The following is a 126448-nucleotide window of genomic DNA, read 5'->3' on the forward strand; positions in this document are numbered from 1 at the left end:
ACTAACCACTACCACAGCTCCGTACTCCTCTGCTGCGGGAATCGACCTACGCTGATGCTGGACCAGCACGACACCTTTCAGCACTCGCGCCAAAACAAGCACGACTCACCACCTCACACGCGAATGCAGCAATCGCGCCGATTAGCACCACTACCACTGGCGCTGTTCGGCAGTCGGGGCTCCCCCACCAAAAACGACGCGTATTCGCACACCAAACAACACCACTGCACACGCAAACGCTAAAAAAGAGAGCGGGAAATTAGTTTCGGTCCGCAGAGCACTCTAGAAAAACGACTTTCCTGCTCGGCTGCCGAAAAGACTATGAGATTTTGTGTTAATGTGTTTGTCGCATTCCTTTTCGAAATTTCACCGTATGTAGTATCGCGATTCTAATTCTATCGACTGCGAGAGAGCGACGACGCGCGCGTTCGTCTACCCAAAACCCAATCCCAGAAACGTACAAATGTTATTTCACTACGAGAACGGAGTGAAGGGTATGTGTGTATCGCGGTTCTATCGATGCAAGAGCAAAGTTATTTCAGAAGCATATAAATGTTCTCTATCTCTAGGTGATTCTGGGGAGTGGTGATGGTGGTGATGAGGAGCCTGAGAATTAACCCATGCTTAAGTCCTTCGATAATTAAAAATGGCCTGCTTCTAACAAGATTCGAACTCACGACCATCTACTTATCAAGGCGGACTCTGTAACCTTGTGGCTACCAGCTCCCTAGTAATTTAAAAAACAATATCGTACGCTAGCCTGGAGGGCTGAATGCGGTCTCGATCAACTAGATTATTTTAGTTGAGAGAATTCGTTATCGATATTGTTTTTGGCACATTTTGTATGTTGTAGGATAAGTACAACGATACACCGTGCTCCAGTACTGAGTCGAGAAAATTTCCAACTCGAGAAGATCCTCGACCTTATCGGGAATCGAACCCGACATCACAACCGTGTGTGAGAGCTAGCCGACCGACATCACTAACCACAGAACCACGAGGACCAGGCTCCGTCAAGCTCAGAAAATGAAGCGGATAGAAATACAAAGTTCGAATTAACGAGTGTTAGATCGTGATCACATCTATTTGGTTGGTTATTGTTGTCATAAACACTATACTGCAAGCCTTAGCACTTTTCTCACGCTATCTCTAATCACATTTACTGTACGAAATCCACCACCGACAATTTTTGAAATGGTGAAGTTTTGAGACGAAAAGAAACAAACCAAATTTTTCACACTAATTCTGTTCCTTTTTTTTTCTTTTATTGATCTTTTTAGAGACACATGAATCATCGCTTCTTTCTGAGAGACATGATCCACCAAACATAGATATAAGTTTTGATTTCTAAAGATATAAGGAACCATCACACCTTAACGAATAGTATTAAGAATTGATATTTACTCATACAGAGAAGAACTTTATTTATTATTGTTATTGTTAGCCGTAGGTTTGAATGATATGTATTTTTAAATTGTATTTATAAAAGAGAAAAGATGAGAGGGTTTTTATGCCTGTTTGAGGAGGAGCAGTCGGGATACAGGCTCTACTCAAGCTGGCTTTTCCCTACTCCAAAAGATATTCGGCCCCGTTATGCTTTGCGGTTGGGCCTAAATAAATATTAGAGTTTAAAAAAAAACAAACCAAATTTGTGTTTGACGCTATGGGGTAAAATATACTTTTTTCACGTGCTCCGAAGAAGTTTTAAAAATTAAAAGATATTGTTTGGGAGAATTTTGACGAGAATATCTAGCTTTCACGAGCGGTAATGATGGATAGATTCAACATTAAACCCATTATGACCAGGTGTTCGATTTATCGAACAGTACTGTAGAATTTTTTTACGCATATGAGATCAGATTAACATATTCCGTTTTCTATAAAGGAAAGCTGGGTATGTTAAGTACAAAAAAACTGCCGGGAATAATGGGTTAATGGAGGTTTTCGAACTACTAGTTTAATATATTTAAAAACTTAAAAACGCAAAACTAAGTGTCTATAGCCAATGTTCTTTAATCTTCACCATTCCAGAAATTGGATTGTTTAGCTATATCTGTTTTTTAAATCATCTGAAAGAGCTGCATTTTCTAAGTAAGTAAACGTGTTTAAGTAAAACGTGATTTTCAAAAATTTTCTATCGCTCTTTAATTTTTAAATCACGAAATATAACTATTCGAACTCTGCTCGAAATCGCTACAATGACAGCTCGCTCGGACATTCATGTTCATATTAAAAATTAAAAATCGTGTGTGGAAACTTGAATCAAAATACGTTAACACACTAACGACATCTGTATTGTGGTGCCCCAGTTACCCTGCATAAATATTGCCGTATCGATATTTCATCGATATCAGTGTTTGGTTTATCATTGGAGCGAGCGCCACCTAGCGGGAGCATTACCACTTACGGTTAAATGACGGTTTCAGGTTTTTACACATCTTTCGAAAATAAGATGAATTCTCTGTGGTACGCTTATGTACCAACTGTCATTGTAACGATTTAGAGCGATTTTTACTCTTCATTTAAAAATAGAAGGACAATGATATAAAATCCGTCAAATCCGTCAATAGCTTAAAAACCTAATTGTCAGTGATTAATTTTGTTCAATGAGATAAATGTAGCTGAAAAGATAGGGTTTTTGCAAATATCTTAAAATAACAATATAGTTCACTCTCGAATTTTCCATATATTTCCGTGAAGACAGACAGGGAACACCCCCTCTTGTGGTGAAAAAGGTAACTAAACTTATTGCACAGTGGTACAGTAAGGCATTTTAGGCGGACATAAGTTTTTCGTTGCGATTTTGGTTTGCGGTTTAAAGCCATAGTTTTTGTAAAAAGTTGTTTTTTATACATAGTCCTCTATTTATGTGCAAATGAAAATAAGGGTGGTCCTAAAATCAACGAAATAAAAACAAACTAGCTTGTTTTTATTTGCATAAATAATTGTAAACATTCTTTGGCAAACTTGTAGATCAACTAATTCTAAGTAACTTTTTTGTAGACATTAAATTTGGTTCCCAAAAACAGTCTTTTCGCTCTATTTTTTCAATTCAAATTTAAAAACAAAGTTTTCTTCGGTAACTTTAATCAAAAATACGCCAATTTTGACGAAAAAACATTGTCGATATATTGTACAGATGAAGAGTTTTCACTATTTCTATTTTAAAAATAGGCCCTTTTAAAATATTAATGTCTCCGTTTAGGGCAAACATAAATAATATTTTTTGGTATCATTTGAAAGAACAAATATTGTATAAATATTGTGAAGAAATACCGAAAGTTGCATAAAATTAGTTGATCAACAACTGTGCCGATGAATGTATACATTTATTTCTGCAAATAAAAAAGTTAGTTTTTTTATATAGTCGATTTCAGGAACACCCTAATTTTCATTTGCACAAAAAAATAGTTCTTAGAAAAAAAATTTTACTCTAAAACCACAAAATCGCATCGAAAAACTCATGTCCTCCTACATTGCCTTACTGTACCACTGTGCATTGTTGTTTAATTTCTGTGAGCGTGTGACATTCTCACACACGAAACTGAGTTTACTCAATTTTAGATTTAGTTGACACAATTTCATACTTTCACAGAAAAAAATATGTTGTAGATTTCGTGCGTATATTGTTTGTATGTAAAACTAACGCCATTCCGGGAGTTAAATATTGATAATATAATAGATGTAGCTTATCGAGGCACGAAGAAGAAATATTCAAATAATCAGGCCACGACGTGTAAATGTAAACTAATCCCAAGCAGTGATGAAAACGAAACGAATATGATGCAATCATCGTTTAATCGGCAGTTTCCCATTCACGGGAAGTCATCATTTTACAATTCATAATGTTGTCTGAGGTCGATTTGTAGCTTTAGTGCATCATAACAATCCCGGAAATACCCATAATGAGTGTTATTTGGTCTTTTGCCACTGTTGTTTAGGAACCGGAAGTCGCCATATTGGATTTCAAAACGGCATTTGGAGACAATTTCTGGCCTCTGAGCATCATTCTGGTCAAAGAAACACCCATATTTGGTTGTTTTTGGGTCATTTTCGGCAGTTTTCCAGTCACCAAAAGTCGCCATTTTACAACTCAAAATGTCGGTTTGTGGCTTCAGTGCATCATAACAATCGCGGAAATACCCATATTTGGTCATTTGCCGCTGTTTTTCAGAAACCGGAAGTCGCCATCTTGGGTTTCAAACTGGCATTTGGCGACAATTTCTGGCCTCTGAGCGTCATTCCGGTTAAAAAAAAAACACCCATATTAGGTGGTATTTGGTCATTTTCGGCAGTTTTCCAGTCACCGGAAGTCGCTATTTTACAACTCAAAATATTGTCGGAGGTCGACAAACGTACAAACCGTGGAACACCACCCATGGATTGCCTCATACATTGACGAAGTTTACTATTATAAAATATTCGGCCGAGTCCACTCCACAGTAAAATGAGCATTTTCTTCAGTGTACCCATTAGGGTAATATTATTGTCAAAAGTTACTCTATTTCGCATGTCGTGTAGAACAAAATCAGAAGTGGCGCACCTAGCGGTCGAAAAGGTGACTAACGCTTCTGTCATTTTCAATTTGTCTTCATAATTTCACGTAAGTGAACTATATTGGTATTTAAGATATTTGGTTTTTGGGTCCTAAAGCTAAATTAGTTTTTATGTATCATTTGAATAAAACGTATTTTCTGAGCGTAATTTAAGAAAAATGTTTATCATTGTCCTTCGATTTTTAAATAAAGAATAAAATACTGCTCGAAATATCTTCGCCCATGTAGGGTATATAATAGAACTGTCATTTAAGACATTTCGATTAGTTTTTTATTCTCCATTGAAAAATCAAAGAACAACGATAAACATTTTTCAAAAATCACGTTTTGCTAAATGCGACGACTTTTGTCGAAAATTGGTAATATTTTTTGACATAGCTTTTAATGTTTCAACTGGCTAGAAGGACGCACGACGAAACTTGTCCAGGGAATTATAATTGGTGATATTTGGCAAGAGAAACGAGCATCGGTATAGTAGAACAGTAAGCGTGTAAAAGAAGATTATCACCACATTACACACAAGCACTGATAAACAACAATAATAAGCATGCCACTTCTTAATAGCGGTTTTGCTAACAATAGAAGTGCGGGATACAGCAGACACAGGGGGATATCTCACAATAGATCTACGATTCTGGTCGCAGTAAGGAAGTCCATACAGGAAAAAAAGTAGGAGGGTGGTATTCAAGACACGACCGCATGACGTTGACTACCGTATTCTTATATTCCATTAAAACAAATAGTAGAGGGAATTGCAACTCCAGTATTTGTTGCAATTTTAACAGTGCATTTCTGAATGCTGAATACTAGAAGAATGGATCTCTCTTATTTAATCGCTGTCATTTCATACATACCGCATGACGTAGGACTCTATATTTTTCATCTAACAGTGCTTTCTTATTTGCTGACATTAGAGCGCTTTGAACAATAATTAATAAATAATATAAATGACATATATGGATGAAACCTTATTTATATTGGCATCCCCGCTTCCCAGGTATTCAAATTAGAAAAGCATTTGTTCGTAGTTTAAAATAACAAGAAAAACATTAGAATTAACAAATTCGATGTATTCTTCCTATTTCAGTAGACGGTAATTACGAACATATTTGGTATTTGAGACCAGAAATGCACCAAAAGGGGCCAGGTGCCGAATATATTTTTGTTTTTGGTTAGTCCGTCCAGAGTTCCAGCCATTTTAGTATTTTGCAGTGCCATTTATTACTAACAGCCATCAGCATAACGAGTGAAACCGGCACGAGATGACCGGTACTCTTGTCTTTCCTCCTTTCAGCTGCTATCACCTAGCGTCCGCATGTCGCTGGTGCAGTTTTGGAATCAAAATGATGGGGCGCCGGCCGCTGTCGTAAAATTAACACCAACAAACAGATGCATATTTGCAAGGTTTTATCCGCTAGCAGCAGCATTTTGTAATAAAACAGAAAATTCAATTAGCCGCTTCTGTAACAAAATTTCGAGGCACCAAAAGGGGCCAGGTGCCGAATATATCCATGTTTTTGGTCAGTCCGTCCAGAATTCTTTCAAGATAGCGTCGGTATGTAGCCGGTACGGTTTAGTAATGAAACTGATGGGGTGAAATGTTCGAACGGTACGTTTTATACCAAGGCTTCGTCAGATAAATAAAAAGAAGGTGGAGCTACATAGGTGATGGAATGGTAAGGAAACATATTTCTTGAAAGCTGCGCCGGCCGCTGTCGTAATATCAACACCAACACAAACATTCATTTATGCAAGGTTTTTTCCGCTTGCAGCAGCATTTGGTAAAACAGAAAATTAAATTAGCCGCTTCTGTAACAAAATTTCGAGGCACCAAAAGGGGCCAGGTGCCGAATACATTTTTGTTTTTGGTTAGTCCGTACAGAATTCCAGCCATTTAAGTGTTTTGCAGTAGCCATTTACTACTAAAGCCACCAGCATTACGGGTGAAACCGGCACGAGATGACCGGTACTCTTGTCTTTCCTCCTTTCAGCTGCTATCACCTAGCGTCCGCATGTCACTGGTGCGGTTTTGGAATTAAAATGATGGGGCGCCGGCCGCTGTCGTAAAATTAACACCAACAAAAAGATGCATATTTGCAAGGTTTTTTCCGCTAGCAGCAGCATAAACATCGGAAACAGAAAGTGACCACAACAATAACAACAAAGTCAGATCGATTGTATCCTTTAGTGTCGACTGTGCTTGGGAAGAGAGGTAGTGATTGGCTGCGCGGTATGATTTAGACAATCGATATTGATTACCAATTTTTCAATAGTGTATCTCAAAAAATAGTTTGTTTTTGTTACATAAATTTAACCGTAAAAGAATTTCTGATCGATTGATGCCAAAACCTCGAAAACCTGATTATAGATGACTGCAAAATAAGCGCTCAAAACCTGACCACTTTTCCCTGCTTTTCTCTGGTTGAATTACTAGATTTTCAAATTCAGGGGCCTAACTTCGATATAGACGTCAACGTCAAAAAATGTTTCAACACCAGTAGGTCTATGAAATTCGAGTGTACCAAACCAAGGAGAACGCTTCAAAATCATGTTCAGAATTTTATTCTAAGTTTTCTTTCTTGCTGAACAACTACTTGACCAGATCATAGAGCATTACTGGTGACCATTGTTTCTCGACACTATTTCAACAGCACACTGGGAAGTTGGTCCACTTCAGCAGCTTGATTGTTTTTCAGCCAACCGAGAAAATCGGCGTCCAGCAGTTGCTCAATATTTGGTCGAGAGTTGAGAGTTTTGAGCGCATGCTCATAACTACTAGAGAGTGGTCCTAATCTATATTCGCACTGCGCTAGGTGTGATCGTTGATGATATCGTAGAAGAACCTGCCCTCGAACGTGGTCGATTTGGTTCTCTGTCTGTTGGTTGGTATAACCTCCAAGTGGTTTCGTAGATATCTTTGCAGGGGAAAAAGGTACTTCGGACTACCATACCACTGCTATGAGGCTGCACCGATGGCAGTTATCATTAGACCAGGCGTGCAGGCTATCTGGCCCTATTACCGGTCTATACGTTGCCTCCCGTCCTACCTGAGCATTCATGTGTCCAATGACGACTATCACCACAGACAAACAGACGTACCACTGAATATAAAGTTCTAAAAAAAATTGTGGGTCAGACTAACTTGTGTGACACCTACTGGACATATTCCGCAAAAGATACACTTTCAGCGTTTCTGCTGGTTTTGGCAGCACGTTGCTCGAATACTGTCAACTGAGTTCAAAGGAAAAGACACATCAGCGCCACCACCGCTGCGGCGGGAATATTCCGCATAACTGAAACTTATTTGAATTGATCGTTATTTTGATCCACGAAAATAAATCTCGTGGTACGTCTGTTTGTCTGTGCTAACACGTCCCGTGACGGGCAGCTATCGTACTCCTGGTTCAGCTTCGCGTAGAACGCTTCCTTCTCACCCTCAGGCCTTCCTTCGTGTGAGCAGTGCTGAAGTGATTGTTCAGCTACAATTCAGTGTATATACAGCCAATGAAAAACTGTTTATGAATAAACTGGAAATAGAAATAATAGAAATCAATACGTATGCATGTATGTCAAGATGGACGAATCGGCAACGCGTTCTACCAGCAACCTCATGAGCATAAGTTCGAAATTCGAGACTGGCAGTAAAGTAATTGGATACTAAAAAGGTAATTTTCACTAACAATAATATAAAAATAAACAATGAAAAGTACACACAAAAGTGCAAAAAAAAACCGAAATAGATTTAGATGTGTTCGAATCGCCTAAACAATAAAAAGTTGTCTAATTGGGACGAATATATATTTTGAATTATATTTATCGTAGCTGTAATAAAGATGAAAAAGCGTTTTTTCAGAAAGACAGAATGTACAATTTTAGCCATGGAATTGTCATATAGGTGCTTATTTGCACTATAAGCCAGCTACTGTTGGATGTAATAGAGTATTTCTACAAACTGTACAAAGAATGAATAATCGCTTCAACAGAATCGATCAGCACGTATAAAAGTTGTTCAAATGGCTGAGTTATTTCTTACTAAGCCTTTGTTCGGCTATTTAGGAAGCCGAATGTAACAAGTAACTGATTTAGTTCTCCAAAACTGACTGATTAAAAGCTGATTAAACACTTAAAAATAAATTATTCAACCTATGTTCAGCCGTCAACTGAATAAGATTAGCTATAAAAGCACCTATTTAGCCTGAAAAATGTTTCTTAGGTAGTATCAAGAAAAGTTTATTCAACCTGTTTGTTCAGTGTTTAATTGATGTTGTCTAATAGCTATTTTTTTAATCAAAATAGCGCTTAACCAGCCAACAGTTAAATAATGGAGTGTAGTGGAGTATTTCACAATTTTTTTAAACCTAAATTGATTGCTTGTTCAGCTGATAAATCAACTGAGCGTTGTGGCAATCGATTTCACCTGTATGCAGACTTTATTCAGCTATTTTGAAATTATTAGCTGTTTTATTCAGCCCCATTGTTTGTTGGGAATGCTTGCAATGATCGCGAAATTTTAATAATCTTTCGCTGACCTTAAAGCTATTTTTTTGTGCGGACTGTGTGGTTTGTTTACGGATAGTATCTTACAAAATGAATATTTGATTTCGAGTACCGAGCAACTCAAAACAGACTATATACTTCGATTTGCTTAACCCTGGTAAAGTAAAGCAAGAATCATTTATGAGGCAAACAACCCGAATTTAGTGTGCGTGACTGATCTGTCAAAAAGCTCTATTTCGTTGCTGGTCCATGCCGACAATATTATAAAGAGATTTTTTAATAGTTCATAATCTCCATGAATTATTCTCAATGTGTTTTAGACAGGCGTACTATATTTTTGTCAGCTACATGATTCTTGCACATATTTTTTTACATCTAATGTTTTGCCATCATTTAACGCATTTAATCAAATGTCAAGGGCAAACGAAGTAAGGAACCATTCCTATACAACGTAGACAAGATTAAAAGCATTTAATACCAAAGGCATTTCAAAAATATAGGTTCTTCAGAACCAGGCTCTCGATGTTACCAGTCCTCAACTTATATACTCGGAGAACCTTTTCCATTTGAGTATAAAGCTATCAGATACAACGGTAAAGAAATATAAAACATTAGTTTAGGCTATTTGAACAATATCTTTAAAAAGCACCACCGTACCTTAGGGGCCATCCACATACCCCGTGGACAGCTTTGAATGGGGGGAGGGGGGTGGTTGGCTAATGTCCACGGTTCATATAATTTTTCTAGAATTTAGATGGGCAGTTGTCCACGGAGGGGGATGGGGGTCAAAATCGTTAAAAATCTGTCCACGTGGTATGTGAATTACCCCTTACACATTTACTACATGTAGCTTCTTCTTCATACCTTTTTTCTAGACGATCAGTTTCTTTTATCAGCCGTTAAAGCGATTAAATTCGATAATACTAAATGCCAAAAACTAAAATAAAAAACTTTCACTTCGTTTTATATTTCTTTTTCATTCATGATTGAAATCACCAACCAACGGTCCAATTGAAACAATACATCTTATCAGAGTCAATGTTTATATAGAGTCGCGCGAAGAGAAAATCTATCGTTTCGGCAACACAGTTTTTGTGCCGTTTGTTGCCAAGAACTATACAGTTCTGTTTTTCACCAGGCATAAGCGGATATCGTTTTTTGAAATTCTTCACAAGGTACACAGTTTTGAAAGATTACACCGGTGATGTTTTGTTAAATTTAAGTGAACCAGTGTACAGGTTTAATGTTGGATTGAAATGTGTAAGTAAAACTTCGGAAAAACACATATTCTTTATTACGCTCAATTACAACACTTTTCATCCACTCCTAACATTATCACCTTGTTTATTTACATTGCTCGATTGGTACCCTCGTTTGACACTGATTTGGTTCCTTAGGTTTCATCTTAGCGGGACTCTTATAAACATAGACTCTGCATCTTATAAGAGAACGCAATCTGTCAACAAAATCGCTGCATCCAAATCATAGATGGCCGTAGTGTCCATTTCTTCGTACCCAGGTACAGCCCTGCGCAATTTTGATACTCTCATCGCCGAAATGCTCTCCTTCTTGCTCTCATCTGTGTCGAGAACATCTTGCCAGCCTTTTCCTGATGAGCCTAGCATAATATCAGAGTGAAGAAGAGTGCGGAGTCGAAAAAAATCTTTTGTGTGTTTCGCGTCGGCCATTAAAACACTTCAGCTAGCACTCCTCGGGGGCGAACTGTGCGCTGCAGCCTGAACCATTTCGGCGATGAAGAAAGCCAAATTCATCCGCTGAAAGTGGCTTTTATCGCGTTTTATTGCGGGAAACGTGTATACGCACATGCATACTATTAGTTTAGTGTACCGATTAGGTCGACGGTCAACGCTGTATACGTGAAATTTTAGGATTCTTTTTGAGACAGTTCTGGCGGAGCACCTTTTTCCTCTGGATGTAAGAAAAAGAAATTCTGTGAATCAAAGTGGAAGCAGTAAGAAGAAGTGTTTGTTTCTATCGCTTACCAGCGATTTGTATGTTGTGTGAATAAATGTCAATATATTTTTGGATCTCTGGTCATTTTTGAGTGAAGTGTCAATAGAACAGTGTCTATGAACTGTTGAAATATTTTATACTGAAGCCGCTCGTGTACATTGAAGAAGGTAAATCTTCACTTCTCCATTTCTTCTCTCAAAGGAGATAGGGTCGGATTAGCATTGGTAAATCTGTAGCATTCTTGAAAGCGTATGTAAATTCAAGCAGCGTATGATAATATTGGTCCGCTGGAGGAACGGAGAAAACAGTAGAATACGTCGGATCATTGAATACTATTGGAAAGGGAAACATGACGATAACTTAAAATAAGTAGCGGCCGACATTGGCCTATGAATGAAACACTGTTCGACCAGTTTAGAACCTGCTAGCGGCTGCTGCAAGAGGAAGTTTACGAAGCACCTTTTCTCGATGGTGTTGGTAAATCGCGGATTAAATGTGCGGTTGTGTTACTTGTGTTTGTGATTCCGTGACGCTCGCTGATAGTTGCCAGTACTCCCCTATAAATATATTTGACTTTTTCTTCTCCGTTGCTTGCTCCCCCTCTTCGAAAGTCTGTCTTACGGCAGGAAGATGAAGCAAGTGACGACGGAGCAACGAAAAATAACTAGTCAAAATGGATGAATAATTTAAACAAGCAATCGTACCATCCGAGGCCCTCTGTGGCCAGCAGTACTTTCTTTGTTTATATCCATAAATTACATTTCGACAGATCCGTAAGAGTGCGTCCCGAGCTCTGGATTGTATCGCCTTTCCATAGAGTACCACCAAGGTGCTCATAAAGTGTTAAGTTTTATCGCTAGAGCAAGCTCGATGTCATAAAGCAACATATTTTATTTGTTTATGCTGTCACAAAGGTAGAACAAATTTCGCAACCGTGAAGCGCTGGGAACGAGAGGAAATAATGAAATACAGGTAGTCCGTACGTACAAAGCAACCCCCGGGCGGGAGGGATCAGTTCTCGGCTACTTAGACGATTACCTGACGTTCCTGCATTGTGAGATAAGCCGCCGTCGCAAGTTGACTTTTCGCACAACGATTCCCGCAGGTAGCACCAAAGAAGAAACAGTAAATTTTAAAGTAAATAAATAAACTACACTTTGTGCCTTTCTGCAGTTGCTTGCCAGCGACTCATCCTAATGGGTTAAGTTATAATATGCCTAAGTCTTGTAATCCAATCTAACGGGAGGAAGGTACGCTTCAAGAAAGATCTGGGCAAGACGAAAAGGTAGAAAATTAAAACATTGAGGAGATACCTGCGGGTGCTACATCCGTGCATTATAGCTAGTGCTGATGAGAAAAGGCAATTTGGACGCAATATTAACGGTACACTGACGTGATTTGAAAGTATCATCGTCGGTGGAATGCGAGACTTTAAGGGCAACAACCATACGCAGACTATGAGGACCGCGCAATTTAATTATTATAATGCGATGGAACGGTCTGTCAGTATTGGTAAATCATTTCATGCGTTTTAGATTGTACTCATGGATGCTAATTCTACCGGTTACGTAAATACACACTAATTGCATCGAGTAATTGATAGAAGTAATTTATCTGTCAGCGCCACACAAATCGTTTTTTTTTCCTTCGTATGACCGTTCCAATCGAGAGAACGGACTTATGTTTGCTGAGTCGGTTTGATTGATGTGAAAACTCGTAGGTTTGTTACTGTCAGACCGGAAAGGTTATTTTAACGTATGTCGTTATCACGTTTTGGCTTTAAAATTTTACCGTCGGGGTAAGTGAAGCGGTAGTGAATTTCCGTGTGTACGTACTACAAGTGATTCTTCATGTTCAATCAGTGCCAGTACTGATGATGTCTACTATGCAATGGCTTTTAAATCTTACACAGTGCTTGATAAGACTAATAGAAGCTCATAAATTTCTTCTCTATCAAAAGATAATCAAATACCGACAAGGATAAATTAAAAAGTAAATTCATTTATTATTTTCAAGCACCGGGTGAAATCAATCACAATCGTTGTTGTTGAAAACGATACCTACCTAAATGTTTCTCTGCAATAAATTTGAACCGATTCTAGAAATGGAAAATAAGTTTATTTTTGATTACCGCAGCAATTTTTGGTAGAAGGAACTCTATACTGAGGTTCATACTGTGTAAGTAAAAATAAAACCCTCACGGGTGTCCCAGCTGGTCGGCTAATGTTGGTTTCCATGTGTCTAGACCAATTTGTCATAAAAAGTTTGTGAAATGATGTTTTGAAAAATAAAAATGCTTTTGAAATTTAAAACTTTTTGTTGAGTTCAACAAGGTTATTTTGTTCCGGCTTTTGAGTTGAACTAAAACGTAAACTGCCCATAAACGCATAAGAGTCACACTGCCAAAAACGTACAACTGAGTAAAACGCAGTAGACGCAGGTAAACCATAGCATTCTTTCCTTCCTATGGATTCAATCAAAGAAACAAAAATTTAAAATAAGCATTCATCCGGGTAAATATATTTGTGCATAATACTTTTTTATGCAATAAGGTTATTGTTGTTCCGATCAGTACACTTATTTTGGTCTTTTAATGAAAGTTATCATGATTTTCTGCTAATTGGTTTTAGCACTGAGCCTGTTATGCGTTTATTCGTAACGTGGGACTGACCAAATTCAATATTTTTTTCATCATTTTAGCAACAAACCTAACTTTTGTTGTAAATTTTCAAGAGCACACGTAATGTAAAGAAGTTTCTAAGGTTTATCTCAAAAGTGATGAAAACTCAAATGGGACTGTTTTGCATTTATGGGCAGTAAATCTGAGCATATAACATAAAAGTTATTGATTGATTGGTAGCAGAAGTTCTTTGTCAAGGAATTATTTATAGCCGTATGAATTTGCTTTATACATACCTGACAATATCTAGCCGACTGCTGACCGTGATCAAGCTGTTTGTCCCATGAAAACGATGTTTTTTTATCAATTTAATCATACGAAACAATTTCTCCGAACTGTTACGGTAGTACTACGTAAAAGACCTATCTGGTTTTCACGATACCATCGACTACACGATAAAAAAATGCACAACTGTAGTCGCGTTAAAGCGATAATATAGCAAATGTTACAATACTGTAATTACTAATCGATTTCATTCAATGTAAAAAACTTTTTGTCGGATAAGGCCTAACGGAATTATCAGAACGTAGGTGTAAAGGTATACACATTTTTGAGATGGAGGGTAAATACGAAATGTCGCTTGCTGATAGTAACTCTTAAATGAGACTTACGTCTCCGTTTTTTCGAGTCAGGTTATACTGTTAACATTTTTCAATTGTCAAAGACACGACTTAAACATCTGCATGACATTTGTATGTCCAAGGTATATGGTAATAATTCAATAGGTACACCAAATTGTAGCCAGTCATTCTACCATTGTTCACGATTTTGAAATTTGTAAATCTTTTTCGTTATTTTATTTACTAAAATGGCTTTCAGCCACAGGCTGATTTGCCACCGAATTGTTAAACTTATATGTGTACAACTCAACTCAGTTCTGCACATTCGGGACGTTACTTTTTTACATATCTTGCCAACGAGTTCAGACAATTTTTGAATATTCCTTTTTTCGCTGAGGTACTCTTGATACCATCGATTCTACTGAAACAAAACCAATCTGTTACATTTTGATCTCGCAGCGGTTTTTTTGTTTATTTGACACAGATTTTGCAGCCAATTAAAATATTACAGAGCTAGCGGACGCTACAGACTAACAATAATGGTAATCGAGATTCGAACATACGACTACTGGGTCGAGAGTTTTGTTTCGTACCACAGATGGCTCGAATTTGAATAATCGGTTGTCCTCTGATGGCCATCAGTTGCCTGTTGTCATCATCTACCTCCGTATGACACATTTTGCTATTTTTCATAAGCGCAACGCGGTTAGGTTCGCAAGATCACATGAAAACCGATGAGTGGATGAAAAGTGACCCAGAAGCTATTGACGGTAATTAGCACGGCAGTTTGTGCGTCATTTCTGTCGATGGTTGAGGAAATAGAAAATAGAAAAGCACCGGTCCAATCGCCTTGTTTTGTAAACAGCTTGACAAACCTTCATACCTGTCCCAACTGACTTTGATACCACTATCGCTTACTGGAAGTTATAAAATTAACTTTTAGTATTCAATTTTATCAGTTCATGTCCAAATAATTCAAAATAAGTTTTATATTGATTGATGGTTTTGTTCAGAGGTTTTCGTTCATAACTGACGCATTAAATGCAGTTAACATTTTGAAATAACGCTATTTCTCATTACTGTCTTTTCTCAACATCATAAAATAAACAGCATAAACTATTTATTGTGATTTATCAACATTAAAATGTGTAACAAGGCGTTTCGCATATTAAATTACACAGGTTAACATTTCAGTCTTCAAACAGTCCCAATCTTCAAAAACCTATATAAAACTTTGTGCCAGTATAAGTGAGATCGCTTTTCGCAAACAGTAGTTTCAACATGTGACTGAGAACATTCTAATTTCTAAATGTTGGTAGTCTACGAACATGTTAGTTCAAAGGCAGTGGTTGTTCCCGGAAATAACAAAATAAATCCTATTTATGCGTGCTCGGATAAGGGAACAACTTTTGTGTCAAAGTATTTGAAAATGTCCACCCATCGTTCATTGATCTTTTTAGTGGAGCAATACTTCCCGAAAGTAAACTAGTACGTTTTCCGAATAGTTTGAAAAATCTGGACAAAATTCAGACAGAAATTTGATCTTCTGAAAATCCGAACAGTCTTGAAAAAAACCGTATAGTTGGTATGCACACATCCATTTTTTTGAAGAAGTCAAAATTTGGGTGTATTGATAGATAGCGTCAAAAAAAGGAGCAGTTTTTACGACACAGAATTCAGATGCTACCAGAGAGATTAGGAAAAGATGCGATGGACAGCCTGAACCTATTTCCCCCAAACTTGGAATACATGTTTTCTTTGTACAAAGGAGGTAGTCATAGGCGTATTGGAAATGGAGAGGAAAAACTCCAAAAGGAGGAGGAAGCCAATTGTCAACATTTTTCGTGCATAACGAAAACTTTTTGAATAAATTTGAGGTATTTCTGGCCCTGGGTCATAAGCAGGCGTCAGAAGTTGATTTCTGGAGACCGTAACATTATGTTCAACGCTAATTAAATCCTAGCTAGCGACTTTAGATTTCTGGGAGGCTGTGTGAATGTGAAAATATTCACAATTCCCCCAAGAATGTTTGTTCTACAACAGGTTTTCTGCCGCAGTCTTATGCAAAAACCTTCCGAAGAAAACCACTGCCGAAGACGTTCGATACCCTATATCTTTATTTGAAATTTGAGAATTGTATGAAATTGTGAAATCTCTTTCAATCGGAATTTATCGCATAAAAATACATATATCAATAAATTGCATACCATTATTCCTCAGTACGTATATCGCCTCCAAAATAGTACACATATGCTGTTTTTGTGCATCAAATGCGAGTTTGTATGATCACATTATTATACGTATGAAAAAGTTGATTGGGATATACACACGATTTACTGCTCTCTTCAAGCAAGTGCGTCGCTTTTGCTCAGCAGTGTGAGGCTCTGGTTATAGTGGGCGTGAATCGCGGCGCAAACGATTTGCCTTGCCATGTATTAATGATACACATTTGGATTTGTATCACGTCTATGTATTCCTTCTGCAGCTGATGCGTTATGCTTTCCACACATTTTTGTGCGTGATTAGAGCAGAAAATGTGTGAACTGAGAGGACACAGTGACTGCGTAAGATTTGAACTTTTGCTCATCCGAAGATTTGAACTTTTGCTCATCCGATCCGGATAAGAACTTTAAAAGTAATAAAAAATTTTGAGCTGCGGAGAGCTCAAGAAATTTTTCTTCGTGGTACATGAAGAATTACCGCGACAAGCAGCTTTCGAAGACTTGAATTCTTATAGTAAACACCTGAACAACCAAAGGATTCAATCCCTGCAACGTGCGAGGGAGAGTGTCGACAAATTTTATAGACCGAATTTTCGGAAATATTTACTCCTTTCGATAAGAAAAAGGTAAACAATTTTAATACTCAATCAATAGACCTACTTCCCAAAATTTCTTCACTGAAACAGATTGCGAATGAAATTTTGGTCTATTAACAAAATTTCAATCGCATAAAAGCCCTGTAAAATGAGAGCGGGGGCCTAGTGTGGTTGGTAACGTCTCCGCCAACCACGCTCGACGCCTGGGTTCGAATCCCACCGCCGACATAGGTGTCTATGGTTGTGAGGTGGCGTGATCCACCCACAACCAACCCAACTGGTCTAGATTCAATCCTAGCCGACACCGGGAGATTTTCTGAGGCGAAAAATCTCTGGGATCACGCCTTCCATCGCATGAGGAAGTAAAGCCGTTGGCGCCGGTCCGTTAACAAACGGGTCGTGAGTTAGGGACCTGGGTGTGGAGTCGCCACCCTGGGCGTCGGTAATTGGCCACAACAGTGGCGGAAATAGACCGACGGAAAATAAGCGAGAATAAAAAAAAAATCGTTTTCCATTATTCTGGCAACTGAAACCAGCTGAGATGAAAGTGTAAGAAGTGAAGAAGTTTTTGGGAGTGCCTAAAATGTATTCAGAGATGATAGGAATTTGATGAAGCCCGGAAGAAATTAGTATTCATAGCAGTTTCGTCTAACTTCAGTTCAGAAATTAAAAAGACAACACAAGTTAAAGAATTCGTGGGTGAAATTACACATAGCAGGTGAAATACACGTGTTTGTCTCAGTATCTTTTTCTGCTGACCATGCTCACGAAACCCCTTTGAAACCCTCTTCCAAATTGCTAAATAAATTTTGTCACTACTTCCTCCTGAGGCTAAAATCCATATCCATGGAGACTTTAATCAACGCCATGCAGATTTTATTCAGGACTCCAAAAATAAATGCATTCTTCTTTCAGTCGTTGGGGACAATGAAAAACCGCTTATTTCAGACTGAACCAAATTAACAACAATAAAAATCACAAAGCTGTTACTTAGACTTTTTATTTCCGAACATTTATGATGATTTCTCTGTGACCGAATCCACTATAGAAAAATGAGATGTAACACACGGCAATCGAGAATTCTTTATTAACACTTGCGCACCGGAAACCCAACAACTATGCAGACGAAGAAGGCAAACTTTGAAAATATTCGCAATAGACTGAACAATGCGCACTGGCAATGTATTCTTAGAAATAGGGGAAATGTCGACGCGGCTTTGGATACTTTCTATGAAATTTAATTAAATAGACTTAGACAGGAAATACCCCTGAAGAAAAGGAGACCTATTAGGAATACAAAAAAAAACCTGTCTGGTATAACAGTCAAATTAAAAATTTGAAAACCCGGTAACAAAAAACACATAAAACCTACATAAAAGACAACAGTAGTGAGCTGAGCTTGAAATAAATCTTGTCCGAAGAACTTCTATAATTACGTGAAAATTAAACTAAAATCTGACAATTTTCCTTCTATAATGTATCTTTTTGCAAAATGCTTCCAAGAAATCTGTACAACATTTTCTGAAGAGGATCGCGACCGCGATTATTTTACATTTTATTCGAGCTTCTCGAGGAATATTGGCGTAAACCGACTTCATGTGTAGAATAAACGTTAAATAAATTAGATGCCTCAATCAGGTCCTGGGCCTGACGGACTGCCTCCAGTATTTATGAAAAATCTTGCAACGGAGCTTAATGCTCTATTGCTATGGCTTTTTAACATGTCACTAGAATATAGATGCTTCTCAAAAAATGGAAAAGCTCATTTCTACTGCCTATCTTCAAATCTGGCCGGAAACCCAACATACGTAATTATCTCGGAATAGTCAAATTTTCTTGCATTTCCAAACTATTCGAAGCGATTGTTAAAAAACTATTTCTCTAAATTAAAAACCCAACAACTGAGAAGCAACATGGCTTCTTCAAGGGCCGTTCAACATCGACCAATTTACTTGATTCATTGAATGCAATCGATAATGGAAACCACGTAGAAGCTCTTTGCACAGACTTTAGCAAGGCATTTGATCGCATAGACATACCAATGCTTCTCTTTAAATTCCAAAAAAATGGGCTTGAGCCAGAACTCCCAAGGCTTTCACTTGGGACCTTTTCTTTTCATCTGTATGTTAACGACATTTTCGCTATTACCAAAAAACTAAAAGTGTTAATTTATGCCGACGATATGAAGCTTTTTTGGAAATAAGAAATGAAGAAGAGATCAATGCATTACAGAGTGTCTTCACATGGACTACACATATTTTTCACATGGAGTAAAAAAAGTTTATTAGAGATAAATGTAAAAAAATACAACCTAATATCATTCTGTCGAAAAAGAACAACTGCAAATTGTGAAAGAGTAAGGGACTTAGGAATTGTCTTAGACTCCAAACTAACCTTCATTGACCATTATAATCCACAAAGCTAATAACATGCTAGCCTTATAAAGCGTTTTTGTTACAACTTTCAGGATCCGAATACCATCAAAACGCTATATAAAGCCTATGTAAGATCAATACTGGAATACTGCAGCAGTGCATGGTCACCCTATACGATCACACACGAAGAAAGCATAGAATCAGTACAAAAGCTATTTCTATTGTATGCCGTTCGTGAATTAGGCTGGACATCATTTCCTCTTCCGTCATTAGAAGCACGTTGCATGCTCATAAACATTCAATCATTGAAATGGCGTCGTGAATTTGCAATAGTTTCATTTTTAAACGATATCGTTTTGCAGCGCATCAATTCAGCTATACTTTTATCTAAGCTAAATTTCTGCGCACAGACAACTTCGAAATCGAAACATGTTTGCCATCAATCATTACCGCACAAAACTTCGCATTAGCTACATGGGTCTTCCCCAGGGCTCATGTTTAAGCCCCCTTCTTTACAACTTTTATGTAAATGACATCGACGAATGTCTGGCAAATTCATGCACGATAAGACAACTTGCAGACGACAGTGTAATCTCTGTTACAAGAGCCAAAGCTGCCGATTTGCAAGGACCATTGCAAGATACCTTGGACAATTTGTCTGCTTGGGCTTTACAGCTAGGTATCGAATTCTCTCCGGAGAAGACTGAGATAGTAGTTTTTTCTAGGAAGCATGAACCTGCTCAGCTTCGAACACAATTAATGGGTAAAACGATTTCTCAGGTTTTGGTACACAAATATCTTGGTGTCTGGTTCGACTCTAAAAGCACCTGGGGTTGTCACGTGAGGTATCTGATGAAAAAATGTCAACAAAGAGTGAATTTTCTTCGTACAATAACCGGACAATGGTGGGGAGCCCACCCAGGAGACCTTATAAGGCTTTACCAAACAACGATACTGTCTGTTATTGAGTACGGGTGTTTCTGCTTCCGCTCCGCAGCAAACACACATTTGATCAAACTGGAGCGAATACAATATCGTTGTTTGCGTATCGCCTTGGGTTGCATGCAATCGACCCATACGATGAGTTTGGAGATCTTAGCTGGAGCACTACCATTGAAAAACCGCTTCTGGAGCCTGTCTTCTCGTATTCTAATCAAATGTGAGGTCTTGAACCGTCCCGTGATTGAAAATTTTGAAAGGTTAATCGAACTTAATTCTCAAACCCGTTTTATGACATTGTATTTCAATCACATGTCCCAAAATATTAACCCTTCTTCGAATATTCCAAATCGTGTCGACTTATCAAATACTTCTGATTCTACTGTGTTTTTCGATACATCCATGATAGAAGAAACTCGTGGAATCCCGGATCATTTACGCGTGCAGCAGATCCCTAAAATTTTTTACAATAAATATCGAAACATCAACTGCAACAATATGTTCTACACTGACGGATCACTTCTTGATGGGTCCACTGGCTTCGGTATCTTCAATAACAATTTAACCGTCTCCCATAAGCTCGATAATCCTGCTTCTGTTTACGTCGCAGAATTAGCTGCAATTCAGTACACCCTAGGGATTATCGAAAAAATGCCCACGGACCATTATTTCATCTTTACGGACAGTCTCAGTTCCATTGAGGCTCTCCGATCGATGAAAGATGTTAAGCACTCTCAGTATTTCCTGGGGAAAATACGGGAACATCTGAGTGCTTTATCCGAAAAATCTACTCAGATTACCTTAGCGTGGGTTCCTTCTCACTGCTCGATACCGGGTAATGAGAAAGCGGACTCTTTGGCTAAGGTGGGCGCAACAAATGGTGATATTTATGAAAGACCAATTGCCTTTAATGAATTTTTCGCATTTGTACGTCAGAATACGATCATCAGTTGGCAAAATTCTTGGACCAAGGGGGAACTGGGAAGGTGGTTACATTCCATAATCCCCAAGGTATCGACGAACCCGTGGTTCAAGGGGTTGGATGTAGGTCGGGATTTCATTTGCGTGATGTCCCGGCTTATGTCCAATCACTATAGATTTGACGCGCATCTCCGTCGTGTTGGGCTCGGGGAGAGTGGTATCTGTGCCTGTGGTGAAGGTTATCACGACATAGAGCACGTTGTTTGGTCATGCCCTGTACACCGTGACGCCAGGTCTAGATTAATAGCTTCCCTGCAGGCCGAAGGTAGGCAGCCGGCTGTTCCTGTTCGTGATGTCTTGGCGAGCCGTGACCTATCCTACATGTCCCTTATTTACGTTTTCCTGAAATCCATCCACGCCCCAGTTTAGTCCTATCCCCTTCCGCCTACATCCAATCAAACGACAAGAACACGTTAAGACCCCGGATCCGGAAACAGCAATCAGACCCGCACGATACTCTCAAGGCCCGATCTAAACAACCCAATATGCCAGTCCGTAATATCTTGGCCCAGCAGCGGAACAAATTTAATATGCTGCTTACCTATGGCAATGAAAACCATCAAACAGCAAACCTGTGCTTTTAATGCAAAATATTCTAGCTTTAAGTTAGATTTAGTTTCAGCTCGTAGTCGGCAGCGAGGATAAAAAATTTGCTTTTAGTTATTAAGATACTTTAGAAAGTAAGCTACCAGATATAATTGGCGCCGTTAAACATTGAATTGTATTTGTGCCGTGTCAAATAAACTATAGATGAAGAAAAAAAAATTACCGCACAAATTATGCAAAATTCGTACCTTTGATTCGTATGAGGGCCTTTTAAAATCAATACTGTGAAACCAATTACTTTACAATGTCTCTGCATGAACTTAAACACTTTTCAGCCCAATACGCATTCGCACCGGTTATTAAATTAGAAATTGTTTGTAAATAAACATTGCATTAGAATATTGTATATTGTCTACTCCTGATCGACGAAATAAATAAAAGTAAAATACTACAAGATATACAGCCCTAGGGTTGCATGAAATAGTGACGTGGGACTAAACATTGTAATTAGGGCGATTTTTTGTTACAAAATATACAGAGTTCGCAGACAGAATCAATGTGATTGCTCGGTGACTTACGTATTTTTATTTTCAACCTTGCCTGGAAATCTATTTTTAGAAATATATTGAACAACAATCGAAAGAATATCGTTTATATTTGGCGATATTATGCCTGTAGTATTTTTTTGTGAAAACAACATGTGTTTGACAAAGCACACGCTTATCGTTCTTGTTGAAGAAGCACCAAGAATTTCCCGTAATGCGTCAAAGTCAGAATTAACTCTATATCCTCAAAAACCAAATCCAATAATACTGACGTTATCATAATGAATGGTTTTGTCTTATTTAACTCTGATTAAATCAAATTTATAATATAGATCTTACTTTCAAAATAACATGGAAGCCCTTACAAAGGTGCATTAATTGGCAAACATAAGAAAATATGTTCAACAAAATTATCAACAAGTTCCAGCAAAAAATATTAGCAATCAACATTTTTGTTTTTTGCTTGACAATTTTCTTATTTTCCTACAATTACTGTCGCTTTATTACGAAGACAGCTAATAAACGTTTATTATGAAAAAGTTTAAAACAATAATATATCATCCAACAGTTTTGAAATGTGAACAAAGATTCGGAATGAATGTTAGTAAATGGACTAAAATTTACAAGCATTCGCCGGCTCTTACTTTTCTATAAATTTGTATATTTGGGAATTCACTCTTTCGATGCTATCTGGTCACAATTATTTTGTGAATATTGAAGATAAAATTAAATAAATATAACTTATAACCGTTGTAAAAATGTGCAATTCTTGTTGAGTATTTTATGGTAATCATATTTATGAGATAAACTCTCTGTCACCATCAGCAGCAGCATTGCAGTTTTTCCTCGATAGCACACGAATAAAAATATACGAACAGAAGTGTACCACTGCAATACGAATAGTACCGCTGCAGTACGATAAGAAGTGTACCGCTAAAATGTACGATTAGAAGAGTACCGCTGCAATCATAGACGACGAGAGATCTGTGACTCTCTCCTCCACTGGTACTGTTGCTCTCTCCTCCACTAGTATGTTTTCTTTCAAGACATCAGTTCTTATTACGGCAACAGCAGGTTTAGGAATTGTTCAAGAATGGGGATTATTTCATACTTTTCGGAAAACTTTTACCTTCGAGACATCATATTAGTCTAAGCTCATGGAAGCAAAAATAAATTGACCTATTGGTGTCTGTCAATTTTTTTTCGATATTGATACAGAGAATATCACAGGGAACGGTTGGTGTCCATTCCTGTCGTCTGTGCTAGGAATGATCGCATGTTATTGGTTGATTGTTGGCGTAAATTTGTTATTGAAACTTTTTATCAATTCTACCGCTTAGCAATGAAATTAGAGTAATAACTAGCATATTACAAAGTTGTTCCACATTTTATCTATCCGACAACATATTCATTATTGTTATCCATCATGTGGTTATGGTCTTATTCACGTTTGAAATCTGACGCAACATTTTCCAGTTTCATTTCCAGTTTTACAGAATGCATTCTAGTATAGTAAACAAAGACGTAGCCCCACGTAAAAATTAACGGGTTAACGGTTCAATTCCACCCAGCCTTTATTAATGCGATACTTACCCCTGCGTTAAATATTGAGGTATTTTTTACTCATTTTTAACATTTTCAGCCCCACTTTTGTTACATACTTTTGCCTATCACTGCGGTTGCGGCTCAATAGCAAATAGCATGAGATTATTGTTTCATATCACGAGCCAACTGTTTCTCTGGCTTAAAAGGCTTTTACAAATTATTGTCAGTAGATCTCAGTTAATAGTCTCAGATGCACTTATTTTCCGTCGGCTTGAAGATTATCTCAGGTTGGTCTACAACGATAGAAGACGATACGACAAATTTGAATAAAAATGACCATTTCTTCGAAGAGTCAAGACCGCGAAGGGCAACTAAGACTTGACTGATCTGAATTACTTAAAACACAGTTTGAAAAATGGTTTGATTTTCTTTGGACAACTCTGAGCCTAAAATTACAACATGTATATAGGGATGGTTCTTTGTATTCGTTCAATTATTTCAATTAATTTAATTTATTTCGATTGCGTCCAAAGTAGATCTACGAATCCAAAGAAAACAGGCGCTTCGGTATGTAACACATTCTCTCAATGTGTGATACAAAATTGTAAAATTTACTAAATTATCAGTATAACTAAAACGGCAAATGAAGAAAATTATTCTAGAAAGGAATGATAAATCTAATGAAAACTAGGCGAAGTCTATGTATATTAACAGAAGGTGGAGTTCCGAATCGGAATGTACCACCAAGGCTTTGCTTTGCTTTAAGGACCCTTTATGTATTCGTTACAGACGTAGCACCCAACCGACTGACTCCAAATCAATCTCAAATCTAATAAGTACATAAAAAAGAGATCCAACTAAATAACCACTTTCAGATTTCAAGATTATGATTCTAATCTTTGTATCGTCAGCAGAGAAACATACGACTTACATATGAAAGAAAAGCGATTTAAAAAGTTGTTTGATATTGGTTATGTCTTTAATACCAAAAAAACTTATCAAAGATATCCGACGTTGCATGTTTTACAAGCGAAAACCGCATTGCGACTACAACACAATATAATTTCCATCAAATGGCAATGAAAATAATCGCTGGGGCTTAACTTTATCAAATTCAAATATCTCATGATTATATTAAGCACACTTGCACACGTAAGCGATTTTGTGAATTGCGTTGTACCCATATCTGACAGATTGTAAGCCAATTACTGGGCTACGAAAGTTGGTGATTCAAGAAAGATGTGAATTTAGTCGAGAATGTGGCTTCAATTAAGTAATTACGTAATCAAATAATTTTAACCTAACATGCAATGCAGTGTTTATCGGAAACAAATTTGCGAATAAAAGAACTGTTCTAATCTGCGAGCGGAATTAAATTGTCTGTAAACAATTGTGTAATATATGTTAAGCATGAGCCAAACACCCTTTTCTGTTGTGTCAAATAGACGTTTACTTAAATCCCCTGCACTGATTTCTGTTTGCAGAATCCCACAAATGGAGGACCCTAACCGAATGATGGGTCACAGCGGCCTGGTGCCGCCAAACTATGGTATGCCGACAAACGATGGCCAATCGGTAGACAACGATCCCCGCCGGCAGGATATCGGAGAGATCCTACAGCAAATCATGAACATCACGGACCAGTCGCTGGACGAAGCTCAGGCCCGAAAGCACACGCTAAACTGCCACAGGATGAAACCAGTCCTGTTTGCAGTGCTGTGTGAGATCAAAGAAAAAACAGGTTAGTGGAAAAGTCATGTTGCGTCGTCGTGCCGTAGCATTCAATAAGATGGGGTATCTTATCTTGAGATTTGTTTCTTTTTTTCGGTTCCATCCATACACACAAACAACTGTTCTGTCGCCTTTTCCCCGCTGTCGGGATCTCCATTCTGTGCTGTGCGCCTCTACATGGGTATATGTAGGTACGTTGTTTGGGCAGAGCAAAAGCTTTTTCTTCTCACGTGTGGAATTGGGATAATACGAAGGGTGCGCAAGAGTAGTCGTTTGCTGATTGCTCAAAAGCAGGAAGCTGGCTGATTCTTCATTTTTAAACTTCCTCTTAAAGCTGGAGCTAATGCTCCAAACATATACTTACATGTTGTTTTCTAACAAACATCGTAAATTGACTATGTAAGTCACTAATTAGCAAACATTTCAAACACTGTACATCTACTTACTACTGGCGTTTGAATTTCTGTTATTCTAGTTATTGGTAAAACATGCTATTCAGGTAATAAGCTTACTTTGTGTTGTACACTCAATTTTGCTGGCAAATTAGTAAAACACAATTCCTTGTCCGTTTCTAAAACACTCCAAGGTATAATCGTCTCATCCCATGCTTTTTTGTATCCATGAAAACATGCCCTTCTGTCTTAAACACCAAAAGATTATTCCATGCGCAATGAAATAATTTAAAACTTCATTTGAGATAGGCGTGCGACGGTACACTTTTATCTTATCGATTCGCCGGCGACGCATGATACAGATTTGCATAACAATGCTCATTTTCATTTATGCATATATCATATACACCGGCGGAGCAGCTTCACTCCATTTATTTTCTCCGGATTCCCATTCGCCCTCTTGTTTCAACTTTTTTTTTGTTTTGGTTGGAAACCTGCCTACTCCCCCACATTATTTTCTCAGTTTCGAAATCATACCGCGATAAACGGCACATGGAGACACTGGAAGCACGAGGGACACGGTCACTGGGTGTCGCCTCTCGGATTTCTACAATATTATATCGGCTGGACGCGACGCGGTGGTGGCGTTGTGTGCGGATGCTTTCACGTTCGCGCTATGGTAGCAACCTTGCGCCTCCAAAATGGAAACGAACGGACGAACGAAATCAGTTTTTTTTTGGAGATGTATTCAATTCAGCATGAAACTAATTAGCATACTTAATTATGTAGATCAACGCACGGATCAGTCCCGTAGCAGGCTATCGTGTTTTTCGTGTGATTCGATAGGGTCGAATGGCGATTGGAATAATGTTTCGATCTATATACTCCATTCCAAATCTGTCGAAAATTTGAAGCATACTAAGCTAACCAGAGGTTTGTCTGATTTATTTTTTGTGGTATAGCGATAACCAGTAAGGCTGTGCGAGGTTTAGAATACTTTTGTGTAGAAAAATTTCGCAGATTTTCGCTAAATTTCGCTTAAATTCTCACGAAATTTCGAACCAAATTTCCTAGGCAGCCTTCCAGCTGGTCAAAGTATGATGTTGGTTTAATAAGCCAGTGGTAGTGCTAGCTCTGCAATTGTGTTAAGGCTTCAATTGCAAATTATGTCTCAACAGATACTGTCTAGTGTTATTTTTTCTTGAAGACATCATGCGATCTAGGAAGCTGTTCGACAAAACTATTTAATACAATTTTGTCAAACATGTTGTCAACAGATTTAGTTTATAACTGATGGCACATTGACGATAAATTACCCTGTATATATTTCTGGATTGCTGCTCTGCATCCACTTGTTTTCTAAAGTTCTTTTCTAGTTATATTACTGAAATGGATGATAGACTGCAAGTGTTGATATACATCAACCTGCTGCTGATGATTGGGCACTTCGCCACATGGCATCATACGGCTCTTCTTATATTTATACGACAGAGTCATGCAAATGAAACATAGCTCACGCTTATCGGGCCAATTTACAAGCAAATCTATGGTTTTCATATGGAAGTAATTCTGGGTTGTTCATTGTGTTTGTCTTATTATTCAACGATGCCACTTCCGCATTAGAACACTTTTCAAAGTCGACTGCAGGTATCACTGGTATGAAGTAGTAATACGAGTATACGATTTAGGAAACCTTAAAAATGTGAATCGGCGATTTGAAGCCGGCGTTTCCTCGTTCGCCTTAAAATGTTACGCCATTCGCTAATTAAAATTTAAGTCTTGAAAACTGCAAAAAACAGGCAATATTATTTTTGAAGCTGACATAAATGGATCATAATTTTTTACTACAGCATTCAAGCACAATCTGGGATGAAAGTTTTGTGATCTAAAAATGTTACCTGGTGATCCGTCGGTAGTATAGGTTTCTGGTGATTGTCAAAGTCAAAGTTACCTATTTAAGAATTCTCTTCAGTAAAGATCGTATCATTTGAAAGTGGAACTTACGGCGTACAAAAACCAGGCTAGTTCTTTAGAGTGTGAACAGAAAAGACAATGACGTCATCCGTATCGTCGAAGTAAACAGTGTAGTAGACCTATACTGCCGCGCATAGCATGTCAGTCCCACCTGCATTTTCAGCAAGCCGAGAAAAACGCGTTTTTGTATGATTTTACAACACTGCTTCTTACGAGATGGGACAATATGTTTGGATGTTGCTACCATTTACGCATTGTTAGCTACCATTTACGCGTAATAACTCAGTTTTACTGAAAATGCAAATGGGACTGACTTGCTATTCGCGGCAGTATATGCATGTTAATGTCGCGTACTGGTGCAGCTACAGTGCCAACTTTTACTAACCAGGACGTTATTCACAACCTGGTGATGGCTTTCTGAATTAGTTATTTTCATCTATGTGTAGGTGAAACGACTCTTTTGCAAGAGCGGCTCTGAACCACTCACTCACCGTTCCGAAACGACTCATATGAGCGGCTCATGGTACATAGAGATTCACGAGCCACAGTTGGTGGACAGTTGGTGTTGTCTCGGTAAACTTCGGGTTCGCGCGTTTTGGTGCGCTCAAAAAACCGTGGTTCTTTTGCGTGAGCCGTTCGTTTTTTCGCTCTTTTGTAAGGGGTCGCTCAATAATTACGCAAGAATTTTTTTTTTCATATTTTAAATCCCCCTCCCTCTCTTGTAAGACATCGTAAAATATTTTGATAGTCTACGAACACAGCTGACGATTCCACAATCGATCTTACTAACGCCGTTTATAACGATTTCAGGCAATGAACTGTAGGGAAATCTTTGGATACCCTCTTTAGAAATTGCAGCTGACGACTTGCACGATCGATGATATTGTCTCGATGCGGCCCAAAAGTCAATTTATCATCAGGCAGTACCCCCCAAAATCATTAATTTCCTTGACACGACCTAGAGATGCTCGTCTTATTGTTTAGGTACCTTTTATGAGATTAATACATAAAATAAAATTACGGCACATTTCTGGACACTGATAGTCATTTGTTTATTGACATTAATCCTCAAAAATATCCAACAGTTCTTGCAGCTTACGGCAGTCGGAGAATTTTTTACCGACTATAAATATCTTCAGATCATTATGGTGAAACAGCTTACTTCCTTTGCCACGACGGGCTGCGACATCATTAATAAACAAAACGAAAAGGAGCGGTCCAAGATTACTTTCTTGGGGGACGCCGGAAGTGTTCGTAAATCGCCGTAATGTGTAGGATTCAAGTTTGACACTTAGGCTTCTATCACGATTGCAACCCTTCAACCAGGTCTTCGGAGACAGCCATTCTAGCGAGTTTGTGAAGTCATATTCGATGGTCAATTTTATCAAATGCAGCTTTCAAGTCTGTGTAGTGTATACAGCATCCGTCTGCTTTTCACTTACAATATGAGCGATACACTCTAAAGTAAAACATAGCAAGTTAGTTGTCACAAAACAACCAATATAGAAACCGCATTGTTTGATAGAGATGGATGGGGGCCGTTCCTAAACCACGTGGTCATAAAGAGGGGGACGGGGGGTTTGTCAAAAGACCACGAAAGACCACGCACGGGGGTGGGGGGGTTAACGGAATGACCACGTGGTCTTTTTTCCTGACTTATAATTTATTGTTGCCACCAAGTCAAGAATGAAGCTTTTGCATTTTAGAGATATAGAATGTACTAAAAGTTAAATAAAAAAGATTTAAAAAATTTAAGCGAATTTTTGGCACTTGACAAATGAAAAGACCACGTGGTTAAAGTCGCAAGGGGGGGGGGTTGACCAAAAGACCACGAAAGACCACGGGGGGGGTACGGGGGGTATAAAAAGTCATCAAAAAATGACCACGTGGTTTAGGAACGGCCCCATGGTGTCAAACAGCAGAAGATCACTGAGAACCATTTCAAATAATTTCAAGCAGGTGCTTAGTGTTGTTATACTGTCCTTTCCTATGTGCCGGAAAAATATGCAAGTTTTCTTACGAGGGTTTAATACGCGGATTTGCGGTTTAATGCGGGTTTTTTGATTTACGCGGGTTGAGAACCAAAAACATCTAATTGTCTACTGAGTAAAAGATTTACAGTTATACCTCGATTTTACGCACATTCTTGTTTTGGAAATGTGCGTAAAATCGACTTGTTCATATAATCGAATCAAAATTTTTAATTTTTTTCAAAGCCAAAAATTAACTTCCGTGATCGGAAATGTGCAAGAAAATGTGTAGGGGTCATCCAATTAGTATGTAACGTTCGAAAGGGAGGTTGGAAAGCTTGACACCTCATAGAAACAATATTAAGGATCCAAAAAAGAGAGTGACATAGGAGCGGGGTCGAAGAAGGTAATTATTTGCGTTACGTAAATAATAGACGTTCTCTAATGTGTCGTGGAAAACTCACCCAGAACATATGCAAAATGCTTAAAAGGAATTACTTGAAAAAAAAAATGGGCGTGTGTGTATGTGATTATATATGTGTATTAGGGTGGGGAAAAATGATCGATTTTCCAGAACCAAGTTTTTTTGGTTCCTTTTGGGATCCCAAACAACCCTAAACTTACCTGAAGTCGATTGGTCTTGTCTCCGTTTGGCGCATTGCATTTCAAATTTGTATTAAAATTTATATGGGAAAACTTACTTTTTTGCATTTACCTTTCTAGAGAGCTCAATAATGCTCAAATAATGCACTACATTATGTTAAAGTATAGTATTTTAGATGCCTAACAACTTTGTAGAAGACACTAAAAAGCTAGGATGTCCCTAAGAAGAGCTATAGCTGTTCAGAGTTGAGTATGTCGATTTAAATGCAGAAAATCTTCTTTTCTGCCAACATTACCAATGTACCGGCGTCAGTAGGATTTCCATCAGAAGTAACCTGTCGTAACGAGTTTATACACTCAGCTGGATCGAGTAAACAAATTTAGGTCAATATTCTAGGCGTAGATAGAATCCACAACGTGTTTCAGAGGTCACTTCTGATGAAAATCTGACTGACGCCGGTACACTGGCAGTGTTGGCAGAAAAAATGATTTGCAACATAAATTTCGACATACTCAACTTTGAACAGCTCTAGTATTTTTTTGGCTCACCCTAGCTCTTAAGTGTCTTCAGCCAAGTTGTTAGGCATCAAAAAACCTACCGTCTGAAGTTATGAAACCTATGGTTTGAGCCATTTTGAGCTCTTTAGAATGGAAAATGCAAAAAAGTTGGTTTTTCCATACAAATCTCCATATAAATTTAAAATGCAATGCGCCAAGCGGAGACAAAACCAACCGACTTGCAATAAATTCAGGATTGTTTGGGGCCCCAAACAGAACAAAAAAACTTGGTTCTGGCTTTCTGCTATCAAATTTCGTTTTTTCGTTTTTCCCCACCCTAATGTGTATGTGTGTTTGCGTGTGCACGTGTGTATGTTTGTGCGTATATGTGTGTGTGTGGATGTATGTGCGTATATGTGTGCGCGTATATGTGTATGTATATGTGTGCGTATATGTGTGAGTGTGTGTGCGTGTGCGTGTGTATGTGTGTATGCGTGTGTGTGAGAGAGAGAGTATATGTGTGACTCACACATTTATTTTTACCCACATACTAATGCTAAAAAGGCATTGGAGGCTCCTCTATCTTGTAACAGTACACGTTTTAAATAAAAGTTTTAGTAAATTACTCCAAAAGAGATTGTGTGCGTACGACATCAAATATTTTACGCGTTAGATACGTGTACAACCTTGAAAAAGTTCACTGTTTCGCAAAAGAGGTCTTGTTATTACTGTCTCCCGGTTTTCGGCAGATTTCGCAGTCTATATAGACGGCCCTTTATTAGTGAACCATGTCTAATATATACAACCCTTCATTACGCACAGTTTAATGAAGAAAACATACGAATTTAAAATGTGTTTGAAAAAAGTGTGCGTAAAATCGAGGTAAAATGTGCGTAAAATCGAAGTACGTAAAATCGAGAGTGCGTATAATCGAGGGTGTGTATAATCGAGGTATAACTGTAGTAAAAAACAACTCCGCCCTCCGAAGGATCCGGAATGACCGTAAAAGAAAACAATTTTAAATACTGGTCTTAGAGCGTCGTTTTTTTCTAAATCCTTTCTTGGTGGTTTACTCTACGGCGATTTTGATTTGCGGCGTTTTTTCACAGCTTTTTGAATTATCGCGGATTTTCGAAATAACGCGTTTTTTACGAGGTACGCTTCCCCCTATACTGTACTCTGTACTCCAATAACTTGTTAGTCGAGACTCGGCCATACAATGGCTTGCTCGATGGAACAATTTCGTGCATCGAGCCATACTGGCAAGCGACAAAATATATAACAATTTTCGGGAATAAAAAAATATGTGTTTTGAAATGACGACAGATTTTTTCGATCGCATTTTTTATGTTGTTTGTATTTAAAATGATTGGTATGAAAAATCTATTTCCAATTTTGGTTTTGTGGTATAAATTTTACCATGAGCATTTTAAAACATTCTATCAAGGCATAAAAAAGGCTGAAGTGCAAGGCTGATCCTGCGAATAAATTTTCGGGCAGGGTTCAGGGGCTATTTTGCTATTTTGTATTAGAATGAAAATACCATCAAGGAAATCGAACACCAATTCCGGCCTTGAGTTAATCATATGTTCATATATCATATATCTTCATATATTCGTAATTTATATATTTTGTAACGAAAAAGATTTAAGTCTTATGTTACGTGTTCAATAAAGCAATACAATACAATACATAGTTAATCATCCTCCAAACTTCTGAACTAGTGAATATTTTTTCCAGCTCTCAATAAAAGGTGGATGAACTTAAAAAAGTCTGATTTATTTCTCATGAAGATACATTTATTGTAGTTCATACCAAAAAATATTGAATATTTAAAGAAGGTCCGTTACCGACCTTCCGACGAAGTTTTCTTATGATGACGGAACAAGAGCGTTATACGGCCTTAAAGTCCACTTTTCGAATGCATCTCTTGATTCAACCAATCAACTGCTAAATCGTTGACCTCCAGGTATTTTTGCCCAGAAGGTACTTAAAATCCCAAAGAAATCATCGATTGGACGACACTGACATCATCGTTGGGTTACGTATGTGGGGTACAAATGTTGTAATGTGATGGTATGCTATATGGCCAAAACATATACTTTTCATCGGTATGATTTTGTTCAAACATTCGTTCTGGTATACTCCTTGATTGATAGCCAAACCACTAGGCTTGAACCGTGGTTTAGACAAAAAGGGAAAATTTATTTTCTGCGCACTACTCTGGCCGGTCTTCTATTACCTTCCTGGCGGATTATAGTTGATGCTTGCAGCAAATTGAAATCATACACAATAGAAACCGGAAGATTTCCGCCTTCAAAACGGAACTATTTGCTAAAATTGTTGTCCAGTTTATAGCGAACTGTACAACGCGCTTGCTCCTTGTTTCGACGCCATTTTGAACAAAACTGGGTATGCATAAACAAAACAAACAAAAAACTGGCATAAACAGTAGAGAGAGAGAGCTTTCATATACACACTTTCATTTTTCTCTGAGCGTGTTGGTTGTGTAGTAATCTTACTAAATAAATTTGCAGATTTGAGATCATGTAGCTTAGTTTACATGTTATCATGTTGTATCGCACATTTGTTGTGTGCGTGGGCAGGTGGAAAAGCTAGACAAAGTTTATTCTATTTAGCATAAATTTTGATCATTTCCCCGGAAAATGTTTCTGAAAATCTTTGAAAAGGATTATCGGTAACCAATAAATAATTAAATTACCAGCGTCAGCAAACAATACCGAGCACAATATGGATAATATTTTGGGCGCAATTCAGAACAATTGAATTAACATTACAAACCCGTTTTTTATTCAGAACGATTGTTTATGTGAATCATTCAATCATTCTGATAATTCACTATGCGTCGCACAGTCTCATTCACTGGCTCTGGTGAAGGTTTATCAATAAAAAATAAAAATGATATCAAAAACGAGGCTAGGTTGTGGCAACAAAATCCTTTACTCAAGATCATTCTACTTAAAGTACTTGATAGAATCAGTATCAGTTTTTATGGCCTCTAAAGTTTTTCAGGCAGGTATTATAACGTATGGTAATTGGCCACATTTTGTTTTCTGTTTAGTCTCAACACAAAATTTATCGATAATATCCCAAGAAGAAGTTCCCTCTGCACGATATATACACAACCAACCGCCAAATCATTTGCACAGAAGTAAATCAAACCCTACCCTCGGTCCTGCTAGACACCGCTTTCTTATCAACGACGATTTACTCGGGAAAAACTCACCTCCTGTGTTCAAATGACTCTCATTAGCCTTCGTGTGCTGGAGGCCAACTGGATTCGCCCTGCAGACGTCTTCCCATTTTCCAATCATCGTTCGCCGCTTTTTAATTGCAAATTACAATATGTCAAGTGACAAAATTACCATACCGATAAATTCCGAACCCCAAGAACGTGCCGAGAAAAAAAGCCCGCCCGAATGGCAGAGTTACATTAAGGCGTGGAAATAAAAATAACACTATACGCCGACGTCGACGCTGCGGCCGCCGCCACCGCAGTCGCCATCGCCAAGAAGGACGGTATATTTTCTCGTGCTCGATTGAGGTGCTTCTGGTTACAGTTGTGAACCGATGGACTGGGCACCCCAAATGAAATATAAATGTGGACATTGCAGGACAGAGTTTTGCATTTTTACACATATACGAAAAAAACCTTGCAACTTCGTATGACGCGCGAGACGGGGGAGGATAAAGCGATGCGCGCGGGAATCGAATATACATATTTTACGATTACTGTCTCCAATTGCAAATTTATTCATTTGCTGCGTTTCGCGTAATTCTGCTCCAGGGGACAAACTGCATCTTGCCAGAGCAGGTATTGTATGATGCACTACACCACCCTACACCGCTGGCAAGGACTGTGCGCGATTTGGGATGGGGAATGGCCACCGAGAAAAGACGCTGAACGTACCAAAGTGTAACCGGTCGATTACGGCTTATCGCTTCACTAAAGAGAAACTACGTCGAGAGAGGATACCGGGGCACAGATGGTGAAGTGATTTGGAGGAATTATGTTACTTTTTTATTTATTGATTATATACTGAGCATGAGAAATGCAGAATCGTAAAAATAATTACGTGACGACGTTATCCGCTGCATGGTGAAACAATTAGTGATATCGAGTAATGCTTCGCGATTAGTGAATTGCATGACGCCTTAATTTTACTTAGACTGATAACATGCATAGGCTGATAATCAGGATAAGTGTGAAGTGCTGATTCCTAGCAGTCGTGCTATGAGATGACCACACGGGAGATTTATTAGTATAAGTCCTTATTTCCCTCCCGATCGTTGATAAAGTTAATTCTAAATTTATCTTATGGATGTCTGAGAAGGTAATAAACCTCTACAGTGTAAATTGTTATGAAGCTAAATAGCCTTCAACTATTGCTGCTGGAGAAAGCGTTCGCCTCTATGAAGCATTATCAAATTCATCTCCAATAGGATTCCATCTCGCGCATGGTAGCAAAAGCAGTAACGACCATACATCTAACTATGTTATCCTTTTGAAATATCCCAAACACGTCGATAGCTCACATTCAACCCAACCCCGTTTCGTCCTTCGTAATACCTAGCGTATCGGCTGCTGCTGTACACTGGCTCATCGGATCTCCCATACAGCAAAAACGTCTAGGCTTCAAATTCTAGGCGAGCCGGATCGACAACATCACGCAGATCGCATTCGGATGCGGGTTGCCTATATGGCTCCATTTGAGCCTTTCCGGATCACAGCATTGGTAGGACGATATTCGGGGGAAACTTGTGAAATATGTATCTGCTTATAAATTGCAGCCTCTTGTTTTTCTCGCCTCCCTTAATATGATTAAATTAGTGAACCACGTTCTTTGAATTTTCCTTTTGACGTTTGCTTTCCCAGAATCTCAACCCTGAAATGGATCGGGAAACATGGCGCGTTATCAGAACATAATACCCAGCGGTGGGGGCGGTTATGGATTATTGTGAGTTTCGTTTGCCGCCCCGAGTATAATAGAAGGGATATGGGAAATCGTAGCCTTTTCTCCGTCGACGTCGTCGTGCTGGCATCCCGTTCGCTCACGAACTCACGCATGATTTGGACTGCTTTCAATCTGCTATTTCCGCGCGGTAAGTTCAGACTATCAAAGCAAACGTCAGCTATGGCCAAAGTCGGAAATGAAATACTAGGACTGTGGTACGTGTGTCACAGTCAATTATGCGGTGATCCTTGAAAGCAGAAATTCATTTAGCAGCCGGCTGTGTGCGTTTTGTGATTCGACTTTACGGGCACCATATAACACAGCGGTTGGTTGTTGTTAATGGTGAAATCGAATAAAATACGCCATAGAAAACAGCCAAAAGTTTTGATTTCATATTTTGTATTGCCTCCAGCATATGGATATTGGGAAGTCTTGTTGCAAAATGTTACAAGGGAGTTTACTAGATTTTGAAATAAATTAACTGCCACTGTGTTCTGCAAATAGCTCAAGAATAGGCACAATTGTCGAGCCCACCTTTACAGGATTCCCTCAAGCCTAACTCGGATCCGTGGCTCATTGCGCATCTATATAATATAATGTAGCGCGGAGGGTTGTGAGTGAAGGATTTAATGGTGAGGAAAACAATCGATAAACATTCGCTTTAGCATACAGCGGGCGCTTTTGCCGACAGAGGAACGAGTTGATTCTCCGTTTTCGTGCGATGGGATATGTTCCTCTTAAAATCGTTTTGTTGTTTTGCAGTTCTGGTTATCGTTCTGTGCCTACAAACAATCCCAAGTGCGATGTGTTGGCAGGAAATATGAAACGTTGCTTTCGGATTTGCTGTACTGATACACTTATTGGGTTGGGATTTTGTACCTCCCAGGGAATGACACCCGCCACGTAACTGATGTCATATTTCCTCTGTGGATATGCAAACGCGGGTGGGTCGATACACTGGAATATTTTGTGCCTTAAATTAAAGCTTCAAAGAAGCTACACAGCAGACACCCATTTCTAGCCCATAAGACGCAGCGTGGGAACGTTTGAGACTGCGGTGAAATCATTTCAAAGTCCCCTGCTGGGTTATTGTGTTTATACTGACCGTGTCGCATCCAAAAGCTGTCCGAAAAGTTAAAACGAGAAAAGATATCACAAAAACCAGACAAAACCGATAGCAGCCTATAACTGTTGGACGTACAAGCCAACGAAGGAAATAAGCATGGAAACGAAAAATATGGAAAGTGGATTACAAAACGTATCCGACCAGAACAACGAAGCGAAAGGAGGTGAGAATTTTAGGATCGATTTAAGTTTTATCCCGATGTGAAATTAACTTTCTCGGCTCGAGAAATGGTCAGTTTTCCTCCTCAATTGTGAACAACTGGTTTCAGACTTTCGGTTTTGCTTTTCTCATATAGAAAGATATAACCGTTATGAGTGAATCCGACGCTTGTCGCAAAGATGCTAGTATTGTTCTGTCAAACATTGCTAGAGTTTTTCAAACGAAATGGTATTGATAACTTACACTTCAGTTGATATTTCATCACTTAGATAATTAAACCACGAAAGAAGGCTTATTTAAGTTTGTAAAATTTATTACTCCTGTGATATTCTAAAAACGTCGAAAAAGTTTCTGTAAATTGTCAAGAATTCGAATTTTTTCTACTAAAATGCCCCTAGAAAAATTGTTGCTAAGAAACCAATTTCGATTAAATGTACAACACAACAGTATCGCACAATTTTTTGCAATTAGGTATCACTTTTTTTGTCCTAATAAAATTACCTCCATTTCCTACCGCCGATTAGTACATTTAGATATGCTGTCAGTCTAAAAATCAAGCTGACGGAAATGGTTGGACAGATTTGATTCGACAGCCGCAATACTACTGATAATGCCATATAACTTTACTGGACAACTCAGCTGTGGTTCTGTTTTATTACCCGTCTGAAAAACACTGAATTGTATTGTAAGGATTGGACGCTTATTCCTTGCCTTGCTTCGACTCAATTTACTCTTTTTTCTTTTTTCAAACTTCGTAGCCGACTGTTAATGCTCAGAATTGTATTCGGTTCCTGGAATTAGTACGGTTACACTACACAACACTTCACTTTCAGTTAAATCTTCACTTTTCAATTCTATCACTATCCCTTGTCACTTTTCCCATCCGCAGAACTATAGAACGCTGGAAGCTCAAAAGCGGAAACAATTCAACTGGAGAAGCTACGTATTTATTTTATCTAGAACTAATATGCACTGCACATTTTTTGGTTTTTTACCCTTTTGCAGTGCTACTTGTTGAGAAGTAGCCTTCTCCGTGTTATAGTGCTTTTTGTCTTCTCCTTCAGACTTGTAATCCACTGCCTTCCTTACCGACCTTATCATATCCTACACATTACACTTTCTATCCACTTTCACTATTTAATTCTATCACTTTTCACTTATCACTTGCATATATGTATTTCAACGCCTACTTAGCGCCTTCGTCAGTGCTTATTTAGATATAACAGTCCAAATTAAATAGTGAAAGTGGATAAAAAGTGTAATGTGTAGTGTAAATATTCTATCAAGACGCTCGAACAGAAAATAATAAATTTTATCATATCCTCCTGCAAGTTATCACTGTAACAGCGTATAACATGCTATAGTATTTAATATTGTCGAAGCTTTAGACCGGTGGTTATTAAGTCTGGAGGAAAGTTTTGTGTGGAAGAGCCTGAGAATAAACCCCTACTTAAAGTGCTTTTGCCAACGAATGGCTTGGTTTTACTAAGATTCGAACCTATCACCACTGGCTTGTCAAAGCGGACTCTGTAACCTTGCGGTTACCAAGCTCTACACGTATACGTTACTTTTTACTCAAACATTTCTTTTAATTTATAGCTTGTACCTACTCAATTTTGTACAGGCTATAAAATATTGAATCTATTACTGTATAAACCATTGCTTATTAACCAAGCATCGGCGAGCATTAGACCACTTTTCACGCATTTTCATCAATACTGGGAGCTGCAAAAATCTTTTTCATCCGCAGTATACCCGAGGAATCTGTACACGCAAAAGTTCAAGCTTTAGCAATTATTACGTTCTATCGTTTCGCACAAGTTTTGATCTGATTTTGCACAAACATTCTGCGAAAAGTGTAACGCAATGATAATTCAGTGAATACATTCAATTTGCTTGATTCGACAGTTTATCGAAATCTACGTAAGAAAAGCACGATTGTACATTTATACAAAAATGAAACATAGAATGTACCTCAATTCGTTGTTCAACTTTCAAACATAATCAAAAATTGCAATCATTTCGCACAATATTAATATGGTTTTGCATCATCTAGCTATGAAGACTTAAGGATTATTTCAAGATTATTTCATATGGAAATTCGTTCTCCAATTCTTACATCTCTTAGGATGCGTCCATAAATTAGTACACATTACGTAAGCTTAATGGGGGTATAAGGTGTCGTTAAATTTATGGATGTCGCCTTACTACTTCAGTATCATGCGCCATAATTTTTCCTAGAGTGTCTTCCAGTTTTTCACACCAGTATTAATGAATAAAGTACAACGAGTCTCCTAAAGAAAACATTCATTTTATCAGCAGTGAAACAAAAGTTTTCAATTGCAAAAATGGTCTAGTTTATCTAGTTTATATGCGATTACCAACTTAAAATATTTTGCGAAATATTGGTTCCATATCTGTTATTGCCCATTAAAAGAATCAGAAATTCGTCCGTTGATGCGACAATTCCCCGAATTCGTAACAGTAACTGACCGGAAGACTTCATTGAAACAAGATCATTTGTGAGATTTTTTTCAATAAATCCGCACTCTTCTGCTTGTTTTGAACGCATGCCTTTAATCTATAGTTGAAACCAGAAATTGCATGGTCCCTAAGCTACACCCAACGCAAACGGGGAACATTTTATTACTTTAGGGCAATTTTTCATTACTTTTTGTGTCTTATGACTGCGCATTATACGCAAAAAGTAACAAACAAAAGGTAATAAAAATTATGACGGCCACATGCTTGTATGTGTTTCTGCAGGAGAACATACAGCCAAGCACCGCAATGCATGTGTTAGCAAGACTTCACTCGCTGCATTTGAATTAGTGCAACGATCTGGTTCATTTTTGTCCCCTTCATTCACACATAATCAGAATCTCAACCGTCAGCCTCAAATGTCTAATAAGAAACACTTTCGTTTCGTCCCCCAGTGTTTACTTGAAATGGAAATATGTAATATTGTCTGACCAGAGTTGCCAAAGTTGCGAATATTGTTCTGGATGGGCACAAGTTTTGTATTTTCAAACAGGTCCAAATGAGTTTCCATGAACCAATGATTATGTGCTGTAGATAGCTTGCAAGAAAGCGAATATTCTTGTTTTTATCTAACGCAGTTTACAGATCGTGATGTCATTTTAAGGCGCATTTCAAGTCTTTCGACGTTTGCATACTCTATGACGGGGAAAATGCTGCTTGGCAGCTCTTGTCATATTTTTTCGCTACTCCGTATGCATACAACGAGCGAACCAATACACGCACACCTGATGAATTGGAGATTGAAGATACTTGTAACATGTGCAACATATGCGACGGTGTGTGATTTTTCTTCGACCTGAGACGGAAAGGGAGCATTTCTCGACAGAAAAAATTTTGCATGAGGTTGAAACGACCATTATTAGATAGTCGTACTCCCGTAACACGTGCTGAATATATGACAGTATGTGTTGTTACTTGGCTGGGGAAGAATTTTATTGCTTTTGAGTAATGGATTCGTTACCTACAAGGCAATTTTGCGCTATTGCTTCTAAAGTAATGAGAAAAAGTTTTGCGTGTAATGATCTCAATTTTAAAAGCTGAATGCTACGTTGCAGACCAAGGAGAAGATACTGATATTAAATTAACGAAAACTTTAAAAAATCAATTTAACCATACCTGTATAAACATCACGTAAAGTAAAATGAATTTGTTTAAATATATTCTGCAAGTAAAAATTTTTCCATCCAACATTCTGAGTTTGTTCGATACAGATTTTTTGGCCCGAGATACAGATATACAGATATTTTCAAAGAAAAATACAGATAGAAATGTGACAACCCTGCTCCTAGCTGGTCTCGAGGTACGATGCTGGCCTAACAAGCCAGTCGTCGTAGGTTCGAGTCTCGACTCGGGAGAGACTGTTGGTGTCAGTAGGATCGTAGCGCTAGCCCTGCAATTGTCCTGTACACTTTACAGCTGGCTGCGAAGTCTGTGTTTAACAAACAGAAAATCGAGTTCCGAATCGGAATGTAGCTCCGAGGCTTTGTTCTTAAAATGGACAGACACACAGTGGTCTGGAACTGCAAATAGTCGGAAAAAGTCAATTTCGGGAATCATTTCTACAAGGCTTAAACTATGTTAAAATGCATCAGAATGTTCCAATTATCAAAGTTGTCATACAAATAACTTAATTGAAATAGCAGATTTCTTGTGTATATTTTCACGTTGTTTACCCAGGTGATTTATTACAGAATGCAGAAGTGGGAATAAATGTAACAATTGATGATATGGCCTCACACTAGCATTCTAACAACTTCAGATATCCTTTTTAGAATTTTTTTTATAGAAATAAGCCCTCCACAAAGTAAGTGTGTTAAAATACATGGCACTCCAACTTCAAGCAGAGCCGATACCCGCGCTCATTTAAGGACACTTATATTTCCTCGTGTTCATAGAGGTTTTGTGGGCAATTTTCGCACATATAATTAAAATTTTAACTACTCAAATGTTAATAGCCGTTGCGCATACCTTAACTTTGTCTGAGATATTTGGCTCGTGAAATTCGAGATTTTTGGGGGTTTTTTGCTTCGACATACTATAGGTAGCCGTATACCATGTTTTTAAGGATTAATGATTGGCATGTCTGATTAAACTAAACTGATTTTTTTACTGTGAAAACCAATCTCCAAGGCAGCTGCGTAGCCGCAAGGTTACAGAATCCGCTTTGTCAAGCAAATGGTCGTGGGTTCGAATCTTAGTAGAATCAGGCCATTCGATGTCAAAGCTGGACTTTAAGTATGGGTTCATTCTCAGGCCTCCCACCACTTACCCTTCCTTTACGCTGAAATCTATAACACCTTTGCGTGACTTCCTCTAACCAAAAACATAAGTCCCTCTTATTAATAAGACTGGCCATAGGACGCACAACGAAACTTGTCCAGGGAATTATAATTGGTGATATTTGGTAAGAAGAACGAATATCGGTATAGTAGAACAGTAAGCGTGTGAAAAGAAGAGTATTACATTACACACAAGCACTGATAAACAATAATAATAAGCATGCCACTTCTCAATAGCGATATTGCTAATAATAGAAGTGCGGGATACAGCAGACACCCGGGCATATCTCACAATAGATCTACGATTCTGGTCGCAGTGAGGAAGTCCATACAGGAAAAAAAATCTTTAAGAACGAAATCAAATAATTTTTAATAATTACACTTTTCGTAAATGGACTTGTTTGCAGTAATAATTGAAATTTTACACTGAACAGTTATCCCTAAAGGGTACTAATATGAAATCAATTTCTTTTTTTAATTTTGCTATTTTCCTTCCTTTTGGGTTATGCTATTGTTTCGCTTTTTAGTTCGGTGGCGAAAGTCTGGAAAATCAGGGAATTTCAGGGAATTCGTTTTTTGATCAGGGAAATCAGGGAAAAATTTTCAACTGAGACGCGATTCTATTTTAAAAGGCTCTTTAGCACCAAAACGAATTTATTTAGCGTTGAAGACTGATGCGAGACCTCCACTGTTTAGTTTCATATTCGATCGGATACATTTTTCACTGGGATTTCAGCGCTGCGTTCATTTACGTTGCACTTTTTTGTGCTAAATGCTAGGAATTTCAGAAAAAATACTATTATATATCAGGGAAAGTTAGGGAATTTAATTGTGAAAACTTTCTCCCATTCTGGGTGAAAAATTAGAATTGTAACACAAGTAATGCAAAAATACATAGAACTGAATGCGTATGAATAAAGCCAGAGTTAAATGCAAAATGATTTGAACAAATCTAATGTTTTTTTTTATTGTAAACAATTCAATGATGTTTTTCAAGTCACCGGATTAAGACCCGAATGACACAGAGTTTAAGCGTCCTAAAAAAAATAAATAAATCAATGACCGGATTTATAAAGGTTCATCGATTAGTCAATATTGTCATCCATTTAGTCAGTACCAAACCTATCAGTATTTACCAGTGTCATGTTAAACTCAACACACATCCGTTGTACAGGTCTCAATCCTAATCATCAGTTGTACTGATTCCGCACAATATTGACGTGGTATTGACACTCCTACGACATCTACCAAAATACATTACTAATCAAAGCTTCGATGGGAATAAAATCGATTAACGAAAGTACTTTGCGTTACTTCATGACAGTAGCAAGCAACATTTTGTAAAACAATGATAAATTGTTCAAGTCATCACAATCGTTTCTCTCTACCGATAATTATCGTCTCGTGATTCTTCTCTCTTGTAAAGGGTTTGCAATACGGAAAAACGCTGTAGGAAATTACCTAGTTGACCAATTCTTCTCAAACTTTCTGACAATAAAATATAAACCATTAGGAAGCTTTTGAAATATTAATTTCATTCAACTTCAAGTTACCAGAACCGTACGCTCACACCTTCGCTTAACTCCACTCATTAGATTCTGTACAATATCTGGTGGCAGCTTCTTCTGTACGAAAACCCACTTTTTCTTTATGTCTTCCTCAGATTTGACCTCCTTGGGATGCTTTCGAAGTGCTGCTTCTTACGTATGCAGTCTCTCCCGATCTTTGGTTCTCTGCACGAAAGACTTGGACAGATTCAACTTTTTGCCCACATGCCTGATCAAAGCATTGGGATTCCACTCAAACGCTTCCACTACGCGCTTGTGATCCTGATCACTAACAGAACATCCATTCTAACCGCATTTCTCCTTTGGTTCGAAGCTCAAAATTTCGTAGTAAGGTTCAATAACACGACTCACCGTTGTTTGTATGATTTCGAGTTGCTTTCCGATGTCCCGATGAGAGAGTTGAGCGTTTTCTAGATGCTTGCGCAAAATTAATTCGCGACGCTGCTTTTTGGGTGACGCCAATTTTCGAAAAAAAAATTACAGTGTTTTAACCGTGATGCAATTTGATGTGGGACTAGGAGAGTTATGAGAGTCTAACGCTTGTTTATGTGAATTTGTAGAACCGCTAGATTTTAAAATAATCAAATCGACGTACGGCTATTTTACTGCTGCTATTCGCATAACAGTCCTATGTTAAATTCTGTGTTGTCTTATTTTTTTTGTGGGAATGGGTCCATTTAGCATGCTCTTCAAGAATAGCCATAAAAATCGAGGTAGTGGGAATCAAAGCTTTTATTATCAATGGCTATTCTTGAAGAGCATGTCAAAACGGACCCACACACTTAAAAAATTTCGCCAAATCTCGGCATTGTTTCTGCCGAGATTTGGACAGCCGAGTACTCGGTAACCATCTCGGCTGAATCTCTTTTGCCGAGAATCTCGGAAAACCAATATTTGACGGATGTCATTTTATGCCGAGAATCGCGGTACACAGTTGACTGTGCTCTCGGCAAATCTAGCAGAGAAGCGGCAAACCAGTCTAACGACCTCTCGGTTATATAAGCTGAATGTTCGGCACAGTAAAGAGCCGTTTTTTCAGTGGAATCCAATCGCAGAGAATAGTTTCGCTGTGAATTCGGTAGTTTTCTTTCAAGAGATAAATTATAAGCTCGATGAGTTTTAGTAAGTAAAGAAATTTATTCATACTAAATCTTTATCTTGCTCGTCAGTAGGGCATTTAGCAAAACATCTAGTCTAAAACTACGTCTAATGCCTATCCTTAAAACAAATACAATATTGTGTTCACACGATTTGAAACTAAACTTTTTGAGTTCCAGCTACTTCCCACCAATCTGTACTACATTTTTTTCGGCTACCGGATTGTAAACACTTGTAATTTGCACAAATTTCAGCCCAACTTGTATCTGCTTCCTGTTTGCTCGCCCGTAACACGGCGGCAACTCGTTCATGAGAATGACAGCTGTATTGCCGAAATACGGCAGCGAGTAAAATTTTTGCCGATATACCAGTAATGTTTTTGCTGACCTCGGCATTAACAGTGTTTAACGATAAATTCGGCAAAAAATAGAGACGAGGTTCGTCAAGCTTAGTTTTTTAGACGAAGTCTCGGTAAAATGATCTGACGACTTTCGTCAACCGACATTTCTTTGCTGAAATATCGACTGAACCCAAAGTTGCCGAGTAAACTCGGATGTTTTTTTCCCGAGCTGGAGATCCAGTTTTAAGTGTGTATTCTTGCAAAAAAACAAGAAAACACCAAAATTTTACCTAGAACTATTATGCGAATAGCGGCAGTTTATCTATTAATCTCAACTAAATAATATGCAATACTCCAAAATTGTTGGTCCAAGGTAAATGAAATACATATTTCATGATTCATTTTTTACAAATTGCTCAAAAAAATTGAGTTCATGAAACTATACACATGCAAGGACACAAGGCACAAGTGAAAATAAAGTTTCGAATGCAATTTCTCCAAAGGAAGTACATACTAAATCTTGATAAAAAAAATTTTATGTTTGAAAAAGCGTGATATAAACGAAAAAAAGCGAAATCGAGCGTGATTTCGGCGAGGAGTGATAAAAACGACTGTTGATAAATCGAAAAAAAGCACTGTAGTTTAAATTAATAATTTCCCAAAAACTGCGCTGTTCATAATCGCATAAAGGTGACACTACCAAAAGCGTACAACTGAGTAAAACACAGCGAACGCAGTTGAGCAGCTGCATATTTCCCTGCCGCAATAATTGAAAACAAAACATGCTTTCATCTGAGGTAAATATACATAGCAGAATACTTTTAAGAGTAATAAGTTCATTGATGTTCGGATTAATACATTTAATTAGTGTTTTAATGATAGTTACTATAATTTCAAACTAGTTATTTTCATTCCAGAGCCTGTTTTGCATTCATTTGTAACATGAGACTGATCTTGATAGTCATGAAAAATCAAATGGGACTGTTATGCATTTATGAGCAGTGCACCACAGACATTTCACCCCAATGATGTTCTATAAAATATTAAAAATGGTTTTATTAATATTCCAATGCATGAAAGTTCTATGGAGGCATAAGGTGAAAAACAAATCATTTTGGGTTTACACTAGTAATTGAGACGAAAACCAACTTTCTATGAAATTCATCTGTTTATTTTATCAATTCTACCCTTCTAAGCATACTTTTCTATCTACGCTTTTGTATAATTACTCTGAAAAGCATAATATTGATTACTATTAAAAAAATGAGTCTTTGTTTCTACGTTAATTGTTCTTTGATCTGCATAGATTCGATCAATATATGTTCAGTTTCTATTTAGACTGGAGAATCTTTCAGATTTTTAACATTCAGAGGAATCATAACGCCGAAAAACACTGAACACTTTACTGCTATTTTGCCATACGATTTCCATTTTGTCTGGCGCCGGAGTTGTGTGATTGAAAACAAATTATATCCAAGAATAATCGATAATTTCAATCCGTATATACGCTTATCACACAATTCGATTGTGTGAAGTGTTTCTGGATAATCTGCCATGTGCAACTCGTGGTACACAGCCGGCAGATGTATTCCTATATAATATGTAATTTTGCACACCGTTTATTGTAACCTTGTTCATAGGGGGTGTGCTGCGAAAACGAGCAGCAAAACCGAAAGGTCGCTTCTGCTATCAAGCAGGTATAGAAGTATGCTAATGAACAAACGAGTTTCATCGTAAATGATCCATGATCCATTCAGGACTGTATTGCCTTTTTATTTACATACAAAAGGGAAAAGTTGATTCCTATTCTTTCAGCTAATATTCATCAATTCGTCTACTCCAGCGGCAGCGGCTGCGTGCCGTCGGTAAAATGAACAACTTTCAATAGTCCTATTCAGCACAACAGCCAAAAATACGAAACCATTGCAATTCAGCTAATAGTAAGTTTATTTACATAAATGTGCTCTTCCCAACTAGGGGAACATAATCTCCGTCGACATTCTTCCGGAGCAGGAGAGCGAGAAAATTGTTTTCGAACTGTTTTTCAACACAGGGCATAAATTAAATTAAAATACTACCGAGTGGGGGGAAAGGTTTGATTAGGAAAGTTTTTCAGCCGTTTGCTACAGATATCAGTTTATTCGATTTTTGTCCGAGAATTAAGCTACAATTTGGCGACAAAACCGAAAAAAGGAAAGATAAAAAAGGCAAACAATTCATTGATTTTCCCGGACGAGAAGCCTTTCCGAGTTGTGATTGGTTTGCATTTTAGTTAGTATGCTGTGCAAATCTAGCATCTACGGAGGAAAATAAACCTTTCTTCGGTATGGGTGCACGTGTTTGCTGAGTTATCCCCAACGTACTCCACCTATTTTCCACTTCCCAGAAGTGTTTCTACCCGATACTACCCCGGCAGAATCGTTCCCGGATAGAAAAGTCGGCCAGAAATTACGTAACCCGGATCGGATTTTTTTTTACGAAACCGAACATTTTGGAAACATAGCTAAACATTTCACTACAATTTACCTTGCGGAAATGGAAATGTACTGTGAGTAAGACATAAACAATGTTTTGTCGTAGTTCTAGGACGGCCCTGATAAAAACCGTATCAGATTTCGCTTTCGTATTGCTTTGCTACACAGAATGCCACTGCTGCCAGCTCGCCGCATATTGGTGGATTGGAGTGAGGAGAAAGTAAGAACAAGGAAAAACAAAAGAGAATAAACATAATTTTTCGTGCCGTAATAAGTTTTCCCTCCCCCTCCCAAGTCTTCTCTGCTTAGCTCTCGAGTTGTTGTTGGCGTGGTCGTCATCATCATTGTCGGGGTTGACCTAGCTCTAAGCTAGACTGGTGCCATTTTCCCCAACAGCAGAGCAGCGTCAGCAAAACCCGGCTCAGATCTCGATTCGTACTCGGAAAACACATCCGGCCGGTGAAACTGCTACTGCTGCTGCTTCTGCTTCCACGCCCTTTGCCTTATTTCTTTTGCTGCGACCGGGTATGTGCGTGTTTGCCAATCCAAACGGGCGCGAATTGGAAAAACAAACCCAAACGTAGGGTGGTCCTCAAGTATACAACATGGGTTTTAGTTTTCAGACCAACCGAACCTGCTATTAAAATGTCATGTTCAATTTTCAGTGTGAATCAAGTTTAAAAGTTGATCATTTAAATTTCTCAAATTCATCCACCGAAATACCATTATCACTGAAACATGAACCCTGCCAGTGTTGAATTTGCGGCTACACGGTGCCACTCCGCTATCAGTCGAGCGAAACGTTTTTCGACTTGATCCTTCTTGTGTTTCTCAACCGAATTTTGGTTATATAAAAGGATTATTTTACAATAAGCAATATAATGTTTTTTTTTTGCCTAGAGATGTTATTTTGTTTGAAAAAATATTTGAAAAGTATAAGCTTTGTCAAAATTATTTGTAATGTGTACTCGAAATCTTTGAATCTACTGCCATCTTCTATACATTATATCATAACAGGTACCGTTACCGTATACATTTATTTTGTAGCTCAGGGATCTTTCCTCAGACTGCTACTGCTGATATCGTGATAATAAGATTTTGGGAGGAAAAGTAATAACAAAGAGGGTACAGCGTACAGGTACACTCGCTATGGACGCAAAAAGCATTCGTTACGTGTGTCGCCAGTCGGCTGTCAGTGTCGCAGCTTGAGCCCGTTGCCACTGTGCAATAATGATAGGAGCAAAAATAACTGGCAGGATTCTCCCTTATTTTCATCCATTCATTGATAGCACATCTAGGCATTGTTGTCGGTCCCCATGGGCTTTAATGTTGATGTTTGGGTTATTTTTTGTCAGTTATATCCGTTGATCAATTTGTGTAGACAGTGCGGTGCATGAAATACAACTCTTGTCCGATTGAAATGTATGAGCTTAAAGTGCTATTTGATTGCTATTCATTGACCATTACAACTAAAATAAATCAATTTTTATTCTAACTCACTGCATCCTACAAGTCTAATTATTACGAACAAGTGTAATACAAACCTATTGTTTGAAAAAAATCCAAACGGCAGCTAGAGTGATTCCGAACTGAACCAGAAAGTTCGTTTGACTTAACCTCTCGTATCTAACATAACTCCAGCACACAGCAATTATACAGCACAAAATCGGAGCCTGGCGAGAGGGGTTCACGGAAAAGGCATCGCTTTCATCGCATATGATTTCGGCTTCACTGGCTTGTCAGTGATAAGCTAACTAATCTCATCGCAGCTGGTACGAGTGCAAAACTATTCGTGTGTATTTTAAACTTTTAACTCCGCAAACTTTTACCATTCGTTATCTCTTCCGGCAGAGCATCGTGACAGTTTTGTTCGCATCTGTAGCATATTGTGGTGAATAGCAACGTTTCACAAAAGCGTTAAATGAATGTAACATTCCAGCTTTAACATTCACGAAAAAGCAGACATGCTAAATGAATGTGATGTGAAAGTGGAGTGGCACATTGTTCTGCATGGCAAACATTTTCGCACACATATTTTCACTGCGGCGGGGCGGTCGTTCTACACAAGTTCGGCTCGCTTTGTTTTTTCGTGTTGTTTTTCGAGTATCAGTACGAATGCAATGATACATTTTAGTTTTAATTTTGCATAGCTTTTTGCTGGTTGGTAAGCATGCCATTGCATTGTTGTTTTTTTGTGGACATGTTTTTGGAAAGTTGAGTGTCTGGTACACATTTATTTTGTAATTTGTGAATAGCTTCGAATATGTACCATTGACCAAAAAAAGTATGAATTTACATATTTACTTCAAGCTGGGCTATCAGTACATCCACCTGAGGCTAGTTAAGGGGTTATATACCTTTTTGGTCGAGAAAAATGAGGGAAGTTTGAATTTATTTTTAAGTGCATAGCACCGTTTTCATTGCATCAAAGTGGTATTTTTCTAAAATTACAGTTTATCAACAACAAAAAAATACGTTTGATTTTGAGATATACCAATTATTACTGGAGTAATGGCCGTTTCCCCGAAACGCTATTTTTTTGCAGAGGCTTGCGGTGATCCTGATAGAGACTCAGCGGGTCAACCGAAATCAAAAAACTCATATTATTTCATTAGTTTGGAAGTGTGCCGGGTCCTTGAACGATCGCTTTTATGAGTATTTTGTTTTCAGTGCAAACGGGATCGTTTTTCCCACAAAATGCACGTTTTGAGCGCTAAAAATTGCATTAATTTTTTTTTGCGGCAAAATGTAACTGTATGTTTCAAAAAGCGATCGTTCAAGGACCGGAGAATTTAATAACGAAATATTTAAAAAAAAGATGAAGGAAATCGGTTCAGTAGTTTTCTTGCAATCAGGATCACGGCAAAGTCATTTTTCGGAAAACACTATTCCGAGATAATCGCGTGTAAAGTTTCAAGTTTAGCTTATGCGGCCGTGGCGAGGCGCGCTGCAAATCGCTCTAACTTTCTTCTTATTGCTCAGATCTTTATGAAAATTTGTGAAAATGTTCTCAAGATGTTGTATTTGAAGATAATGCAATAATTTTTTTTTCGGTTTTTTGAAAACTAAAAAGGTATATAACCCCTTAATTCTTGCACTACGGCAGCGGTTCTCAACCTGTTTTTGTCCGCGTACCCCTTTGGCAATATTTTCCAAACCAATTGAATCCCCTAGCTTGGAACGTTCTCGCAGAGTGGAAGAGAGTAGCGGTGGATCATGATGCGGTAGTCTAGTTCAGGTTTCAAATTGAACTATGGTTTGTTTGATTGCTACAGTCATGTTTTAAGAACAAATTTGAACAACAAATGAAGTGTTATGAAGAAAATGCCTTTGTCCGCCATTTCTGATTTTTCAAAAGCTTTCGTTTACCCCTAGGAGTACGCGTACCCCAGGTTGACAACCGCAGAACTATTTAGCTCTTGCTCTCAGACGATAAGAACTTTACGAACTAACTTACCAATCAACTTAGTATGTTATGGAACTCTTGATAAGAGATAAGAGTGTTCATTTTATTGCGAATGCATCATCATATATTAAGTCAGCCGCAAATCAAAATGTCAAATAGTGCAAATTACATATTTTTTAAAATCAAGTGTTTTCTTTTCCTGCTCTAAAAAGTTCACGTATATAGAAACATAAGTATTGAATGGTAATCTTCCCACTCTCTCCGAATATGCAAATTGTCTTCTCAACTATTTTTTATTGAAATAAAAATTCACTTAACATATCTTTTGCGTGAAGAGTAGCTTTACAATATTAAGAAGAACGGTTAAACCTAATAAAATATGTGGTGAAGAATGGAATAATCAGGAGTCCACTATCTTCGCCAGTCGAGGAAAATGGGTATCAAACTCCTGAATTTTGATCAATACGACAGTCACGAATGTCGTATAAAATACCGTTCACAGCACAGTCTATTTATGAACATAAACTTCTGTAACGCAGTTGGATTTATTCACATTATTCCTTTCGTTTCTGAGCTATGTTCAACTGTAGAATGGCCAAATAGCATACGATACTTCAACTTTCGTCATTCCGAAATCCAAGAAGACAATTTCCGGTTGGAAAATATCCTAAATGGCCAAAAACCGAATAATACGGATAATTTTGAAACCAAGATGATGACCTAACGTCGAATTTCGACTTCTGATGCCTTTTTAAAATACAAGACAGCAACTTCTGGATTATAGAAACAGTCTACGATGTCCAAATATCATCTAATATGGTCAGTCCGGGAATTGGGCTGATATCTGATCGCTGATAAACAAATCCGATCCCAGCCACCATTTCGAAATCAAAGATGGCGTATTATGGGTATTTCTAGAATCGAGATGATATCTAGATGATTGAATTCGACCACAGGCTAGATCTCAAATTTTGAAATAACGGCTTCCGGATTCTAGAAAACAGCCTAAAAAAGCTGAATCTGATTAAATATGAATTTTTCCGGAGCCTGAAACAAATTAAAGACACCGTTTTGAAATCCAAGATGGCACTGACCGGTTTCTGGAAAAAGCAAAATGATCAGATACCATCGAATGTGAATATTGTCGGAATCGGGATGACGCCCAGACGCCAGAGCCTAGCTCCAGACATTATTTTGAAATTCGGAATGGCAACTTCCGGTTTCTGAAAAAAAAGTCTAAAGTAACGAAATCCAATGAAAATGTTGACCTAAAGTTAGAAAAAAAAATCTGCCATTTCAAAATCCAATATGGCGACTTCTGGGATACAGCGTAAACTTGACAAATACCGCCGTTGTGTGTATCTCCAGAACCGGGATGAAGCCAAGGTCGAAATGCCATTTTGCGACATCCGGTCTTCGAAATACAGTTTATAATATCACCTGAATACACAATTCAGGAATCGGGTTGATGCTCCGAAATTGGAAATTAAATTTAGATGCCATTTCGAAAGCCGAAATTGTGGCTTCCGGTTTCTGTCCACGTGGAATGTGGATGGCCCCTTACATGAATTGTAAAATAACGATTATGAAATTGAAAGTGGTTTCCATAACTTTTATTATAGTTTTACCAAATATTTAAAAATTCGTTTTGTTTTGGCCATGATTACCCAATTTTTTTCGGTATAACAGTTTGAGGAAGGAATATTTTTTATTCCATACAACTTTTCCATTTACTTCCGATAAATATATTTCAAGATATACAGATATTTTATATTGAAAGAAATAACCTCATTTCTACATACGCTCCCTTTAAAAGTTACTCTTGTTAAAAAAGTATGTTAAACGGAATATAAAGCCTCAAACCAAATTAGCAAAATATCAAGATGAAAATGGCTTTCCATTGTTTTGAACTCTGTGTTAAAGAAAAATAAATTTTGTGAACATCATTTGTTATTATGTAGTCACTTTTTACCCACCAACTTAGGATCCTTACTTGGGTCCCCTGCTGAAAATTCAATTGGGCGGACTTTTCAATCCACCTCTACCGTTGGTCACTGAGTGAAATTCACATATTGTATACTACAGGCAAGAAACAAGCCAAAGGACTCACAAATGTTCTAAAAAAGGATCAACAGCTTGAAATATACGAGACTCTGTTCTTGTTTTTCACCACAACTCGTCCTTTGGGCATTCCGTTCGCTGGGGGTGTTGATGCGGGTTGGGTGGCAGGTTTGCTGTTGAGGAAGCGGTTGTTCCAGTGGTCGTCTGACTGGCTGGACTTTGTAGTATCGGACGTAGCGGCATCGGTGGTTAACTGCGGGTCCTCACCAGGGTAGCACCGGCTAGTGGACCGATGGAATATCCGTTTGAGTGTGACCCGGAAGGTGTCACTGCTGCACAACGGAATCACTATCTAGTCCAGCAAGAAGGATTTCACGGTCCTTTGACGACAGCTGGTTTGTCAACTACGCGCCAAACAAGCGTACAAAATGGCTATCCAATTTAGCCAACTCGGGTCTCACTTGGACTTTTATTTCGTTAAAACTCCGAAACTTGATGTTAAACGCGCGAGTACAATCCTCCGGGTTATTATCTAAAATTCTGCCGGCTATGTGCTATTCGACCCTTCCATTGACAACCTTCGTAGCTTTCCATCGTAGACCCTCCCTGCCGCGTAGCGCATCGCCTCGTTGATTGTACCCAACGACTCGAAACGTCTACAAACTTATCGTACAGTTTGGAGCCAGGGTTTTATTTATTTTTTTTGAAGTAGAATACTTCTCTCAGGAAGTTCGGCTACATAGGGATGTGAAATGAAAATCTAAAACTGACCTCTGATTGGTCGTTATATGATTGCTTCCCAAGCACGGTCGTCAGAATCATATACCTTGCAATTGAAAACATGCTATTTGGCCTATATAAGAGCCTGTTTAAGCCGAAGCCGCTCATAATAGTTCTAGACAGCGACAACAGCTGCGGCACTAGCCCTGTGGTTGGTCACCACGTCTCAGGAGCAGCGCGGTTTTTCTCAGCGTGTGTCGCCAGACTGCCATTATTCCCCCCGTGTTGGGGCAGCATGAAGATTGCCACCAGGAAATCCAATTTTGAAAATCAAAATGCCTTTTTCAAGGCAAATAAGCAAGTCATTGAAAGTTATAGATGAAGAAAAAAAAAAGTCATTGAAAGTTAATAATTTTTGACAACGCAAGCAAGCATTCTGTGTTGGATCCTAGCAATTTCCAAAAACCAAATTCTGTTGTAGTTGTCTAATTTTTACTTTATTTAGTAAACCCCCCACTGTAAGGGCAGCGCAAAAGCTGCGATCAGCATAACAGACTTTGAATAACAAACTGCACTGTTAGAACGCATTCACAAAGACAGTTAGCTCGACTATGCAGAGCTAATATGAAGTCGATTCAATCAATCAGCATGAACAGAATTTCGTCGTCTTCCAGCTGCCAAGTTGCAACATGATGCAACACGCAACAGCGAGTAAACGAAATCGCTTGAGCATGAGCATGAGCATGAGCATGATTGACCGCCCGCGGTTGCTACTCCGTTATTGCCAGATCAGCTGTAATTACACAGAGAACCAATGGATGATGCTTGGGATTAACATTCATCCTCAATGTGTAAAAACTGGTGACCTTAATCTTTATATTAGGCAATACCAGCGCCGGCCGCATCCGAATGCAGGTCAAAGAAGGAGTTTGTATAGGAATATGTTGACGTGATACTCGCTTTATTGGAAGCCGAGAACACCTCTGCACTTCCACGAGAAATCACTGGGATGTTGGAGAAAAGGGTAAGGTTTGCAGCAGATTTCGTTTTGGTAAACGATACGCTGAGTTCTAATACCGGGTTCATAATACCAAATATCGCGCGTACGAGTTCATTATATCTTTTACGGAAATCATAACGCGAACCGAACTCATTCCGGTTGATGATGTAACACCGCAAAAATAAAGCGCACGTAAGGATACCGGACCTATAACCTAATCAAGACAGACTCAAATATTCGAAAATCTGTTTATGAAGTCATTATGCAACTACCGAAACGTATCTCTCATTGATTTATCTCAGCTGACTACACAATGTTACAAAGCAACCAGATATGCATTAACCAAAAACAAGAAAAAAGTAAATATATAGGCCCTCAACACATACTGCAAGCGGTCAGCAAGAGAACTTCAAAAACGGCCTATTTGCTTGGCCATTGCCGTTTGAAACGAACGAAAAAAGAAAGAAAAAGAAAAAAAGGATGTGTGCGTTGACAGACGAGTCGCGTATAAGCCTGATATTAATTGCAAATAATTGCGATATTTGGTGGCGATTAATTACGATGTTTTGTCGCGATTAATTATTTACGATATTTATCGAACGAACGGAACCTACTCCAAATCACTGCGTGCTGGAATAGAACCTACGGGTGGACAGTCTGCGAATAAATGGTTTGGTACACCTCGGAAGTCACAAAACACCGAAAATCCATAGTTGAGCAAAGCTCACCTGGGCCGAAAACACGTTTACCCCGCAAAGTTATGCGCGACCGCTCTATTCCCTCTTACCGACGCATACGCGGAGACACGGTATTTTGCGTTGATTACCACATACTTCTTGAATAATGAAGCGAAGATACCTACTGAGTATGAAAAACTGGCAAAGTTTCATGCATTCATAGCTAGAAATTTTTACAAAATGCAAATATGCATATCTAACAAGACCGAGTACTAATTAGATTTAAGAAAATGCCAAAACAATCGCAATCAAAATTTATTTGCCATGCTAACCGTCAAGATTTCTACTTAATTAAATTAAAAACTGTCTATGTGTTTCAGTATTTACTCAAAAGCTAGAAAAATCATAAAACAAGGGCATAAAACTGCTCGAAATGAAAGCAGAGAAAAAAAAACAAAAAAAAAACATTGGTTCCCTTTTGCCATGCAAATCAAACAAAAGCCACAGGCAAAACGTCACCAACACTAATACTTATTCTCTAATTCCCGCGTCCTCTCTGAACTATCATGCTAGTGCGAGAACGTGCCGCACGCAAGAGCAACGGTCATCCTGCACTCGCACTTCTCTCGCTTTTCCTTGTTCACATTGCACTTACTCACACACACTTATGACAAGGCAAGGGCTAGCGGGAAACGTGCTCCGCCACCGAAAACGAAATGCAGCTCTCACAAATTAGCCACAAAATTGCACGAATCTTTCACGGATTTCAACATTGACGTCACTCTCACCGATAATACGAAACCGCCACATTTCGTATTACCTTTTACTCCACCCTTTGCACTTAAAATATAACGATTACGCGACGGGAAGGCGTAATAAAATACGTCGACATTATTGCACTATCTCCAACCGTACTCGACAACCCTCGGAACACTTCATCGCGATTCAAATCAAACACTCGGAATTCACACCGAAACAACAGTGGCCTTCATTCAATAAACGTAGACACATCACTTTTCCAGGTAGAAAATATATAACTTATAAAAACTTGAAAAAACGATGAAAAATTCCGACGAGAAACATTTTCACGTCCGTTCCACTGACATATAAATGACTAAGATCAGCGAGTAAACGAAATCGCTTGATGTTACAAACCGTAATAAGATACGGGTTAAAACCGTTGCGTGTGTGAGAGCACCATCGGTGTTTATTCGCTGGATACAAAAATCAAATGCGAATTGTGGAATAATTCGTCTAAAGAACATAAGGAAATGGTAAACCTGAACTGAAAGGCGTGGCCTATTACGTAGCACCCTTCGGCTATAAAAGAGTGTTTCTGGGAAAACTAGCACTCAGCAGTAACAGAGGATAGCAGCGGGTTGCGCTTGTGGCTGCCTTCAAATTAAACAAATTACTTGCCCTGTGGTTGGTCACCACGTATCAGGCCTCTGTCAGGCTGAACGCCAACGCGAGCGATCGGGCGACATTTTTGCCGTGAATGTGAAAACACCTTTCTATCGTGATGGCCGTGCGCATTAGGCCTCTGCCAGGCTAAACGCGAAAAGCGGAGCGAACCGATTCGCCCAGCCGTAGGTTAATGTACAGCCGTAAGTAGAGCTGGGTAAAGTATTCTACTTCAACCTTGCGGTCGTGGCTTTGCACACAACCCTCCTGTGATTTTGAAGTAGAATACTTCTCTCAGGAAGTTCGGCTACATAGGGATGTGAAATGAAAATCTAAAACCGAAAAAGTGAAAAATATGTCCTATTTCAAATGTTAATTAATCGGTCAGTATTCGATGGATTTTCTTCATTCTTGCAGCAATAGATTGGAAAATCTTCTTAGATTCTTCCCAAAAGAAGATAATCGTAATTTTATTATTCACACTATTGTACTATTGAAAATAGTCAAGCCTTGTCAAAACGAAAAATTCGACCTCTGATCGGTCGTTATATGATTGCTTCCCAAGCACGGTCGACAGAATCATGTACCTTGCAATTTAAAACATGCTATTTGGCCTATATAAGAGCCTGTTTCAGCCGAAGCCGCTCATAATAGTTCTAGACAGCGACAACAGCAGTCGTCCTCCCTTAGCAGCAGCACTTACAGTGCAGTGGATACCAGCGATGGCGAAAAGCGGCCACAGCTGTGGCGTAGCAATGGATAGCGCACTAGTTGCAGCGGATTCCAGCAACGATAGCAGCTGGGTCAGCTGATGCAGGGACAGTGAATACCAATGGCAGCGTATAGCGGCCATAACTGTGGCATGGCTATGGATAGCGAACTAGTTGCAGCGGATCTCAGCATCGATAGCGGCTGATGTAGTGAGGCACTTTAGTGAAATGCAGTCTCTGAGCGATAATGGGCACTAGTAAATGCATTCAATGAAAAGTTGACTCATTTTGACAACACGTGGGCCGTCTAGTTTTGAGTGTTAAATCAGCTTTTCACTGTTTATTTTATCACAAGGAATATTTTATTCACACTGTCAGTGATAACGCAAAAATGTGATCGGCATCTTATCCGATACAAAATGAACAACAAATTGTCCTTTTCAGGATGAAATAAAAACTTGGTTGAAGAGTTAAAATTTTCTAATGAGTTAATTCACATTTTTAAATTTGTAAAAGTTATAAATTTTACTTTATCTCCGTGTCTTAGAACGTACTGAATTATCTTTTCGTTTAGTCATGAGCACGACATCCGAAAAAATTTCATCTCAAAGCTTAAGAATTTTCAAGCCTCAACCATGACAAGCAACTTACTATATTATTGAAAATGGTCAATCCTTGTTGAAGCGCAAAATTCTGATTAGTCAACGTTTATTTACTAGAAAAAATGACTGACACGCAGCCGGGTTATCTTTCTTGTAAAAGAATTCTACTTCAAACTTGCGGTCGTGGCTTTGCACACAACCCTCCTGTTTTTTTTTCTTATAACAACTCATCTATTTGTTTCCTATGAAATTTAATCTTAATGTACATGCAACAAAATTATGAAATTGAATAATTCAAATAAGCAAAATTTGAATGATTTATATACAAGAAACTAAGCAAAATGGCACTTAAACAAAAATTAAACAAAACTCAAACATAACAATGGAGTATGCATATACGTAAGTTTTTCTTAGACTTTTTTTCCTGTGTGAACTCATCACTGTGACCAGAGACATTTGATTTATTGTGACATTACCCAGGTATTTTCTGTATTCCGCATTTCATATTATTGGCAGTATCACTATTAAAGTAAGTGATACGCTTATTGTTCATATCCGTGCTTGTGTGTGCTCTTCTAGTGCGTATTGCTCTACTATACCGAGCCTCTTTCTATCCTAATAATATCGCCTGATTACAATTCCCTGGAGAGAACTTTCATACATTACTCAGACCAGTTTTATTGTAAGGGAGATTTATTTTTGTTAGGAGAGTCAACAGAGGTACAGTAGAGTTCAGCTTGAAAGAAGGGTGAGTGGTGGGAAGCCTGAGAATAAACCAATGCTAAAGTCCTTTGACAACCAAATGACCTGATTCTACTAAGATTCGAACCCACGACCACCCTTTTATCAAAGCGGACACTGTAATCTTGCGGCTACGGAGAAGAATTTTTGTGTGACCGTCAAAAGGCGTGGTCACACATTCATTAATTTCAAACATTTTTTTGATTGAAAGACGAAACTACACGAGGAAACTAGATCTGGGAACATGACTATCACGAGACAAACAGCAGAATAGAATATAACAAACTGATTTAATAACGGGTGAAACTAAAATGTTGAAATTTTTTTTCTACTGCTGTCAAAAAAGGCAGAAAAACCGATTTATTTCTCATGAAGATGCATTCATTATCAACGAAAAAAATTAATGATCCTTTGAGTAAGGTCCGTAACCGGCTTTTTTACGAAGCTTTTTCATGATGCCGAAACAAAAGCGTTGTACGGCCTTCACATCGAATTTTCGAATGCGTCTCTTGGTTGTATCAATCAACTGTTTACAGGTCGTTGTTCTTCACTTGTTTTTGTACATCAAGGAACTTGAAATCTCAAAGAAATCTTCGATTCGACGACACAGAGTTGGATACAAATGAGGTCGAATGGTTGTTCATGAACGTTTGTTTCAATTACCGGAATGTGATGATGCTTCATCTGGCTGAAAGAATTTCATGTGCTGTAATATTTACATTAATTTCATACTAGCGAAATATCGAGAAAAGTTTCTAGAAAATATTTACTCTACATCTAATTATGTTTAGGGCGCTCACAAACAGAGGTAAACGCATATAACAGAGGTAAACGAAATTACGAGGGGATAAAATGATAGATAGAAAAGCGAAGCAATATTGAACATAAAAATCAGAGGTATTTTAGTCCTTTTGGAATGAAAAACTGAAATAAACAAAGTATTCACTCATAGAATAATTTTTTATTTAATATCGCATGGAAAAATTTTACTAATTTTCAACAATTATAGAAACTTATCGACAGTTGTTGAAAAGAAATATTTAAAATTGTTTTCAATGTTCTAAAAATAAAAAGTTTTATTGTTTTCCCGGTCATAAAAAACGTATGTCATTCGCAAACCATCAAAATTTTGAATACGAAAAATGTCTAAGAAATATAAAAAGCGATTGTTTGCATGATGCCGATGCTATCCACTACTATCTTTGACGAATGCTCAAATATAAAAAAGAAAAAGATTTTTGATTTCTATTCCAGTTGATCGAATATTATATTTGAACATGCTTCGAAATCGAAAAAAGTCACAAACCACGACTACAAGGTTGACGTAGAACTACATAAGGTTGTTTGATACATATGTTGTATTGAATATGTTTTAAGTTTTGTACAAAAGAGGAGTTGAAGTGCTACCGAATTGCAATTTGCACATACATCACTGAAGAAAAATGGAGCAAACACTATGCAACGCAAACAAGTTTCTCATATACTAAGGCTTGAAAATTTGTAAAATGCAACTATCCGATAACTTAATCTTGACAATTTTTTAGGTTTGATAATCTGCCGTTCTACGCATAGTTGTCCCATGTTACTTTTGGTCGATTTTCGTTTTTTATCACCAATGAGTCTATTTTCACATATATTTTTGAAAAACTTGGAACATTGTTTGTTCCGAAAATCTTGAAAAATTATACCAAGTCTGTTTTTCCCATTGATGATTTTCTACACATATTTGTCCCACTAGATTTTTTCTATTCTAATTCATCCCCTTAACCACTAATTCCCACATTTATAACTTGGGAAGGGCTACAGAGCACTAAAGACTTCTCCTAACAACGTACAGGTTTCAGAAATTCGGTACCAAAAATCACTTTGCTTGATTATTTAAATGCGGTACGTTCATATCTTTGTTAGGGATAACTAAGCCATGTCTGCTGGTTTGTAATCTGAATGTTTTTCCTTTTCGAGCATAAAAAAAGATAAACGCATGAGATTCATACTAATTGGAAGTTGTGAGAACTGTCTGTTGTGTGTAGCCAAAATGGTGAAAGCCCAACAACGTTCAAATATGATAGGAATGGGCAATCTAAAAAACAATTCCCCTTTGTAATGGTAAGTCATCTGATACTTATTCAATTAACTAAACTTTCATCTCGACTATCATCACTTGCGTATAAAGACTACAAGATTAGCGTGATCATTTTCGTGAAAAGTTAAACAGTCTTGTATCCCCAGTACGAACTTTGTATTGGGAAACATCGAATGCACGTGGTGGGACTGATATGCATAGAAATTACATATTGGAAGGCAAATTTCTCGGCATTATGGTCCCAGTGGGTATTTTTATGGAAAAGAGTGTTAAATCGAAAAACCTTCAACTAGATTTATTGAAAACAGTCAATTGCAAGGTAAAACTGGTTAGAAGACCATAATTGCATTTGTCATATTGACGCAATGCCTAAAAGTATTGTAAAACTTTAACATCGTTTTTCTCGTTTGCATGATTTGGAACATGGGACAAATATGCATAGAACGGCAGTAATGCAGATAACAAAAGTTGTTCGGGTGTTGTGCTTATTAGGAAGGAAGGAAGAGATAATTCAGTGCGTTCTGAGACATGGAGATGAAGTCAGATTTCTAACTATTCTAATATTTTTTTTACTCTTCAGTTAAGTATTTATTTTATCCTGAAAAGAAAAATGTGCTAATTAACTTGATATCGGATAAGATGCCGATCACATCTTTGCGTTATCATGTGTTTTAACCCTTTCCGACCGAGCCCACACAATTGTGTAGGTAAAAAATGACGGATAACAAAACCTAAATCGAAACAATTCCTATATAAAAACACTTGCTTGCCCCGGTTTTTTATTTTTCGTAGCAGCTGTGATGTTGATACTAGCTTTGTGCGCAATAAAACAGTGAATAGGACGTTCAAAAAACGAGCGTGAAGGTTTTATTTAAGTCACCTTCTACCTACGCAATGATATGGGTCCGGTCGGAAAAGGTTAAACGGTGGTGTGTTGTCAAAATGAGGCAACTTTTCATTGGATGCATTTACTACTGCTCGCTATAACACACAGCATTACACTAAAGGAAGTGCCGCTGCATCAGCTTGACCTGCTACTATCGATGCTGAAACCCGCTGCACTTGCTGCGCTATCCACAATTGTGGCCGCTATCCGCTGCCATTGGTATCCGCTGCACTGCTGCTGCTCTGCGAAGTGAGGACTGTTGTTGTCGCCTTTTAGAACTAATATGAGCAGTTTCGGCTGAAACAGGCTCTTATATAAGGCAAATAGCACATTTCAAATTACTAGGTCTGTAATGATGTCGACCGTGCTGGGGAAGCAATCATATAACGAATTTTGCAATCAGAGGTCAAATTTTGTGTTTTGACAAGGCTTGACAATTTTTAATAGTACAATAGTTCGAATAAAACAAAATACAATTTTCAGCATTTGGAAGAAATCTTAGAAGATTTTCCAATCGATTGCTGCAAGAACGAAGAAAATCCATCAAAAACTAACCGATTTATTAGCATTTGAAATTAGACATATTTTTTACTTTTTAGATTTTTATTTGTCATCCCTATGTAGCCGAACTTCCTGAGAGACGTAGTTCTACGTTAAATAATCTGCACGGTCACATGTTCATTTTTTTATTTTCACCATTAGAAAAACGACTTAAATCAACGAGTTCGCTAATAGGTTTCTGGTATTTTTTACTGAAAATGTCCTGCAAATCTCAGTCCTGTATATAGTTTAAGATGATAGAGGGAAAGTTCTTTCAAACGCGAAGCTCACCTGGCGTAAACCACTTTGGTTAAGCCAACAAACGTCAGATCATTTTTATCTTGACCCTGCAAATGTTTCTATTTTTGACATTTGCTGTTTGCTATATTATTACCTATCATTAGAAATGTTGTGCCAGTTTATTCGCGCAGCATAAGAATAGCATCACTTACCCTGTTTTGATTGACGGTCGAATGATTAACAATAGAAAAAAACACTCATGTTTTCTAATCGCTTGGTGTTAAACATAAAGTTTGACGTTCCAATTATAGGCTTATCAGTTGCCTTTACCGAGAGCGAAAAATATATTATGATTTGAATGCACAACTAATTTGTACCGTCGGACCCGGTGGTGTCAAACAACAGAACGGACGTAATTTCCAATGTCTATGTTTATTAAAACTCAAACGAGCACGGGTCGATTAAGGTCCCATTATCAACTCTCGAGACAGGCATCGCACTTAGCCGCGTAATAAGACGCAAACAGGGAACTGCCTACGCATCCTATTATGGTACCACTTTAAAAGAAATTATCTCCATGTTTATTGCATCCACCCAAAACAAAAAACAGCGCTGGCCACGCCATCACAAGCACGGTCGAGCGAAATCATCTCCAGTCGGGCCCAGTTTATATTTTATTGAGCTGCCACTCAACTGAACCCGTGTAAAAGGTTCAATAAAACTCATCGACTTTATCGTTGATATAGTAATAACAATAATAAAAAGAAATCAAAACCTGCCAGCCCCTCGAAAAAAAAAGTGTTGAAAAGTAGCCGAATTATGAAGGAAAAAGATGAAAACAATAATCAAATCAAATAATAGAGTAATAAAAATGTGGTAGCATGCGAAATCACAGCGGTATCAGCGCTCGTAAAATAATCGTAAAAATATAAAGCAAGACGACAGCGAGAAGCCGGCCGGCTGCCGGCACCTGCAGTCACGGTTCGGGTTTTGACCGGCCTAGTAGTAGATGGTTAGCTACTCATGGTACCGCTAGAGATATTCTTCTGGTGTGAGCAATTATTAACAGCCCTTCGCACCATAGCGCCCTACTCGGTGCTCAAACCAGGCGGAGCTCATGGGATGGTATCTTTATCGTCATCCCCCAATGAAAACAAACACACGCCCCATTCGTACCAACGAACACGCAAACTCCCCGCACAGTTCCGCTGCCTCGATGCATTCCCTCATGCTCGACACACGCTGCCCCCATAGAGTCGATGTATGTCCGGACCAGTTGGAATATGGTGCCGCGTTTCTACGGCGATTATTAGAGTTTTATTGCATCAGTTTTGAGACTGTGTTTATCACTAATAATCGGTTTCCGAAAAGCCCGCACCGTGATCATAAAACCGGTGCTTATTTGTTTGTCAATATTGCCTCACGTTGGTAGCACAAGTAATCTAGTAAAGCTTTGAACGCAATATATAATATTTTACGTTTTCTCTTATCTGATTTGCTGCACCAGACCAGAAATGCGATATTGTTTTAGGCTATAATAGTAGACGTTTACTTGTCACCGCAATTAGGAGACGATGTCCATGATCTAAAATCAACGTAAGACGAAAAAAATTACCATACAAGCTCTCGTGAAAACGTTTAACGAGAACTGTATCAATCAAGGTCCCTGTATCTATCGCCGGACCCATCGCATCGCAACATTGTGCCATAACTATTTGTTTTATTAGGCATAATAAAACGTATAAAATCTGTTCCATGTGTGTTCCGAATCCGCGGTTTAGTGTATTTTTTCTTCTATCTTCGTCTACCTCAGCACTGTTGAGGTTGGCCACATAAAAACTGAGGTCTTTTTTCCATTTTTCTCCGAAAGCATGGTATATGTATGATAACACCATCAGCGTTATTATGTGCTATGATATTGGAATGGTCTTCTCCCTTATCCCGAATCCAACTAGCCAATTGGCGAAAGCGACGGAAGATATGTGCACCAAAATCAAGTGCAAGCAACAAGTGTTGATGGACCGAAAGAATTGATATTTAAACATAGCCATAACAATATCCGTTAACGAGCGTGAGCACGTATTCACTTCGGGTTTCCCTCGTTTTCTCTCCATTGCAGTTCTGTCGCTGAGGAATACCCAGGAAGAGGAACCACCAGATCCGCAACTGATGCGTCTGGACAACATGCTGATCGCGGAGGGAGTTGCTGGACCGGAGAAAGGCGGTGGTGCAGGTGCGGCGGCCGCAGCTTCGGGTGCGGCCAACGGTAAGTTGGCTAAAAGCACGTTATTTATTTAACCATATTTTTTTTTTCTTTCTGTGACTCCCGCAGATTTCCTTTCGCAATCGGACTTAACCGGGGGTCAGGACAACGCCATCGAGCACTCAGATTACCGAGCCAAGCTGGCCCAGATCCGTCAGATCTACCACCAAGAGCTGGAGAAGTACGAACAGGCCTGCAGTGAGTTCACCACACACGTTATGAATCTACTGCGCGAGCAAAGTCGCACCAGGTGGGTGTCAATAATACCGTTTAGATGGCATTATACAATTGGGCTCATACGAACGATGCGTTTTTTGTTCCTCTCCACTGACAGACCTATCACACCGAAGGAGATCGAGCGAATGGTACAAATTATTCACCGGAAATTCAGCTCGATTCAGATGCAGCTCAAGCAGTCCACATGCGAAGCTGTCATGATACTTCGGTAAGTATGAATGCTCTGTCTTAGTAGGTTGTTCCGTAAGAAATAAAAAGATATTGTGACGATATTTGTTGTCCAAATCACTGAGATTTTTGAAGTGAATAACAAACGAACAAAAAATAAAATAAAAATTTACCTACGTTAGTTATACTTGCTATAATATTTGGATCGTTTTTGGCTAAAATAAATATTGATTGCTTGAACCAGTTTCGCGATTTTTCTGAAAGGTTTGTTAAACATCAAAAAATCTTTTTTGTTGAACACGTTCTTAATTTGTTAGAAATTGAATTTTCAAAATGGATCTTTATTTGTTCTAGTTTAGTACCCGAAAATCAACCACGATTTTGTTCGCTAGAAGTGCAAAAGTTCAGCTAAAATAACAATCAGGCAAATAACTTAATAAACTTTTCGGTTACTCGAATCTGTTTTCGCGATAAGTACGATGGCGCCGGAAAAGTTCTCACTTTATCATGATTTTTTTTTATTTTATGTGGAAAATAAAAGAAATTTTTGGAGAAGGAAACCTCTGCCATTTCCGTAAATTTCATCGCGAAGATCAAATTTGGTTTTCTTACGTTTAAATATCGAACGGTTGTTTCAAACGCACACTCCCACTCTCCTTTTTCCTCGTTTGTACGGTTCTCGATGTGCCTTAACGACAATATATGCCTATGTGTTCAGTAGTCGTCGTAAGATTGCAAATTTATGATTCGATTCGATTATCATACAGGGGTTTACTTACATCAAAGTCCCTTGGTACGAGTATAATACAATAGTTTATTCAGGATGTAAACGAAAAAATGAGAGGAGAAAATGTTGGGCCTTTCCAAAAACGCTGGACCAAAAGAACACTGACTGCCAGCTTGAAAACGGAAAACAAAGTGACAAAGAGTACTAACGAACATATTATAAAAACTGAGCATGGAATAACTGCAAAAATGTCTATATTGCACTAGAAACCTGTATACATATATTGTTGAACGAGCATTATTCAGTTAAACCGCAAATGCAATGTTTCAAAGGGATCAGCATATTTTTATAATGTTACTAGCTGACCCAGCAAACTTCATCCCGCACATTTTTCTCTATATTCAAATAATTATAAACATTCTAAATCAGCCAAAGATTGACCTTTGTTTATAGTCTGCAAATACATGACGAATCGGATATTGCATAAATTCAAACTCAAAAGACAAATCGTTTGAAATTATTGGGTTTATCGAAATTAGAATATTCTCGCTTTTTGGCTTCCGTACTTCACTTCGATTCTGGAAATCTCCATACTGGGTGGTATTCGATCATTTTCAGCTGTTTCCCTGAAACAGGAAGTTGTCATCTTAAACATCAAAATGGCATGTGCGATCAATTCATCAATTCAATCTGATTCCGGAAATATCCATATTGGATGATATTTAGTCAGTTTCGGCTGTTTCTGTTTAACGAAAGTTGTTATCTTAGAACTCGAAGTGGTGCCTGTGGTCGACGTTTTTGCTTTTGTGCATAATTCTGGTTCCGGAAATACCCAAATGTGGTGGAAATCTGTCGTTTTTTTATACCGGAGGTCGCCATCTTAGAAATCAAAATAATGTATGAGGTCGACTTTTTTGCTTCCGTGCATCATCCCGATTCCGGAATGGTATGGGATGGTACTATTTGGTCACTTTCGGTTGATTTCCAGAAACCGGAAGTCATCATCTTTAATTTCAAAATGCCATATAGAGTTGAATTTAAAAATGGCATCTAAAGTCGAATTTTGACTACTGCTGTCCCATCCATCCCAATTATTTTCGGCTGTTTGCCGGAAAAATTGGTCGAAATATCTGTTTCAATCGCATGGAACATACTCTGCAAGGGGGTCTTTGCAAAATATGTAGGACTTGCCAAACCATCATAGAAACATTTCTTTCCTCCAAAAACTTCCTAATGCAGAATTCGATTCCATTTACTCGATTCGCGAGTTATGCAGAAATTTGTGTTTAATTTGTATGTGACCCCTCTTTTCCGGAAGAGGGAAAGGTGTCGAGCCACCATGAAAATATTTTTTGCTCTCAAAACCTTCACATGCCAAATTCGGTTCCATTCACATGATTAGTTCTTGAGTTCTGCAGAAATTTGTGTTTCATTTGTATAGGACCCCTCCCTTCCAGAAGAAGAAGGAGTGTCGAACTACCACGTAAATATTTTTTATCCTTTAAACCCTCTGCATAACAAATTTACTTACCTTACCAATCAGACGAGACCTCTGGTGGCTCGTACTGTATCAAGAAGTTGTCGCCATGTTGCTCGGTTTTGGTCTGTATTTCGCCAGTTCCCCAGGCGTCTCATCACCCGCAAGTCTCCTTCAATCTGGTAGAGCCATCGTGCACGCCCCTCTATTTTCGAGGTCGGCAAGATTTCTGAAGAGAAGTGATTTTAAAGGGTTGCCAACCGGCATCCTTACGACGTGACTATCCCACTGCAACCTATTGATTTTCGCCAGGTGTGCAATGGGGTTCTCTTCAAGTAGCGCGTGCAGCTCGTGGTTCATGCGCCGTCGCCATTCTTCGTCGTCCGTTTGTACTCCACCGTAGATAGTCCGCAGCACTTTCCGTTCGAAAACTCCAAGGGCATTAAGGTCCTCCGCGAGAAGCGTTGTTGTCTCGATTCCGTAGAGGACTACCGGTCTTATCAGGGTTTTGTACAGCGTCAGGTTCGTGCTTCGTCGCACTCGGCTCGATCAAAGTGTCTTCCGGAGTGTAAAGCAAGCACGATTTCCAGCCCAGATGCGTCTCTGGATCTCTTTGTTGGTGTCATTGACCCCAAATACACGAACTCGTCGACCACCTCAAGTTCATTGCCGTCTATAGAGACTTGAGTTGGGAGGCTGATGTTCTCCTTGGAGCCACTTGTTCGCATGTATTTCGTTTTCGACTTATTTATTCGCAGTCCGATTCGTTCGGCTTCGGCTTTCAGTCGGGAGTAAGTTACCCCAGCAGTCTGCAAAGTTACATGTTATGTCAAAGTCATTCGCGGAGCTCAGACGCTAAACAAACCTTATGAAAATCGTGCCCCTAGTATCGATGCCCGCCCTTCGGATCACACCCTCAAGGGCGATGTTAAACAGCAAACAAAAGAGTCCATCACCTTGTCTTAACCCTCTACGTGATTCGAAGGGGCTCGAGAGTATCCCAGAAAAAACACGTACGTAGCACATCACTTGCGCCATGACGGCCTTGATCAGTCGCGTCAGCTTATCCGGAAATCCGTTGTCGTACATGATCTGCCATAGCTGTGTATCATGGGCCGCCGTGGAGTCGATGAAGATGTGATGTGTGGGCACGTTTTACTCGCGACATTCCTGTAAGATCTGTCAGATCGAAAGGATCTGGTTCGTGGTGGCACGGGCTCCTGTGAAGCCCGCTAGGTACTGGCCCACGAACCTCCTGGTTAAAGTTGATAGACGATGGAACAGGATCTGTGAGAGTATTTTGTAGGCGGCCTTGATCAGCGAGATACCACGACAGTTGCGGCACTCCAGTTTTTCGCCCTTCTTGTAGATGGAACAAACGACTCTCTCCATCCACTTGTCTGGCAGTTTTTCCTCCCTCCAAATCCAAGAAATGACCCATTGCAGCGTTCTAGCCAGCGCCTCTCTGCAATGTTTAATGAGCTCGCTCGGCAGTCCGTTTTTGCCTGAGGCTTTGTTGTTTTCCAGTTTCCCGATTTCACAAAGAACTTCACAAACATCGGGGACTGGTACTCGGTCAGCTGCTACTGATGCTCATGTCGGCTTGCGGCACATAGCCTCTGCGAGACTAGTTTACCTTCTCATAGAGCTTCCGCGTATCACTGGCACGGTACAGCTGCTCCAGCTCCTCATGTTCACGATCCTCTTGCTGGCGCTTCTTGCGTCTGAGAATCGTAGTCATGTCGTTCCGTGCCCGTTTATAATTGACCTTGTTCTCTCTCGTTGACCTGCCCAGGTATATCGTCCAGTTCCGGTTCTTCTCATTCACCGCTGCCTCGCACTCCTCGTCATTCCATTCGTTTTTGCCACTTCTAGTGTCGCCTTTGTTCCCCGATAGCTGTGCGAATGCTGCAACAGCCGTCTTCGAGAGGCGATGAGCCAAGCCCCTATGCCGTGGGCAGTACAACTTCGAGCTGTTGCGTGTATTCCTTCGCAGTCTGGAGGTCCCGGAGCTGCTTGATGTTAAGCCGCGGGATTCGGTGATGTCACGCGTGGTATACGGTCGACAGCTTTAAGCGCAAATTTACCGCAACTAGGTAGTGGTCCGAGCCAACATCTGCACCGCGATTGGTGCGTACATTTGTCATGTCTGAGAAGAACCGGCAGTCGATGAAAACATGGTCAATTTGGTTTGCTGTACGTTGGTCAGGTGATCTCGAGGTTGTTTTATGGATGTATTTTCGGGGAAAGAAGGTACTTCGGACTGCCAGTTCTCGGGAAGCTGCGAAGTTGACGCATCGCTGGCCGTTGTCGTTTGTCGCGGTGTGCAGGTTGTGCGGACCGATCACCGCCTTGTATTCTCTGAGCGTTCATGTCCCCAATGACGATCTTGATGGCTCTACGCGAGCAGCTATCGTAGAGTTTGTCCAGCTGTGCGTAGAACGCTACTTTCTCTACATCGGGTCTTCCTTCAAGAGGGCAGGCTACATTAGGGATAGAGTAGTTGTAGAAACGGCCATTTGTTCTCAACAACACAACCTGTTACTGATCGCCTGCCACCTAATCACACGACTCTGCATCCTGCCCAGCACTATAAAGCCGGTACCCAGTTCATTGGTTGTGCCGCCGCTCTGGAAGTACTGTGCCTTGCGGCCACAAATCCTCCGTACCTTCTCTCCTTTCCGCAAAGCTCCTGGAGCGCAACGATGTCGAAGTGGCGGAGTTCAAGCTGATCTAGCAGAATCCGGTCGCCTCCCGGGGTGTTCAGCGATCTACAGTTCCAAGTGCCGAGCTTCCAAGCGTCGTCCTTATTTCGTCGCATAGGTCGTTGCCGATTGTTCCGGTCCGTATTCAATTCTTGATTGTTCGCAATGCTGCCTTACTGGGGCTGCGGATGCCTAGTCTCGCGACGGGGCTGCCGTCTTGGCCAAATTTGGTAAACTTTTTTTATAACTGAGTATAGATCCCACGTACCACTTTCCTACAATTTTCTTATGTAAACCTTATCTGGATGCAATCTATTTCAAATTATTGTAGATATTTCAACTAGAAAATATAAATTTGGTGCAAAATTGCAAGAAAATCGATATCGTAAAAACGATTACTTGTGATCCCAAATTTCCTAAAATTTTACAATAAGTATTATTTAGTAAAATCTTAGTTTTTTTTAACGTCTAGGTACACATAGTTTGACGAAATAAGAAATGAGGCCATTGCTTATCCTTATTCAAGCCCTCGCTTTATCACTATAAAAAGCAAGTGCGAACTCCGTGTTCCTAGCAATTGCTCATCAAACGGAACATAAAGTTCAATTTCCTTTCCATCGTAAAATTTCTCACAAATATGAACAGTCTAACTCCGCCCATGAGTAAAAATATAAAAAGCACGAAATTCTTTCCGTTTGCTGACCTCTTGGAGTTCTGCAAATTTCAATTACCAAAAGTACGATTTAGAAATCACAAAACGCACAGACACAAGATATAAAATCGTGAAAAACACGAAGCGAAGTTTTAAGTATTAAATGTAGAGTTATGGAGAATACTAAATACCCGATCAGAAAGGACTCAACAGTATTATTGAAAGCACATAAGGCAGAATTTCGTAAGCTAAACTTCTAAACAAATCAACGATATTTGAAAAAGATACGAAGTTTGGTAAAGAGCGACAAAGCTGATGAAAGCTTTTATTTTAATTCTCAGGATTTTACTTTATGATTTTACAAATTAAAAAGAAAAAGGCTTGTTTTTTATTTATTTATAGGACGGTGAATCATAACTGGTGAACAATGTTCTCAAAATTCTTAAACACGTCCTGTTCGAAAATTCATAAAATGTTCATATAGGTACAACAAATAATGTTTGAAAAGTTCAAGCAATACAATGTTCTAGGCTCCGCATTTATTTCTGACAGGATCGTTATTCTTTGTCTCATGATAATACGGGGGAAAAATGAATAGATTTTATTAAGCTCAAAACAGAGATTTTCTGCCGAAAGTTACGTTGTGCAGTTACCATAATGGAGCAAGAAGTACATTAAAAAAATCCACACTACTTACAGATCCCGCTTCTTAGATGCCCGACGGAAGAGACGCAATTTCAGCAAGCAGGCTTCTGAAATTCTGAACGAGTACTTCTACAGCCACCTTAGCAATCCGTACCCTTCAGAAGAAGCTAAGGAGGAACTTGCTCGAAAATGTGGCATAACCGTTAGTAGTCGTCTCGGCTTATTCCATATGTAGAAATGAGTTGTAATTAATTTTCATTTACAGGTTTCCCAAGTATCGAATTGGTTCGGCAACAAGCGTATTCGCTACAAGAAAAATATCGGCAAAGCCCAGGAGGAAGCGAATCTGTACGCAGCAAAGAAAGCCGCCGGTGCATCACCCTATTCCATGGGTGGCCCACCGAGTGGAGCTGCCACTCCAATGATGTCCCCTGCCCCTGCTCAGGATTCGATGGGATATTCCCTCGGCTCTGGCGGCTACGACCAGCAGCAGGCCTACGATGGTAGCATGGGCTACGATCCGATGGGTGGCCATCAAGACTTGAGTCCTTGAGATGCGGAGTACTAATTCCCAGTGGACCTTAGGGAGTGCACGGACGACGCGACACTCAGCGAACCGTAGTAGGCAAGTGTAGGAAATCTGAAAATTGAAAAACAAAGTTAGACATAATTTTATATTATAATTTAAACGAGGAACACAGTCGAAGCGCGGATAGGATCAGGGTAGCACCGAGGAAAAGTATGTTCCGCTTAAACACACTTAATTTCTCGTTCAGTACGTCGTAGAATGATTTAGTTTTAGAGCGAAGCATTATTTATAGTACTACTAATTAAGTTTTAGTAGAACACATCAGTTACAAACGAGTGAGTGCAAACATCTCGCATAGAAATAGAGTTAGTGTTTATAACTAAACAAAAAAACATCACTTGTTTGATCTTTTAGACGACGGTAGAAGCAGGCTTGGTAGTGATAGAAACAATTCGACATTGTCTATCCCTGCTTTGGCCGTTGATATGAACGTACAATTTTCCTTATAGCAAGGAAGTGATCTGCCTTAGTTTATTCGATCCTATACATTAGTTGAATTTTACGTAAAACATCGCTGCAATACGTTCTACATATTAGTTATTTACGTTACGAGTGCATTTTTTTCCTCTTTGCAAACATCCGCCCAGATTCCAAGAATGGCGATTTGTTTACTCTGTAAAAGTGTAAAATAATACCAGAACAAATCAAACCCCCTGATTTACATGATACTTGACTTTCCGCATATTTGTTACCTCAACCGGTTTATTCCTACGAGAGAGACAACACATTACATTTTATAACTACACTTTTGAAGAACCTGTGTGCTAACCAGATTCTCCTAATTGACCTACATAGATCCACTAACACAGCTAAGAAAGATAAAAACAAAGCAAAGGATACTTCAATTCTACCGATAGAAAATAATTTAACGAAACAACAACTATTGTGTATACCATTAGGCATTAGGAATCAAGCGATACTACTACAATAGGCCATTAAATTACACAATTAATTCAAGTCAGTCGCTGGCTGAAGGCTCCATGTAAACGACATCCACCACACTCATGTTTGCCATGGAGAGGTGGCCAACCACGCTCATCCGCCGTAGGATAAAATGAATGGGCGAGCCGCACTCAAATTATATACGTAAACTAAAATAACGCAAGTTAGTGAAAGCAGAAAGTTATGCGAGAAATTATTTCCCCCGTTCTAGCAATAATTGGAGGAAAACAAAAAACAACGCTATTTTTAGAGTAGACGCGTTTGGAGCAGTTTAATTTCTTCCATATATAAAGCAAACAAATAAAAAGCTGTAAGCAAAAACACACACACACACAGAACATACTTTTCAACTCACATAGAAACAACACAAACACAAAGTATACAATTTTCAAGGTTTTAAAATTTTGAAAACCATTCAGAAAAAGAAAATTTCGGAACCCAGATATACGATTCGCTATACCAAAATTTAGCTATACCCCCGCCAGAAAGGATTTGTACTTAAAATTAAAGGCAGAATTGAGCTGAGCAAACTTGACATTAACTAACGGAAGCAAGAATATGGGTGCATGTGTGCGTTTTATAATGCAAAATATACCAGAGTAGCAGTGTTTATCCAAACAACGGAATACGCTCACACACATACGCAAAGAACAAACAACAAAAATTGACAATATGTGCAAGCAAAGTATGAAAAAGTAACGAAGCTGAAAAACGAAAAACCTGGTAGCAAAGCCACCGGCCTGGGCGATACGGGAGCTACTCCGGTAAACTCGAACTGCGCCACAGGTCACCGTGTGACGTTTTAGAGAATGCGAGTTGATGAAACAAAAAATTAAGCGAACAAATCATTTGTATACGATATAATAATAAACTATTATAAATAATGAAAAAAAAAGTTTGAAAATATACTATTTAAAAAATATGACTTGTGGACAAACTAAAACTATTTTCCAATCATTTTAATAGAAAATTTCTGTTTCGGACTAAATCAAGAGCAAAAAATACAAGTAATATATAGTGGCTTTTATTGTTAAGAAACTAACGCGATGAAGGATGACGTTCTCCGATCCGGTTTTCAGTTCCGATTTGCTCGGATGGAAATTAAGAAAGCTACAGAAGTACACTCCCTGGAATGAAGCACTCAGGTAAAACTCGAATTTCAGCCGGCAAATGACACATACGTACAACACACTTCATGTTTGTCGTTGATTTCGTTATCTAAAGCTTGTCATTAGCAATACCCATACCCGATAATAGCAATCTTCGTTTGTACGAGTTTTAATTTCATCGGTCCATCAGTTATCATTTGCGATGTTCTGTTCCTTTTATACGCCCTCATCTTAGTCATGATACCTTGCGCACCGCACGTGAACTATTCTAAACCGCCATTGTATTGTTCCGATTCAACCGAAAACGCAATTAGCATTGTGTAAGCATTTAATTGAGTATAATTTTGTTTTTTTCCACCACTGACGTCTAGATTAACGAGGAAATAAACTATGAGGAAACCGTTCTTGAGAATAACTATGAACATGAAAAAAACGAAAGTAATGTATACGAAAACGATTTAAAAATCTATTAAATCTATTACATTTAAATTTTATGTGTACTTAATTATAATAACAGGAGAAAAAGATACAAAAAATAACAAATGTGAGTGAAGAGGGCGAAGTGGAAGCAGTAAATTAACAATTAATCTTAGTAAAGATATGAAGTAATATAAAGAAAATAAGATCTAAAAAACGTAAGAAATAGGCTTTTTTGTATTTAAGATGACAAAGGTATTCTCACTTAGTTGTAACTGCGTGCAAACTGTATATCTAATGTTCTCGGTCTTGTAAAAAAATAACTTCAGTAAAATAGAATCAACAATGAATCCCAGTGCCGACAAATAGGTGGACAGCGTGATCTACGCACAAACAACCCAGCTGGTCTAGATTCAATCTAGTCGACATCGGAAGATTTTCTAAGGTGAACAATCTCTGGGATCACGCCTTCCATTGCATTAGGAAGTAAAACCATTGGTGTCATTAGGGTCCTGGGTGGAGTCGCCAGTGGCGGAACTAAACCGACGAAAAATAGGCGAAAAAAAACAATGCAGTTTATTACCTAAAATTACAAATCTCTTCACTTCATCTATGGGCATCTGTGGTTGGAAGTGTACCAGTTTAGAAAAGGCCTCTCTCCGGTATGAATACTGTCGGAATGGTCGCAGTGACAAACGCTACCACGATCAGCTAAATATTGCTCAATAGATCCAAAATGTGGTTATTGGAGGCTCTCTAGGTACAACCAGAACGCAAGATTTCAGCATAGACGTTTATAACAATAAACAAGTTTGGAACACATTTCGAGCCATACCCAGCTAATTACCAGAATTAATAGAAGTTTCGCTTGACTCGGCCACTTAAGAGCTAAACAGATGTTAAACAGTAAACAAAATGTTGAGGCACCCTGTAGAATCTTTAAACTGAATACTGAAACAGGATTTGTTTCAAAAATCGCTCGTCATTCTTCGTGAACCATGAGTCGTTCATATGAATCACTTCGGAACGGTGAGTGAGCGATTTAGAGCCGCTCTCGCAAAAATAAACCGTTTCGCCCAGCCCTACCTTAGATGCATTCTCGTATATCCAGTATCGTGGAATAGGGTGAAATTGATCACCTGAAAATTCGTGATAAAAAATACTGATCAAAAGATACTGATCTTACAACACTAGGCAATGTTTACGTGTCCAAGAAAGCAACTTCTGCAGGATTCACATACCTGTCCAAGTTAACCCTTGCATGCTCGGTGCAATTTAGCATGTTTTCGAAAAATTCTTCTGAATCAGTCAAAACTCAATCAAATTTGATCAAACAAGTTTTCAAATAACAAAAAAAGCATTGAATTACTCGAAGCAATCTCAATTCAGGATTAATTTATTTATTTATATGTCAACAGATAAAATAACTACCCCAATGACAGATTAAAATTAAGATTACTAAAGTTTATTTAACAGAAAATACTCTTAAAGCTTTTCTTATTCCTAGCACGAGATATATTAAAATCAAAATAGCAACGATTGAACACACGAGACATACTACGCATCGGTTCATTTAACCCGTAATCGGTTCTCGAAGGCTGGATGTAGGGAATGTATGAGAGCGAGTATTGCGACGTCGTGTGTTTATGTCAAAAAGACCCAGTACAGCATAGCAGTCAATGTTTCCTTGCAGCAGATCGCCTACAAAGCAAGCTTTAGCCACATAGCCACATCGCCTCGTTCCTAGCAACTCTAAATTGATAAGTTACATCATCGGCATACCCAGGTTAGTTGAGGGGGTCTCGCCATGGAAGCTTACGCAGGGCGAAGCGAACAAACTTCCGCTGAACGGCTTCAACCCTCTGTGTGTCATTTTGATAAAAAGGACACCAAGTTATTGCAGCATATTCCAGTATTGGACATACCAGAGCACAGAATAGAGCCTTTAGGCAATAAATGTCACGGAATTTCTTGGAAAATCTCAAGATAAGCCCTAACTGGGAAGAAGCCTTCGAAACGATGAATGAAACGTGTTCTTTAAAGTTTAGCTTCGAATTAAGTAGCAATCCTAGATCTTTTACTGTCGTTTCACGCTTCAACTCATTACCAAAAAGCGAGTACCTAGTTGTGATGGTATAGAGCACGCTTACGGCCAAACGAGATTGCTGAGCATTTAGACACGTTCAGGGACATCCGGTTGATGCAGCACCAAGTTCCAAACAGCTCCAGTTGCTGAAGGAGGAAGGAAACGTCAGCGTGGTCTTTATGACGAAGTAAAGCTTAAGGTCGTCAGCATACGATAAAGGCCAGAATACACATAAGGCGTAATGACGCCTTCTCCATACAAATTAGAAGGCGTAATCGCGCCTCCCGTTGGGACGCCTTTTAACCAGAACCTTCTAGCTTTGCCTTCTAGTGAAGAAGGCAGTCGTTCGCAGCCTTCGGCTGCGTACTTGACTGCCTTCCGTGTAGACGCATCGTGCAATCCACACGGTCACACTTCTTTTGGCGAAGGCGCTGGCAACGCCGTGTTGTATCATTTTCCGCCTGCTGGTGATTCTAGAAGTGAGTTGCCTTTTTTTTTCTCCAACAAACATAAACAAACATGAATTGGGTGGCATGACAACAAGAAGGTTAGCACACGGCGGAGTTCGAGACGGCGTGATCGCGTCTTCCGTGCAGACGAAGGTGGCAGATGCTAGAAGACACATTAGAAGGCTTCAAGAAGGTACTGCCAATCTTCGTCAGGAAGGCGTTGTCACGCCGTGTGTGCATTCGGGCCTTAACTGGAAGCATTTGATGGTGCTGTAAACATCGTTCATATATAGCAGGAAAAGAAAAGGACCGGGATGGCTGCCTTGAGGGACTCCAGACGAGACAGCAATTGGCGATGAGACAAAATCACCGATCTTCACGGACATATACCGGCCGATGAGGTAAGAACGTAGCCAGGCCAGCAAGTTATTGTTGATGCCCATACGGTCAAACTTCGCCAGTGCAATTGCGTGGTTCATCTTATCAAATGCTGCGGAGAGATCAGTATAGATAGCGTCCACCTGATGTCCATTTTCTATATCTCTAGTTGACCTCTTAGGCATAAAGCCATGATGTTCCGGCGAAATGCAATGCGAGTACCTTTGGAATAATGTTTCAAGAACAATAATTTCAAAAGCTTAGAGGTAGCACTTAAAGCAGCTATACCGCGATAGTTCGAAACCGTTCGCTTGCATCCTTTAAAAAAATATAAAAAATGATCAATTTCATCCCGTTCCATGGTACTTGTTTTAAAAATACAAAAACGAATCAATATGGGCATTCATGTCGAGCTCGTAAACAAATACCCAGCCGTAAAAATACTCACCTCCATTGGCGAGTAATGGAAGATACACAGTTTACGGCTGGGTATTCGTATACGAGCTCAATGTGAAGACCCCTAATATTTACAGATATTAACAGATGTAATCTTATATTTTGATTAACAGAATGGAACTGCCACTCGTGACGAATTGCGAGATTTCTAGAGAAACATTTCAAAAGGTCCCATCTGTTTTGACAGATTTTCTGATCGTTTCTTGCAAGGGTCACAGCTTATTAAACATTTTTCATGACGTATTCTTTGCACAAATTGATAGTCGAGGGTTTACTCTGATAACTTGTAGGAGGTTTGAAAACTCAGAAAAATCCGGAAAAAGGTTAGAACGAAAATTGAAGTTTTCAGTGCCTTTCAAAGAAAACTCAATATGGCTCATGCGTTTATCTCGTTCATCTCAATCCAATGGAAAAGTAAATTTTCTATTTAACTTTTATGTGGATTGATCACCCATTTATCTATATCAAAAGACGCGAGCTTAAAAATTCTCCGTATGTATATAGTTAACATTTGAATCACTATTGAATTAATCGAACGAAAACGGCAAAATAAAACACTGTGCAATGGTTTACTTTTCAACATAATCTATATCCAGAATAATGTTCTTTTAAATAGAATTGTTCAATAGTCATTGTCATTGTTAAGTGTATAGCCCGTGCTTTCCGCTAAGTCAGCATATCTACACACCAAAATCTGAAAAGAATTTTCAGCAAAATAAAATACTGAAAAAAATCAGTAAAAAATATTCTTGCTGATTATCAGCATTCAGAATTCTGTTTACCGGAAATCAGCAAATTGCTGGTAATTGCTGAATTTCTGGCAACTCCATCCGTCAAACTGTCAGAACAATCGCCATTTTGTGCGTAAAAAGTTAACAAAACTATAGAGAAATGAAAATGAGCTACATACGCTTATAATATGTAGCATGGATGTGAAATTTAAAAAAGCATTGCATGCGCTTAAATAGAATAATTGTGATATAAAAAAATGTTTGATAAGTTAATTTTCAGTCTTTTCTAGGAATTTGGGAATATCGGCAATATACTGTTATGCAATTTCTGCTACCAATTAGTGGAAGGTTGTGTCGATGGGCTACAAAGACATTTGAAAGTTCATACTGATAATTCAGATTCAAAATCAGATAACTTTAAAATAAATATTCGCAATGTGAAACATTTGTTTTAATAAAATAACAAAAAACAAAAGAACGTTTTTTTTTGTTTTCTAACTTTTGCTGAGATACATCAGCAAAATCATGTCAAATGCTCAAATTCTGAACAGGCAGCAATTTATTCAAACAACTGATTTTCAGCAAAATGGTGCCAAAAATTTGACGTTTCGATTTGCTGATCGTTTCAGCGAAAAAGTTTGCTGATATCATAGCTGATTTTTCAGCATGTAGAATATCAGCAAAATTTTGCTGGTTTCCAGCAATAAAAATTTAGTGTGTAGGGACTAACCCCCTGGTATATACACCTATTGTAATCCTTCCCGTTGCACGTGTCGGCATGTGCGATACTCTAGACTCACATGGGTGGTCGTATCCGGGTCCTCCCCTGGGTAGGCGCAATGTCCGGCCAGGTTCTGGTACATTAACTAACTAACCCGATTCCCATTTTGTTTCATTCAAAGATGTTAAAGATAAGATAATACAGGTCGGACTCGATTATCCGGAACATCAAAAAATTTTTCGTTCCGGATAATCGAGTTTTCCGGATAATTGAATCACACAAAAAATACTGAAATTTTACGATTAACGAACAGAAAAAAAAAATATTTCTTTTATTTACATTACTTGTATGGTGCAGTGGCGTAACCAGACGTTATTTTTGAGGCGAAAATGGGAAAAATCTTGAGAAGCAAAAAAAAAATTGGACATTGATTATTTTCACTTAATTCGAACATGTCCCAAACTTGCCGGAATTGATTTGAATGGTAATAAATATGCCAGAAGGGATATAGATAACATTTCGGAATAAAAATTGAAAACGGACACCAAAAAAATAAAATTCCGGATAATCGAGTCTAAAATTCCGGATAATCGAATTCCGGATAATCGAGTTTCCGGATAATGATGAAATAGTAATGTTCAAAATATGATTGATCGTTACGAGTTTATGGTAACGATCAATAATACTTACGATAATAATTATAATTATAGATTTCAAAGAAATATAGATAGAAAATAAATAATAATTGGCTTATCTGTTTGCGAATCCGATGCTCGATTCCTGGGTCTCTATCTCTCTTTTTATTCTAACGTGTATTGGTGGGGATCGTGGAAATGCTCGTGAAAGCTGTTCTTCCTTCGGTGCGCGATGTTGTGCTGTCCCTTGGTGTCGTCTCCGTTGTTCCCTGTTATTTGTTGTCATGTGCATGTGCTCGGGTGTGTTTCAAATTATGATGGGTGCGGAAACGAGAGGAAGGAAAGGAATGGAATTGAAGTGTTAGTAACGGGTAAAAAAAAAATTAAAAAAAAAAATTAAAAAATAGGAATGAGCGGGGCCTAGTGTGGTTGGTAAGGTCTCCGCCAACCACGCTCGACGCCTGGGTTCGAATTCCACCGCCGACATAGGTGTCGATGGTTGTGAGCTGGCGTGATCCACTTACAACCAACCCAACTGGTCTAGATTCAATCCTAGCCGACACCGGGAGATTTTCTGAGTAGGGTTGCTGATATTTTATCGATATTTGATATTATCGATATTTGCCCCTCGCTATATCGATATTTTTGACCGATATAGGCGCATTTGTTATTATCGATATTTCGATATTGCGACTCGATATTGCTGTCCGATATTCTCGGTTGCCATCAGGGGAGTGCTGCCGTCGAAATTTTGCCTAACAATCATAAATCCATCATGGCATCAAAATTAATTTTAAAATGCTTACACGCAATATAAGATATTCATTGAAAGTACACATTATACTGAAAACAAACGTTAAGGCTTGGTTTCTCCATTGATAAATATATTTATTCGAAAATAGGTCAATAGCAATTAGAGGACGTTTACTCTGTTTCAGCTATTTTAGTGCAAATCAACTAAAAAGTATAGGTACCAGAATTGTTGGTACTAGAACCAATAAGTGATAGATGGAAAATGTAAGCAGTTCGACAGAAATATGGTTGTCATATCTCCATTTTTATTGACAGCATGCTTAGAGCGAATTTCCAGGAATTTGGGTGTGGAACTTCTCGGGGCAATAACCACCACATTAAACCGATCAAATGCGATGCCTTGGTGTTGCATTGGGATGGCAGAATCGATGAATTTTAGTAAAGAATCGGTGTTACATAAGCGATAACATGAATGTTCAGGTCACGGGGATGGCATCGCTGTCAGCTACCATACATTTGACGCGTTACCAACATCACTGGCACTGGCACCCGAAAAATGGTCAGTTCACCCTTTTCTTATGTCGATTCGGGCAAACCGGTTAAATGTTGACTGCAATTATTGATAGCATATTAGACAGTTTTGAGCAATTTCTCAAGGTTTTTACATGGTATGTGATATTCTAAGTGATATTTAGTTTATTAGTTGTGCCCCAAAACAAACTGAAGCAAACTGTGACAGCAGAGAAAGTAGTTTTGGGATAAACGGTACAGAAATAGATGTTCGTAACGCTTGAAGGCTACCATACCATTCCCTTAGTTCAGGTAGGATGCTTCAGTAACTGGCTGGTGATTAATCAATGGATCAGTGACGATTAGGAGACGCGGCTCACGAAACGTCGGTTTAATCTGATTGGAAAATGCACCTTGCGTAAAGCGATTAGTAATCGGCCCGCTGTCGTAATGGACGAGATGAAATAGCAAACACTTCGCCGGAATATTCAATACTTAGGCATGAAACATGCTGAACGTCAACGCGACCGATCGGATGAGATTCTTGCCGTAGGTTAATGCACAACTCTACTCACGGCTGTTTATTAACCTTCGGCAAGAATCTCGCCCGATCGCTTACGTTGGCGTTCAGCTTGTTTCAAGCCTAACAGAAAGCCAACCCGGTGGCATCACTGACGTTTAAGTTCAACATGAGTGAAGCCAGCATTAGCTGGATCACTGAATCAGTTTTACATGTAATTTGACAGCTGATTCATCGAAACACGAAAAACAGCAGTGTTCATATGTGCATACAGTATCGGTGTTCAGTGGCAGTGTGCTTTTGTATTGTTTTCGGGTGATATATTTATTGCACGAAACGTCGAGTGATTTGCTTGATGAAACAAAAAAAAAATACGTTGCATTATTTTAGAATGTACACAACGTTTATTCTTGCCGATTGCGAATGGCGGTGTTTCTTGCAGGCAGCTGACATCGCGCGATGATTTAAGGAATAACATTTCAACGTACGTGTAAATGAGATAGCATATCAGCGCCACTTTTAAACATTTACAAAGCTAAGCTAAGCTTTTTCTCAAATAATTAAATTGATTCAAGCGCATAACTCTGTGCAACATATATTATGCTTCGCTCATTGCGCTCACACTGCTGTGTGAACAAACCTTCAAAAACATAAATGAGATTAGCGCCACTGTCTTCCACGGCAGCTTCAGGAAACAAGGCCGATTATACCGGGTTGCTGAAAGCCAAACAAAAAATATACACTAAAGTCGCTTTTTACGCGGGGGTTACGTGCCGCGTAAAAAAAAACCGCGTAAATTCCGGAATCCGCGTAAAAAAACGTGTAAATTCCGGAAGAAAAAGCGACCTTAGTGCATAAAGGAAAATAACGATATCGGCGCGCAGTATCGATTTCAATATTGATGCCGCCTTTAATATCGATAAAGCAGATATCGATATTCTATTTTTGATATCGACAACCCTATTTCTGAGGCGAAAATTCTCTGGGATTACGCCTTCCATCGCATGAGGAAGTAAAGCCGTTGGCGCCGGTCCGTTAATAAAAGGGGTGGTGAGTTAGGGTTCTGGGTGTGGAGTCGCCTCCCTGGGCGTCGGTGATTGGCCACAACAGTGGCGGAACTAGACCGACGGAAAATAAGCGAAAATAAAAAAAAATAAAAATTAAAAAAAAATAAAAATAAAAATAGAAAAAAAAATTAAAAAAAAAGGTTGGTTAATTTGATGATCGATTTGTGAAGAAGCAGCAGAGTATCCCCAATCCAGCGGAAGAGTTCGGTGAGGCTCTCCTGGCAAACCTATCCGTTGTCTCATCGTTTAGCGCCACCCAGGGGGGACTTGGCCCTGTACCCAATGCACTCAATATCTCTCCATCGCCCATCTATTCGCAATTGCTTGTGATACAGTGGACGAAATATCATTATTAGAGATAGTTTGCAGACGTCTTCCAGTTAGAAAGATCGACAGGTAATTGGTGGGTGTTCACCTGGCTCTCCGTGGTATGTGCTACGGAGAGGGCCGGAAGTTATGATGAGCTTTCCCCACCAATAATGTTTTTTTAAATAGAATTGTTCAATAGTACTGAAAAATTCAATCTAAATAGAAAATCAGTTCACGCTGACATTTTTTTAAATGAACGTTATATGATGATAAAATTGGATGAAAAAAGTGATAATATCGGGGGCAGGTAAAATCGGACATAATCGGGTGATCACTGTAATAGACACTGCGCAGAAGATAATACAAAAGTTTGATTAAATAAATCTATTTTTTTTTTTCTATGAAAACTGCACAATGTTAGTTAAACATTGATGGTTGTTCTAACTTGTAGAAATAAAAACTAAAGAAGTTAATAATCAAAAACCCAAATTAATCCACCTAGCGGTGAGACCCTGTCTTTCTCATTTGAACTTATTATTTTTCGAAATAGATTTACACGAACACTTGAATTTTTAGAAAAAAACACTACTTGATAATTTCCTCTGGATTTATTTTCCACTCAAAATATCAAGCTGTTGAAAGCCAACAGCACAACGATACCGAACATTTGAAACATATCATTCACACACACATGAACATACATTAACACATACACAAGAAAATATGATGAAATGACTATATTTCAAATTCATGACACAATTTTTTTTTATAGTGGTATAAACGAAACGTCACTGTTCTCGTATATAGGTCGGACTCGATTATATATAGACTCGAATCTATATCATTCGATTATATGTATATCATTTTAGATTAGACTATTTATAGTAGGAAATTTTGTTTTTCTACTTCAAATATGACTTATCTAAAGCTGAGATGTCGTAAAATGAAATAAATTATAGGAAATGCAAAAATAAATAAAAAACTAAAATAAAAATATTAGAAAATAAATAAAAAAATAGAAAAATTAAAAAAAATCCAAATACATATATTATAAAAATTTTGATAAAAAAAATTTAAAAGAAAGAATTTAAAAAAATATATAAAAAATTCAATTTTGAAAAAATATGCTGACGTCTAGGGTTAAAAGTAAACAAATCAATATACACTGATAAATTTTTGTCTTTACGTCTGACAGCATTTACAGTCCCTCTACAATTATGGGTCAGTCAACGTGTTGTCTGAATGTTCAAAAATGGATATAAAATCGGAAAAGTTATCAACTAACTTCGATCAACAATTAGTTTTACTGCAGTTGATGCCAGTGTTGTTAGTCTTGCTCGTAAGTAGCATGCAACAACTCATGTGAGGTTCTCGGTGCCGCCGCTTTCACACAGTCGAGCAGAGTTGCCAATTAAATTATCGATTTAACTGGAATAAGGCTGAAGAAAAAACTGGAAAAAACTGGATCCCAAATAAATTCAGAAAAAAGGAAAAAAAGATTGTGAACGAGCTTTTCTGTTACGGGGATTGAACCCAGTCACTGTCAGTTTTGGATCATAAGAGATAACTCTTCGCAAAAAATAACTCATTTTAATCAGAATTTCGGATTTGCGTTGATCTACGTTGTACTTTTCTGTGCCGAATGCTGAAAAATATCAGGGAAATTTATGTTAAATTTCAGGGAAAATCAGGGAATTTTATTTTGAAAATTTTTTCGCCACCCTTTGTTAAGAATTGTCATAATAATTTATCAATCTACAAAATTTCCGTTTTAAAAATATTTCCGAAAACCAATCGGAGCTTGAGTGAATAAAAAACTGGATAAAACTGGCAAATATCTGAAAAAACTGGAAGATTTTGGGAATAAACTGTTTGACTGGATCACTTGAAAAAAACTGGAGGAATCCAGTTTAAACTGGAACATTGGCAACCCTGCAGTCGAGAATTCTTCATTCAAGCTATTTCTCGTTCTTTCCTGCTTTCCTTCTTGCTCGCATTTACTCCCGAGATCATATGCACACACTCCCGTCTACTCTCCTCGTGTGTTCTCGTGTGTACCTACTCCCCAACTCGCGAGAACGACCAGCCGAAGACAATTGAGATGCTTTGCGATGGCTGCAGAGGGATAGAAAAAGATAGGGTATCGGACTACTTCGGCAGCGGTTCGCTTCGACTGGTTTTGCATTAGACTGCTGTAAAAAACTTACCGAAGCAGTCCGATATCCTACGCGTTGCCCCACTGTCGGCTGTCGGTGCATGTCGAGAAGAAAGCATTTTCGTTTTCGAGCACAGTTTTTGAAGCAATCTTCCCAGTCAAGCAATTTATGTCGAGTACTCCTACTCACTAGCAGGAACTCGCGTATTCTTTTACGGTAGCTGAGTAGCAATACGAGAGAGTTTGTTCGTGTCGGTGCGTGCTTGCTGCTACTCAGGGGAATGCATGAAGAAGAAAGAGTATCTCCAAAGCGTGTGTGCAAAAGACTTTAGAAGCGTAGCATATGTCTCGTTCTTAAGCAGAAAGGAGAATGAAGGTTTTGCTTCTCGCTCGATTTGCAACGCTGGTTGATGCATGTGAATCAGTTGGGAAGAACAATATCACTTACCTAGCAAAAGACACAATTATGGGTCACTTTTGGCATTCAAAATCATTTAATCTATAAAATCATCAAAATACAAAACGCAAGTTATTTTATTGTTGTAAAAGCTTGATAATAAGTTATTTTATTCAGTCTTGATGCATTATCATGTAAAAGTAATAAAAAAAAGCCAAAATATGGACTGACCCACAATTGTGCACCACAAAATGTAACATTACTGTAATTATGGGTCACTTCACTTTTTGCACCGAGCAGAATTATAGTTTTAAGTGACATTTTCAACTTCAAATCATTTTAATCGTATAAATGAGGTTACAAGTGAGTTATAAAAAATACCACTGCTAATGAAAATTGTTCAGTTTCGTGAGAATAGACGTATTTGTGTAAAAGTGACCCATAATTGTAGTTGACCCATAACTGTGGAGGCATGTACATAAAAAATAACTACACGACAAAATTTTTTTTGTAAAAAATCTGACTTTTCTTATAAATTTATTGAAATGATCTTGTATATAAATATAAATTTCCTAACGCAGTTGCTCTTATTGATATGATTCCCTTCGTGGTGCATCCGTGCAACATTCGATATTGGTTTTTAAAACCAGGATGTAACCCAGAAGCCAGAATCCGACCTCAAACACCATTCTTAAGCCAGAAGACTACTTCTGGTTTACTGAATACATCCAAAAATGGTCAACTATTGCCTAATTTGGGTATTTCTATGGCGAAGATGGTGATTTTAAGTTTCTGATAAACAGCCCAAGGTGACCAAATATTATCCAATTCGAGTATTTGCGAAAGCTATATGCTACCCAGAGGTCGATATCAACTCCAGACGTCATTTTAAATTTTTAGATAGTAGCTTCTGGTGTCTGGGAACAGCATAAAAAGCACAAACATTACCCAATTTGAGTATTACAGCAACCGGGAAAATGCCCTCAACTCCATACTTCATCTTGAAACCCGGTTTTGCGACATCCGGTTTCTGGAAAACATCCTTAAATTGCCGAATACAATACAATATTCACTTATAGGGTTCTAGAATATTGATGTTGTATTTGAAGTAATAATTGCAAATTGACGTAATATTTATACTAAAGAAATAGTGAAATAAAAAAATGTCTACCAAATTTCAATTGAGTTGAGGCCACATATTTTGAACCATTAGTTCGTTTCTTTCCATAACTTTTCAACCACGTATCAAATTGTTATGAAATTTGTTACTTGTATTGCAAGTTTGAGAGACAGCCCGTAGTTCTGTTCAAATAAGTTATCTTCGAGACAATTGACCTCGTTGCTTTTAAAATTTAATACATAACGGTTGAAATAAAATTGCGATTACAATCAACTGAAATGGGATCCTATAGGGAAGCTAAACCTTTCATTTGACACTAAGGTTGTTGAAATTAGTCCAGCCATCTTTGGGAAAACGAGTGAATTTGAAAAGCCATGGAAACACGTTTCTTATCACAACTTTTGAGCCAGCCGTTCATATGATACCAATATTGTTCAAATCGGTTATGTAGTTTCTAAGATAATGAAGTTTCGTGATTTTCACATTTTGATACATTACAGACAAAGTTACAGTCCGATTACAACAAAATTCAATAGGGTGTTATGAAGGAGCTAGACCATTTGACATTTATTTTATTAAAACCAGTTCTGTCATCTCTGAGAAAAGTAAGGGAGTTTAAATAGTTTTTGGAATATATTTTTTTTTTCATAACTGCATTTCACATTTTCAAACATAACAGGCAAAGTAAGAGTCCGAAGGCAAAAAAAATCAACAGGGTCTTATGGGGCAACCACAAGTTCAATATGTGTTTCGTGATTTTTACATTTTGATAGATAACCTCTAAACTATAAATCCGATTACATAAAATTTAATAGGTCTTATGGGGCAACTAGGGGGAGCTGCGTAGCCGCAAGGTTACAGAGTCCGCTTTGTCAAGCGGATGGTCGTGGATTTGAAACTTAGTAGAATCAGGTCATTCAATGACAAAAAGGACTTAAGTATGGGTTTATTCTCAGGCTCCCCACCAGTTAACCTTCTTTTACGCTGAAATCTATAATACCTTTGCGTGACTTCCTCTTAACAAAAATAAGTTCCTCTTATCAATGAAACTGGCCAGAAGGACGCACAACGAAACTTCTCCAGGGAATTACAATTGGCGATATTTGGCAGGAGGAACGAGGCTCGGTATAGAAGAACAGAGTATGTAAAAAGGAAGGGTAGCACATTACACCCAAGGACTGATAAAAAAATAATAATAAGCAATGTCACTTTAAATAGCGGTATTGCTAACAATAGAAGTGCGGGATACAGCACCGGGTGTCTGCGTATCTCAAAATAGTCCATACAGAAAGTCCATACAGGAAGAAATGGGGCAACTAGACCTGTGAGTGAAAATAAAAAATTGCACAAACACACACACATACATACATACACACATACAGAAAATGCTTAGCTCGTTGAACTGAGTTGAGTCGATATATGACATTCGGCCCTTTGGAGCACTTTTATTCCTTGAGTTTTTGCAGTGATTGCTATACCTTTCTAGGAGAAAGACAAAAATGTTTTTAAAAATTTTTTCACCATGTATTTGCTTTTGGAAAGGCTGGAAATGGTCCCAAGGTTTGACTTATGTCAGAACAAACCCCAGAATACTATAATTAGGGATTTTTTTCTACATCTTTGCCGAAGACATCACATCAATCCAACAATTCTAGCTCTATGTTTTGTTTTTTTCAGGAATTTTTTTTTTCTTCATGATCATACAATTATCAATGTGTAGCTGACCTTTCATAAAAAGTTTTCATAATAAAATAAGATTTTTGAAAAATGAGCTTTGAGATAGCATCTAATATTTTTTTCCTACAACATAATTTTTCACTAGTTATATTTTTTTCGGAAAGACAAAACTGTTATCTATAACTTTGCCGAATACGTCACACCGACCAAGCAAACTGTTCTGGCTTTTGAAATATCTGTAATCATCAATACAATTTTTAGTTTGAAACTTTTTAAAAATTGTTTAAAAGAATGCCGATAGCACAAATTGCAATTTTAAGTCCATAATAAGAACATCTTTGCAAAGTTATGGCCGAATAAAAAATGACAAATAAGAAAAAATATTCAAATTGACACAATTTTCATGGCATTGCTTGATACACTCCTCCAGAGACAGAGTTACGACTGTAGAGACCCGAGGCCAAGTCTTGTATGGAGGCCTTAAAACAAAACAAAACAAAACCTTTTTTAATCGTACGTATTAAAATCCTTTATTTGTCTTTGAAAATCTAACAAAAATATTTTAGAACATCGAAGGCTTCTTCGCTGAACACTTATCAGAATTAGAACTATATTCCTACAGTACACGCAATTCAACAATAACAATTTTGACAGTTTGTCGAATGAAGGAATTCAGTATTGTTACTCATGTTGAAATTCGATGCAGAAAATCGGTTTATCGTTTTTATTTTCCTACATGTTTTTCATATCTCTGTTAAAAAAATAAGATTTTTTTTTAGAAAATTGGGAATATCAAAAACTATTAAACAATTTTCTTCCTAATTTCTCCAGGTAGTCATTTATTTGCATTTTCATGCAACTTTGCTGCGGTAACCTTCAGTACAAGTAATATCACAATATTTCACCAACGATAAAACAATATTTACAAAACTTAAACATACTTAAAAAAATCTAAAATTATTCTCATTTGCCCAAATCATTCATTGGATTTGTTGTCAATCTCGTAAAACTATTGGAAAGGTTCTCTTCCTCCTCTTGCATGCGCTGCTGGTAATGTTCCTGCTTGATGTCTGCTGTGCCAAGATTTCCTATCAAGGATTTATACTCCGACGAAGTCATGGTGAAACCAAGATCCATCTCCACTATATTACCGATGTTGCACTCGACACCCGGATTTCCCATCGCCGGCAGTCCCCCGGTAGCCATATCATTGTTTCCATTATAATGCATATTGCCGGGGTTTGCAGGTAATTGAAATGCATTTTGTGGCTGCTGCTGGGTCCGTAAATGGGGCTGTTGATGATGTGCATACCCCGATGCGGTACCAGGATAGTTGTACTGATATTGCGAGTGCTGTCCAGTCATGAAAAAATCATTAGCAGGGCCCGGCTGGTAAGCTCTTGGTACTGGCATACTGTGTTCCGTCATGAATGGAGAGTTGTTTCCTTGATGTGCAGCTGGAGACGGTTGTATCACAGCAGTGTCATTGGGGTTGCGGTAAGGTCCATTAAAACCACGAAACTGGGGCGACGCTTCCCTTCGATTCGCTCTCGCTGATTCTGTTGGGATGTTTATCATTTGGCCGCCAAAAGCAGGATTAAAATCGGTTATTTCACAACTGCTCATTTTTTGCCTTTTTCGTTTTTGACTCAGTGTATCAACTGGAACAAGCTCAAACGGCAGGGGTTCACTGGTTGCACCATCCGAAGGTCTTCTCAGCTGGATATGCACCATCACAGATTGCTCGACATCGAGCGTACGATATCTGGGTGTTCTGAAAGATATAGCCACTTGCTTGTGCACATTATGATGTTGAAACTCTCCGGTATCTGTCCACAGTATTCTGCCTTGCTGTTCTTCGTAAAATCGCACCGATATGTCCTCTTTGGTAACTTTCTCGCAGAGCAGAATGATTTCTTTTCCGCCTGAAACTGGTGCAGTCACATGACTTAACTTACATATCACCAAATCGGACATAGCTTTTTTATCGAAAATTATGTCAGAAACCACCGGTTGGAGTGGCTGTGTAAATTTTCCATCGGGACCTGGCAGGTAAACTTGAAAGCAAAGCCGAACGGCATTTAAGTCGATGGTGGCAGGTTGTTTTGCGTGCCCAAATTGAGTGTGAAACGGGTCCACTTTTATCCTTTTTCTCTGCATAAGTGACTCCTCAATTCCCTTCTTTTTCACACATTGTATCCCAAGATTACTAAACACGTAGCTCATAGTGCTGCTGTCTATGTGCACAGTACAAACACCTTCCTTACAACCTTCTTTTCCCACGAGATTGTGTGGATGGGGGCGATAGGGTGGGTCCTTAGTAACACAGGATACCACAGCAATTGCTCGTCCTTTGTAGCCACGTATTTCGATGGAAGGATATGTCTTCTGTTCCGGTGTACTGTGTACTCCGGGAATCGAACCCGCCGACCGACCTTCACATTCGTACCGAAACCTGAGGGCTTTCGACTGCGGCTGCTCGGTTATCACGACGTACGGTTTTTCTTGCACTATTGGTGGCATTTCCACGACACTTTTTTAATGCTTGATAGATGGGAAAAAACTAACGCTGTCGTCGAACACTCATAGTCTGGTTATATTGTATAGTCAATAGGTATACTATTGCACCTGTCTGATGTCAATCAATATTGTTTACCTCTATAACAATGTCTCTGAATCTAGCGTATTCTATGCTCCTGACAGGCAGGCGAACTAACTCTTGGATTCATCCAGATCACAACAAATCGCACTTTACCTAAAATTACATACCCAGATACAATGATATACAATACAGAGACAATGGGTAAGGGCCCTGTTTTCGACATACCCACTACATTTTTATTAGGCTAAACTGTACAAATAATTCACTATCAAAAACGAAATACAAAAGCATTTCGGCTGGAATTTTTGTAGTTTTATTCTCTAAAATACCTTTGAACGGAGTAAATTTATTCGTTTTATGAGAAGCTATCGCATTTTCAAAGGACATCGTTTGGAAATTATGCTGGTAAATTGATAATTTACTAACCTGAATCCAATACTAATTCGTAGATTCAAGTTAATACACCACCTGTTGATAAAAAAATATTGTATCATCAAACAATGAAAGAATCAAGACAGACTGCTAGAAACTTTGGTAGGAATCTAATTTCAGCCTTGAGCTTTTTGGGAATATACATTGGCAGCCATGTTATATTCAAATTAACAAAAGTGACAAAAAAGATTCCAGTAAACGCTCGTTCTAAGTAAAATTGTTCTATTAACCGTGCAGTTTACTGTTTACATGCAAAAAATATAAGGTAAAAGTGCAATACTGCATTAAAAAAATCGGTTTTAGACACACTTTCATTGTACTAACTCTATGATTCTTGAAGTTGTTCGAGATTCCCGATTAACAGACCGAGAATAGGTCTTTTGCCCTACTCGTAGCTGGTGTTGATGGTGCATGTCGTGATCGTCTGTTTATACATTTCTTTCTCAACAATACTTGTTTAATATACTCAGTCGAAGTTTTTCATAGCGGTAGCGCAAGAGGCCGCCGCCTTTGATAATTAGAATCTGAAAACAATAGATCATTTTGACGCTGGCCTAAAGAGATTCACAGCTAAACCTATTCTAAAGCATACCTTTAATTCGGAATAACCCAAGTAGCAAAATTTGTTTCGATAATGAACTTTGTGCAACACAGCAACGAATTCTTATGCGAAATTAAGTTGCAGTTACATCTCAGTTTCATATACAATGACAAAAAAGCGCAGGAGATGGAGCCAATGCAACATTTTCGTTGTTTCAACACAAGTTTCAAGAATGAAACCGCAATGTGTATGAACTTATGCATGGAATTCGATAACAACATGGTAAATGTTGCATTGCAAGTTCATGGCTCAGTTTTAAATATTGCTTCCCTTATCATGCCAATGCAATGGTCATTAACAGTTTTAATTTTGCTTCTTCAATTCATCAGTACCTTAGCGTGATAATGAAATTCAAAGCAATTTATCATATTTCGTTTAGAGACCCACACTTTCTGGACGACTTCTAGTCCAAGCACCCAAAAGTTACAACGCAGTAAATAAGCTCATCTCAAAAACAAATATAAGGCGAACGATCGAGCAAAAGTTGCTGTTACATGGCTTCTGAACATGACAGCAACTTTTAGAAGTATTTTTGTGTGTTTGTTTTTTGTATCTCGCAAGCATCACGTTGGCAACCTATATGCTCCACCCACTAGATCTATTCAGTGAAGGTTAGGTTTTCAAATGCCGTTTATACGTTTCAACAACAAATCTATCCTCGCGAATAACGTTGTTGGTGTGAAGATTTTTGAAGCAGCGGTGCAACTTTAGTTGTTGCTTGTTTCTTTACAATTGCATCGTAGTAACAAAAAATGTTTCTTAAAACCTCGGAATTTCATTAGTGCAACAAATGATCACAATTTATTTTTTTATTATGTTTCAATTGTTGCTTGGGAAAGCTATCTTTATACATCGAACGATGACACATGTGTGATTTTCGATGTGAATTTTGACTGGACTTAAGTCGGCCTTATTTTTTTTCGATGTTTCAAAATGACGTATTTTAAAAAAAAGAAATGCTTGTAACTTTTCACTAACAAAAGAAAATCACAACATTTTTACACGAAAAGTAGCGTCTTTTGAAGGTCTAAAACTTTCTTGAAGACAGCATTGCTGAGAAATTTGAACTGAAAAAAAGAGCGAAAAAACTGTTTTTTCTGGGCACCACCCTAAAAAAATTGGTAAAATGTCTCTAAATCGCAAAGGACGCGTATAATTATCTCTTCAAATATAAAAGTTACTTTTTATACCACCCTATTTAACGTTGATACCAAAATAAGGTCCCAACTATAACAAACAACTTTTCAGAAGCAACTATGTCTCTAAAACCTCAAAATGGCATCGAAAAGCTCATGTCCGCTCAAATCGTCATTCATTTTTACTGGAAAACAGTAGAGTTTAAAATTCAGTTCATTCCAAATAAAAAAATAACATGTATCCAGTTTTTGCGTATAGTAAAAATCAATGTTTGCTCTTTAAAATGGTATCGTAAAATATTTTTTACAAGTGCGACCACAGGAATTATCGATTTTTGAAAATGGCGTATTTTGAAAATAGAAATGCTTGTAACTTTTTACCAACAAAAGATATTCACGACTTTTTTACGTTAAAAGTTGCGTCTTTTGAAGCTCTAAAACTTTTTCGAAGACAGCATTGCTGAAAAATTCGAACTGAAAAAAACAGAGCAAAAAAACTATTTTTTCGGCACCACCCTACAAAAAGTGTCCCTAAATCGCTCAAATTTAGAGATACAAAAAAACTTTCTATAGCAAAGTTGCTTAGAATTTCTTCTGCTACAACTTTGTAGAAGGACGCGTATAATTATCTTTTTTAATAAAAAAAAAGTTTGTGTTTCTAATTCGCAGTTTTTAGGACCACCCTATTTTACGTTGATACCAAAATAAGGTCCCATCTATAATAGACAAATCCTCAGAAGCAACTATATCTCTTAAACCTCAAAATCGCATCGAAAAGCTCATGTCCGCCTAAATTGTCTTTCTGGACCACTGTGAAATGGTTTAATACGAAAATCTTCTTCATATAGACTCACGACTGCTGTTCCAAAAGAACCTAACCAGAAATGTGACCTACAGATAAAATTTTCTATATCAGAAAAACTGCTTGTTGGATTGAAATGGTGTCTCAGCAAAGTTGTAGGTAGGTTATAAAATTGCGGTTTTAAAAAATACATACACTGTAAAAAAACGCTTGAGTATTGTGACATTTTCACTCTGAACTTTTTTGGGTGTTTTTTTCTTTTCATTACAATGTTTAAAAATCATCGCTAAGAGCATGATACCAATCCAACGCGCTGGTAATCTTGCGCCTGAGGCAGTCCACGCTACTTCGAAATCAATGTTGATCATCAATGTTCAATGCTGGATTTTTAAAAAAGGTATTTTTCTAGTACCGCAAGTAGTTAGTTATTATCAGGATAACGCAACTAGTTAGTTATTATCCACAACTTTGCTAAAGACACCCTTTCAAGCTAACAAGCCGTGTTTCTGATATAGAAATTTAATTTATCCATTAGTCACTTTTTTGGATAGGTTCTTTTGAAACAGCAGTCGTCAGTTCATGAAGAACTGATATCATAGGCCCCTATAATAGATCATTGCACGATGACGTCATTTGACAGTTCTGGAAGGTAAATTTTGCGGACTTGGATGCATTTGCGATAACGCCAAAAGTTTTGTTGTAAAGCTTTTCGGGATTGATTTACTCTAATGGTAATGTGTTCATTATTACTAGATTCACATGCTTTTTCTAATAGAATAGGTCCCAATGATCCTAGCAACAAAAAACCAATAGTCGCTCCAAACTCTAACACCCGGTAAAAAGTGAGGTTAGGTCGTTCCATGCAATGATCTATTACAGAAGATTAGGCGAGCAACTTGCCTCGCTCGCAGTCGCTGACGAGGAAGGCAAAATGTTGTGTTAGGGATCGCGAGTGAAACTTTGCTGGTGACAACTGAATGACAGACGAGCTACTCGTCCAAAATCAAGCCGACTCGCCATCTGGAATACCGAAATTGGGCGGACGAGTAACTCGCCGCTCGCCTCGTCTCCTGTAATAGGGGCCATAAAATGACCTCTTCATTAAAAAGGAACATTTGCACAAAGTTTCGGCGAAATCGGAAATGACATGCTAAAAAAATGTTTTGCCTTTCTCCTAGAAAGGTATAGCAATCACTGGAAAAACCAAAGGTATAAAAGTGGTCCCAATGGTCGAATGTCATATACCACTCGACTTCTTTCGACGAACTGAGCATTTTCTGTATGTATGTATGTATGTGTGTATGTGTGTATGTGTGTGTGTATGTGCAACTTTTTTTTCTCACTCACTTTTCTCAGAGATGGCTGGACCGATTTTCATAAAATTAATTGCAAATGAAAGGCCTAGTTGCGCAATAGGTTGCTATTGAATTTCATTGTAATCGGATTTTTAGTTTAGAGGTTATGTATCAAAGTGTAAAAATCACGAAACATCAATATCTCAGAAACCACATAACCGATTTCAATAAAATTGGTTTCAAATGATCGGGCAATCTCCAGAACTCTTAGCTCTTAAATTTCGCTATGATTGAAAATATGGTTCAAAAGTTATGTAAAGAAAAGTTATCCTGAGGTTGTTTAAACTCACTCATTTTTCTCAGTGATGGCTGAACCGATTTTCACAAAATTAGTGTCAAATGAAAGGTCTAGTTGCCCCATTGGTTGCTATTAAATTTCATTGCAATCGGATTGTAACTGTGTCCGTTGTTCATAAAAATGTGAAATCACATAATGAAAGTAAACATATTGACTTTCTCCTAACGATCACTGGCTAATTAAAAGGTAGAAAAATGATTGAAATGGCCGAATGTCATATACTACTCATCTCAGTTCGACGAATCGAGCATTTTCTGCATATATGCATGTATAGGTGTATAGGTTTGTGTGTGGGTGAGTACGTGTGTATGTGCACCTTTCTTTCGCACTCACTTTTCTCAGAGATGGTCTGACCGATTCTTTCTATCTTGGTGTCAAATGAAGGGTCTATTTGCCGCTTAGGTTGCTATTGAATTTCATTGTAATCAAACTTTTAGTTTTGGCGCTGCGTCAGAATGTGAAAAACGCTCTTATATCTCAGAAGCTATGAACATAGTTGAATTCAAATAAATGGGCTTCCAAACCCTAAAACAACGAATTTCATAATGTTTAAACATGTGGTTTGAAAGTTATAGAAAGAAATGAAACCCGCAGACTGTTTAAAACTATAGCTTCGATCAAAATATGTGGCCTCAACATCATTTAAATTTGATATTGTACTATTTCAATGTTTTCGGCCTTGCTCGGGATTGAAGTTGAAATTAAAAGTCATTTCTATCATTTCACTTTTTGCCTTTCTCCTAGAAAGGTATAGCAATCACTGCAAAAACTAAAGGTATAAAAGTGCTCAAAAGGGCCGAATGTCGTATACCACTCGACTCAGTTCGACGAGCAGAGCATTTTCTGCATGTGTGTGTGTAACGCTCTCCCAATCTCACTCGATTTTCTCAGAGATGGCTGAATCGATTTCAATGAAATCAATTGCAAATGGAAGGTCTAGTTGCCCTATAAGACCTTATTGAATTTTATTGAAATCTGATTTCTAGTTTAGAGGTAATGTATCAAAATGTAAAAATCACGAAACATCAATATCTCAGAAACTACACAACCGATTTGAACAAAAATGGTTTCAAATGATCGGGCTACCTAAAAACCCTTAACTTTTGAATTTTATGAAGATTGAACTTGTGGTTCAAAAGTTATGGAAAGAAACGTGTTTTGAAGACTGTTTAATCTCACTCATGGCTGGACCGATTTTCATAAAATCAGTGTCATATGGAAAGTCTTGTTGCTCCATAAAACCCTGATGATTTTTTTTGCGAACGGATTATTACTTTTCCTGTTATGTTTAAAAATGTGAAATCCAGCTATGAAAAGAAACATATTCTGATGACTACTTGGGCTCACTCACTTTTCTCAGAGATGGTTGACCCGATTTCCACAGAATTAGTATCAAATGAAAGGTCTAGCTGCCTCATAACACCCTATTGAATTTTGCTGTAATCGGAATGTAGCTTCGTCTGTAATGTATCGAAATGTGAAAATTACTAAACTTCATTATCTTAGAAACTACACAACAGATTTGAACAATATTGATATCGAATGAACGGGATAGTTGAGGGTTAACTGATGAATTATGATTGAACACGTGGTTTCAAAGTTTGGCTCATACGTTCCCTTTTCATTTGATTGTAATCAAACTTAAGCAACCGTTATGTTTTAATTTGTAAAACAACGAAAGTCTATTAACTCAAGTATTACACGACTTATTTGAACATAACTAGTGTCATACAAACGAGTCATCTCTCAAACTTACAAATAACAAACTTCATAAAAATTTGATATACTGTTCAAAAGTTTTGGAAAGAAAAGAAATTCAAAGACTATTCAACACTATAGCTGCTTTTATCAATATATATGGCCTCAACATGATTTAAATGTGGTATCGTACTATTTGAACGTTCCCGGTATCGCTCGTGATTAAATTGTTCGAAATCAAGAGTCATTTCTTATATTTCGTTTTTTTTGAAGCACTAACATTACGTCAAATTTCATATTTTATACTTTAGTTACAACATTAATATTTTAGAACCCAAAGAGTGAATATACCTTTTTGGATTTAAGCATTCATGTAAATCTATTTCTACAAATAATAAGTTTGAATGAGAAAGGCTGAGTCTGACCGCTGGATTAATTCAGGTTTTTTTAATCATTTGGCCTAGATACTCCTGATTGATATCTGTGGAATTCAAAATTTCGAACCAGATTGTAAGAAGATCATTTTCCCGTATAAGCCATTCCACCTAATCTAAACAAGTAGAATATGTTTTTAGATTCATTGAAAAAAGAAATGTAATTGTATATTGTTTGCATATTCCCTGCTAAGTGTAGCTCTACCACAACACCCTCAGTAAGGGGGCTGATCTACGTAACTACTCATCTCCGAACAAGTTCGTGAAGTCAGCAATGTAGTACCACGTGATGTTTTATCATTCAGATTACTCCACATCAGTCCAGATATTGTTGTCGCTGACTTGAATAAGCTCAAAGCTTCATCCGCTGTTGGACCGGATGGTATCCCTTCGACGGGTATTACATGAAACAAATATTTGCTTGAAATAACGGACTATATTTTTTTGCTCGTCTATTGCCAAAATATTTGCTTTAATTATTTGCAAAAAAAAATCTTTCAGTTGTATTTGCTAAACAAAAATTTATGTGAATATTTTCTTCGTCTAATGTCATGCTTTGCTAGTCAATTCGCTAGTGAGCGAATATTTACTTGCATTTTACTTGCAAATTACAGCAAATCTATTATAGATACATACTTCAAAAGAGTGTGAAAATTAATTTTGAAGATTCGATGTAAAATAGGCACTTTGTTTTCTTCCTCTCGTAGAAGTGGAAAGCTATGAAAGAAGAGCTATGAACAAATATTCGCAAATATTCGGACAAATACTTGTCCGAAGAAAAATATTGTGCAAATAAGTTCCGTGAGAAATATACCAAATATTTGCTTCGACATTAAGACACAATCCAATTCAAAATTGTTTCAAATCTGATTATACATTACGCAAATTTCGCTCTTCTGAAAAACAGCCTAAGGTGACCAAATATCATCCAATTTGAGTATTTGCGGGAGCTGCATGATACCCATTTTAAATTTTTATATAGTAGCATCAGGTTTCCGGTAAACAGCAGAAAGAGGACAAACATTACCCAATACGAGTTTTTCAGGAACCAAGATAATGCTCAGAGGCCGGAAGTCAACACCATACTTAATTTTTAAACCCGATTTTGCGACTTTTGGTTTCAAATACAATCCAGTGAAGGTATGTTCACTCTTTGGGTTCTAGAATATTGATGTTGTATTTGAAGTAATAATTGAAGTATAAAAAGTGGAATCTGACGTAATATTTGTGCTTAATACGAATACTTCAATTACGCGCAATACCGGGAACAATCAAATAGTACAATACCGAATTGGAATTAGGCTGAGGCCACATATTTCAATTAATCAATTTCGTTTCTTTCCATACCTTTTGAACTACATATCAAATTATTATGAAATTTGTTACTTGTAAGTTTGAGAGACATGTTCAAACAATTATGTAATCTTTTAGAGAATTGCTTTCGCTTTTTTACAATTAAATGCATAACGGTTAAAATAAAAGTCTGATTATAATCAAATGAAATGGGAACGATAGGGCATCATTTGACACTAGGATTTTTGGAAACAGGCCAGCCATTTTTGGGATAACGAGTGAATCCAAATCAAGTGTTCAATTATCATAAAATTCATCAGTTCATTTGGTACAAACATTGTTACAATCGGTTGTGAAGTTTCTATGATAATGAGTTTCGTGATTTTCACATTATAATTACATTATGATTATTACAGACAAAGTTAGAGTCCGATTACAATGAAATTCAATAGGATGTTATGAGGCAGCTAGAACTTCCATTTGACACTGATTTCATAAAAATCGGTCCAGAATCGGTCATCTATGAGAAAAGTTCGTGAGATTAAATAGTCTCCAGAACACGTTTTTTCCCATAACTTTTGACCCACATATTCAATCTTTACACAATTCAAAAGTTAGGGATTCCGCAGTTCATTTAAAATTAAATTTGTTCAAATCGGTAGTGGAGTTTCTGAGATAATGATGTTTCGTGATTTTCACATTTTGATACATAATCTCTAAACTAAAAATCCAATTATTAAAAAAATTTCAAGCACTTTTATACCTTTGGTTTTGCCAGTGACTGCTATACCTTTCTTAGAGAAAGGCTAAAAGTGAAACACTGGCTTTATCTCTTACAAGTGAACTACAAACATGTGTCGCAAACAAAACAAACACAGGCGATTAACAGGGTAAGGCAGAGTTTGCATCGGAAGGCACTCAAATCTGTGTACAAACCTCTCGATGCACAATTCAATCCTAATTGGCATTTCAACACAAAAGAAACAAATCAACAGATATTGTTGACGTTTATCATACGCACACTACTATTCGGATTGGGAAATTGTCTCTCATAACTAAATTGGACGCAGCCCACGACAAACAGAACAAAAAAAGAGTCATGGTAATCCGTCAACCAGTTCCCGCAATTCATTTTTATTAATGAGAAGATTACTATACTTTTGGTCGTGTGAAAATATCTAATTTTGTGTCAAAGATGCAAAGATGTTTCTATGGGCTAAAGACGTTATTTTAAGCTATTAAAAAAATTTTACTCACTGCTAATTTTTTAAAAAGGGTTCATGTAAATTTTTTTTTTGATGATTACAACTATTTTTAGACCCAAAACAGTCTGTTTAGTTGGTCTGGCGTTTTAGGTAAAGTTGTAGATTATAATTTTGTCTTTCGAAAAAAATGTAATTGTCTCAGACAAAAAATTATGAAGTAATTATCTTAAAAAACACTTTTCTAAATATCATTTTTTAACAAAAAGTACACAATATTAAATAAACATTGATAGTTGATTGCAGTTGCTAATTAGGGTTTGCAATATTCCCGGGAATTAATTTCCCGGGAAACGGGAATGAAAAATCTTATTTCCCTGGAATTCCCGGAAACCGAGAATGGAAAAAAATTCTTAGCAAAAATGAGATTTCAAATAAAGTTTACCTACTTACTTTTACGGCGACAGACCGATTATCGATCCAATGCCGAATCCAGAATACGTCCCCATGACATTTGGGCTTGGGCTGCTATCCTCCAATCTCCCCTAACACCTATTTCGCGGGCAACCTCGTCGACAGCAATCATCCAACGAGTGCGAGGCCTACCTCGAAGTCGACGGCCTCTATTGGGATTTCTGCTAAATATAGTCTTCGCTGGTCGTTCTTCCGGCACTCTAGCTGTGGACGAAAACATGCATGTAGGCATGTTTTTGAGTTCTTTCTTCGTATTATTTATCGATTCCTCTTCAATTTTTGCGCGAAAATTGTTGGAGTAGGTCTCACGCTTCTGGTTCACCCTGAAACTCTGGATAGGACGCACCCTGGGTACCGTATTGATTTTCAGCCGCTTCAACTTCTCTATCGATTGATTCGGCCAGAGCACAGCGTCTTCGCTCCTATGGTATTTCTTGATGAACGACTCAACTTCCGGCAGGCACTTCGTACCAGTGCTGATAAAAGTCATTTTCCCCAGCAAAATCCTTCGAAAATTGCAGCCAATCATTTTCAATTTTCACTTCCAATGATCGTAGCACTCTTTCAGATACACTAGATTTTCGTCCTAGTAACGTGCTGTTATACTCAGATGAAATAGATCGCGCGCATCGTTCACGGCTACGGAATAAAATTTGACGACAAATCCAACCAAATGATCTTCACTTCAAAGTGAAAAAGAAAAACAAACAGTCCACTCAACCAAAATGAACCTCACCGAAACACTCTTTCACTGACACTGACCGATGCATCGACTATCTTCGTTAACTGGAAAACTGATTTTGTTGTCTTGCTTCCATCGCATGAAATATAATGAGGTGTTTTGACAGTTCACTTCCATGCAAAAAGCGGGAAGGGAGAACTCTGAAAGGATTGTAAAAAAATAACGTTTATGGATGTTTTTTTTTCCACTTTCACTCAAGAGTGTCAACAAATATCAACCCTGCTTCGTACTATAAATTTCCCCGTTCACGGCCAGTACGGAACTTCTCGCTGATTATCAGCCAAGGCAGCACCTTCTTTGGTGTGTAAAAAAAATTGCACCTCACAGCTTACTTCCTTCGTGGCGGAAGTAAAATACGGAGTGCCCTGCCAATCGTTGCCAGATAGGTCTCGACGTCGACCACCACCATCACGTCGCGATTCGCCGAAAAAATCGACTCGACCATATTATTCAGCCGCTGCCACTGCATCATTGCCTGCAGCAAGCGTACGCAGCGATGTAGCGTAACCGGTGTCCCTTTTCCGTACGATGTCCGCATTCGACGCGGCGGGGTAACGTTCTTTGATCGCGCATACTTCTATGCGGAGTAGCTTCGCTGTTTTCACCATTACGGTTAGAGTTCGAGTCAATTTTTTCTCATGGGTTATTATGACAGATGCTGGGTAGATGGGTAGATTCGTCAGTGCGTGTAAAGGTAAACCCATGAAAAATCGGTATTTTTTGAGCATTTTCTTAATTAGCGTTAGGGCTAATCAATTTTGTCTTCTCGAAAAAAGTCTCCTTCCAAAATTAAAGCTTAATTGAACTTCTGATAAGGTTTCACTTACAGTCGTGAAAGTCTTACATTTTTAACCAGCCTAAAGATGCACAAGAGTAGTTCTTAAAGTTTTCGAAATTGAATTTTTTTGACAGCAAATCACTTAGAAATGCATAAAATGCTATTTAAATGTGATTTCATAAAAAATTGTTTTAAAAAAAATTAACTTTAAGGGACATGGAAACTTTTTAGCTGGGATATTCGAGCTACACCAGAACACACAAGAGACACTTCCAGTTCGAAGATTTTTTTCATCGATCAAAGAACTGTAACTTTGACCGCTTAGAGGCTCTACTTTCCGAAGTCCGATTGAGCTCAAATTTGGCATGGGAAATTTTCACTAGAAAACAAAACTTCAGCACTCTATCGTAAATGAAATTTAGAACTCTATCGTAAATGAAATTCTCTATCGTAAATGATACAATTAAAAAAAATAATCCTTTTCCCTGAGAAACTTTACAAATGTACATAAATCTATAGATTTATAACCTCTCGCTCAACGATATCCATCAAAAAATCTGTCGCTCGCAACATTACATTTTTTTTGTGTTTTGTCAGATAGTTCCGTGTGGGTAAGGCCCCACATGGATATTTTCCGAGTGGGTACTACTACCCATGCTACCCACATGAACCGCAGGCCCAGTCAAGTAGTAACCAAGTAATCTATGATGTCAATAAAAAAAAAGCAATCAATCGATTTGTCAAAAACTACGAAACATTACAACGCGTAAATCTTACCGAAACATTCAAATTACCAAAATGGAAGTTTTGTCAGAAAACCAACATATTCGCGACGTTAATTTTCTTCACACTGCATATTATCCTACAGAACTCATGTTGTACTTTGAAAAACATCACATCTTTGAAATATTATTTGTAATGATCAAACTAGTTTGCCAAGTGTTCCAGAAACAATTGTTTTTTTTTTTCTTACAGGACTTAATGATTTTACTGGACAGGAAACGTCCTGGCGATGTTTGCGAATTTATGGCAAAGCAATTGTTGGAGATCTCAAAAAAATATGATTGTGTCAACCTATCAGTTCGAATTCACCCGAGCCCAAGTAGGTATGGTAAACATAACAAGTACACATAATCACACGTTGTTACTACTTTGGCTTAATAGATTATGAAAATTTTATAAGAATATCTAGCAAAATCCTTAAGGCTCCCATCATACAAGTGAAACGACCCATATCTAAAAGATGTCTTCGAAAGCTTCCAGATGAATTGAAACGCTTTCGATTGAACAAGAAAAATTTAATATTTATAGGTATCATCATTTTGAGTACCCTAAGAAGGAACATTTTACCTAATTCTAACCTTTTAGATTCAACGAACTTTTCAGAAGCAAGCCAATCAAACACCGAAAATGTACTGTCAAAAGTTTTTTGTGTGAATCGATGTCTCACCGTAGATATAAACAATCATCATTCTGAAGGTTCAGCAAAATTTGATCCATTGGAAACGATGTTTTCAACAGCGCAGAATTTGAATGATAAGGTTAAACTTTTGCAATGTAGTCCACTTCACGCAACTATCAAATATGTAGAGCGAATTGCTCTCATTGGAAGGCCTGGCTCAGGTAAACATTGGCTGGCTCGCATGCTGGCTGACAGATTGGATGTTTTGCTAGGTAGAGATTTCTATTTATTGCTAGGTCCTCAAGGTAGGGCATACCAGTTTAACCTATTGAAATAAGTTTCAGTAAAAGAACTGATCACTCGTGCTCGGACAGACTCAAAATGCTTTAAGAAATCGCTGGAGATCGGTCTTGAAGATAATGTACACACCTCGGAACTGATAACAACAATTGTTGAAAAGCGTCTGTTGGAGCCAGACTGTCTGCAGTTCGGATGGATACTGGTTGACTTTCCCAACACCGCAGAGGATGTTGAAAACCTATTCCAGTTAATGGTTGCACCGCGAAAGTAAGCTTATTTATTACTAGATATACGTAACTTAATTTTTAAAATCGTTGTGTTAAAAACTGTTCAACAGTATCAAAATTGGGTTGGGTAATTTGGGTTCAACGGTGCTGCGGCATCACTAAATAATGTCTGAAGATGAAATTTTACACAGCCTTTTTTCCGCGACAATTTTTCGTATTGGATCCGGTTTATTGCTTAAAATATTTTCCATTTGACTCTTAAAACTACACAAAAAATAAATAGTTTGACTACGAAGAAAACAAAATATATAACCTTTACAATTAAATTTAAAATCTGGAATAAACTTTTTGGAGATTTAAATAGTTATAAAACAGTGAGCAAGTGTGTTGAAAATTCGACAAGATTCGACTACTCTGAAAAGGGGATATCAATTGAAACAAAATAACGGCTGGGATTGATCGAATAATCTAAATTATCCATAACGTTTTTATTCAGTCAATGAAAAACCTAATACAAAATACCAACAAACACTCACTTCTGGTAGCACGGTCGTTGAATTAGAATACTAATAATTGAATTCAGCGTTGCGCTTGCGGATTCGACTAATTAAGAAACGGTGCCACTCTTTATGACCGATGGAATCCGTATGTTAGACTAGACTCTTTTTTATTTGTTTCTTCCAGAGTATTGTTTCTACACGCTAATGAACAACTATGTTGGAAAAGAAAAGTTCGCAAGTTGAAAACCCCAAACGGAATCACATTCGTTCATCCAAGCGATAGCGAAATCATTTTGAAAACTGAGGTAATAGTATGTTTAGCCATTAATGTCCAACAGACGTCCAATATTTTCAATCCACAGTTCGACTACTTCAACATGCACAAACAGAGTATTGTAGACGCTCTTAAAGACCGAAATTGTGTGTTCTTGGATATAAACGCAAATCAAAGCAAAGAGCACGTCCTAAAAGAGATTTCAGAAAAGTTGTTGCTGTTTTAACTTGCATCCACTGATTAAAAAAATTCTAACAAAATAAAATCAACAACTTGTGCGAAAAATCCAACTCAACTTAGCTACTGTCAATCGATTGTAAATTTTTGCTACTTGAATCACACGAAAAAAGATCAGACTAAGTTCCGCCCTTGATATTATTACACCGTTTTTATTCCGTTTTTAGCAATTACTTACTACATTTTGTCTGATTGCAGAAACAGGTTATGCGCTCTTTCAACCGTCACCGGTTTACAGAAAACTGTGTGCACTTGGATAGATCATTGCGAATATTCACCAGTCGCACGACCATTGCGCACTGCACGTGAGGTGAGTTTCCATTCTCTCACACACTATCGTACAAACATGGCACTTCCCGTGAGCTGCGATTGGACCTGTTCACGTTTTAGACACGCCCCTTTTTCAATCCACCACACACAGTTTAGATTTTGTGCAATGTCTTTTCCGAACGATTTTTCAATTCTACTCTTGCACACCCGCTGCGGCAGGGTGAAAAACGATGCGAATTACAATTTTAATTGGTATTGAAATGCTTTGTAAATGGAGGCTATGATATAGCTTTTAAGGCAACCGAAGACAGAAGGCCCGAATATGCAGGCTGCCACAGAATGAAAGCACTTGCAATCATTTCCAGCTGAGTAATTAAGGGAAATAAACCAACATTGCTCATTCATTCGGATAATTTTAACGATCCACTACAGCGGTTTATTATGATGCCTTACTCTGGCGACTTGAGTGTTTGGAAAAAACGTGCTCTAATTGGATAGACCAAGACGGCTAGCGGGGGATTGCTCTCGGTCAACATTATATTGCAAACACACAGCAGAAGGAAACAGCGTTGCCATTCGACAAAATCTGTACACGAGTTGGTAGCCAACAATTGACGGGTCAACTCTAGTTGACCACCTCTCAAAACATTATTTTACATTCATTGTTTTTTGTTATGGTGTTATTTTCAACCGTTTATTTGTTGTTTGCCCTACAAGTAAAGTAAATGAGGAGACATTTGTAACATGTGGAAAGTGACTTATAGTAACCATTTTTCTATCCTTATTGTACATATTTTTTACATGTAATGTTAATCTGCTGCTGACGTTGATGGATAATATTTACTACGCGCAATCTGGGAGCGCTTCTCGCATGAACACTGTTACGGTCAGCGTTGCCAGGTATCCAGATTTAGCTGGATTATCCAGATTTTTTAACATGTATCCAGGTAGACAGCTTTGATGTCCAATTATCCAGATTTTTCATGGATGATCTAGATTTTATCCAGATTTTATTTTCTCTGTTCCGCAAAAAGGTCATCACTTCAATTTTGGCGCGAAATTTTGCAATTTTGTCACCTCAAATTTTGCGTACCCCAAGACTTTTATTCGAAAAATTAACCTTTCACCCCACGAAATGACTGCCAGTTTTTTTTCCAGATTTTTATTTTGCCTTTTCCAGATTTTTGAAAAAATGACCTGGCAACGCTGGTTACGGTGGGTAACCGAGTGGGTGGGAAATGTAGTGGGCTGGTTTCCACTGTGGTGGAAACACGTTTTATGTCTAATTCACCGCTACAGCATTGGTTAGATATATTTACTCACCATCCACAGCCGAACACTACTACTGCGGCAAACCGAGCTGGTTTCGGCGAATAAATTATGAAAAGTCGGTTGAGCAAACGAGTGGGAGTGTGTTACGGAAAAGTTGTTTTGATGGAGAAATAATGTTTTCCATTTTATTTCAAATTAAAGGCTGTTTAGGGTAAACTTTTCGCTGCTGCTTCTGTTGTTACCGTCTTCGTTTTGCAACCGCTCGGGAGAGGGACATTTTCGTGGCAACCGTCGATAGAATTGGAAGTAAAATCTGTGGCGGCGGAGGTGATAGTTTTCTAAACGTTTTCCACCGCGTTAACGGTAGACTGAGTTAAACCGAAGTACATGGGACAAAACTTGTTTAAATTTAGCATGTGTTTATGAACGTTCAGGAATTGTAAATGCGGGACTCGTGCAATATCGATGAATTTCACAGTGAAGGGAGCTGTCTTGAACATGGAATCTAATAAATCGTTTTTCATACGGGATCTACTCGGAGATTTAATTTCCAATCAACAAACTAACGGTAAATATGTTAATTTAAATGGTTTTTAGTTGCAGTGACTAGTAATTTTTCGAACTCTAGATTGATCAAAACGCGGTTCCCATTGCTGTAACTTCAAAAATTGAAAGAAAAAAAACAATGGAAAACGAGTTCACTAGTTGACCTAAAATAATCATGATTATGTTGATAATGTTATAGTGGTTTGAAAAGTTTCAAACATAATTCATACATAAAAGTGCGGAGGCTTTGAAATTCGATTTCGATTCAAATTACAAACACTTTAGGCCATGATTAAAACGTGGTACATTTGTGTCTCAAACTTCGGACACCTTTTTTATATCAAGGCGAACAAACGTTTGTCTGATAACATAACTTTCGGTAACATAATTTTTGCTTATTCTACTACACAATTGTCATCGATAGATTTAGATTACAGATAAAATATCACATGATTCAGATAGTCGTTTGGCAGAGTCAAGCTTAAAAGTGTTATTACTGTTACCGGAAAATTGATGCAGTATCAATTGCCTGCTTTTCATTGTACCATATTTTCATTATCAACTTCGGAATTCATAACAGTACCTAATAGTTTTGTATTTTCATATTGAGTTTCACTAAAATTATCCAAACAATATTTACATATTCGTGTCAGTGTGTCTTATGAGGTTATAATGATGTGGAATATAATTATTGCATTGATCGACAATAGCGAAAAAAGAAATACCCTAAAACTCAAACTGGAGAAAAGCTCCCTCTGCTCTAGAGTAGAAGTGTGTCAGAAAAACAAACATTGCAATGAACGAAATAGTTTATAAAAATCATGCTTTTATCCAGAGTAGGCAGTGTGACTTTGCACTCGTATCCAAGTGAGTTTTAAAATTTGCTTGCACATTTATTTTCGGTTTGCACGTAGGGGAACAACGGGCAACACGGACAGGGCGGGCAAGATGGTCCGTTGCTCATTTCTATATAAACCATTGAAATTAACACAAATTATTGATGCCAGTTACATACCAACAGCATTCTGGGAGTTTCGAGATATTATGTAGATTGAAATAATACTTAGTTATTTGAGTAATAATAAAAATAAGCTCACTCTCAACAGCAAAGCAATGTGATGTAGTTTTTGCCGTGCCGAATTTAAGCTTCTGCTGCGGTAAAACTTCAGAAAAATATAGTTTTCAATGACATTGGAATAATTAAGCATATTTGAAACATGTGGGTGAAGATAGTTTAGTGAAAATATGATTTTTTTGGAAATCACATCGATCCAAAAAATTGTTTGCCTCTTGGGCAAGACGGTCAGTCGTAGTGTTCGCAAAATGGGCAGTCTGAGAAACGACGATAGCACCATTAAATATTGTTTCTTTCAGCATTCTTAGCACGTGAGATGAGACTTAAAGTCATTAACTCTCATTTGAGATAAAAATCATCATTAGAAACTTTGTTGAAACCTGTAAATATGCTACATGTAAATAATGTGAATGATTCCATCTGCGCAGCGGACGGTAAGCTTTAAAAACGTGCTTTTTTGCGCAGCGCGTCGTCCCGTATAGAAAAGAAATTTGCTATACTCTTTCATAGGGCCGTCTTTCCAGCACAGCCGGTCCGTTTCATGTGCACGTTGTGAAATAGTGGTTTTTCGAGACTGTTTTTATTTTAGTGGAACCTAATATAAAATCACTCTTAAAAGGAAAGGTTTGCATTATTTCATGAAAAGCACTAGTCAATGTCGAATATTATGAATATCGTTGGTTGCAATGTTGTGTTTTGAGCAGAATAATGAATGATTTCCTTAGGGTGACCGTCTTGCCCGTTGTTCCCCTAAACCCTACTAACAGTGCATTACACTTGAGTTAGATTTGAGTTGAATACTGCATAACAACAACTGCATAAAAATTTAATTGCGATGAAATTCGCGCCGCATCTGCTGCAACAGTTTGTTGCATTGTCATTTGAAAGCATAAATACGATCTAAAAACAAAACTCATCGCGTCACATCATCGCCTGCATCGTTTAAACTTAATCGATCAGAGTGTGCGGTGCAAAAAAACTTAAACTATCGAGAGGAAGCAGATTCAAGTTGGATTCAAATCTGGAAAAGTGTTACTCAGTTCAACTTTGCACGAGTTCATGCCATCACTGCTTTTATCTTACACTACCTATAGGCTATGATAGATTTTTATTACAAGATGTTTGAAGTTAGAATCGAAACGGTATGTCCTTGAATATTTCAATTGTTGTTTTTTTTTTATTTCCATCGGAACGTGGAATTATAAATTTAAATGTTTCTGTCCTGTAAACTATTACAATACACAAGCACGAATTGAATAATCATTCACTTTCAAAAGTATATACTCTAATGGAGGCGGGATACAGTAAACATCCGGTCAATGTCACAACAGATAAACGTTCTGGTCGCAGTAATTAGGTCTTACAGTAAAAAAAAATGTTTCTTTATCACAACGTCTTAACTCTGGGTTAGTGGGTTCGTTTTTAACTTACGCAACCAAGATATCTTATTTATTAAAACTAAATTTGAAACCTAAATTTTCAATACAATGTTAAGCAAAGTGCATTCGTCCTAACGTATGCAATTTGATAATATTCCTGAAATCAACCGTAACATGGAAATATTTCGATAACTCATTACGTAATGTTAAAAGGCAAGTGGAATTAATTTAATAAAACTCTAATAACATAAATTTAGAAGAAAGTTCCTTTTTGTGAATAAAGAACGAAAAATCACTTGCAAGAAAGGGCTATAATGTAATTATGATTCCAAAAAGCAGTTTATTTCAAAGAACAAATTATCAATTTGAAACCTCGAAACGAAAAAAGAAAACGAAAATAACTATTAATGTTGTACATATCGTTATTTGAATATTTATGAATATTCATGAGCTAGTAGCGGAGCATAACCGAGTGACACCGGGGTGAACATTTTGGAGAAATAACCATAGCACAGAGGGTTAGTTTTGGAGGAAACTTGACAACAATTAGTTTTAGGCGTAATTACGCTGAAATATTAACTTATAGCAGTTATTTATAAAATGACTATAATAATTGAAATATAAAAAATATCTACGCGGCAGTGATATGTAACGTTTTTTATCCAAGGTGTTAGGTTCCTTGTCAAGAAAACTTTAAAAACTGATAGCCACATTTGATGAGAAAAAACTCCTACGCATATGCCATAACGTTAATCTACTCAGTTATTCAACTTTTAAGTTTCTTGAATACTTTTCTCAAAATTGCTTTTACTCTAAGTGTATACCGCAGGCTTAAAAAAAAGACTGTAGAGCGACTGTATACTGTGCTGACGACTTTTCTCTCTTTTCACTCTACTTATTCAAAAGGCGGAAATATGAAATAGCTTATTCATGAGGCCTCACCAGTGGTGGGCACCGCTAATCGAAAATCTAGCGACGCTAATCGCTAAGCCGCTAACCGGAAAATTTAGCTCGATAATCGCTCAACGCTTAATCCACATTAGCTGAATTTTCGCTAATCGCTAATCGCTAGCTTATTATTATGTAAATAGTCATATCGCTATATTTATTGCTCGTGTTTTGTGAAATTTGGACCACTTTGATCTTTTGTGGTAAAACAAACGAGAATAATTACTTCTTAGAGCTATTTACAATAAGAGGTTCACAAAACGGAGTAACAAAAGTTATTCATCTTGCATTAAAAATAGATACTTTAAGGAATGTTTCCATAAAAATTCAATTACTATCTCAATCCAAAGTTGTCATAATTTCAAGCGCATTGCAATTTACAAAAGTTTTTGGTGTGCCGAAAATTCAGTCTAGACCTTGAGCTTGTTCTTCAAAATACTCCTGTGGCTTGTAAGATAACTGGAACTTCATTCTAGGGTAAAAAGTATTTTGTTTGTTTTGACATGACAGCCAAGTTTGCTCATTTTGAGGATGTCCTGTTGGCTTGGTTTGTGCTATTGACAGCCTGTTGATCGGCTGCGAATGTTATCGACTCCCACTTTTTCGTTTCTCCTTTTTCTTAGGTCGGTGGCATATTGAGCATGAGCATGAGCATGATTGACCGCCCGCGGTTGCTACTCCGTTATTGCCAGATCAGCTGTAATTACACAGAGAACCAACAGATGATGCCCGGGACCAACATGCATCCTCAATATGTAAAAACTGGAGATCTTAATCTACATGTAAGGCAATACCAGCGCCGGCCGCATCCGAATGCAGGTCAAAGAAGGAGTTTGTATGGGAATATGTTGACGTGATACTCGCTTTATTGGAAGCCGAGAACACCTCTGCACTTCCACGAGAAATCACTGGGATGTTGGAGAAAGGGCAGGGTATACAGCAGGGTTCGTTTTGGTAAACTATTCACTGATTGCGAGTGTCGGGTTCTTTAGACCAAAAGTCGCGCCTACAAGTGCATTACATCCGCCACGAAATTCATAATGGTGCTTATTACGGGAGTCACTTCACGGTGAAATCAGAGTGAAGTGAATAAAGTCTTATTACGGGACTCACGTAAGTGAGAAAAACGTCGCAAAGTGACATCTGCCGCGGAATCTGGGTTATTATGAGTGTCATATCAGTGAAATGAGAACGGAAAAAGCGACGATTCGCGTGGGATTATTTCACGACCATTTTAACGGTGAAATGATTCCACGAAGATGTCATAAGTCTTAAAGTTGATTGATTTGTGATCTCATGGTTAATATTGGATTTATTCTTCAGTAACGAAACGAATCAGAATTTGATCCGTGCTTTAAAGCGGTCAAATTTTCATTTTGTTGCCCGATGAAAAAAATGCAAACTAGTTCAGGAAATTTTCGATACCGAAAAAAACATTTTTTTTTATGCCGAATGTTTTAGAAATGCAGAACACGTCATAACACGTCTGGTGTTATCTGAAAAAAAAAACGGAAAAAACGACTTTCTGGGACTTGAAGATTTTTGAGCTGGGAAACAATCTCATTTCATTTGTCCTATTCTCAATTTCACTTCACTGTCAATCTCACTCCACGGAGGTGATTTTTGTCACCTCACTTGAGGTGGAATCGGGAATAGGTCTGAAAAAGTGAAGTGAGCGTGAGAGTGAAATATATTTCACCGTGAAGTGACTCCCGTAATAAGCACCAAATGTCTTCCGAACTTTTTCAGTTTGATGAAATAACACCGCAATAATGAGCATACGCAAAGATACTGGACTTAATCGGGCATCTCCTTGTAAGGTGATCCTCTTTATACCGAAAACTATTGCGCGTCGTTGATTTATCTGTAGAATCTTCAGTGTAGATAATACGACCTCATGGAATGTATCGACGCGGAGTCTTTTGGGGTTTGGTCAACCGGACATTTAGTTTTCTACCTTACAGATCGTGTAGCGACGTCTCTCGTATAGGCTTCGTCTGTTCTAAAAGAAAAAACGCTACGATACCGCGAAAAACACACCTGAAAAACCTGATGTCACGAATATTTAATGAAAAAAACCTAAATTAATCCACCTAGCGGTCAGACCCAGCCTTTCTCATTCAAACTATTATTTGTAAAAAGAGATTTACATGAACGCTTCAATCCAATAAATGTATATTCACTCTTTAGGTTCTAAAATATTGATGTTGTAATCTATACATATAAAAATGCAGTCCGGGTTGTCTGTCTGTTTGATCCATATAGGCTCGAAAACTACCGAACCGATCGACGTGAAAATTTCTATGTAGGGGTTTTTGGTCCCGATAAAGGTTACTATGATAGTTTGAGACCCCTCCTTCTTCTGGAAAGGAGGGGTCCAATACAAATGAAACATACATTTCTGCACAATTCAAGAACAAACCAAGCAAATGAAACCGAGTTTGGTATGTGGATGTTTTAAAGGGTAATAAATATGTCCATAATGGTTCGACGCCCCTCCCTCTTATGGAAGCACATGTTTCTGCACAAATTTCTGCACATCTCGCGAACTAATCAACTAAATGGAACCATATTTGGCAGGTCAATGTTTTTAATGGTAACAAATATGTTCCATAATCGACCTCAGGCAACATTTTGGATTGTAAGATAGCAACTTCCGGTTTCTGGAAAACAGCCAAAAATGGACGATTTCCACCCAATATAATAATATCCGGATAAAGAAAGATACACAGGATCTAAATTCGACCACAGATACCATTTTGAATTCCAAGATGGCGACTTCCGGTTTCGGAAAAACAGCGGCAAACGACCAAATACCACCCAAAAAGGGGAGTATTTTTGGAATCGTAATGATGCACTGGAGCCACAAATCGACTTCAGACACCATTATGAATTGTAGGATGGCAACTTGTGGTTTCTGGAAAACAGCCAGAAATGGCCGAATTCTGTCTAACATGAGTATCTCCGGATCTAGAATGATACACAGCGGCTGAAATCGTTCAAAGACCCTATTTTGGATTCTAGGTTGGCGACTTCCGGTTCCTGGGAAACAGCGTAAAATGATCGAATTACACCCAATGAGTGTTTCTTCAACCAGAATGACGCTCAGAGGCCAGAAATTATCTTAAATACCATTTCGAAATCCAAGATGGCGACTTCCGGTTTGTGAAAAACAGCCTAAAATAACCAAATCCAATATGAGTATCTCTGGAACCAGAATAATGCAATGAGCTAACAATTGACCTCAGGCACCATTTTGAATCGCTAAATGGCAACTTATAGGAAACAGCCGAAAATGACCAAATAATACTCAACATGGATATTTCCGTAATCGAGATGATGCATAGAAACCAAACATTGACCCTTGACACCATTTTGAATTTAAAGACGACCACTGTTAGTCTCTGGAAAACAACCAAAATAACTAAATACCTCCCAATATGAGCATTTCCGGTGTCAAGTTGATGCCAGAAAATTTGCTGAAAATGACCGAATACCACCCAATATGAATATATTCAGAATTAGGGCGATGTACAGAAGCCAAAATTCGAGGATGTTGTCATTTCGATAAAACCAATCATTTCAAACGATTTGTCTTTTGACTTTGATCATATCCTATGGCCGATTTGTCGTGCATTTGCAGACTTCAAACAAACCGCAAGGAATCAATTAACTTGGAACTTTCAAATAGTACGACACCACATTTAAATTAAGTTGAGGCCACATATATCGATCAAAGCAGGTATAGTTTTAAATAGTCTTTCAATTTCTTTTCTTTCCATAACTTTTGAGCCACATATCAAATTGTTATGAAGTTTGTTATTTGTAAGTTTGAGAGATGACTCGTTCGTATGACACTAGTTATGTTCAAATAAGTCATGTAATCTTTGAGATAATAGACTCTCGTTGTTTTATTACCAATTTAATACAAATTTAATTTAATTATAATCAAATGAAATGGGAACGTGTAGGGCAGCCAAACTTTTAAACCACGTGTTCAATCATAATTCATCAGTTAACCCTTAACTAGCCCGCTCATCTGATAATAATAATCAAATCGGTTGTGTAGTTTCTGAGATAATGAAGTTTCGTGATTGTCACAAGTCGGCACATTACAAATGAAGTTACAGTTCGATTACAGTAAAATTCAATAGGGTCTTCTGAGGCAGCTAGACCATTCATTTGACACTAATTTTGTGGAAATCGGGTCGCCCATCTCTGAGAAAAGTGAGTGAGTCCAAGTAGTCTTCGGAATATGTTCCTTTGCATAGCTGGATTTCACATTTTCAAACATAACAGGCAAAGTTATAGTCCGACTGCAAAAAAATATGGGGCAATTAGACCTTCCATTTGACACTGATTTTATGAAAATCGGTACAGCCATCTCTGAGAAAAATGAGTGAGATTAAACAGTCTTCAGAACACGTTTCTTTCCATAACTTTTGAACCACAATTTCAATCTTCATGAAATTCAAAACTTGAGGGTTTTCTAGGTTGCCCGTTCTTTTGAAACCAATTCTGTTCAAATCGGTTCAGTAGTTTCTGAGATATTGATGTTTCATCATTTTCACATTTTTAAACATAACCTCTAAACTAAAAATCCGATTACAATGAAATTCAATAGGATCTTATGGGGCAACAAGACCTTTCATTTGCAATTAATTTCATGGAAATCGGTCCAGCCATCTCTGAGAAAAGTGAGTGAGAATAAAAATCTGCACATACACACACACATACACATACACGCATACAGAAAATGCTCAGCTCGTCGAGCTGAGTCGAGTGATACATGCCATCCGGCCCTTTGGAACACTTTTATACTTTCGGTTTTGCAAGTGATTGCTATACCTTTCTAGGAGAAAGGCAAAAAGGTGAATCCGTCTTAGTGCCCAGAGTTAATGAGATGAAGAAAGTATAAATGAGCGGGACAAAGTTTGCCGGATAGCTAACCTCTAGCAAGCTATATACGATTTCAACACGACGTACCGATATATAAGCTATCAATCTCGTGAATTCTATGCGCGCCGTACACACGGGTAACAACGAAACGTTATTTTTCTTAGGTCGGTGGCATATTGAATACAAAGCAAATCGTTTCATATATGTTTCCATTGTTGATATTATTCCCCACGTAAGAAAAAACCTGCTTCGCACCATCTCACTTTCATTATAGCATCGGCTTTACTGTCGTGAATCATAATCACCTGACATCCCGCTCGGAATTGTGCCGAAGGATGTCGAAGATTATAGGCTTTCATTAACGGCAGCTTGGAAGAACCAACAGACATATGGAGATGAAAAATAACAACCCGCTTAGCATTACAGGTGTGTGCTGTCGTGAGTTACTGTCGGGTTATGTACCGAACGTACGGGGAGCAGGGAGAGCTGTCCAATGCAATGACAGCCGAATTAGTTGACAACTCACTGTCATGGATATACAGTCTTTTTCAGAAACTTGGCATACCGCTTAGAGCAATTTTATTGCTTTTGTTTTAAAACTGAGAAAATTTTCTACTAACTAAAACTTAAAACTGAGAAAATTTTCTACTAACTAGATTTCAATTTCAATCAGGTTGAACCGAGATTTACGGAAAATGTGACAGTTGTCTGAGCACTCAGTGGTGCTATTCGCGGCAAATAATTACCAAAATTCGGCAAAAATATAGTTTGATAATGAATAAGCTTTCGAATTTGCGACTTGGAAAAATTACAAATACATTTTGGAATTACTTTCCACTGTCACGGTGTTCCAAATATTGTTATTATAAAATAAAATACGCCATCCAAACTGTTAGTGCCAGTTGGTTTGTATTACTGTCCTGCACTTCTGGACCAAATTTGAAAATCATCGTTGGACTAATTTTTGAGTTAGGCCCTTTTAAAGTATTAGGGAGGATTTCTCATACAAATACACTTAAACCACCCCCCCCCCCCCCCAAACGAACTAATTAGTAATAATGCAAAGAAACTATGAATCGTACGGGTAAATTACCAATATTAAATTGAATAGAACAGTTGTTTCTTGTTTTAACCTTGAAAAATCTCTTTATTTAGGTTGCCGCGAAATTACCGCGATATTTGAATATTTTCTATTTTACCGCGAATTTTGAATTTTTGTACCGCGATTTACCACTGTCTCTACTAATGAATATTAGATTTGAATACATGAGCTAAATAATGTCCGAGCAAACCGGATAATTAATTTGGGATTCCTGTGAAAATTTGTAATCTTAATTTTTTTTTCTATAAAAGTTTATCAGTTTTTGTATACTCGACTAAGTTTTTTTTCTTGAGACCACTGCTACCATTAGTTAGACAAATTGTGGTATACTTCGCGTTACTTTTTATGCACTGTCAGTTCGTTCCATCTTTAGGGGTATTCGAGATAGTCGCTTTAATACTTTGCATTTCACCTAAAGAAGGTATGACTTTTTTGATGCAGTTCCTTACGTTCATTAGTCCAGCAGATCATATCTCGTTGAGCATAGTTTAAAGTTCCAAGAAAAGTGAAGAATTTGACAAGTGAAAAAGCGGTAATTTATAAAGCGAGCGAAATCTATCGTGAAACCCCGATTTTACAACACACAGGTATTTCATCATTCTGCAGTTTACAGTTTGAGGGAAGCGAAATTTACGAGTTTACACCTAGAGCGAAGTGAAAATTGGCCGGGACTGACAGAATATAAACGCGCTGAAAAGTCAAGTTTCCACCAGCTGCTTCCTTTTTTCCACTAGGTGTGCATGCGTAAAAAAGGAAGCCCAAGTGTGAAAAAATGAACATTTTGTATGAGGTTTTTGCTTTGCTTGAATCCTAAACAGGGCTTTAGACCAGCGGTTCTCAACCTTTTTTTGTCCGCGTACCCCTTGGCGATATTTTCCAAATCAATTTTACCCTCTGGCTTGGAATGTTTTCGCAGACTGGGAGAGAGTAGTGGTAGGTCATGTTGTGGTAGTCTAGTTCAGATTTCAAATTGAACTATGGTTTATTTGATTACCACAGTCATGTTTCAAGAGCAAGTTTGAACAACGAACGAAGTATTAAAAAGAAGAATTATTCTGTCCGCCATTATTGATTTTTCATTCGCGTACCCCTAGTGGTACACGTACCCCAGATTGAGAACCGCTGCTTTAGGTGAAAGGACACCTTTTCCAAGGATACGAAGTTTTCGCTGAAACAATGTTCTGCATTAACACAGTAAGTGTTCCGAAGTTGCTACTTAGAAAATACAGAAACGACATGTGTCAACTGTCAGTTTACATATTTTTTTGATACCTATACGAACAGTATCCAGTCAGTAGGCCAGTAAACGTACATAGATCAGCTTTATTTATACTGAGTAGGTTGCGTGTGATTCTATTGCATGGTGTAATGAATAGTTCAAATGGTCTAGCTTTGGAGGAAGTCCTCCAGTTGGCATCAATCATCTCTGTTTCCCAGTCTCTGAGCTCTGATTTCAAACAAGATGTAGATACGCCAAAGAATGGCTGCAGCCCAACGAATGTAGTTAAAGAACTTAGACTGACATGTTCATGCTTATATGGGAGCTGCTTGACTATCTGAGAAAATACAGATATTGGCACACCTATATTTCCTAGCCAAACAGATATTTGTACATGTTAAAATAGCATTTACTTAAGCTTGAAAAACTGTGGGCCCCTGTCCCATTAATTGATGATGACATTGATGACCCCAGCGCACAGTGGCCCAGTAAGGCAATAATGGAGCTTATATCCATAGCGCCTTACACCTTCATCCTAGCTCAATAGTGTCTTCGGAACAATTGTTTATATGAATGACCCGTATAATCGCAAATTATTAAACATTATGAAGAGTTTCCTGTACTAAAAATAAAAAATTAACTTTTTTGTGTTAAGAGAAAATTTTTTTTAGGAAAGTTGTAGGAGATTCAAAAATATGAATCTTTGTAAAACAAATGATAATCTTATCTAATTTCGGTACAAAGTTATGAAGTATATTATATGGAACTTACTTAAAATTTAGTTTTTTGTACTTAACTTTGTACAACTATTTGTATTAGTTGTATTTTATACGAAAGTGTTGTTCGGAGTAATTGTTAGAGCACACAAAACATACATTTTTGCCAAAGAACATACATCTCCAGGGCTTTTCCTTACAAAGTTCTATCATATTTTAGCTTATTTTTCGAAAACTTCTAGAAAGTATAGGTTAAAAAGAGGCAAATAGAATCATCAATCATAACAATATCGCACGCTAGCCTGGGGGCTAATGCGGTCTCGATCAACTAGATTAGTTGAGAGAATTCGTTATCGATATTGTTTTCGGCACATTTTGCATATTGTAGGATAAGTACAACGATACACCGTGCCCCAGTGCTGAGTCGAGAAAATTTCCAGCTCGAAAAGTTCCTCGACCTGATCGGGAATCGAACCCGATATCACAACCGTGTGGGAGCTAGCCGACCGACATCGCTAACCACAGAACCACGGGGACCACCTCGTAACCTCATCAATCATAACACGACTTCCATTTTACGAAAAAGTCAATGGTTGGAGTTGCGCTATTAGGTCGATGGAAAATAAACAAGATAAAAACCCGTACCCGTATGGTTAAAAAAGGATAATAGAATTGTTAGCTTACTATGGCAATTTACCAAAAATTTAGCGCGTTGTCAAAATTGCGTTCAGTATGACTATTCAAGTCAACTGACTCAACTAAACACAACATTGGTAAAAATAGTAGAGTTGTGTTGCTCTCAGCAATAAAGAAATATCAATTACTTTGCTTATTCTTAACAGAATTATGTCACACATCAACGAAAATTCAATTTTTGCAGATGAACAGTTTGGATTTCGCTATGGGCATTCCACTACTCATCAATTGCTCAGAGCGGGAGCCTGGCGTGGTTGGTAACATCTCCGCCAACCACGCTCGACGCCTGGGTTCGAATCCAACCACCGACATAGGGTGTCGATGGTTGTGAGGTGGCGTGATCCACTCACAACCAACCCAACTGGTCTAGATTCAATCCTAGACCGATACCGGGAGATTTTCTGAGGCGAAAAATTTCTGGGATCACGCCTTCCATCGCATGAGGAAGTAAAGCCGTTGGCGCCGGTCCGTTAATCAACGGGTCGTGAGTTGGGGTTCTGGGTGGAGTCGCCTCCCCGGGCGTCGGTGATTGGCACAACAATAGTGGCGGAAATAGACCGACGGAAAATAAGCGAGAATAAAAAAAAATTGCTCAGAGTTACTGATATGATACGAGCTAACAAATCTGAAGGTTATTCCACAGGAGCTGCTCTTTTGGACATAGAAAAAGCATTCGACAGTGTTTGGCATAAAGGTTTGATTGTGAAATTGCAAACTTTTAATTTTCCAATTTTCCTTATCAAAATTTTGAAAAATTATCTTACTGATCGAACTCTGCAGGTTGACTATCAGAATTCAAAATCTGATAGATTTCTTGTCAGGGCAGGTGTGCCTCAAGGTTCAGTATTGGGCCCAGTCCTGTACAACATATTCACTTCAGATCATCCTGATTTGCCTCCAGGATGCACAAAGTCATTGTTCTGCGATGACACAAGCATTACCGCAAAAGGAAAAAGTCTTCGTGTCATATGCAGTCGATTGCAGAAAAATTTAGATATGTTTTCTTCCTACTTGCAAAAGTGGAAAATCTATCTCAATGCTTCTAAAACTCAAATGATAATTCTTCCGCATAAGACTCGGGCTTCTTTCCTCAAGCCAAACAATAATCACGTTGTCAAGATGAATGGGGTTATTTTAAGTTGGTCTGACAAGGTTAAGTACTTGGAACTAATTTACGATAAAAAACTTATTTTCAAAGAGCCAAGTGCATCAAATATACGAGATGTTTATATCCTCTCATTAACAGGAAATCTAAACTTTGTTTAAAGAACAAACAAATTTTTAGACCAGCAATGCTTCATGCAGTACCGATTTGGTCAAGTTGCTGTTCAACAAGGAAGAAAACGCTCCAAATGATTCAGAATAAAATTCTGAAAATGATTTTGAAGCGTTCTCCTTGGTTTGGTTCCTTCGAACTACATAGACTTACTGGTGTTGAACATTAGAAGCTGTCAAATAAAATTATTAACAATTTTCGACAAAAATCGTTGCAATCCTCAATTTCTACGATAAGCTCTCTTTATAGCCAATAAGTTAGCATTTAAGTTAGTTGTAACTTTACTTCCCTCTCTTGACAAGTAGGTTTAAATCCCTACAAATGATAAGTCCTAATTGCGAAAGCAAACAAATTCTAACAATTAAAATTACAAATTTCTAACAGTGTTGAGAAGTCACCATTTGTGATTGGACACACATACTCATTATTTACTAATATTTACCATAAATACTTAAGCTACTAACAAATCCCCCCCTTTGAAAAAAATCAGTCACTTTGCAGTTACTCATCCTGCAAAGCGAGTCGATAACCTAAAAAATTAATTAACGAAACAAGTCATCATTTTCTTTAGATGTCATTTTCAATAAACAAAACAAAATTTGAGAAAATGATAGCGAAACCTACTATAAACTCAATATTTTAGTTAATCTGAAGAAAATTACAGATTCCTCCATCATTATAATCAATCGCGAAATCTGCTCCTTTCATACCTAAACCGAGTCTCGAACAAAACTGATAGTAAGGCGTCGTACACAAATTATGTAACGCTAAAAATCTAGATTTCAAACCTCCTCCTCCTTATGTAACAAAAAGTAATGTTCGATATGACCCACCCCATCAAAATGACGTAACGCTGAACAACCTAACCCCCCTCCAAATTTTTTTTGTGCAAACATCACAGTTACGTAACCTTCTACTATCCCCCTCCCCTTTATGTAACAATAGTTAACGCAGGCTAACCCCCCCCCCCCTCATGCGTTACGTAATTTGTGTTCGACCGTAGTGTAGTCCGCACAAATGACATGTTGGTGACCTTCAAGGGAAGATTCATATTCGTATGAGGAATGTTTTCTGTAAATGGTCAGAAATGCTGAAAAAAACGTCGAAAAGCCGGGGCTTAGAGCCTTATACAAACTTTTAGCAATTGTCACAACGTGGTTTGTTAGAAATTTTCTACATTTACTTATTTTCAACTGGGTGATATTTATAGGAGAAACCAAAAACGTTTCTTATTTTATTTTAAATTGTTACCGCGAGTCGTATTTTCATCAACACATTCATGAATATTCTTCGTGACAAAGTTCTATAATAAATAATGCCAAAAGCTAATTTTTAATGCAATCCCATTTTAATGGAGAAAGTATATCGCCTACCCCTTAAAATTAGGTTTTAGATAGTATTCGTAAAATTATAAATATTTTAGAAACACAAAAAAAATATTTTATTGATTTTTTTAAGCGTCTGTCTGGTAATGCGTAACTTTTGTTGCAATTTTGTTACAAAATATATGGAAATCAGCAAGCAAGTGCAAATTATCAAGAAAAACTTCTAAATCATATTATGGTTCAATTATATAACATACTACTCTCGCCGCTTTTGGCAAGCATTGCCTACGTTTTTGTGAGCCAACAAACTTTATGTGCCCGTCACCATTAATCCTTGGTAACTTTCGGAAAAAGGATGCGGTTATAGACCATTTCTTGATTCTTCAATTAACATCAATTGATATGGGGACTCTTTTGAGGCTATTCGAACGTTAGTTTCATGAAATATGTGACCTTATGAAACTGAACTAATCTTTTCGAAGTTACTTGATTGAAAAAGGATAGTTACTAAAATTCCGCGAAATTTTTAAAAAGATCACCTATTCTTTCATAACAACATTTGACATATTCCTTACAGAAGTCAAGCGAAATAGAACCTTGGTGCTACATTCCGATTCGGAACTTGACCTTCTGTTTATTTATACACAGACTTCGCAGCCGACTGTTTAGTGTACAGGACAATTGCGGGGCTAGCGTTACGATCCTACTGACATTAACAGTCTCTCCTGAGCCGAGACTCGAACCTACGACGACTGGCTTGTTAGGCCAGAATCGTACCTCGAGACCACCTGGGAGACCTTACAAAAGTCACGGTGACTAAAAAGTAACATGATTAAAGCCCAATGTTTACTTTTTCTGATATTTATTTAAACCAGAAGAGATGATTACAAAAACCACTGCGACAATGTTAATAACTTATAAGTTTTTTCAAAAGGTCACAAATTCTGTGGAACAAAACTTTTGACAAATATTCTCTTACAAAAGTCACAGTGACTAACTGGCAAACTATTCCTATGAAGGTCACTATGAATTTATCAGAAAAATTTAAATGTACCTCTTAATGACTTAGTGACTATTCTAAGACAAAATACCATTTCTGCTTCAAATTATCACCGTGACTACTTAATAGAAAAAATACTTTCATTTCACAAGTGGAATAATTTCGTCTGTGACCCTTCAGAGAAGAATAAATAAATTTTAGTTCAATTATCACAGAGACAAAATAAAAGAAAAAATTGTTTTATAATCATAGCAAAAAGTTCACACATGTTTTTCTATAAAAAGTAATGGTTACTCGCTTAGAAAAACTATTTCCATATTATTTTAAAAACATTCGGGAGACAATTGTAAGAAAAAAGTCCTATTTTATTAGTGACTTTCGTGCGGATTGGGACGCCTAAAACACTCGTTATTTTGAGACTTTTGTTTTTCGGAATCTTGGAAAGAGCTTTTTTTGGTCGACGTGAGCTTAGGTAAATGATATCAGGGTAACGAGAGTCGGTATTTTAGTTTACTGACCTCGGTAATTTACTGTTTTATGGATTTTTCCAGCAAACAAGTTTACGGTATTCCGGTAAACATCTTCGGTTTCCGATTCCTCGGTATTTTTTTTGCGGTACAATGGTAAACGAAAATGTTTTCAAGGTAATGATAATGTCCACGTGGACACGATATTTTTTCCAAAAAATAGAAATCTGCCAAGAAAAAAAATTGGCCTGCAATAAAAAATGTACAGCTGTTCTGGTTTTAGAGTCGTTGTCAGTTGTATTTGTGATGAATTTGGCTTCTAAGATATATTTTTTTATTAATCATTTTCTTTTGTTAGCAAAGTTTTTTGAGGCACTTTCTTATAAACTCAATTTCGAATTTAGTTTGGTCTTTAGTCTCATCCATCTATCAATCCACTTTTCACTAAATTTGGAATCATTTTGTACTTTGCCCTTTTCTTTCAGAAGGCTTCTATTCTTCAACCATTTGGCTGAATTGAAATCATTTTTTATTTGACCTTTGCCTCTCCATGCAATTAATTTATTAATTGTATGGAGAGGCAAAGGTCAAGTAGAAAACGAATAGAAATTGGCTTTTCTAGACATCAGTGACGTTGTTTAATTGTTTTGAACAAAATTCAGTCCTTTTGAAAGAAGTGTTTTCAGATGCTTCATGCTACATGTACTAGAGTTTTTATGCATTTTAAATTAAACTAGCATGCAGTTTTTCCTTGAGTTTGGTATTTTTTCTGGTTCATAGTTGCTCTTTCAAGTTATTAGATTTGAGATCAATTTTTTGTTTTAGAGGCGTATCTCCATTTATTCGAACAGTTTTGTATTTAATTTGGAATTTAATTTCTGTTGAGGCCTCTCCGTTGTTTTACGTTTTTAAGCATTTTGGCTGAATTTTGATTACGTAAATTTCTGACCGTTCTATTTTTATTTTCATACTTTTTAGGCCGCGTTTGGAGCCATATTTTTCGGTATGTTCCTATGCGTGCGATAATATGTATAAAAGTTTAGGAAATAACAATCGACTTCCATTTGTTAATTAGTTACAGGTCAATTTTATTCTTCCTTACTATTTTCGTTTTTGGTCTCAACTATTTTTAAAAGTAATTTTCTTTTATTGGACTACATTTAGATATTTTTTATGCTTAGGAAAGGTTTAATAAATTATAATTGCTTCATTTTCAGTTTTTCCTACCTCCACATTCGTTTTTTGAATTTTTGTTTTGTTTTCCTTAACGTGTTTGTAGTCACTTGAAGTTATATTCAGAATTATTTTCTTCTCTAACTTCATTTGCACATTCGTTGTTTTGCTTTCGTCTCGATTAGGCGCAAATTGTTTATCTCCGTTGATTCGCAAAATAACAATACACGAGTTATCGTACGGTTTTTGTTTCGATTAGTTCTTGTGCTGTGCGATAACAATAGCCTGCAGTTTATCGGCAGAAACATCTTCTGCACACTGGCAGGGGCAGGCTACCCCGCCAGTGATCTGATACGCAGCTGATATATCAGCAAGAATAATTCTCCCGCACCGCTGTTACCCCGCTAGCAGCACGGACCACCATACGATCGAGCGAGTGGAAGTCAACTACAAGTGGCATCTACAAGGTCGAGTGTAAGATACGGCCACTGTGTCACAACACGAAGCTGGATCGTCATTGTTTGTTCTGCGGAGACACTCTATTGATCCTACTATCAGCCGTGAGGTCGTGACTTAGACGTTCGGTGAAGTATTCACTTTAGAATTTTTATCATTATTATTAATATTATTAGTATTATTGTTATTATTATAATTATTATTATTATAATCATAATAATAATTATTATTAATATTATTATTATTATTATTATTATTAATATTACTATTATTATTATTATTATTATTATTATTATTATTATTATTATTATTATTATTATTATTATTATTATTATTATTATTATTATTATTATTATCATTATTATTATTATTATTATTATTATTATTATTATTATTATTATCATTATTATTATTATCATTATTATTATTATTATTATTATTATTATCATTATTATTATTATTATTATTATTATTATTATTATTATTATTATTATTATTATTATTATTATTATTATTATTATTATTATTATTATTATTATTATTATTATTATTATTATTATTATTATTATTATTATTATTATTATTATTATTATTGTTATTATTATTATTATTATTATTATTATTATTGTTATTATTATTATTATTATTATTATTATTATTTTTATTATTATTATTATTATTATTATTATTATTATTATTATTATTATTATTATTATTATTATTATTATTATTATTATTATTATTATTATTATTATTATTATTATTATTATTATTATTATTATTATTATTATTATTATTATTATTATTATTATTATTATTATTATTATTATTATTATTATTATTATTATTATTATTATTATTATTATTATTATTATTATTATTATTATTATTATTATTATTATTATTATTATTATTATTATTATTATTATTATTATTATTATTATTATTATTATTATTATTATTATTATTATTATTATTATTATTATTATTATTATTATTATTATTATTATTATTATTATTATTATTATTATTATTATTATTGTTATTATTATTATTATTATTATTATTGTTATTATTATTATTATTATTATTATTATTTTTATTATTATTATTATTATTATTATTATTATTA

The 126448-nt window shown here is 37.6% G+C and overlaps 4 protein-coding genes across 8 annotated transcripts in view; 3 read left to right on the forward strand and 1 right to left on the reverse strand.

Annotated features, from left to right (window-relative positions):
* Nucleotides 1–10663: 10663 nt before the first annotated feature.
* On the forward strand, nt 10664–74972 carry LOC129721313 (homeobox protein extradenticle). Of its 3 annotated transcripts, none has more exons than XM_055673750.1 (7): nt 10664–11194; nt 25501–25757; nt 64935–65081; nt 65148–65328; nt 65413–65523; nt 71744–71891; nt 71955–74972. In XM_055673750.1, the coding sequence occupies exons 2-7, from the start codon at nt 25511–25513 to the stop codon at nt 72240–72242; spliced, it is 1122 nt and encodes a 373-aa protein (XP_055529725.1). In that variant the 5' UTR covers nt 10664–11194; nt 25501–25510; the 3' UTR covers nt 72243–74972. The 3 variants fall into 3 exon arrangements, with proteins under 3 accessions (XP_055529725.1, XP_055529726.1, XP_055529727.1); XM_055673751.1 differs by having other exon boundaries at nt 64935–65069; XM_055673752.1 differs by having other exon boundaries at nt 10665–11194; nt 64935–65048.
* Nucleotides 74973–89532: 14560 nt separating this feature from the next.
* On the reverse strand, nt 89533–91455 carry LOC129723419 (embryonic polarity protein dorsal-like). The gene has a single exon (XM_055677625.1). The coding sequence runs from the start codon at nt 91231–91233 to the stop codon at nt 89674–89676; it is 1560 nt and encodes a 519-aa protein (XP_055533600.1). The 5' UTR covers nt 91234–91455; the 3' UTR covers nt 89533–89673.
* Nucleotides 91456–103313: 11858 nt separating this feature from the next.
* Nucleotides 103314–105704, forward strand: LOC129723732 (uncharacterized). Of its 3 annotated transcripts, XM_055678122.1 has the most exons (7): nt 103314–103472; nt 103533–103659; nt 103722–103868; nt 103926–104231; nt 104298–104526; nt 105171–105291; nt 105349–105704. In XM_055678122.1, the coding sequence occupies exons 1-7, from the start codon at nt 103356–103358 to the stop codon at nt 105484–105486; spliced, it is 1185 nt and encodes a 394-aa protein (XP_055534097.1). In that variant the 5' UTR covers nt 103314–103355; the 3' UTR covers nt 105487–105704. The 3 variants fall into 3 exon arrangements, with proteins under 3 accessions (XP_055534097.1, XP_055534096.1, XP_055534098.1); XM_055678121.1 differs by having other exon boundaries at nt 105171–105704; XM_055678123.1 differs by lacking the exon at nt 103314–103472 and having other exon boundaries at nt 103566–103663; nt 105171–105704.
* A 1435-nt stretch (nt 105705–107139) lies between these two features.
* LOC129722348 (homeobox protein koza) overlaps nt 107140–126448 on the forward strand; it is a 34886-nt gene continuing 15577 nt past the window's right edge. The window contains exon 1 of the mRNA XM_055675728.1: nt 107140–107607. Coding sequence (XP_055531703.1) covers nt 107505–107607 — 103 coding nt within the window. The 5' untranslated portion in view covers nt 107140–107504. The remainder of the gene's footprint in view (nt 107608–126448) is intronic.

This window comes from Wyeomyia smithii, chromosome 2 (genome assembly GCF_029784165.1).
Source record: "Wyeomyia smithii strain HCP4-BCI-WySm-NY-G18 chromosome 2, ASM2978416v1, whole genome shotgun sequence".
Classification (NCBI taxonomy): domain Eukaryota; kingdom Metazoa; phylum Arthropoda; class Insecta; order Diptera; family Culicidae; genus Wyeomyia; species Wyeomyia smithii.

Bases quoted from the DNA above. Each gene is read 5' to 3' on its own strand.
- LOC129721313 (XM_055673750.1), top strand. From the start codon at position 25,511: ATGGAGGACCCTAACCGAATGATGGGTCACAGCGGCCTGGTGCCGCCA. The intron at 65,329-65,412 runs GTGGGTGTCAAT...CTCCACTGACAG, and splicing joins CGCGAGCAAAGTCGCACCAG to ACCTATCACACCGAAGGAGA. The intron at 65,524-71,743 runs GTAAGTATGAAT...CACTACTTACAG, and splicing joins GAAGCTGTCATGATACTTCG to ATCCCGCTTCTTAGATGCCC.
- LOC129723419 (XM_055677625.1), bottom strand. From the start codon at position 91,233: ATGCCACCAATAGTGCAAGAAAAACCGTACGTCGTGATAACCGAGCAG.
- LOC129723732 (XM_055678121.1), top strand. From the start codon at position 103,356: ATGGAAGTTTTGTCAGAAAACCAACATATTCGCGACGTTAATTTTCTT. The intron at 103,660-103,721 runs GTAGGTATGGTA...TTGGCTTAATAG, and splicing joins TCGAATTCACCCGAGCCCAA to ATTATGAAAATTTTATAAGA. The intron at 104,232-104,297 runs GTAGAGATTTCT...TATTGAAATAAG, and splicing joins CAGATTGGATGTTTTGCTAG to TTTCAGTAAAAGAACTGATC.